The sequence below is a fragment of the Nomascus leucogenys genome, chromosome 16 (genome assembly GCF_006542625.1).
Source record: "Nomascus leucogenys isolate Asia chromosome 16, Asia_NLE_v1, whole genome shotgun sequence".
Taxonomy (NCBI): Eukaryota; Metazoa; Chordata; class Mammalia; order Primates; family Hylobatidae; genus Nomascus; species Nomascus leucogenys.
In genome coordinates, this window is record NC_044396.1 from 63265349 (window position 1) to 63409527 (window position 144179).

Consider the following 144179-nt stretch of genomic DNA (forward strand, 5'->3'; position numbering starts at 1 on the left):
TTCAGCTTTCTATATGTGGCTAGCCAGTTTTCCTAGCACCATTTAATAAATAGGGAAACCTTTCCCCATTTCTTGTTTTTGTCAGGTTTGTCAAAGATCAGATGGTTATAGATGTGTGGTATTATTTCTGAGGGCTCTGTTCTGTTCCATTGGTCTATCTCTGTTTTTGTACCAGTACCATGCTGTTTGGGTTACTATAGCCTTGTAGTATAGTTTGAAGTCAGGTAGCATGATGCCTCAGCTTTGTTCTTTTGACTTAGGATTGTCCTGGCAATGTGGGCCCTTTTTTGGTTCCATATGAACTTTAAAGTAGCTTTTTCCAATTCTGTGAAGAAAGTCATTGGTAGTTCAATGGGGATGGCATTGAATCTACAAATTACCTTGGGCAGTATGGCCCTTTCACAACACTGATTATTCCTATCCATGAGCATGAATGTTCTTCCATTTGTTTGTGTCCTCTTTTATTTCCTTGAGCAGTGTTTGGTAGTTCTCCTTGAAGAGGTCCTTCACATCCCTTGTAAGTTGGATTCCTAGGTACTTTATTCTCTTTGAAGCAATAGTGAATGGGAGTTCAGTCATGATTTGGCTCTCTGTTTGTCTGTTATTGGTGTATAAGAATGCTTGTGATTTTTGAACATTGATTTTGTATCCTGAAACTTTGCTGAAGTTGCTTATCAGCTTAAGGAGATTTGGAGCTGAGACGATGGGGTTTTCTAAATATACAATCGTGTCATCTACAAACGGGGACAATTTGACTTCCTCTTTTCCTAATTGAATACCCTTTATTTCCTTCTCCTGCCTGATTGCCCTAGCCAGAACTTCCAACACTATGTTGAATAGGAGTGGTGAGAGAGGGCATCCCTGTCTTGTGCCAGTTTTCAAAGGGAATGCTTCCAGTTTTTGTCCATTCAGTATGATATTGGCTGTGGGTTTGTCACAAATAGCTCTTATTATTTTGAGATATGTCCCATCAATACCTAATTTATTGAGAGTTTTTAGCATGAAGGGCTGTTGAATTTTGTCAAAGGCCTTTTCTGCATCTATTGAGATAATCATGTGGTTTTTGTCTTTGGTTCTGTTTATATGCTGGATTACATTTATTGATTTGCATATATGGAACCAGCCTTGCATCCCAGGAATGAAGCCCACTTGGTCATGGTGGATAAGCTTTTGGATGTGATGCTGGAATCGGTTTGCCAGTATTTTATTGAGGATTTTTGCATCGACGTTCATCAGGGATATTGGTCTAAAATTCTCTTTTTTTGTTGTGTCTCTGTCAGGCTTTGGTATCAGGATGATGATGGCCTCATAAAATGAGTTAGGGAGGATTCCCTCTTTTTCTATTGATTGGAATAGTTTCAGAAGGAATGGTACCAGCTCCTCCTTGTACCTCTGGTAGAATTCGGCTGTGAATCAGTCTGGTCCTGGACTTTTTTTGGTTGGTAGGCTATTAATTGTTGCCTGAATTTCAGAGCCTGTTATTGGTCTATTCAGAGATTCAACTTCTTTCTGGTTTAGTCTTGGGAGGGTGTATGTGTCGAGGAATTTATCCATTTCTTCCAGATTTTCTAGTTTATTTGCGTAGAGGTGTTTATAGTATTCTCTGATGGTAGTTTGTATTTCTGTGGGATCGGTGGTGATATCCTCTTTATCACTTTTTATTGGATCTATTTGATTCTTCTCTCTTTTCTTCTTTATTAGTCTTGTTAGCAGTCTATCAATTCTGTTGATCTTTTCAAAAAACCAGCTCCTGGATTCACTGATTTTTTGAAGGGTTTTTTTGTGTCTCTATCTCCTTCAGTTCTGCTCTGATCTTAGTTTTTTCTCGCCTTCTGCTACCTTTTGAATGTCTTTGCTCTTGCTTCCTAGTTCTTTCAATTGTGATGTTAGAGTGTCAATTTTAGATCTTTCCTGCTTTCTGTTGTGGGCATTTAGTGCTATAAATTTCCCTCTACACACTGCTTTAAATGCGTCCCAGATATTCTGGTATGTTGTATCTTCGTTCTCATTGGTTTCAAAGAACATCTTTATTTCTGCCTTCATTTTGTTCTGTACCCAGTAGTCATTCAGAGCAGGTTGTTCCGTTTCCATGTAGTTAAGCAGTTTAGAGTGAGTTTCTTAATTCTGAGTTCTAGTTTGATTGCACTGTGGTCTGAGAGACAGTTTGTTATAATTTCTGTTCTTTTACATTTGCTGAGGAGTGCTTTACTTCCAATTATGTGGTCAGTTTTGGAATAAGTGTGATGTGTTGCTGAGAATAATGTATATTCTGTTGATTTGGGGTGGAGAGTTCTGTAGATGTCTATTAGGTCCACTTGGTGCAGAGCTGAGTTCAATTCCTGGATATCCTTGTTAATTTTCTGTCTCGTTGATCTGTCTAATGTTGATAGTGGGGCGTTAAAGTCTCCCATTATTATTGTGTGGGAGTCTAAGTCTCTTTGTTGGTCTCTAAGGACTTGCTTTATAAATCTGGGTGCTCCTGTATTGGGTGCATATATATTTAGGATAGTTAGCTCTTCTTGTTGAATTGATCCCTTTACCATTATGTAATGGCCTTCTTTGTCTCTTTTGATCTTTGTTCATTTAAAGTCTGTTTTATCAGAGACTAGGATTGCAACCCCTGCCTTTTTTTGTTTTCCATTTGCTTAGTAGATTTTCCTCCATCCCTTTATTTTGAGCCTATGTGTGTCTCTGCACGTGAGTTGGGTCTCCTGAATAAAGCACACTGATTGGTCTTGACTCTTTATCCAATTTACCAGTCTGTGATAAGTCTATTTTACTTCATTCAGTCTTTAATGAAGGCTGGCTTCTCTGAAGGTGTAAGATAGAAATGGTTTGAGAGTGCTGAAATTAAAAAAACAAACGAACAAACAAACACATGAAATCATGTTCTTACTGAAACAAGTTGTCACTATTACAGTGAATAAAATGGGAAACAACTAGAAAAAGAAAAATCAACAGAAAGAAAACAGAAAGGAGAAGGTGTCTTTTCTCCCTCGAGCCTTTAGAGCCAGCTGGCAGAAGAGAAATGTGGTTGGTAGAGTGTCCACCCTGGCAAGAAAGCAGAATATGGTCCTGAGATGTTTAACCCTGAGGAAAGTAGCCACTTCTGCTTATAAAAAATAAGGAGAATGTATATTACTGTACCTTAGTGAATCATTAAATGGGAAATGCCCCTAATTACTTTGCAATATGAAATTTTAAGGGTAATGTAAGACATGCTCCCTAATACTGACTTTTATAATGTTTCTAATGTTTAATAACCATTAACTAGACATTATATTATAGAAACATTACAATATTTTCCTGCATTAAAAATTCATTAAGTTCTATATGCATCTTAAAGTTTCCCAAGGGACTTTCGAAATTAAGTTCAGTGATCATGTTATCTTAACAAATGCGTAGTCTCTAAGGATGGCTTCCTATAAAGGTAACATATATTTAAGGCTTTAAGGTCTATAATGTGTGTGTTTTTTCTGTTCTTGTCAGCAATATCTACAGTAACACCACAGATTATCATCTGTGTTAATATAAAGAGTGAAATGTTATAGAATTACAAGAAATAGTTTACTACATACTTTAATTAAAGCATAATTATATACACTCAAATATTTAAAATATAAACATAATTTTACATTAAATAATTTGTGATTATAGACTGCAGACCCAACCTATCTATCTGTTTTTAGGAAGCAACAAAAGCCTCATGTTCATGTCAAATCAACTGTAATTGGGAATCCTCCTTCCCCTTTTTTACTCTTCAGCTTTCTCCTAATATTAACAAAAGAAGAGTTTCACTAACAGATGAATAAACTTTAAAAAATGGCTTTTAGGTAACAATCTGTAGGTGGATAATTAGGAATTCAATATTTTAAGAAATTTAATTTTTATACCTAGTGTGAAATTAGAACAATAAATAATTTTGGATGTGCATAATATTTAAAGGTAAATCTGTTAGCTAATAAATAGAAATAGGAAGAAAAGAGTTCAAATTGCAAACCCACGCCTCCCATTTTATTCTATAATTCATGCAGAATCAATTACTTCTAGAACAGGTATGGTTTTCCTAATAGCTGACTAAAGGGCTGTTGCCTAGCATGGCTATAATTACATGATGTCAGTATTCTATGCACTAGGCAGAAATTTTTATTGCATACATCTTTTACAAAGGGCAGCAAGGATTCCACAAAGTTATCAGCTCACATGTCAATTGTTTTAAGCTATATGAATTGTTTTAAGCTATATGAATTGTTTTGAAGTTAAAAAAATCAAAGATCACATAGTCATTATGACCTGAAACTATATAATTTTAAGCCAAATGTCCCACCTACTTGAGGCACGGCACAGTTATTCTTGCTTTCTTAAAAATAATAAATAAAAATGGAAAAATATAAAAATAAGAACTAGTGACAGAGGACAAGAAGTACGATCATAGTGCCTCAGCCCTTGTGAGGAGACATTTGTGTTTTATTGTTCTATATGAAGTAAAGTACAATAAATGATATTTCTACAAATGCTGTCTCTGATCTGCTCAAAACGTAAGGGGGAAAGAGGTAAAACCTATTTCCCATAAAAATACTTTCACATTTACATAGGGAACCACAGCATAGACTCAGAAATAATTCTTCTCTTACTTGGTAGCAAGTATTGGAGATAATACATTCATTTATTTAGAAAACCCTACTAGTATTTTTAGTCCCATTCTGTGATTTTGGGTGGCCATGAGGAGATTGTAAAGTAGGCTACATTCTTGTTATATTCATAAGTACCCACGGCCCTTATGCTGTTCCCTACCTCTATGTGAAATTTAATTACAGCATTGTTTTCTGGTTCTGATTCTCTGTCTCACCAACTGAAAACCTTAAAAACTGAGGCATAGGAATATTCCCTAGAAGTTATATATTTTCATCTCAAAAAATATTAGTACACTTTTATTATGTTCAAGAAGCAAGGAAAATGTGTTTATATTTTTTGCAATAGTGGACAAATTTATACTTGCTATTCAAGATTTTAGATATCTGTATGTAAACATTTTAAAACTTTAAAAAAGTTCTCAACATTATAGTTGTAATTATCATTATTTATGGTATAAAGAAAAGATAGAAAGTATAAGACATAAAAATGTAGAATGGAACAGGATTAAAGAGAATAATGTACTCTGAGCCAGAAGGCTTGGTTTAAATCTTGGTTGTGGCACTGCAAGCATTGGGACCTCAGGCATTTAACCTCTTGGTCTTTTTATTTCTTATCTAAATTATAGCAATAATAATATTCTCCTGTAGATATTTTATGAAGCTTACTGGACTGGTGTATTTAAAGTATATTGGAATATTTATAGTAATTATGAGTAATGTAGATATTAAGCATTACCTATAAACCTCCCTGAGAACAAGGATTTCGGTCAGTTTTGTTTATTTCTGAATTCCTGCCTCCCAAAAGAATGCTTGGTACATAGTTGGCACATGTGCCTGCTCGCATGATTTGTATTCCAATTCATACCGTGCTGTTCCGAAAACTGTATTTCTTAGGTTCTGCTCAATGGTTACCATGTTGTTTCAACCAAGGGAGGCACGGTTGGAAGAATAAAGTGAAGGAAAAGGCAAGAAATCACGGCATTCTTAATTCTCTAGTGCCTTCGCGAATGGATTTTTCCCTACATTTGCCCTACTCTGTGTGATACTTGTCCTCCCAGTTGCTGTTCTTTATGTTACTTCATCATCTCTTCTTTGTCTTCTCAGCTCTTGTGTCAACTATACAATTCCCTGTATACAATATTTCCGTATAAAATACCTAGAATATTTCTTGTTTCCTTGTTGTCTTGTTTGTCTTGTTTGTGGACATTGATTGATGCATTACTCAGTAAATAATTGTTGCTTGAATAAATTAACAAAGTAGCAGTTACATACTGCCACATGTTTACACATTTTGGCTCCTGAAGTTTTGATGTATTACCCCAACGAAAAAGAATTCATTGAGAATAATGAAGCAGAGAGTTATCAGCCTCTAATTCTGAAAATAGAAATAATAGAAAGAAGAATATTGATCCCTTATCTATAACAGAGCTGTTATGGTACACACTCTTCTGCATGTTTGTATGATAATCTGGGACTTGCCTTGCTTATTTGATTTGTTGCCACATCATTAACCTTCAATTTTATACACTATCTTAAATGAGAATTATTCTATCAGTATGGCATCTTGTTTCATAAAATATTATGTTATGTCAATAAATGAATTAATTGCAGGTTTTTTCCATTGAAGACAATACTAAGTATATCTACATTGAAGCTAACATTGAATTAATACTCAATCCTTAATTAACTCAGGCTATCACGATTTCCTGAGCTGCATCATTTAGAGATAACAAGATTCAATGCATTTTCTGTAACTGAACTGCAGGATAGTGTTTGCTGTCAGCCAAATTCCTAATACTCATGAGGACTCCAGGATTGTCCCTAGACTGAGTCCGTTTGAGAATATCAGTATGCACAAACAAATCATTAAATGTGATTTGTCCAGAGCTAATTGAAACTATCTTGTATATGGCAATAGTAGTTCAAAAGGGAGAGACAATTTGATACAGATAAAAGATAGTGAAACGGAAGTCAGAAGAACAGATTATTATCTAAATATTGCCACATACTTTGCTGTGAGACTTAACTCATATGCCATTTAAGAAGACTGGGTTGGATGATTTCTGAAGTTCACTTCGGTTCCAATGGCCAACCACACAAATGAGCTTTTCTACTATTTAAGCAGACCTAACATATCATTTGGTCTTATAGTTAAGTTATACCTTTAAAACAGAATAATATATTTATTTTGGCCCAACATAAATAAAAAGAAAAATGGTTTCTATTCATTTTTAAGATTACATAAATATCAATTAAAAATACTTAGGCTTTGAAAGGCGGGTAAACAACTAAGCATTTCTTCCTAGGTGGAGTTAGCCATTCATCATCAAATTGTGTTTATTTATTATTTATACTTAAGTTGTGAACAACAATACCTATTTCTCCAAGCCTCCCTCCACCTCCTAGAAATTAAACTAATCAGCGTATCTATGTTTGGATCTACTTGTAGAACTAAATATATAATCTTCACTGTTTTAAAATACTTGCATTGATTTATAAACATAGTTAATGAAATAAATTAGCCTATGGTTTAACAAATTTTCTTTTAAAATGTAGAAAATTGATGTAGTTAATAATTGCCTTTGCATTAAATAGTATCTAAAATCTAAAGTTGTAGCACATTCTAGTTTATAAGTTTTTTGGAGGATATGATTTTCATCATCTTACTGAAGTATTAGAAACACACTTGACCTTTACTGATGCCTAAACCCCGTATTGATCCTATGGCTTTCCTTTACTGAATCTATTTAAGAGAAGGTGGTATTATTTGCTTTTTGTAAAAAGTCAAGAAAATAAACTGGGTATCTTGAGCTAAGCTATGTCTGTGACTCTATTGAAAGATAGTTTTCCCTTGTCCTCCACAGGACAGGCACTTCTCTACTATATAGGGATACTTTCCACCACGTTGCCTCTGTGTCTAGGTGGATAAACCCTTTTCAATCTTGAGTTCTGTTAGCAGACCTATTTTGATCTTCAAAACAACATGGATGATTAAGCTATTATTAGCAATAAGAGCAATATTGATACCATCACTGGGTATTTCTTTTTTCTCACCTTGCTTAAGGAGGGGACTGTAATTTGGGTTGCTACAAAGTCCTCAACAATTGGACATTGATTAGAAATGGAGATAAGTAAAGCCAGGAATATAATTTCAGGCCCAAATAACATGCCAAAGTCTTGTGATGATTCAGGGTACAGAGATCTAGGATTTTAATATATGAACAAGGCACTTCAAACTTGTCCATTTGTACTGGCTAATGTGTGGATGGACAGGCTGTTTCAGTAGTTAGATGATTTTAAACTGCTCTGACCAAAAAAGAAACCACATGGCATTTTGACTTCTGCTTGTATTGTGATTATCTACCGGTGAGTCACTGTGAATGCAGATACTGGCATTTGTAGAAATGCAGGACTGCATGACCAGGCTTGGAAAATTTGTAGATAACTTCAGTAGACTGCTATAGTATCAAAGTAGCAAATATTAGCTGCATAAACTTCAGCAAAATACTAGACTGCACGTCCTTTTGCAGAGACATGCAACTTCAAAATGCAAGCTGCTAGATCTCTCTACACAGGCACACATATTTTTAAGTAGGCATGTCTGAAGCAAAGGTTTTATTTTTGGAATAATATAGCCTTTTTGACCTTTTAAACTACTTAACTGATGAGTTCTAAGTGAATTACAGATCACTGTCAAAAAAATTTAATTAGTGTGAGTTTAGGTAGATAAAATTGGATCTACTTCTCTAAATTCTTTTAGGCACAAATAGATAAGGACATATTTGGAAGCATTAACCTTAAGTTCATGCAGTTTTTCTATGGGATCATGTGTAGGGGGAAAATGGTTAATTTCAAGCTGCCAACATTTAAGTACATAAACATGTAAACTTACCTATAAAAGTGTGAAAATCTAAAGAGAAGAAAGGTAGTACCTTAAGGAGAAGGCAGTATTAGTAGTAAACTAGTTCTAGATGCTGGTATTTGAACTAGTTACTGGTTCTCTGTAGGTCATAAGGACTTAAGATGCAGATTTATAAATATCAGCTCCAGTTCAGATTTCTTGTAAATGCTGTTCACAACTTGAAGACATGTGAACATTAACTGAAAGCCATCCCTAGGAGGCAGTCCTCGTGAACCTTAAAGTTTTAAGCACATTTTCAGCCCAGATATAGAAAACACATAAAGCTAAACAAAAGTCTATCTAGGATATTATTCCTAGTTGAATTCAAACTCATACATTGTTGATTTTAGACAATAGTCGTTCACTGGTTGATAAGCATATGTTGTCGAAAACTAAAATCTGCATTGGCACTTCCTCAAATATCACTAAATTTTTGCTATCATCTTGGGCATCACTGATAAATTTAGCACGGAAAAATAGTTTTGCCTCGATTTTCATTCTCTAGCAGTGTTTTTAAACTTGATGCTTGTAAGTTCCATAATATTTTTTCCCTGTAAAATAAAAATATGTGATACCTCAAGACTTGGCATTAAGCTAATTCAACCTTTGTGTCTCAGAAAGAAACTGCAGTAATTCCAGTGAAAGAAACCTCATTCTTGAGCTACTGACAGAATTCTACCACCACCTACACTTGGAAAACAATTTGGCTAAGATAAAAAATAATTTAATATTGGGGCAGGTTTTAATTCCTTTGGAATTTCAGCACATAAAGGTGGGATATTTTTATTTCAAACTTGAATTCCTGTGAAATTTAACTAGTGGGAGGATTTAATCTTTGAACATTGATGTTTCCCTGGAACGTTCATACCACTCAGGGGCTTATATTCAAATTTATAATATGTCTATAATGTTGGGTTTTTTTATTAAATGCTTTTATGAATTTTATTATTAGATTTCTTAATGAAATATTTAAACTCAGAATACCTCCTGATAGGCTATGTTGTATAATCTGCCCAAACCTGATTTGGGATGGATAATTAATAGAAAATAGATTGTTAGCCTTGAAGCAGAGTAGGTTTGGCATAAAAGTTAATTAGAATATTATTCAGATCTATTTCAGAGCCTCAGACAACAAAATATTAACCGTTTTCCAGTGGTCTCAAAGGAGAAGGGGTTAGTTTGAGAGTAGTTGTCTCAGGAAAACCTGTGTGAAAAACTTTTAATCACTTATAACAAAGGGGATGACCTAATTTTTGGTAGATCATGGTCCTAATAGTTAAGCCCAATGGGTTATGAAGAAAACAGCTATAGAATAATCACAGAAACATTACTTAGTCTATCTTCTTAATGGATCTTTCCAAGTAGTAAGAATTCTCATCTTTTTTTAGTAGCATTATTGAAGTGTAATTGACAGAAAAAGATCTGCACATAGTTAATCTGTACTCCTTGATGAGTGTGGATGTATGCTGACACCACTATCAAGGGGATAGACAATACCTCCCAAAATTTCCTTGTGTCTTTGTGTGTGTGCATGTGTGTGTGTGCATGCATGTGTGTTTGCATGTTATTAGTCAATTCATAAAATTACATGTATCATGTACGACATGATGTCCTGGCTCTCAGATATTTTGGTTATTTTTTAAGATTATAAGTGCTTCTATTATTAAATTTTTTAAAAAAATTTGTTTATATTTAAGTATACAACATGATGTTATGAGATACGTACATGCACACATTTATATATTTACATATATGATATGTATACATACATATATATCTATGGCTATCTATATATCTATAGATATACAGATAGAGAAAATCCTTACAAAAGTGAAACAAATTAACATATCCATCATTTCATATAGTTACCAATTTTCCCTCTGTGGCAAGAGGAAAAGGTACTTGACATCACTTATTATCAGGGAAATGCAAATCAAAACCACTATATGCTATCACCTCATTCCCCTTACAATAGCAATTTTCAGAAACACAAGACATAAGTGTTGGCAAGGGTGTGGAAAAAACGAAAGTCTTTATTTCTTGGGATTTGCGTCTTTTTTCTTGGTGTACTACAGCACGTTGTGTATGCAACACATCTCCCAGTGGATTTGCCATATTAATAGATGGAAAAGCAATTTATTGCAATGATACATATCTCATTATGTTTTCATTCTACTCTTGTTTTAGATATTTAGAGTTTGGCTGAAATTAGGAATTCTAGGCAGGACATAATTCTTTTTCATAATTTTGAAGCCTTTGTTCACATTGCTTCTGTCTTCTAACATTACTGTCAAGATGCCCAATGCCATTTTTCCTTTTTCTTTCTAGAGGATATTATTTCTCTTATTTGTTGATTTCCAGTTCATTTCTCTCTGGACCCTTTGTATACATCTATTTTTCTCTGGCGCTCTGATAATTCATTATGACAAATGTTGGTGTGCATCTTTATTCGTCTTGCTGGGAATTCATCTTGCTGGGTGCGCCTTTCCATTATGAACATTATTACTTTTCAATCTTGTGAAATGTTATTGAACTATTCATTTAAAATTTATTTATTCCCCTGCTCTACTTTTCTGTCTTCTCTTCTATGTTCAGAAATTGCCCTATAGATTAACTAACTTTATCTCTTTTTATCATAATATAGCTCTCTGTTTTTTGAGTTTATTACTTTCCTTGATATTTAGTTTATTACTTTCTTTGATATTTAATCAACTTTACCTTCCAGTGTTCTCTATGACTTTTTATTTCTGCTATTTTACATAAAACATAGATTTATTTCTGCTATTATACATAAAATATAGAATAATACATACATTATATTATATATAACATATTAAATAAATACACACATGTATCTTTATAAACATCTCATTATATAATATATAATTTTACATTTTTACAAAATATCAATTACTGTTTTGTGTGTAATTTTTTTGGTCATTTTTAGGTCTTTAAATTTTTCCTCTTCATCTGGAGGCTTTGTTTCTGCTGATTCCTCTTTTCTTAGGTAATTAAAACAATATTTTTAAAATAACAAAAAAAAACAGTTGGGAAGCTCTTTCTCTGTGGCTGATATTTATGGACTTGTGATGCTCACAAATTTCGTGATAAAACAGCAAAGCACTTTTCGTTAGGAGTTACGGAGTTACTGAAATTTTATTATTGATAGTTCTTTTTTCTTATTTTGATCAACTCCCTAGCGAGATATGTTTCAAACTTCTACTTAGAGTCTCCAAGATTGGCTTTCAGCATTCTGGGACTCTAAAAGGAGAAGGCAAATTGAGGTTATAATTGCTTAAGATGCAGGATTTCTTTTCTCTTATTTTTATATCTCCATTTTTTTCTTCTCTTGGGTGTACAAACATCTCCACACAGCGAAAAGCAGTCTCTCCTTATTTCACCTCCGATCTTCTGCCCCGGAACAAGTGGGTCAGTTACATGTTATATGGTGCATAAAAGGGAATCTAGATGTTTTACAACTCCCCAAAAATCTTTGAACCAATCCCTGTCTGAAAGAGATGCAAATCCTCACTTAGCAGCTCTGGCTTTTGGGGTACATTGTGCTTCTGTAGCCAGTAAGCTTTGGAACCCTTATCAAACGAATCATTCTAATTATTGGCTTTTACTTTATCTTAACTCTTTGAAGAATTAGTTTTTCAGATTTTTCTGGACTCTCAATCAGTTTCTAATTCTCCATAATCTTTTGGTTTCTAAGATACTTGTTTTTCATTAATTTAACAATGTTTTATGTATTGTTCAATATACTAATAAACAGCAGTTAAAAAAACAATATTAAGATACCTTGATTATAGATGTTAGATAAGATGAACAGATGTAGAGACCCTCAAAAACTTCTGCTCTCATAAAGCTTTTATTAAAAATAATGAATGGATAAGTCAATGAATAAATCAGTGAATAAATAAATTAAAAGTAGCTGTAAGTAATACTCATTTTCTTTTAAGGAGTGAGTGATAATAAAGATTCCTAGGCTTTGGAAGACAATGAAGTCAAATATATTTTATTTCTTTCACATTTATATTTTTAATAATAATAATACCATCATAAAAATACTAAGGCATAAGACCAGAGCAACTTTATTTTATTGAGCTTGATTAGGTATCTTCCATCTTCCATGAGATAAAATCATTTTCATGATCTCTAAGTGATCCATTTACTTTGTTATCTTTAGATATTATTCAGAAGAACAAACCACGAATTGCATGTGTTTTCAAAGCGTTATCTTTACTAATATTTTTCACCGTCTGTTTACTATTTTTCTTATTTTTTGAGACAGAGTCTTGCTCTGTCGCCAGGCTGGAGTGCAGTGGCGCGATCTCGGCTCACTGCAGCCTCCACCTCGCGGGTTCAAGCAATTCTCCTGCCTCAGCCTCCTGAGTAGCTGGGATTACAGGGGCCTGCCACCATGCCCAGCTAATTTTTGTATTTTTAGTAGAGACAGAGTTTCACCGTGTTGGCCAGGATGGTCTCGATCTCTTGACCTCATGATCTGCCCGCCTCAGCCTCCCAAACTGCTGGAATTACAGGCGTGAGCCACCGTGCCTGGCCCAGTTTACTATTTTTAACTTCTTTACTGGCAATTGGATTGTCCCATAAATTCAGCAATCAGCTCCTTTTAAAAATATCACGTATATAGATGGTCATTTCCTGCTTTAAGAGAATTCATCTTCTAAGTCTTAAAAATGTACGATACAACTTTTTTTTTTTTAGTGAGTATTAATTTTATTGCACCAATACTAACTGCAATGCACATTTGCTGCTTCATTTCTTGTTATTTGGGCCAGTACTATGTACTCTAGTTAAGCATAGTTTTGTTCACAGGATACCCAATGCCCTTTCTTTTTTTTTCTTTTTTGTTTTTTAAGACAGAGTCTCGCTCTGTCACCCAGGCTGGAGTGCAGTGGTGTGATCTCGGCTCACTGCAACCTCTGCCTCTCGGGTTCAAGTGATTCTCTTGCCTCAGCCTCTTGAGTAGCTGGGATTACAGGTTTGTGCCACCACAGCCCAGCTAATTTTTGTATTTTTAGTAGAGATGGGGTTTCATTATGTTGGTCAGGCTGGTCTCAAACTCCTGACCTTGTGATCCACTTGCGTTGGCCTCCCAAAGTGCTGGGATTACAGGCGTGAGCCACCATGCCCAGCCCCAGTGCCCTTTCTTAAACTATACTTTGGCACATATTTTATCCTTAGGCTCCCCAATGGTCTTGTTTCCTGTTACTAAATGGCAACATTATAATTATAAAAAAGAACAATAATAATTATTTCCTCTCCACTATTTCCTGCTCTGTAAATACCTTTCTACATTAACTAGGGAAGGTTAGACATTTATTTTGTTACCATACATTTATATTAATTTATCTTTTTTATCTTTTATTACATTAGTTTTGTAGTTATTTTTATAAAATCTGTTCTCAACAGTTTTTGACAACATAAGGCTAGCAGTAATTATGTTTTTTCTCTTGTGCTTAACTATTTCATATGCACATCCATCTTCAATAAATGATTTTTTGAATATGTGTAATAATCTTAAATTTAAAATGCTGATAGTGTGTTTTTCCTTTTAATACTGAAATGAAATTAGATAACCAGTGAAGCATATGTATTTTTTCAAACATGTGTAATCATTAAGGATTATAAAGCCTTGAATATTTTATATGCTTTACTCCAAAATGACTCAAATACTTCCACTTCTCTGTTGTACAAATTACATTAAATATCACTTGATATACAAAAGAAGAACAATAAATGAGAAAAAATACAAACAAATATACATAAACACATACTAAGTTAATTCTGAATGTAGTGCTGTCAATGTCACACAACTCAGTTTTGTACAGACACACTGTAAATCAGTCTTTTGGTTTTTTAACAGTGCTAATTATAAATATAAAACAAATATTATTTTTCAGTTAAGCAATGACTATAAAATCAATAATTAGAAAGTACATTTGATAAAATGTTCACAAGGGTAAAAAATCAGGTTTCCATAAGATAGGGCAAACTATTGTGTTTGCCTATATTGAACATATTGACCATCACTGAACAGGATTTCTGTGGATGATATACTTCCCATTTTCCCTCTTTAGACAAGAAATATGTAAAACTTTATCCATTTTGTCTTTTAGGTTTTTGACTAAAATCAGCTAACAGGCCTTATGGTGCTTGAATCCACAGAATTTAGGAGAATAAAAACAAGCTTTCTTATATTAAAAGGGCAGATATCTTGACTTTCAAGCATTTACTCTTAAGACAATCAGATATAATTTGCTTGATGTATCTTTTGAGACTGTCAAATTTGAGTTCCTTGTAATATTCATTCACAATTTACAGTAGGAAATTGTGAGTACAGTGACTTTTATAATCAATAAAATCTATTTATTATTTATTTTCCCCTTATTGTTTTTGAGACAGCATATTGCTATCACTGCAAAACGTCTAAATCAGTGTGTCTCTTTTCAAGCTACTTCTTTCCTTGCTTCAAATCCAGAGTAAAAATATCCTGGCTACTGTGGAATGTTTTGACTAATGAAAAGTTGTCTTTACAACCAAACTGATTATTGCAGTGCTCCTAAGAACAGATGTGGCCTGGATACAGCAGTCAATACCACAGGCATTTCTGAGGAGCTGGAAAATTGAATAACTGACACTTTTTAATTTTTATTATTTAATGCCAACTCCATTCAATAACTTCTGACTCACATAGGCTACCTGGGCTGGGTCAGTTTCTTTCACTTTGTCATATTGCACAGCAGAATATACTTGCCCGTGCATTTTTCTTATCCCATATGATTTCATTTTTATCTTTTTTTAAAAATCAAACATGTCCTGGTATTACACCAAAGTCAGAAGAGAAGGGAGTCCAATTAATCACACAAACTAAATTAGTTGAGGTTTTAATTTGAATTTTAAAATGGTTCCTATTCTTATTTACTACAAAGGGTCAATAGTATGGTTCTCATTTTTCTCTCAGGAGTAGAAAACAGCAATATATTTAATAAAACAAATTTTGATTGAAGTTTTAAAAATGATTTTGACCCTTTATATATATCTGGATAAGAGTTTGCAACATTTTTAATTTTTATTATTTTATAATTTCAACTTTTATTTCAGATACAGAGTGTACATGTGCAGGTTTGTTACATGAGTATATTGGATGATGCTGAGGTTTGGGATACAGATCCTGTCACCCAGGTAGTGAGGATAGAACTCAATGGTAGTTTTCTACCATGAGAAAGGCAGATTTCTTGATATATATATATATATATATATATAATAACTGCTGCATTATATATTTTATATCATATTCCTAAAAATAGTACTAAATGTCATTAACCCTATTTAAAGAGATTTCACATACGATGGGCCGTAGCACATAGTACATAAACAAATACATTAAAGATACTAACATTTTTACCAATATACTTAAAATCTAAGTAAATGTTACAAAATGTTGAAGAAATATGGCTTGGGATAAACTTTCAAGTAGATGGCTAATTATATTGTAACTACTATTAGTTTTTAAATATTTTTATTCCCTTTTCATATTTATTTGGTTCAAATATATTGATTTTAAAATATAAACCTTTTAATTGTTTTCATTGCTAAACTCTTCATATACTCACATGATAAAATAGTGTGTGGACACGAATGACCAATTTGACTTTGCAAACAAATATTTAAAAAATTTTTTTCTTAAGTCAACTTTGACCTTGGAAATGCTACCAAGGCAATATGTGTGGAATTCTGTAATAACCCACCATCCTTACTGGCTTCTTTAATGTTGATTCTACCAATGATCTGGATGCTGTTAAAGCACACATGTTTGAATTTATTTGAGAGAGTACAATAGCAACCCTTTTATGATTTTTTTCCAGAGAGTGTAACCTCAAACCTGTTGCTACCAAAAGCTATCATCATCTAAACAGAGACACAAATGTTTCTTGGAGTATTACACGAAAATTATGTCCTCCAACTCTACTTTTCATTACTATGAAATAAACTCCTAAACTGACTGTAGCTACCAGAGGGGCTGAGAACCACAACGGAATTTTAATGACATTCTCCGTATTATTCCTCTAGCTTGCTTGTGCTTTTGCAGGGACAAAATAAGAAAATACTCAATGAAGCCATTTTTGTATTTTCTAAAAAAGATGTTATAAAAAGTGTTGATGTGTTCAAAAGTAATTAGGTGAAAGAAATATATTGAGACAGTCAATCAGTTTGAAATAAATATAAAAAGCAATAATTTCCTAACTTTTCAGCTAATTATTATTTATTTGATTTTTTAAAAATGTTTGGAAGTAATTATTATGCAAACATGTGGAATAATTATATCTAATTTTATTCTTAAAGTAAAATGTATAATTAGAAGGTATATTTATTGAAAGGAGAAATTAAACTATAATTTCATACTGCAGTGCTTACCAGATGGTGCTCTGCTGTACTACTAGCACTCACAAACTAGTTCTAAAAGAATGTATATACATCCTAGAGTTTTAAGAATTGTATTGAAGCTATACTACATAATCTCCCTTTAAGATTCAAAAACATATTAATGTACTTAAAATGCTGAGGAATCGTACAAGAAAAATAGTTTATTTTATCTATCATTTTCCCAAAGATATTGGACAATAAAAAACTTTTTCCAATGCATATTTTTTGTAATTTTAATATTCCAAACTTACATTTCAGAAAATATTGTTCCACATCTTAGGTGGGCACACTTTTTCAGTAAATGACCATATAATAAACATTTTTGTTTCTATGAAGAGAAGGTCTTTGCTATGTCTATCATTTCTGTCACCACTACTAAAGTCAACAGTTGTAGTGTGAAAGTAGCCACAGACATCAGAAACAAAAGAGTATGACTCTGGCCCAGTAGAACTTTATTTATAAGAACATGCGGCAGGCTGGGTTTGGCCCATTTTGTTGGCTGACCCCTGATTTCCATACCCTATTCTAAAACAGGTTTGTAAGGTCTAAGATTAAATGAAAGTGTTTATTGGTGAAAATGAGGAAAAATGAGTAGGTCAAGATTACACTTATAGCTGCTCAGTCTAATAGCTGTACTTTTAACAAGTCTTCGGTTAAACTCAATCTCCTCTATTCTTTCCTCAACTATAAAATGTAATGACAATAATATCTATCTAATGAAATTATTACAAAATATATAAAAATAAAACAGAAATTATGTATCATATATTTGCTCAAATGATAGTCGTCGTCTTTTTCAATTATTTTACAACTACATGTGATATTTTCATAAAAATAGTCTGCTGCTAAAACATAACTTAAAATTCTACAGTAAGATTTCTTCACCTTTATTTTACATTCAGTTGTTTAAAAAGCTTAAAAAAATTTAAACAACAAAAAAATTCCAGTTAATTTTTTTGTATGTTAAATTTTTTCATTTTCTTTATGCAAAAGCATTTTTAATGAAATCTCTCATTTTAATTATCTATTTTTTCTTCAAAAATTTTTAATTATCTATTTCTTCCTGATGAAAATTATTTTCTTTTGCCTAATGAAAAGTATGGCTCCTAACACTCTTTAAATTTCTATTTTTATAATTGCTGCTCGAATGTAACAATGAGCATGTATGCTTAAGCAAGCAATTAATATGACTTTAAAGTATGTTTTATTCCTAATCAAATCTCCCTTTGTTATTTCAATATGGTATCCAATTGGAGAATTTGAATTTTACTAATTTGCATGTATCCATTCTAATTTGCGTGTATCTTTTGGAACAGGCCATTTTTTTTACATAAACATAAAAGTAAACAAATACTATATACTTAGACATGTAATGATTAGTTAAAAATCACTACTTTCCCAACCTCAGCATTGCTGGTAGTCTGTGTGATATTTTATAGCAAAAAATGTTTAAAGAATAAAGCCAGGTTTTAATTGAAATTGGCTAATAAATTTCTTAGTCTTAATGATTCTATGATGAAGAGACTAGGTCAGAACTTTTCATTTTAGATTTTATATGTATATATGAAATATATACATATATACATATTTTTTTAATGTGGCTCATTGTATATGCTCCTGAAATTTCACATCTATGACCATGTACTGAAAACAATACAACTTTTACAGAAAAACGAGGGTATAATTTGAATACTAGCTCTGCTTTATGATCTTTGGTTTTTTTTTTTTTAATGTATTTATTTATTTTGAGACGGAGTCTCTCTCTGTCACCCACTCTGGGGTGCAGTGATGTGATCTTGGCTCACTGCAACCTCCTCGACTCCTAGATTCAAGCAATTCTCCTGCCTCAGCCTCCTAAGTAGCTGAGATTACAGGTGCCCACCACCACACCCAGCTAATTTTTCTATTTTAGTGGAGACAGGGTTTCACCATGTTGGTCAGGGTGATACCGAACTCCTGACCTCAAGCAATCCACCCACCTTGGCCTCCCAAAGTGCAGGGATTACAGGCATGAGCCACCATGCCCGGCCTTATGATCTTTAAACTTCAAAATGTTAAGGTTTTTTTGTACCCTCCCTTTTCAAATACAAAGTGGAGGCAATAATGTCTTCATTGCAGATTGTGTTTAGAATTACATGAGATTAAGCATTCTGTAAAGAGCCTAGAAGAGCAGCACTACGTTGGAATATATGATGTACCTTCAAAAACCCAATGTCCAAGCCACAGTCATATTAATTAAATTAGAATACCTGGGTATGAAATCCAGCCATCAGCATTTTTACTATTCTCTCAGTTGATTCTAAAACACAGCCAAGTTCAACAATTATAGGTCTGCAGCAAGAGTTCTTAAACCTCAATTAGAAATTGATCAACTGGGGGTTTTGTTAGAGTCAAGGCTCAGCAGTCCCAGGGAGGCTTCTTAAATTCTTCCCTTCTGAAAAATACCCACAGCTGATGCTGGTGGCTGCTGTGCATGGAGTATACGTGGAGTAGCAAGGGCTCAGTGATACTGTTTTTATTTACTTTCTGCAGAGGAGGTTTGAAATCCAGGCAGAAAATTGAAAACTGGTTTATTTGTTTACTTTTCAATTCACTTCAATGATGCAATTCCTATGCTCAGCAAACTAATTTGGCGTTTAAGGCACAATCTTAATTATTATTAATATAAATTAAAAATTTGAGAAGTTTATTTCCAAAAAAGTAATGATTCTTCTTCTTTTCCTTCTAAGGGAAAACTGAAAACTACACAGGAAACATTTATAAATAGAAATTATAAAAATTACAATTATAGTTCCAGAGCTATATTATATATAGCTCAATCAAATTATATTGTCTAAAAAATTAGTTATATTCTGAATCAGATTTAAACTTTTTAAATTAAAAAGTACTTATTGTCTATTCTACATTATTAAAAGAGTATTCTAAGATATAAGCATGTATACACACACACACACACACACAGACACCATATTGTGCTTACAAAAGAATTATATTAGCATGAATGTATGAATATGAGAGTTTTTCCAGACGGATGCTTCTGAAGAATTGTAGCCATTCCATTTTTGAGTCTTTTTGTCTTCTTTCCAAATAAGCTAGTGATATTAATGAGATTTTTTTGTTTGTGCCTGAAGAGTTTCTTAAAACTGTTATGGGACTTCAGAGAGATTACCTCAGGTTGTCCCTATATTTTATTTTATATACTATTGCTTTTTCAAAAAGACATGTCTTTCAGTGATTGAAAATGGCTTATTGGAGAAATCATAAGAAAAAAATCAAAGTAATAGTCTAGTTTTTTCTCTCTTTGAATATATTTTAAAATACTTAAAAAGGTTATATTTGTGCACTACTCATTTGTTTCGTTATAATTATTTGCAAATAGCCAGGGACACACAGGTTATTAGTGCCATATAGCACTAATACAAGAATTGTAAAACACAGTTGTTTTCTTTTGGGGAGGTGTAGAGAAAAACTTACAAGTAGAGAAAGAGCAGAGCGCAAAAGATACCAAATCTCTCATTGTCTCAGAGGGAGCCATGCCAGTGTTCAGTGCTGGACTGCACACGTAATGGCTCCTCTTCTCAGAAAGAATACCCCCACCTTCTGAATATTTTATGCATCGTAGAGATAGGAAGTCAAGGAAATTCTAAATGAGGCCATAAGAATGAAATTTGCTCCTCACTGAGGAAAAGCCTTTGTTCAGACACAAACTGGGAGCCTCCGAGCTCTGGAACATGAGTCTCCTCTCATGGGGTGACTCAGCTTTCTGCTAAGTTCCTTTAAAGGGAGAGGACATGAATTTACAGGGTCATCCAGATCTTTGTCTCCCAGAAATATTAACCACTAAACTGTCAGTGCCTGATAAGCATATATATACTCATTCTCTAATTAATCAGAACTGGATTTTGTTACAGAGCATCCACAGAAAAACTTCTATATTTGAGTTACAAAATACATTAAAGTATAAACCTAAAGCATAAAATTAATGAAAAACTACACACCAATTGTTCTAGTTTACCTGAAAATCTTTATACTAAAAAGATACATTATACATTCAAGCACATTCATTTAAAATATTTCACAGGTTAAAAGAGAATAATTGAAATTTGGTTTGAAATATGCAAAAGCCAGGATTGCTGGCAAGATGGCCAAATAGGAGCAGCTCCAGTCTGCAGCTCCCAGCGAGATCGAGGCAGAAAGTGGGTGATTTCTGGATTTCCAACTGAGGTAACCAGTTCATCTCATTGGGACTGGTTGGACAGTGGATGCAGCCCAAGGAGGGCGAGCCAAAGCAGGGTGGGGCATTGCCTTACCCAGGAAATGCAATGGGTCAGGGAACTCCCTCTCCTAGCCAAGGGAAGTCATTAGGGACTGTACAGTGCACTCCAGCCCAGATACTGTGCTTTTTCCATGGTCTTTGCAACCTACGGACCAGTAGATTGACTCCAGTGCCCACACCACCAGGGCCCTGGGTTTCCAGCAAAAAACTGGATGGCAGTTTGGGCAGACATTGAGCTAGCTGTAGGAGGTTTTTTTTTTTTTTTTTTTTTTTCATTCCACAGTGGCACCCAGAACAACAGCAGCGAGACAGATCCGTTCACTCACCTGGAAAGGGGGCTGAAGCCAGGGACCACGTGGTCTGGCTCAGCAGGTCTCTCTACCACAGAGCTCAGCAAGCTAAGATCCACTGGCTTGAAATTCTCGCTACTAGCACAGCAGTCTGAGCTGGACCTGGGATGCTCAAGCCTGGTGCGGGGAGGGGCGTCTGCCATTGCTGAAGCTTGAGTAGGTGGTTTTACCTTCACAGTGTAAACAAAGCCACCTGGAAATTTGAACTGGGAAGAGCCCACCGCAGCTCAGCAAGGCCACTGCGGCCAGACTGCCCCTCCAGATTCCCTCCTTTCTGGGCAGGGCGTCTCTGGAAAAAAAGGCAGCAGCCCGAGTCAGGGACTTATATATGAAATTCCACTCTCTGGAGCAGAGCAGGCAGGAAGGCGTGGTTGGGGGTGCAGCTTCAGCAAACTTAAATGTCCCTGCCGGGCAGCTCTGAAGAGAGCAGGGAAACTCCCAGCACAGCGCTGGAGCTCTGATAACGGACAGACTGCCTCTTCAAGTGGATCCCCGATCCCCATGTATCCTGACTAGGAGACGCCTCCCAGTAGGGGCTGACAGACACCTCATACAGGAGAGCTCTGGTTGTCATTTAGCAGGTGCCCCTCTGGGATGAAGCTTCTAGAGGAAGAAACAGGCAGCAATCTTTGCTGTTCTGTAGCCTCCGCTGGTGATACCCAGGCAAACAGGGTCTGGAGTGGACCTCCAGCAAACTCCATCAGACCAGCAACAAAGGGACTTGACTTGTTAGGAGGAAAACTAACAAACGGAAAGGAATAGTATCAACATCAACAAAAATGACGCCCACTCAGAGACCCCAGCTGAAGGTCACTGACTTCAAAGACCAAAGGTAGATAAATCCACGAAGATGGGGAGAAACCAGCACAAAAAGGCTGAAAATTCCAAAAACCAGAATGCCTCGTCTCCTCCAAAGGATCATAATTCTTCACCAGCAAAGGAACAAAACTGGACAGATAATGAGTTTGACAAATTGACAGAAGTAGGCTTCAGAAGGCAGGTAGTAACAAACTCCTCCGAGCTAAAGGAGTTTGACCTAAACCAATGCAAGGAAGCTAAGAACCTTGACAAAAGGTTAGATGAATTGCTAACTAGAATAATCAGTTTAGAGAAGAACATAAATGACCTGATGGAGCTGAAAAACACAGCATGAGAACATCATGAAGCATACACAAGTATCAAGAGCCAAATTGATCAAGCAGAAGAAAGGATATCAGAGATTGAAGATCAACTCAATGAAATAAAGTAAGAAGACAAGATTAGAGAAAAAAGAGTGAAAAGTATGCAGGAGCTGGTTTTTCTAAAAGATCAACAAAGTAGATAGACTGCTAGCCAGGCTAATAAAGAAGAGAGAAGAATCAAATAGATGCAATAAAAAATGATAAAAGGGATATCACCACCAACCCCACAGAAATACAAACTACCGTCAGAGAATACTATAACCACCTCTACAAAAATAAACTAGAAAATCTAGAAGAAATAGATAACTTCCTGAACACATACACCCTCCCAAGACTAAACCAGGAAGAAGTCGAAATGTGGAAGGGAGAACCAAGAACTATGGGACTATGTGAAAAGACCAGATCTACGTTTGATTGATGTACCTGAAGGTGACAGGGAGAACGGAACCAAGTTGGGAACACACTTCAGGATATTATCCAGGAGAACTTCCCCAACCTAGGAAGCCAGGCCAACATTCAAATTCAGGAAATACAGAGAACACCACAAAGATACTCTTTGAGAAGAGCAACTCAAAGACACATAATCATCAGATTCACCAAGGTTGAAGGGATTATCCACAAATGGAAGCCCATCAGACTAACAGCAATCTCTCAGCAGAAAACGTACAAGCCAGAAGAGAGTGGGGGCCAATATTCAACATTCTTAGAGAAAAGAATTTTCAACACAGAATTTCATATCTAGCCAAACTAAACTTCGTAAGTGGAGGAGACATAAAATCCTTTACAGACAAGCAAATGCTGAGAGATTTTTGTCACCTCCAGATTTTGCCTTACAAGAGCTCCTGAAGGAGCTTTCCAGTTGATGGAAAGGATCAACTGGTACCAGCCACTGCAAAAACAAACCAAATTTTAAAGACCATTGAAGCTATGAAGAAACTGCATCACTAATGGGCAAAATGACCAGCTAGCATCATAATGACAGGATCAAATTCACAAATAACAATATTAATCTTAAAATGTAAATAGGCTACATGCCTCAATTAAAAAACACAGAATGAGAATGATGATTTCCAGTTTCATCCATGTCCCTAGAAAGGACATGAACTCATCATTTTTTATGGCTGCATAGTATTCCATGGTGTATATGTGCCACATTTTCTTAATCCAGTCTATCGTTGTTGGACATTTGGGTTGGTTCCAAGTCTTTGCTACTGTGAATAGTGCCACAATAAACATACGTGTGCATGTGTCTTTATAGCAGCATGATTTATAGTCCTTTGGGTATATGCCCAGTAATAGGATGGCTGGGTCAAATGGTATTTCTAGTTCTAGATCCCTGAGGAATCGCCACACTGACTTCCACAATGGTTGAACTAGTTTACAGTCCCACCAACAGTGTAAAAGTGTTCCTATTTCTCCACATCCTCTCCAGCACCTGTTGTTTCCTGACTTTTTAATGATGGCCATTCTAACTGGTGTGAGATGGTATCTCATTGTGGTTTTGATTTGCATTTCTCTGAGGGCCAGTGATGATGAGCATTTTTGCATGTGTTTTTTGGCTGCATAAATGTCTTCTTTTGAGAAGTGTCTGTTAATGTGCTTCGCCCGCTTTTTGATGGGGTTGTTTGTTTTTTTTATTGTAAATTTGTTTGAGTTCATTGTCGATTCTGGATATTAGCCCTTTGTCAGATGAGTAGGTTGCAAAAATTTTCTCCCATTTTGTAGGTTGCCTGTTCACTCTGATGGTGGTTTCTTTTGCTGTGCAGAAACTCTTTAGTTTAATTAGATCCCATTTGTCAATTTTGGCTTTTGTTGCCATTGCTTTTGGTGTTTTAGACATGAAGTCCTTGCCCATGCCTATGTCCTGAGTGGTATTGCCTAGGTTTTCTTCTAGGGTTTTTATGGTTTTAGGTCTAACATGTAAGTCTTTAATCCATCTTGAATTAATTTTTGTATAAGATGTAAGGAAGGGATCCAGTTTCAGCTTTCTACATATGGCTAGCCAGTTTTCCCAGCACCATTTATTAAATAGGGAATCCTTTCCCCATTGCTTGTTTTTGTCAGGTTTGTCAAAGATCAGATAGTTGTAGATATGTGGCGTTATTTCTGAGGGCTCTGTTCTGTTCCATTGATCTATATCTCTGTTTTGGTACCAGTACCATGCTGTTTTGGTTACTGTAGCCTTGTAGTATAGTTTGAAGTCAGGTAGCGTGATGTCTCCAGCTTTGTTCTTTTGGGTTAGGATTGACTTGGCGATGCGGGCTCTTTTCTGGTTCCATATGAACTTTAAAGTAGTTTTTTCCAATTCTGTGAAGAAAGTCATTGGTAGCTTGATGGGGATGGCATTGAATCTATAAATTACCTTGGGCGGTATGGCCATTTTCACAATACTGATTCTTCCAACCCATGAGCATGGAATGTTCTTCCATTTGTTTGTATCCTCTTTTATTTCATTGAGCAGTGGTTTGTAGTTCTCTTTGAAGAGGTCCTTCACGTCCCTTGTAAGTTGGATTCCTAGGTATTTTATTCTCTTTGACGCAATATTCTCAGTAAACTATCGCAAGTTCAAAAAACCAAACACTGCATGTTCTCACTCATAGGTGGGAACTGAACAATGAGAACTCATGGACACAGGAAGGGGAACATCACACTCTGGGGACTGTTGTGGGGTGGGGGGAGTGGGGAGGGATAGCATTAGGAGATACACCTAATGCTAAATGACGAGTTAATGGGTGCAGCACACCAACATGGCACACGTATACATATGTAACAAAACCGCACATTGTGCACATGTACCCTAAAACTTAAAGTACAATAATAAAAAAAATACAACTATTTACATAGCATTTACATTGTATTCGGTATTATGAGTAATCTAGAGAGCATCTGAAGTATATGGGAGGATATGCATAGATTATATGCAAGTACTACATTATTTTTTATAAGGGAATTGAGCATGTGTGGATTTTGGTATCTGCGGGGATCTTGGAACCAATCCGCCACAGATATCGAGGTATGAATGGAGATATACAGATGGAGAGAGAGAGAAAGAGAAATATATATATCTTTGATATATATAGCAAACCAATATATACTCGATTCTATTCTTTACTGAGGAGTCTAATAAATAGTATGGATTTATTAGACGGTTATATTGTCATTGGTTTCTCTCCTGTGCTTACTACCCTGAACTGTATATATTTGACTTATGCCAATTAAATAAAATTTGAGAAACATTTATGGCTGCCTATTGTAAGTCAGGCTCTGTGCTAGGTTATGGGCACCCAAAAATGACTGGTATACTATTCCCTATGTTACATTTGAATCTCAAAACAATTGAGATTTCATATCTTTTTTACAAATTGTAAACAGGCAAAGAAATAAAATAGAGGATTCTGGTTTTCTAAAAAAAAAAAAAAAAAAAAAAAAAAAGACACAGACTGGAGAATTGGATAAAGGGTAAAAACCCATCTCTGTACTGTATTCAGGAGACCCATCTCACGTGCAAAGACACATATAGGCTCAAAACAAAGGGATGGAGGAATATTTACCAAGAAAATGAAAAGCAAAAAAAAAAAAAAAAAAAAAGCAGGAGTTGCAATCTTTGTCTCTTATAAAACAGACTTTAAACCAACAAAGTTCAAAAGAGACAAAGAAGGGCATTACATAACGGTAAAGGAGATCAATGCAACAAGAAGAGGATGTACCCAATACAGGAGCATCCAGAATCATAAAGCAAGCTCTTAGACACCTACACAGAGACTTAGACTCCCACACAAAAATAGTAGGAGATTTTAACACCCCACTGTCAATATTAGACAGATCAATGAGACTGAAAATTTACAAGGATATGCAGTACTTGAACTCAGCTCTGGACCAAGCAGACCTAATAGACATCTACAGAACTCTCCACCCCAAATCAACAGAATATAGATTCTCCTCAGCACCATATCACACTTACTCTAAAATTGACCACATAATTGGAAGTAAAACACTCCTCAGCAAATGAAAAACAATGGAAATCATAACAAACAATCTCTCAGACCACAGTGCAATCAAATTAGAACTCAAGATTAGGAAACACTCAAAACTGCACAACTACATGGAAACTGAACAACCTGCTCCCGAATGACTACTGGGTACATAACAAAATGAAGGCAGAAATAAAGATGTTCTTTGAAACCAATGAGAACAAAGACACAATGTACCAGAATCTCTGGCACATTTAAAGCAGTGTGTAGAGGGAAACTTACAGCACTAAATACCCACAAGAGAAAGCAGGAAAGATCTAAAATCGACATCCTAACATCACATTTAAAAGAACTAGAGAAGCAGGAGCAAACAAATTCAAAAGCTAGCAGAAGGCAAGAAATAACTAAAATCAGAGCAGAACTGAAGGAGATAGAGACATGGAAAATCCCTTCAAAAAATCAGTGAATCCAGGAGCTGGTTTTTTGAAAAGATCAACAAAATAAATAGACTGCTAGCCAGACTAATAAAGAAGAAAAGAGAGAAGAATTAAACAGATGCAACAAAAATTGGTAAAGGGGATATCACCACCGACCCCACAGAAATACAAACTACCATCAGAGAATACTATAAACACCTCTACAAAAATAAACTAGAAAATCTAGAAGAAATGGATAAGTTCCTGGACACACACATCCTCCCAAGACTAAACCAGGAAGAAGTCGAATCCCTAAATAGACCAATAACAAGTTCTGAAATTGAGGCAGCAATTAATAGCCTACCAACCAAAAAAGTCCAGGACCAGATGGATTCACAGTCAAATTCTACAAGAGGTATAAAGAGGAGCTGGTACCATTCCTTCTGAAACTATTCCAAACAATAGAAAAAGAGGGAATCCTCCCTAACTTATTTTATGAGGCTAACATCATCTTACTACCAAAACCTGACAGAGACACAACAAAAAAAGAAAATTTCAGGCCAATATCCCTGATGAACTTTGATGCAAAAATCCTCAATAAATTACTGTCAAACCGAATCCAGCAGCACATCAAAAAGCTTATCCACCATGATCAAGTCAGCTTCATCCTGGGGATGCAAGGCTGGTTCAACCTGCACAAATCAATAAATGTAATCTATCACATAAAGAGAACCAACCAAAAAAAAACACATGATCATCTCAATAGGTGAAAAAAAGGCCTTCGACAAAATTTAGCAGCCCTTCATCCTAGAAACTCTCAATAAACTAGGTATTGATGGAACATATCTCGAAATAATAAGAGCTATTCATGACAAACCCACAGCCAATATCATACTGAATGGGCAAAAACTGGAAGCATTCCCTTTGAAAACTGGCACAAGACAGGGATGCCCACTCTCACCACTCCTATTCAACATAGTATTGGAAGTTCTGGCCAGGGCAATCAGGCAAGAGAAAGAAATAAAGGGTATTCAATTAGTAAAAGAGAAAGTCAAATTGTCTCTCTTTGCAGATGACATAATTGTATATTTAGAAAACCCCATCATCTCAGCCCAAAATCTCCTTAAGCTGATAAGCAACTTCAGCAAAGTCTCGAGATACAAAATCAGTGTCCAAAAATCACAAGCATTCCTATGCACCAATAATACACAGAGAGCTAAATGATGTGAACTCCCAATCACAATTGCTACAAAGATAATAAAATACATAGGAATACAACTTATAAGGGATATGAAGAACCTCTTCTAAGAGAACTACAAACAACTACTCAAGGAAATAAGAGAAGACACAAACAAATGGAAAAACATTCCATGCGTATGGATAGGAAGAATCAATATCGTGAAAATGGCCCTATTGCCCAAAGTAAATTATAGATTCAATACTATCCCCATCAAGCTACCATTGACTTTCTTCATAGAATTGGAAAAAACTACTTTAAATTTTATATGGGACCAAAAAAGAGCCCACATAGCCAAGACAATCCAAAGCAAAAAGAACAAAGCTGGAGGCATCAGGTTACCTGACTTCAAACTGTACTACAATGCTACAGTAACTAAAACGGTATGGTACTAGTACCAAAACAGATATATAGACTAATGGAAAAGAACAGAGGCCTCAGAAATATACCACACATCTACAACCATATGATCTTTGACAAACCTGAGAAAACCAAGCAATGGGGAAAGAATTCCCTATTTAATAAATGGTGTTGGGAAAAACTGGCTAGCCATATGCAGAAAGCAGAAACTGTGTCTCTTCCTTACACCTTGTACAAAAATTAACTCAAGATGGATTAAAGACTTTAACTTAAGACTTAAAACCATAAAAACCCTAGAAGAAAACCTAGGCAATACCATTCAGGACATAGGCATAGGCAAAGACTTCATGACTAAAACACCAAAAGCAATGGCAACAAAAGCCAAAATTGATAAATAGGATCTAATTAAACTAAAGAGCTTCTGCACAGCAAAAGAAACTATAATCAGAGTGAACAGGAAACCTACAGAATGGGAGAAAATTTTTGCAATCTATCCATTTGCATCTGACAAAGGGCAAATATCCAGAACCTGAAAAGAACTTAAACAAATTTACAAGAAAAAATCAAACAACCCCATCAAAAAGAGGGTGAAGGATGTGAAAAGACACTTCTCAAAAGAAGACATTTATGCAGCCAACAAATATATGAAAAATTGTTCATCATCACCGGTCATTAGAGAAATGCTACTCAAAACCACAATGAGATACCATCTCATGCCTGTTAGAATGGCAATCATTAAAAAGCCAGGAAACAACAGATGCTGGAGAGGATGTGGAGAAATAGAAATGCTTTTACACTGTTAGTGGCAGTGTAAATTAGTTCAACCACTGTGGGAGACAGTGTGGTGATTCCTCAGTGATCTAGAACTAGAAATACCATTTGACCCAGCAATCCCATTACTGGGTGTATACTCAAGGGTTATAAGTCATTCTCCTTTAAATGCACATGCACACATATGTTTATTGTTATTCACTATTCACTATTCACAATAAAAGAGACTTAGAACCAACCCAAATGCCCATCAATGACAGATTGAACGAAGAAAATGTGACACATATATACCATGGAATACCATGCAGCCATAAAAAAGGATGAGTTCATGTCTTTGCGGAGACATAGATGAAGGTGGAAACCATCATTCTCAGCAAACTAACACAGGAACAGAAAACCAAACAACACATGTTCTCACTCATATGTAGGAGTTGAACAATCAGAACATGTGTATACAGGGAGGGAAACATCACACACCGGGGCCTGTCGGGGGTGGGGGAATTGGGGAGGGATAGCATTAGGAGAAATACCTAATGTAGATGATGGGTTGATGAGTGCAGCAAACCACCATGGCACGTATCTACCTATGTGACAAACCTGCATATTCTGCATATGTATCCCAGAACTTAAAGTATAATAATAAAAAGAGAAATATGCAAAAGCCTTATAACCGTTCCCCAATAATGACTTATGGTTTTTATAATGTCTTTATTATTAAATATGAGGTAAATAATAATAATGACCCAAGTCTAGGCTAAATAATCTCTGAAATATCCTGAAAACAAGTGCTTCGTTTTTATCATTGATTATCAATCAATAAATATGATAATCAATAAGTAAGATGGCATTTAACAAAGTAAAATTAGAAAAATTAGAAGCATAGAAAAGTAATATATTACAATGAATAAAAACAAAAACAGATTATTTAGTGGTAACAGAAAGGTATTATGATAAAACCAGTAAAAGTATTAATAATAAATATGAAGAATATCTGACTGCCAGTATTCTGCATCGTTTACTAATTCAATGATTTTGAACACATAACTTACATTTCTCTAGGCTTGATTCTTCATTTTAAAAGTGAGAATGAAACACACACACACATACACATGGACACTTGAAGGCCATGTAAGTTACATGGTAACCTAAATTACTGTTGTGTAGTTCAGCCATAATAACAGACATTAGTGAAATCTTTTCTTTTATCATTTCAGGAGAAATACACACACACACACACACACAAGTGCATATTATATTTACAAACATATACATATAGATATATAATTTTAAATGAAATAATAAAAGTTATATTAATTTACCTACATATGAAAGCATATCAAGTCATTTTTATTCATCAAAATAAGAAGCATATCTAACCACTCACACAGATCAACAATTTATACATATATTGAAAACATATTTTCTTATCCTTTGAATATTTGTTGTATAGCATATGAAAAGAATAACTAAGACACACCTATAGTTATTAACGGTTTTCCTGATCTGCTCATCTTCTACAAAAATTATGTCTAGTAGTCTGTTTTTGTATTCATATCTTTTCTCTCATTTTATAATACTAATAATAACAATATTTATACTTAAATAATTTACAACCTTGGATATGGTATAAGGATGCTGTTTTTTGCATTTTAAGATTAGAAAAATTTTTTTTGCATTTTAAGATTAGAAAAATTTTTTTTGCATTTTAAGATTAGAAAAATTTTAAAAGAGAATTATCTATATGGTATATATTTTGGTGTTCAAAAATTTTTAAAACATCCTATTAGTCAGGGTTCTCTACAGGGATAGAACTAATGGAACATATGTGTGTGTGTGTGTGTGTGTGAGTTATATATATATACACACACACATATGTATATACATGTATACATATATGTATACACACATATATATGTATACACACATGTATATGTATATATACATGTATACTTATATACACACACATATATGTATACATATATATGTGTGTGTGTATACATATATGTGTGTGTGTATATACATATATATGACTTTATTAAGTCATATATATATATATATAACTCTAAGTTCTTCAGTTTTGAAATTTGAACTGGCTTTCCTTGCTCCTCAGCCTGCAGAGGGCCTATTGTGGGACCTTGTAATCATGTTAGTTAATACTTAATAAAGTCACATATATATATATACACACACACACATATATAGGTATATGTGTGCTAGCAAATGGAAACGCACAGGTCCTTGAATAATGTCATTTAATTCAACATAATTTTGTTATTTTAATATAATGTTGATGAGAAAACAATGATTCCTGTCTGGAGCCACTGTCTGTGGTGTTTGCAAGTTCTCCCCATGTCTGCCTTGGTTTTCTCCAGGTTGACTTGTTTACTCCTGCACCCCAAAGATGTGCATATTAGGTTCCTCAGCATGTCTATATGGTTCCAGTCTGAGTGAGTGTGGGTGTGTGTGTGAGTGTGCCCTGCAATGAAATACTGTCCTGCATAGGATGGGTTCTTCCCTTGGGCCCTGAGCTGCCAGGATAGGCTGTGGTCACCAGTGACCCTGCACTGGAATAAGCTGATTAGAAAGTGAATGAATGCAAAACACAAATTATCCTAAAATAAACATCTGTAAAGTATACGATAATCACATAAATGCACAACAATAAATGATGTGGGAGGAAAGCTCTTTGCAAGCCTGCCATATTTGTGATTGTTTTTGACCTGCATGGTGGTAGAAGGTGCTCCTTACAATTTTTGCTTTGCAATCACTTATTCCTCGATTTAACTCACCACGATGACCACCATCACTCCCTGAATCACTAAAAATTATAAATTATTATCTTACTTGTTTTTATTAATTTTGCTTAAGTGTATATATAGCTCACATTTATTTTAATGTTAAATGATAGAAGTCTTTCAGGTCTTTATTTGGAAGTTGGGTAATATGTTTGTGACCAGAAATATGCCATGGGAAATTAACTCTTGTTTCTGTCACTTAGCCTACGGTAAAATTGATTTGGTTATACATCATTTTGCTTAAAGTCATCATTTCCAAGAACCTATCAAACATAGTGTTGGAAGTTGTGGCCAGGGCAATCAGGCAGGAGAAGGAAATAAAGGGCATTCAATTAGGAAAAGAAGAAGTCAAATTGTCCCTGTTTGCAGATGACATGATTGTATATTTAGAAAACCCCATCGTCTCAGCCCCAAATCTCCTTAAGCTGATAAGCAACTTCAGCAAAGTCTCAGGATACAAAATCAAGGTGCAAAAATCACAAGCATTCTTATACACCAATAAAAGACAAACAGAGAGCCAAATCATGAGTGAACTCCCATTCACAATTGCTTCAAAGAGAATAAAATACTGAGGAATCCAACTTACAAGGGATGTGAAGGACCTCTTCAAGGAGAACTACAAACCACTGCTCAATGAAATGAAAGAGGATACAAACAAATGGAAGAACATTCCATGCTCATGGGTAGGAAGAATCAATATCGTGAAAATGGCCATACTGCCCAAGGTAATTTATAGATTCAATGCCATCTCCATCAAGCTACCAATGACTTTCTTCACAGAATTGGAAAAAACTACTTTAAAGTTCATATGGAACCAAAAGACAGCCCGCATCACCAAGTCAATCCTAAGCCAAAAGAACAAAGCTGGAGGCATCACGCTACCTGACTTCAAACTATACTACAAGGCTACAGTAACCAAAACAGCATGGTACTGGTACCAAAACAGCATGGTACTGGTACCAAAACAGAGATATAGACCAATGCAACAGAACAGAGCCCTCAGAAATAATGCCACAGATCTACAACTATCTGATCTTTGACAAACCTGACAAAAACAAGAAATGGGGAAAGGATTCCCTGTTTAATAAATGGTGCTGGGAAAACTGGCTAGCCACATGTAGAAAGCTGAAACTGGATCCCTTCCTTACACCTTATACAAAAATTAATTCAAGATGGATTAAAGACTTACATGTTAGACCTAAAACCATAAAAACCCTAGAAGAAAACCTAGGCAATACCATTCAAGACATAGGCATGGACAAGGACTTCATGTCTAAAACACCAAAAGCAATGGCAACAAAAGCCAAAATTGACAAATGGGATCTAATTAAACTAAAGAGCTTCTACACAGCAAAAGAAACCACCATCAGAGTGAACAGGCAACCTACAAAATGGGAGAAAATTTTTGCAACCTACTCATCTGACAAAGGGCTAATATCCAGAATCTACAATGAACTCAGACAAATTTATAAGAAAAAAACAAACAACCCCATCAAAAAGTGGGTGAAGGATATGAACAGACACTTCTCAAAAGAAGACATTTATGCAGCCAAAAGACACATGAAAAAATGCTCATCATCACTGGCCATCAGAGAAATGCAAATCAAAACACAATGAGATACCATCTCACACCAGTTAGAATGGCCATCATTAAAAAGTCAGGAAACAACAGTTGCTGGAGAGAATGTGGAGAAATACGAACACTTTTACACTGTTGGTGGGACTGTAAACTAGTTCAACCATTGTGGAAGTCGGTGCAGTGATTCCTCAGGGATCTAGAACTAGAAATACCATTTGACCCAGCCATCCCATTACAGTGTATATACCCAAAGGATTATAAATCATGCTGCTATAAAGACACATGCACACGTATGTTTATTGCGGCACTATTCACAATAGCAAAGACTTGGAACCAACCCAAATGTCCAACAATAATAGACTGGATTAAGAAAATGTGGCACATATACACCATGGAATACTATGCAGCCATAAAAAATGATGAGTTCATGTCCTTTGTAGGGACATGGATGAAGCTGGAAACCATCATTCTCTGCAAACTATCACAAGGACAAAAAACCAAACACCGCATGTTCTCACTCATAGGTGGGAATTAAACAATGAGAACACATGGACACAGGAAGGGGAACATCACACACTGGGGACTGTTGTGGGGTGGGGGGAGGGGGGAGGGATAGCATTAGGAGATACACCTAATGCTAAATGATGAGTTAATGGATGCAGCACACCAGCATGGCACATGTATACATATGTAACAAGCCTGCACGTTGTGCACATGTATCCTAAAATTTAAATTATAACATTAAAAAAAACAATGTTAAGTAAAGACTTACTGTATACATGCTTCAAGCCCATGTGCAAGAATATTCATAGAGGCAGTATTTAGAATAGAGGCAGTATTCAGAACACAGAAGTGACTCAAATATATAATCAATAGAATATTAAAAATCTGCATAAAAGCATACTGTATTAAAAATATAAACTAGTTACTGTGACATATTAGGTTAAATTTTACAAACATAATGCATACAAATATATGATTTTATAAATCTAGAATACAAAGCTAGGCAAAGTTTTATGGGGTTAAAAATCAGGCTGTTACTTGCCTTTGAGTGAAAAGAGAAATTACTGACTCAGAGGTGGCAGGACAGGAGCTTGACCAGTATTAGTAATTTTTAAAACTGGTGTGTGATTATTAAATTGTTAATTTTTTAATAATTTATTGAAATTAGCATTTATGATTTGAACACATATCCATGCTTTATATTTCATTTTTAAAGATTACTGAGAAACTAAACATTTGGAAGTAACTCTTTTGTATCTAAGCTGTAAATATAATTTTTGTTCTTGTCTAGAAAGAATCACATTAAAAGGGGCATATTATATTCAAATCAAGCATGAATTAGTGTCTAGGAAACCTGGATTTACATTCTTATAGCTGCATTAAGTATTGGGATGACCTCTGCAAAATAGTTTAACCTTTTTGAACTTAATTCACCCTGTCTACATAATTGAAAATCTGAAGACTGAGTTCAGTACTTCTGAAACTATTCAATTAACAAGTGAGCTGTTTCATATTTGGGTTCTCCAATAGGGAATATAACATCCATCTTACCTTTACTCGTGAGAAACACAAACTCTTTTTCAATCTGGGCACAATATTCCTTACAAAGTCTTGGGGAAGTAATATGTTTACTTGCAACCTGTTTTTTGTCATATTAGGTAGAAGTTTTCAGTAGTGAATGGTAAGAGCAAGTGTTGGATGAGACTGACAGTGCTATTTCAATGTGGCTGAATCTTTAGGGAAGGGCTTGCTGTCTTGCCTTTCTTTCTTCTTTCAGCTATTCTGGCATCCTGGTATAGTCAGTGCAGAGCTGGCGTAAATGAGGCTCAGAATGCCAGACAGACGTTGGCTGCTGTTTACTCAGCAGTGTAATAATTACCAAGGTGCAAGGTAACCTAGGCAGCTACGTACAGCTGGGGCCTCCCTTTGTTTTTGATACTAGCCTAACGTTGTCATAACTGGAGTTCCAGAAGTCAAAATAAAACAATCAACTTAAAAACCATCAACAAGGAGAGTGAAGTATGGTATGGAGAACTCCATAGATGCTCAACCCTGGAATATTTAGCTCCATACTTCTTTTATCTGAAGTACGAATTTCTTTTATATGAAGTTTTAAATTTAACATTTTGATTAATTCAATGCTATAAAGCATTTTTGCTAATACAATAATGAACTTAATCTTCAACAATGTGGGCTGACATAATTATAATAAGCTATTCTTTGGCAAAATAACATTAATTTTTAAAAGTAATTATTATGGATAAAAATAATGAATATCAAACATTGAGCATACAACTGCATAATCACTGCCCTTTAATTTATAACGTCCACAGCACATTTCTGCATACCTCTCTGCTTTTACTCATATCCTTGGAATCTATCTGAATTCTTGCTAAAATGCACTTCCTTGTTCTTCACCTCTAAATACATAATTAATTGAGTCCACAAGTCTATTAGTTATTGCACATCGTTGGACTTACATTTCAGAGATATCTGCAAATGTTTTCATATCTTCTGTCTTTCAGAAGCTATGAAATATTTATTTATATTGCTATTTGTACTTTTTGCTTTTCACTCTCCAGTCAGTGTAGCTGTTATACTGTTCTGTTACATAATATTTTTACAACTCTTGCATTTTGAATTATTTTGTAAAAAGAATCTTACACTTGGTTATGAAATCAAAGTTACTGTTTAGCTCTCAACTGGAAGAAAGATTCAAAAGATGTATGGTTTCTCCTTGGGTCACGAATAACACATTCTGAATATTAATTAACATATAGCATCTCAGCATGTAGTGGATATTCTGTGTTAAATCGTGTCCCTCCAAAAGATTCGTTGCAGTCATCACCCAGTACCTCAGAATGTGATCTTATTTGGAAATAACATAATTGCAGATGAAATTAGTTAATTTAAGATTTGGTCATATTAAAGTAGGCTGGGACCTTAATCCAGTATGACTTGTATCCTTATAAGAAGAAGACAGAGATAGGAAGGGCACCGCATGAAGACAAAGGCAGAGACTGGAGTGATGTATCTGCAAGCCAAGGAAAATCAAAGATTGCAGGCACACACCAGAAACTAGGAGACGGGCAATGAACAGATTCTCCCCCAAAACCCTCATAAAGAACTCACCCCGCCAACACCTTCATTTCAGACTTTTAGACTCCAGAACTATGAAAAAATACATGCATTGCATTAAGCCACCCATTTTTGATACTTTCTTATGGCAGTCATAAGAAAATACTACAGTAAATATTGATTTTTATTTATGAAGTATATTTACTGGCTTATACTCACTCAGCTGATGTATTATTATTGTCTTCTGAAAAAATGTAAAACTACACAATATTAAGCATGTGGGCCTTAGAAATAAGCTGGGCTCAGATGTTTACTCAGTCACTTGGTAACTGTGTGGTAAGAAAAAAAGTATTCATGCTTTTTAACTCTGAAAGTCTCATTTATAATATGTACAAAATATTTTCTTCCTCGGCATGTGAGATCTGATATTTAATTTTAACTGGTATCTTTAAAGTTTTCTCCCTATATTGTTTGGCTTAGAGAGGTGAGAAGTCAATATCACTTGCCCTTGCTTGCACACAAACACATCTTGTTAACACTACATGCAGGCATTCCAAACGTATAGACTATATAACGCCACACGGTAAAGCTATGAGCAAATTGTTCTACTTAACCCTCTTAGTCTTTCTTCTCACTGAAGAGTTTAGAATTGACACAGTGTAATGTCAGGAAATTCTAATATAGCCAATTAAATACACGGAGTCACATTTTCTACAGCTCGTAGTGATATTTCTTAGAATTATCTGTGTCACAAATGCAGTTACTTCCGTATTGTCAATATAACTCACCTGTGTCTATTAAATGAATAACCTGGCCAGCTGATAAGATTGCTATTTGATTCAATGCATCTTTCTGTAAGTACACATTAAGTCATATTACAACATAAAGCAGTTGGTTCCCTCATGTTGAACGTTATCATATGTAATTCTTACTATTTCCCAGTGAATGGCCAAGGAATTGAGGTAATGGAAGCACCCATGAGGCTTTCATCACTCACTTAGCATGAGTTTTAAACTGAATGATCTAGGAAGTTCACTGCAGTTTTTGTGTGAGCCTAAGAATAGGACAGTGGTGTAAGCACTGACAGATGTGCTTCTACATTTGGAGCGTACATAATGCAAGGCTTTCTTGAAGAAATACTTCAACTAGAAAGTAGGCAAGAGTACATTGCATAAAATCAAGATAGTATCTATAAATATAACAGCATAAATTCAATAGTAGATTCTGTGTAGTGCAAAGAGAGGTACTATGGTATGATGTTTTTGTATATAATTTATTGGGTCAGACTGCATAAGGTGGATTATTTCTTCATCACTTAATATTTGTGTGACCTTAACTAATGGCTCCTTTACTTTGGACTTCAATTTCCTCATCTTTACAATGGAAATAATAATATTTATTTATGTGAAGATCATGGGCCTTCCAAATAGTCCATCAACTTCTTCATTTCCGTGTCCCCTGGAAGTAAGTTCAAGGCAAAACCATTTTTCTGGTGAAAAAAATATGACCTGATTGATTTCTGGAATTTATTTTAGTCAAAGAGCGGGATGCATATGTATGATTCTTCAGTTTCTTTATTCTTGTGATAGCCAGAAGTGGACCAAGGAGAAAGAACAGAAAACAACTCCACACACTTCCAGGCTTCCATCCTTGATCCACAAATGGTATTCTCTTCGCGGCTAAACGTTGTTTCTCCTGATCCAGTTAACCTTCAGTGATTGTCACAGCCATGGCTAATTGGCAGTTTAGGGTTTTAATTCAACCACTTTTTCATTTGCGGGATGCTCATACAACCCTTTGATTAAACTGTTACTTAGGCCGGGCACAGTGGCTCACAACTGTAATCACAGCACTTTCGGAAGCCAAGGCAGGCGGATGACTTGAGGTCAGGAATTCGGGACCCGCCTGGCCAACATGGTGAAACCCCGTATCTACTAAAAATAGAAAAATTAGCTGAACGTGGTGGCTCGCGCCTGTAATCATAGCTGCTTGGGAGGCTGAGGCAGGAGAATTGCTTTAACCCAGGAGGCAGAGGTTGCAGTGAGCTGAGGTCATGCCACTGAACTCCAACCTGGGCAAGAGCGAGACTCTGTCTCCAAAAATAAATAAATAAATAAACAAACAAACAAACAAATAAATAAAATAGTTACTTAAAAATGAAGTTTGACTATTACAACTTTCTTGTCCTTTCATCAGGCCTATAATCATAAGCAATCTGTGCTCTGACACCTGTGTTTTGAGGCAGCTACTTCAGAGGAGAAACTTATTCTTCATAGTTTTATTTACATCCAAAGAATGTTTATCACAAGTGAAGGGAACATTAGACTCAGCTGTTCTTTTTCTTATTGAAGGAACAGTTGTGAACTCTTGGAGCCTAAATATTCCACTTCTCAGTAATGGCTGAAGTTTAGGGCCCCATTGTCTTTCCTTGAGAATTTTAAATATGTTATTTCTGATATATACTTTTGTCATAAATTGATGATATGTAAGACTTCCTACATTTTCCCTTTAAACCTCATGCTTTTGTTTTTGTTTGTTTTGTTTTTGTCTAGATTCTCAAAGAACTGATTCTTTTTCTTGAAGTCTAGCAGTTTTATTGGAATACATATTGATAATCTGGAACATTATGTAGTTTTCTTTTTTTAATTCAATAAAGTTTTTCTGAATAATACATTTTAGTATGCGTTCTGCTCCCTTGCCTGATTTTTTCCTTCAGAAATTTCTATTAACTCAGAGTTTTATTGTCTATATTTAATATTCATTACTTTCTGTTGACAAATTTATATTGCTTTTATATTTTTTTTCTTTTTTAACTTTTATGCTTCTTAACGCATTATTATTTTTGTAATTCACTCCTGGGCTCTTATTTGTTTAATCTTAATTTCTAAATACTTAAAAAAATTAATTATTTTTGCATTCCTGCCACCCATTTCAGATATTTATAACTTTCACATATTGTATTTTCATATGTCCTACAAATGTCTTAATGTTTCTTAATCATTTTGAATAACAGGTTAAGGTTATGATATTTTTAGCAGATTTTTGGTGTGACTATACAGTGTTAGTAGTGTTCCTAATCCTCTTGTTCTCAAGATAACTTTGGTTAAAATTAGACCTTCATAATTTTCTATGAATGCACGTGTTTGTGTGTCTGTGTGTGTGTGTGTCTGTGTCTGTGTGTGTGTGAAATTAGTTTCTGTAAGTTTTAGGCAGAAGCTTGATTCAGTAGCTTTTCTGAATTCACAATATTTCCTTTTCTATTGTTTCATGTAATGTTAAAAATATGGGTTTCCTCTACCCGTAGCTAAGGTGAACTTCTCACTTTAAACAACTGCAAAACTGTACACATTTATAAGTGAACTGTTTTCTGGTGTTGGATAACAAACAGCAGAGTGAGAGAAGTTGGATCCATAAGTGAGCTCCACATTCACCCAAGGTTTTACCTTTGAATGCATTCATAATCAGGAAAGCAGATCCCAAGCTGAGCCAAGGTGCATACATGGGAAGATCAGAGCTTCTCAGTTTGTAAATTTGTTAGGCAGGTTTTGGGAAAGGTAAAGTTATACAGAAGAGGACCCCCACCCAGAAAACTGTGAAGGGATTCTCCTAAAGTCCTTGACCAAAAGCTTGGCAGCACATTCATGGAGGCCTCTGGGAAGCCTAGCAGCAAGTCATTGTTGATGTATAGAGAATCAGAGGTTACACATTTCTGAAGCTAAAGCTCTGCCAGAGCGAAGGGCTTTCATGAAGCAATTAGATTATTTAATTGAACCTTATGCAGGCAATTTTGTCAGGCAATTACATTACTGGTGGATACTCTTGAATCTGTTCAAGGAGATTGTGTATGTATGTGTGTGTGTGTATGCATCTGTGTATACATACATTTGTATATGTGTGTGTATATATATACATATATTATAATATATAGTAAAAACTGCAATAAATAGGAACACATCAAGGGTTGACCCATATGTTGGAAATAGGAGACAAAGACTTTGATGCTGCTATTTTAAATATAAATACAGACATGAAGAACAGTATCATCTTATTGGCTGCATAAGACTCTATAGAAATAGAATCTATTAAAATGAAAATTCTATAACTAAAAAACATAATACTGACAAACAAGTGTATATTGATTATGTAATATATCATATTACGAAGCTAGAAAGCCAATCCACAAAAATTGAAAGTGGAACAAAGGAAATACTAAAAATGAAGATTGACATTAACAAAGTTGGAAACATAAATTTAAGCTTACAGATAGAACATATTAGTTATTTTGATAAATTCCTAACATAGTTGATCAAGACAAAAAATGAAAAAATAATCATTAGAAATGATGGAGATATCAGACATTGTAAAGACCTTAAACTAGTAAGCAATATGAAGAAAAATGTTTACATTAATACATTTAATAACTTATATGACATGAACAAAGTTCTCAAAAACTCAGTTTAGCAAAGTTGATACAAAAGGAATTTAAAACACTAAAGGGCCCTAAATCACTTTAAGAGAATTATAATTTTAAAATATTTTGCAAAAAGTCTCAAGGACCTGGTGGCTTCATTGGTATATTTTTTCAAACTTTTAATAATGAAATCATAGTAATTTTATAAACTTCTTTCAGGAAATAAAGGTCAATTGTATTTTATTTATTCCATTTAAGTCACTCAAAAATAAAATATGAATTTCTTAATAAAACATTATCAAATCAAATTGTAAAACATATAAAAATTTTAACACACTCAGGCATGGGTTTATCCCAATTATGGAAGTTTGTTTTAATATTTTAAATCAACCAAAATAGTATTCCACATTATCAACAAAAAAAATTTAAAAATTATCTCAACATATTCAGGAAGCTCATTGACAAAATCCAAAACCAATTTGTAATTTAAAAAAAAAAAAACCTTCATAAAATAGGAAACTTTATAAGGTTAGAATAGATTGTGTATAATCTACAACTAAGATTATTATTGTTAAAATATTAAATGGCTTCTTTTAATTTGCAGGTTAAGAGTATGTTATCTTAACTTTTAACTTTTCTCTCCCTCCCTTCCTTCCTTTTTCTTTTCTTTTTTTCTTCTTTCATTCTTTCGTTCGTTCGTTCGTTTTCTTTCTTTCTCTCTCTCTCTTTCTTTCTCTCTCTTTCCTTCCTCCCCCCCTCCTTCTCTTCTTCCTTCCTTCCTTCCTTCTTTTTCCTTTCCCTTTTTTTTTTTTTTTCAGGGTCTATGGCCCAGGCTGGAGTGCCGTAGCTCAATCGTGGCTCACAGCAGCCTCTACCTCCCAGGCTTAAGTGATCCTCTTACTTTAGCTACTTTCTTTTTTTGTGGAGACAGGGTCTCACCATGTTGCCCATTCTGGTCTTGAATTCCTGGGCTCAAGTGATCTTCCTACCTCAACCTCCCGAAGTGCTGAGATTACAGGTGTGAGGCCCTGCGCCTGACCCATCTTAACATTTATATTCAGTATTGCGCTAGAAAGAACAAACAGTGGCATAATCTAAGAGCTAGAAAGCATACAGATAGAGAAATAAGTAAAATCTCTTTTATGTGTGTATATGTCTGTGTTGAGAAAATGCTAAGGAGTCTGAATGTTTTTTACTAAAATCTAGTATATAATAATAATTTTCTTTTTATAACTTAGCAATAAAAACTAAAACAAAAATTATAAAAATGGTCCTTCTGACAGAGGAGGAGCACTGTCATCTTGGACAAATACGGCCACTTTAAGTTCTAGCTCCCTTTCTAGTCTCATGCATTTCAAGGAAATCATGTAGAAGCTTCTCTTCTAACTACGAGCAGCCAGAAAGAGCAGAGAATAAAACACAGACAAGACAGCTCAGGCACAGAGGGAGGTGAGGGGAAAGTCTTTTTTTTTTTTCAATTATACTTTAACTTTTAGGGTACATGTGCACAACGTGCAGGTTTGTTACATATGTATACATGTGCCGTGTTGGTGTGCTGCACCCATTAACTCATTATTTAGCATTAGGTATATCTCCTAATGCTATCCCTCGATGTTCCCCTTTGAAAGTCCTTTGAGTAACTGCCAAACTTCACTCTCATACAATGGGCCCCAGTAAAACAGTGGGCCTTAATAAGCACATTCCTTTCCCTTCAGGTGCACTAAGATAGGGAGGCTAAAAGCAGACTCACGGAGTATGTCTGCAGCTGCAGACAGATACACAACTCTCCCTCCCAGATAAGCACAACAAAAAGACACAGAAGCAGTTCAAGCCTCTGATAAACATCACTTTGAATACTTAAAAACTCTTAGTCTGTAAGAAAGTGTGCCTCTGACCTAACTCTACCAGAAGCCCTCTTCAGGGGCCACCTTTCATGATTCTTTCCTCTTTCTTTAATTATTATATTTACCATGCAATTAAAAAAATAGATATTTTGGAATACCTTTAACTTATGAAGTGACAGAGCACTACACTGAAAACTACCAAACTTTGATGAGACTCAATATCGCTATGATGTTAGTTCTCCCTGAAATGACTGGTAGTTCCAATGCTTCGTTATATAATCCAAGAAGGCTTGTAGTAAACATTAACAAGTAGTTCTAAACTTCATATATGAATACAAGAACTTAAAAAAATCAAATCAGCTTGAAAATGAATAATAAATTGCAAGATATTTTTTAAAACTATACAGTCTTAAAGGAATTTTCTTTGTAACCATTGGTAGGAAATTTTTTTAGGGAGATTTAAAGAGCAACCATAAGGAAATTTATAAGTTGAAATTAATCAAAATTCAAAAGATTTGCCCATCAAAACACTCCATAAAATAAAAAATCAATTACATATGGTAGACATACTGCTTGAGAATTTGTTTAAACAATAGTAGATTCTTAAATTACATTTTTAGCTACAAAACCATGCTCAGCTTTTGTTTTAAAATCTATTTTAATTTATATTCAATTGATAAAATAATATAATTATTACCAAGTAAGATTAATACTGATGTGACATTAAGGGTTAACTGTAACTGAAGGTTAAGTGATCTCTAAGTAACTTTGAGAATGAAAACTCCTTGAGGCTGAGATCTAGTCTATTATTAAAATAAAATGTAGGAAATTAAGAGATACAATTGCTTATCAAAATAACATTACAATTTATTTAAAGTAAGCCTGATCCTTTTTTCCCAATATATGTAATTGGCAACTAAATATTATGAAGCAATATGCACCCTTTATCCTTAAGTCATTTTTATTCTTTAATCACAGAACACTGAAAATAATGACAATTCATATATTCATAGAATAGCTTCAGGTTACAATAAAAGTATTAGATATGCTTTCACCATTTTCATATTATTTTCCAAAGTTATTTTAGTATTATCGGAGGAAATAGCCTTAATAATATCTAAAATGAAGAAAACATATACCATCTCAAAACTCACTTACTATTCAAGGGCTTCTAATAAAAGCTGTAGAAGCTTTGCTTTCAAAGGCAATTTTTACTCTCATAACAATTTTCAATTCATACTTCAAAATGGGTCAAAAATAAATGAGCTATTAAAAACTATTGAGTTAAGCATCACTGCTGTTATCATTTGAAAACTGATGTATCTTTATATCAATCAAAATAAAATGATTCAACAATAATATGCATTTAATATTTAACTGTTGTTAGAGAGTACATTATTCTGTACAAGTACTCAAGAATAGGACAAATAATTAAATTAATAATTTTTTTCTTTTAAACATTAATGCAACTAGAATGTATCTAGTTCATAAACTAAACAGGTGATGACAAGAAAAGAAGTAACCTCTATGATTCAAATTTAAATGAAGAGTCTACCGTGTAAAGGTTGTAACTCCTTATCAATAGTTGCCTTGCTGTTGAGAAAATTTTTTCTGATACATGAACAAGTATAAAAGAAGCCGGTAAAATAAATTGTATACAATTTTACACTGTTTAATGTGTTTTAGTTAATAGTTTTAATGCTCTAGGGTAGCATATCAGAAAGACCAGAGAAAACAACATAAAAAAAATACATGATAGCATACCAGCACCGAACAGAAAATTTAAGAAGTATGCCATAAAAATAACATAAAAATCTAGGGAAAAAAATCTAAAGAATTGCAAAATTGTTACATATAAAACACTTAGTAAAATAAGTGAATTATTGTTGACATGAATTGTGTCCCTTAACTGGAAAACTCAGTAATTTATAACTGCCAATTTCCTATAATTAATTTATTGATGCAATTACATTCAAATATAATTTCCCGTGGAAGTTTGTTGTTGTTTTTGTTGCTGCCACCACTGCTACTTGGCTCTAGCTTTTTAGGGGCCAAAACTTGATGAACTGATAACAATATTTAAATTGAATGCAAAAAGCCAGAATAATTAATGCAAACTGAAATAAAAAGAACATCTTTGGAGGATTGACTTCATTGCCTCATTACTCAAAGTGTGGTCCATGATTATGCAGCATCAGCATCTCGTAGGAGCTTTTTAGAAATGCAGAACTTCAGACTCCACCTACAGTTATTTAATCAGAATCCTCATTTTAGCAAGAACTCCAGATGAAATGTATACACACTCAATTTAAGAAGTTGCGCTCTATCAGACATTAGGAGTAACTGTAAAGCCAGAATGATTAAGACAGGAAGGCCGGGCGCGGTGGCTCAAGCCTGTAATCCTAGCACTTTGGGAGGCCAAGGTGGGCGGATCACGACGTCAGGAGGTCGAGACCATCCTGGTCAACATAGTGAAACCCCATCTCTACTAAAAATACAAAAAAATTAGCAGGGCGTGGTGGTGGGCGCCTGTAGTCCCAGCTACTCGGGAGGGTGAGGCAGGAGAATGGCGTGAACCCGGGAGGCGGAGCTTGCAGTGAGCCGAGATGGTGCCACTGCACTCCAGCTTGGGAGACAGAGCCAGACTCTGTCTCCAAAAAAAAAAAAAAAAAAAGGATATTTTGATATTTGTATAATGATATCTGTACAAGGCTCAATAGAGGTGAGAAAAGAACATAGAAGTAGACATGTGCCCATATGGGCACATAATTTACAACAAAGGTGGCACTTCAGGGAAGCAGGGCAAGTGTCATCTTTTCAATACCTGTTATTCATTTGCTCTGTAACCCTGTGGAAAGACAAGACTCTTGATGCCTGTCGAATATTACAGCCCACCATCAGTTCCCATTCAATTTGTAGAGGTAAATATGGAAGATTCAACAGTGTTTATAAATAACAATAGAAGTTTATATCTTCATGGTTTTAAGAGTTATTAAGAGATTGAAAGTATAATTCATATTGTGAGAGACATGTAAGATGCATAACAAAAAGTCCCCTATCGAGGAATCTTAAATAACTCAATACATCAGTAGAAAGAAAGAAAATTTAAAGTTGGTAGGTGCAGCAAACCACCATGGCACAGGTATGCCTGTGTCACAAACCTGCATGTTCTGCACATGTATCCCAGAACTTAAAGTAAAATAAAAAAAAAAAAAAAAGAAAGAAGGTAATAGAAAGATTAGATGCTGGAACAGGGCCTCCAGAAAAAAGCAGATATCCAAATGGACAGTAGCTATAAGATAATGTGCTCAAATGTATAAATGAAAGAAATTCAAATTAGTACACAATATGATGCCATTATACAGCTAGAAATGGCTAAAGTTAGTAAAGACTGCCAACACTGTTTTCTTGTTAGTGTTGTTGTTTACTTACTTTTTAAGAAATAGAACAATGGAACTTCCATATTCCCCTATGGGAGAGATATGAAAGATTCTTTAAAAAATTACTTTAGCATTTTCTAGTAAATGTGAACCAAGAAGTATATGCCTTACAATCTTTTTTGAAAAACATGCCCATACATGCTTCTGCGTAATACACAATCTGTTTTTACCCCGTATTAAACCAAACTAGGTGGTACCACAAAGGCCTATTCTCATGCTTAAATAAATTTTGGAAGAGTCATAGAATGGAATACTATTCATTAGTGGATATAACTAAACACAAATGCATGTAATAACCTGAATTAATATAAAATATAATGAGATAGAAGAATGATAAAAAAACATAATTTCATATTTTTTATAAAAATCAATTTATAAGATTTATATAAAATCCACATAAATACATTGCGATACCAGGAAAAATAAAACTCTATTATTTAGGAAGGCAGGCCCAGCTGATAATTTTGTAAGAAAAACAAGAGTTCTATCATAAAAATTAAATTAGATATTACCTCTCAGTGACGACTAGGATTGTTATTAGAAAGGAGCCCTTCCAAGGTACAGTTAATGTTCTATTTCTGAACCTGGGTGGCTATTACATGATAACTCACTTGTGAAAATTGTGTTCAAATTTTTTGTTGGCATTGTATTTACTTTATACATGATAATTTGCAATGGGGACATGAATTTAACTGTGGGTGTAGCAGCAGATCGGCAATCTTTTCACTCCTTTACTAGATAAACGTTTTGGGGAAATAAAAAAAACTAATGATTTGCTTTTAGCGGGATGTACATATTTGTCAAGAATTGCTTATAGTAAATAAGTCTAGAATACATGAATTTATGAGACGTGATTTTGTGGGAAATGTCATGTAAGCCAATAACTGAGTATAAAATAGAGATTTTTCATGACCTGCCTTCTATACCAGTGTTGTTACTGCCCACCTTATTTAGAAATTGATATTATAATGTAGGCCAATGCACATCACATTGGGGAGAAAACAGCTAGGGAGTCATGCTGTGAATCCTGGCCCTCTGCCTGTTTCAGCTGGTGCTTATTTGCTAAGCTTTGATACTGACTGAGATTTCTGATTCATGAGAGTCTGATTGGGAAATTCAATATTTGTACAATCTCAACAATATAATATAAAAAACAAGCATGTTAACATAATCCATAGTGATAACAAAATGTTAAAAATTATTTGATAAAAATCATGGGTATAAGATTCATGGCATTAACATATCCTTGAGACCATTTGACTAAACATATTAGAGTAATTCACAATAGCATAATATATAAATTATTTGATTAAAAATATTTTAAAAGGAAAGATCCATTTAAGATTAAAAATGCTTCATAGAAAACTAAAGGACCATCCTTAATCTGATAATTGTTATTTATAGCAAATTCAAGGAGCAGGATACAAACATTGACACCATGTTTTCAATACTGTTTTTGAATTCTTAGCCAATGCAATAAACAAATACTAATAACAAATAAATAAGTAACCATATAAATAAGATATAAAATATATGTTATAAAGGAAGAAAATAAACATATATTTCAAGTAATATTATTGTCTATCTTAAAAATATATATGTAGTAACAGAGTGCTAAAAGTTAAATGCTTGCTTTTTAAGAGAGCCATTAAAATAAATTAATTTCACATATAGTTAAAGCAAAAATTAAATAGAACAGCAAATAAAATATATGCATAAAATTAATCTTTTATAATATGGAATAACACTATTTTAATCAAAGTACGTAATTTATTTAAAAATATAGAGAAGAAACATACATAAAATGATACACCTTGTTCATGAAAATAAACACTCAAAATGAATGTAATATCAAAATTCCAATAGGGCATTTCATGAAACTGGACTAGGTAATTCAAAATGTGAAAAAAATAAAGAACATTTAAAGTCTAGGATTACCCTGCAGAAAACCAAGGAAAGTGTGCCAGATAGAGAGATATTACAAACAATAAAATGTAAAGCTTTTTTTTTTTTTTTTTGACGGAGTCTGGCTCTGTCGCCCAGGCTGGAGTGCAGTGGCGCAGTCTCGGCTCACTGCAAGCTCTGCCTCCTGGGTTCATGCCATTCTCCTGCCTCAGCCTCCCGAGTAGCTGGGACTACAGGCCTCCGCCACTACGCCTGGCTAATTTTTTTGTATTTTTTTAGTAGAGACAAGGTTTCACTGCATTAGCCAGGATGGTCTCGATCTCCTGACCTCGTGATCCACCCACCTCGGCCTCCCAAAGTGCTGGGATTAACAGGCGTGAGCCACCGCACCCGGCCTAAAATGTAAAGCTTTTTTGGGTGGGCATGAAGATAAACAGATCAGTGGCATAATTGTAGAAAAAGCCCAGAAACAAGTTCATTTCATTCCAATAAAGACAAAGACCCAGTTTTTCAAGATCTACATATTTTTATCTATCACCTGAGTATCCACCATTCAAAGTTTCTGATTAGTCACAGATTTATGTAGTTTATATGGCTTTGTTTGTGGATTTGTTTCCAACTCTTTAACCCATCAAATTTTTTTCAATTGTAATATTTTTCCAGATTAAGATTAGACAAATTTAATTTAATCTAGAATAAGATCATTTATAGCTGTGGTAGAATCCAATCAACTTAAGTCTAGATTTGTCATAGATGATAGTCCTGGACCATTATGCAAATGCCATAAACTTCTCTGGTTATCAACTTTGACCTTCAGTAAACGTGGAGGAGTATGAATTAAGGTATGCATAGCCTTGTTGGTTGTGACTCTTACAGAAGCACTAAGAGTAACTTTAATTGGTTTAATTAAATAGACATATAATCTCCAAATTAATTTTAGGACTGCCCATTTATTCTGTTTCTGAGGAGATTCAATAGATCAAACACAGATAAACACCTTTATAGATATACTGTTAATGGAATTCCTCGTTACTGCAAATTGACTAAGTAAAACACAACCTCCATAGACTACAGTTATAAATATTGGTCATTCAAGCAAATGTGTGAATTAAAATACACACTTGGATGAACAACAAAGACACCTATGATCATGGATCATGGTGGGCCTTGATGTAAGACAACTCGGCTTGGGAGACAATAATAAAATTCAACTTCTTTCTCTGCCCACTAACTGACAAGACTTAGCATCAGCCCCTCCAGAATGTTTACAAAATTGATGGACTTGGTACTCTCCCTGTGGTCCTAGGAGAGACTGGAATTATTAAACTTAATATCACGTTCACCTTTGCTTTCCTTAGTGTTACATCCAAAGTAAAACCTGTTGAAATGCACCAGGAAGCTTTGAGAGAAGCTCTTCTTGTGGACAAAAGGGTTTCAATATTAATAACATGTCTGTGAAATATGTTTGTTACAGGAACGTGGCTGGTAACAGTAAAAATTACGCCTCAATGAAAGCAGCTGGCTTCACTGGTCATGTGATTATCCCGAACCATCTAGGCCAAATCAGTGCTGTCTTTGCCACATAGCTCACATTGCTGGCAAGGTTGCTTAGCTGAAGAAGACCGGTCATCATTCTAGCAAGAAACCAGAATGATGGCCTCAAATTCTTGAAATCTGCTGGTGCTGCCATCATTGATAGGGTTCTGGGCTAGCCCATGTGTATTGAAAACATCTCTGAATATCCTTCTCTAGGTTGCTTTGCTGTTTATAATACGAAGCAGACACTTCCTATGGGTATCACTGTAACAGTGAAACAGTAAAAGAACATAACACTGTTTTGTTTGAGAGGCTTTTACCTATTTTTGCATGTAAACATTTTAGATCAGTGAAATAATATATAAAAAGTGCAATGCAGCCCTTAAAACTAACTCTGGAATTAAAGAAGTATGTAAACAACTTTTTTTTTTAGATGGGGTCTCACTCTGTCACCCAGGATGGAGTGCAGTGGTGACATCTTGGCTCACTGCAACCTCCGTCTCCTGGGTTCAAGCGATTCTCCTGCCTCAGCCTCCCCGGTAGCTGAGATTCCAGGTGCACACACCCATGCCTGGCTAATTTTTGTATTTTCAGTAGAGATGGGGTTTTGCCATGTTGGCCAGGCTGGTCTCAAACTCCTGACCTCAGGTGACCTTGACTTCTGAAAGTGCTGGGACTAAAGGCGCGAGCCACCGCACCTGGCCTTAAACAACTATGTTTTATTAAACATTTATAGGAACATTGAGACCTGACCAAGGACAAAGAAGTTCCCAACCTGCTCAGACTCTCACTGGGACCCAGATATCTATAGTCGGTGGTCACCTCTCAATACCAAACTCCCTCTCTTTTTCCCTTCCCTTAACATAAAAAGAGACTGAAATTTGTGCTGATTTAATACGGTACTCGGTTTTCTGGCTCTCTGAATGAACCTGCTTTTTCTCTCACCAACTCTTGTGTCACATATCTCTCTTTTGAACAGCAAGCATCCAAATCAGGGTTCAGTAACATCATCAAAGTGTGAACAAGAAGGCTGCTAGAGCTGGCAATGTCACCAAGTCTGCTTAGAAAGTTCAGAAGCCTAATGAATATTATCTGTAACACCTGCCACCCCAGTTGTAATCAGTGAAAATATCTCAGAACTGTTTGTCTCTATCGACCACTGAAACTTAACCGGTAAATGATAACAATGCATCATAAAATGTTCAGGAAGAAAGGAGAATGTTTACTAGACTGTGTGTGTGTGTGTGTGTGCAGAAGAGAGTGGTAGCTTTAAATACTAGTTTTTAAAACCAGTTCTTCTGAAATAAAAACAATTGATCAAAAATCTATCACAGAATTTTGAAACCCATTAAAACAAAAGTTTAATGACAGAAAGAAACTCTCTAGCCTAAACAGACTGACCCCCACTTCCACCCCAGTTGCAGATTCAATGACTCCTGCCTCCTCTATTCCTTCAAGTGAGGAAGATTCCCCCCACTGGATCTACCTTCTAGCTGATCATGGATATACAACATAAAAGGAAAATATCTTGGATCCCAAAATCACTATGCTAAAAGGAAAATTAAAGCCACCAACTGCCTAGGGCAAACCTGCCTCCCATTCTATTCAAAGTCATCCCTCTGTTCACTGAAATAAATGCCTATCTGCTTGCTTCCTTTGAAAAGGCTAATCAGAAACTCAAAAGAATGTAACTTTTTGTCTTTCACCTGCCTGTGACCCGGAAGTCCCCTCCTTACTTCAAGTTGTCCCACCTTTCTGATCTGAACCAATGTTCATTTTACATATATTGATGGGTTTCTCTTGTCTCCCTAAAATGTATAAAACCAAGCTGTACTCTGACCACGTTGGGCACATGTCATCTGGACCTCCTTAGGTTGTGTTGTGGGTATGTGTCCTCAACCTTGGCAAAATAAACTTTCTAAATTAACTGAGACCTATCTCGAATTTTGGGGGTACACATTTGGCAACCACAAAGTAATTCTAAGTGGAGATGCTCCCCTGACCTTTGAAAGATCTATTGGTGCTTGATACCAGCATGAGCTAACTTTATGGCTCAAAACAATAGGACAACTTTCTGAGGTCTGAGAGCACCCCCTCCAGAGAATCCCTGATCTCCCCAAATCTGTTCAAGATCTAAAGTTGATTTTGCTCTACAGCTCCTCTTTTGTTTTTTTGTTTTTGTTTTTGTTTTTTTTGGAGTTCTTCTTGTTTCCAACACAAGGAAGGCAAGTTTTTCCTGCTTCCATGATGATGGAAGGCAGGCAGCTCCTTTATGGAGTTTGAGCTTGCTTCCAGCAAGAAAGATGCGTTATATTTTTCCCCTGCTTCTCGGATGGTAGAGAGCAGTCTTTAGCCTGAGACTCATCGCTAAGTAAGTAACTGAATTGGGGTTTGTCTTGGCTGAAGTTAAGATTAACAACCAGCTGGTCTCGATTTCTCCTTACCATTGGAGCACCCAGTGATCATATTGTTGAGATTTTTGTTGTTGTTGTTTGTTCTGGTCTTTCTTCCATCAGATTTGACCAACTCTACCTGACTTAGTCAAATCTGAGTGACAATTTCAAATTCAAGGCCTCTTGAATCTGGCTAAAATTCATCGCAGCTGCAAAAGGAAAAAAAAAAAGGAGAAAACAAGCATGTGCTTGGTTTCTGTGTTTGCTTCCTGTCTTAAAAAAACAAACAAAAGATTGCTCTTTTGTTTACTTTTATTCCACCCAATACTTCCTTCCCCCTTTGCTATCGGCAGTACCAAAAAATCTAGAGAAGGCTTCTAATGATTTGAACCCCTTTAAAGAATTCAGAACAAAGGCACTACTTATCCTCTTTGGGGGTGTTATGTTTTCTTTGGGGAGTTTTCTAGAGTCATAGGAAGATTCTTTTTAGGTCTAAAGGTCTGTTTTTCTGTATTGCATGACCTGATCTTTTTGGCTTGGGGTAACAGGGATGACTTTGCACTGTGAGAGGATTTGACCTTGACATAGATAATGGTGGACAAGAGCTACAAAGTTACGGGTGGATGAGCAGTTTGCAGGAAGTGGTCTTGGCTGTTTTTTCTTTCCTCTCCTAGGAAGTTGTTGTTTGAGGATCCTAATTCTAGCTTGCAGGTGCATTATAAAGGGTCTTTGCTATTGCTTTTTCTCCCAAAATTCATCTTAATTTGGTTTGTCTGTGCATATTTGCGTGAGAAACTGAACTGTTGTTTTCACACATTAATGAGAGACTTGGGTTTTCTTAGCTCTGAAGAGAAAGGGCATTTGCTTCTCCCAGCTGAAAGGTATCCCTGAGTGACTGGGGGCCTCGTGGGAATGTCTGAGGGTTGACCCCGTACCATGTGCAGTGGCCCTGCAGGGAAATCCCTAACAAAAAATAATTTTAAAAATGGTTGGTCTGGGAAATGCATATAAGGGCTGATCGCCTGGTGTTTTGAGCCCTCTCAGAGTTCATAGACATCTGGAGAGAGAGTAACTGAGACATGTAGAGGATGGAAACAACTCAGCAGTGATACATGGTTGAGTCCTGCCCACAAGCAGCACATACCGATCCACCACACAAAAACCCTAGGCCACAGCTAAGTTTCTCCTTTTAAGGAATAAAAAAGTGGGAAACAATCTAAGAATAAAAAGGAAACAAGGGGAATGACCCCTTTTGAGCACTCTGTAGGTTTCAGGGCAGCTCTGCTTGCCAGGGTAAAATGGAAATAATACAGTGTTTGTGTACATTTACATTAAGGAAAAAGAGCCCTAAGGTCCACCTGAAAACTCTACGGTTCCCAGGTTCTCTTTTTCTCTATTTATAATTTGATTTATAATAAATTATAAATTATAAATTTTTCTGACCTAATTAATCCTTTAAGATATTTAATTAATCCTTTAAGATATTTAGGTTTAATAAAGTCCAAAAATGACATAATTTGGCTTATTGGGTACAAAAATGATGCAGGAAGCATTGTCAAATATGAAATGGTGTTTGGTTTTCTTTGGGCTGTATTAGTATAAATATGCTTTTGGTATGTGTTGCCAAATTATGGGAAACTCCTGTAATTCTCATATGACATGTACATTATAAGTAATAGTTATAATTGTTATGTTAAAATTATTGTGTGCCACAGAGGTAACAGATTTTCTTGTCAACTGTACCTTTGACTATGGCTGCCCTAAAACTTTTTGTCATCCCTGGACAACTGTTGGGTTGTTTTGGTCCTCTTTAGAAGGTGGTTTTATAATCAGCTATTAAACTCTAACAGGTGCTCTTGAATGCAGGTTTCTGATAACTTTGGAGATTTTGATATCAGAATAGAGGAAACATTTTTAAGACTGATGGAGAGCTAAAATATTCACAAATATCAAACAGAACAGGAATTAACTGCATGAACTGAACTAATTTTTTTGACTTTTTGCTTTGTTTTGTTTTTCAGGGCCTTGAAACTTTTGAGCTATTGACAGCTTTTAACAATTTATTAAAATCCTATGAATAAACTTTGGAGCATATTTGTTTCTCCCTGATTTTGCCAGAATTTGGAAACTGTTTGTGAGTATTCTTAGCTTATGGCAATACAGTTATTTGCATAAGTGCAATAAAAATCTGTTTCCATTTGTAACAGGACACAATTGGAAAATCTGGTTATTTTTACCAAGCTTTGACTGGAATGGTGTGCTTTCCTTTAAGGAATCAAATGACTCTAAAGAATGTCACTTTCTGACAGGTCTAGGAGCCCACAGTTTATCTTGAAACCCCAAGAGGAGAGGAAATTCACCCAACTTGTAGGTATTTGATGGTAGAAATCCATGGCTGGGCTCGGCTTTAAAAAAGTCTTATCTGAGATTCTTTCTATGGAACAAAGTTCCACCAAAGCCAATTTAAAAAATTCTATGTGAAAAATAATTATTCTGGCTGTACTTTATACAAATAATCTGGCCAAGTATAATAAGGCAAATCAGTCCTATTATGATTTGTCTTTAGTAAAAATGGGGAACTGGAGACAGAAAAAATACGTTTCAAAAACTATATTACACCTTTTGTTATATTCTAGTCTTGCCTAATGTTTTTCAATTTTTATTATTTTCTACAGTTTTGGCTGAATTCTAATTTTTCCTGGCTACAAGCCTCCAAAATAATATTTTCACTTTTTTCTCCTTTCTTTTCCTTTCCCCCCCACTTTTTCCTAATTTGAAATCACTGAAAACTAAGCTGTGCTTTCATAAAGCCCTGTGAACTGAAGCTAGACATCTTAAAATTCAGAAGAAAGTAATAGCAACCTACTTACATACATAAGCCACTTTCATACCTGCTGTTAGGTAACATGGGGTACCTTAAAATGGTGCCGTACCTTAAGATGGGGCCGGTTCTGGGTTCTTCTCCCCTCCTTGACCGGGCACTGTCTGAACCCGCCAAAGGAGGGCCAATCAGAAAGAAGCATCTCCTGCCTTCCCTTGGGCCCGCCCCTAGCCCAATCCACGTAGGCCCAAGGGATATAAAACCCAGCACACCAGCAGCCCTCTCTCTCTTCTCTTCGTTCTCCTTGCGTGGTGCCGCTCGATACCTCCAATAAAGATCTCTTGACCGTGACCAGTGTAGTTTGGTCTCCACCTGGCCCCTTTCACCTGCCTGCTGATGTATGACTTCAGAGTAATGTGGCCTATATCGATTTTCCAGAATTCTTCTTTAGTTTGTTACTGTTTTTCTCCCTTCCTCCTCCTATTTTCTCTTTACAGGACATGAGACTTCACAACCTTCTAACTATGAGCTTTCCTAATAACTTGGGACCTACCTGCCTAGGAATAAACCATTCTAGCCATGTGATACAGACGAAACATGGAACCAAAGAATCATTTTCTTCTAAAATGCTTTATCCAAAACATTTGAAAAAAGAAAAGGAGAGAAATGTGAAAGGAATATATCTTGGGCCCCAAAATCATTAAGCCAGAAAGAAAATTCAAGCTGGGAACTACTTGGGGCAAACCTGCCTCCCATTCTTTTAAAAATTATCCCTCTACTTCCTGAGATAAATGCCTATCTGATTGCCTCCTTTAGAAAGACTAATTAGAAACTCAAAAGAATGCAACTGTTTGTCTCTCACCTACCTGTGACCTGGAAGACCCCTCCCCGCTTTGAGTTTTCCCACCTTTCTGGACTGAACTAGTGTTCATTTTACATGTATTGATTGATGTCTTATGTCTGCCTAAAATGTATAAAACCAAGCTGTGCTCTGACCACCTTGGGCACATGTCATTAGGACCTCCTGAGGCTGTGTCATGGATGTGTATCGTCAAACTTGGCAAAATAAACTTTCTAAGTTAACTGAGACCTGTCTCAAATTTTCTGGGTTCAAAATATCTATCTAGTCTTAAGTAAAACACAAAATATGTAGAGAAAACAGATGTTTCTGAGGAACTTTGTTTCTAAATATAACCATGACAATTAATTACATTATTACTACTTTCCAATACATTAAAAATCTAAAATTCTGCCCTACAAAGAAATCACAACGTGAAGGCATTATTTAAAACCTCTCCTTTTTCCATTATTTTGCCAATCTCTTTGAACCATCTTTAATGCTAGCTGAGATTCAAATTTACATAACAACCAGTAACCATCTAGTTGTTCCCCAATCTCTTCACCTTCTAACATCTAAATTCAGGGCTTCTAAAAAGGACTTGAAACTTTGGTTGAAGTGAGAGACAGTGGTGGAGACTTACTTATAGGTGATTTTTTCTTCCTGAGGAGGAAATAGTCTTCTTCATATACCTGTTGGTTCCTTCCCTCTCTGCCTTAGGTGATCCAGCTGTAACCACGATACTCTCCCTTCCCCCAATACAAGCAACTGAACTGTCCATGATGTCATAATCACAATTCCATTACCTCACTGTGCTAGAGGCCTTAGAGGAAGGGGAAGTTGTGAACAGCCCTGGGCTCTCCTTAAGCTTTGCAAAGTGTTCTGGATAGGGCTAATTGCAGAACCAAGATAGAAAGGCCCCCAGACTGTTGTAAATTCTAGGCTTAAAAGGTTTGAGTCCATCCTGCAAGTAGAGGAGGGGTTCCTGGGACTCAGAGCAGGCCCTTTAGGACCATGGACTACATTTCCCAGCAGCCTTCATGTCACATTGGCGTCCTCTACTGGTGGAGAGGGGAGTCCTTCCAAGAGAGGGCTGTAGAGGGCAGGGCAGGGCAGGAGAGCAGCTGAGAGGAGCCTTGGCTAATACTATTAAGGACCAGGATGACAAAGAAAACCACTTCTTTCCCCCCGAAACAAAACAAAACGAAAAACCAAAAAATAAACAAAAAAGAGTTTTGTATGTAAATCTGTGTGTCAGAGTTGTTTTCCTAGGAAACCTGACCATAAACATTTGAAGCTAGGAGTCAACCAAAGTAGCCACCTCTAAAATGGGAGTTTGGGGTTGGATGGCTTGCTGGCTGGTTGGCTGTGAAGACCCTACCGTTAGTGGTAGTTGGCTGACTAATAAATAGCCCATGTGTGTGGCTTGTGGTAGTGGTATAATTATTAAACTTCCATTGGCATTTAACTGAGAAGAAACACCAGTGGAAAGGAATATATGAGAAAGTGCAATGGCTCAGGATTTTGAGCGTTCCATAGGAATTAGTAATACTAACTGTATAAAATCCAGTGGGTGCTGCTGAGTTTCTTCAATGCTTCACAACGTCCGGGGATGATTAATCTCCAATTAAAACCTAAGTGTGAAAGCCAGATGGCCTCCTTGGCAGCATGTAAAGAGAATCATTTCCTACAGCTGGAACATAGGAAAAGCTCAGGATCATGGCTAAATCTTAATTATGAGAGAAGGAGAGCTCCAGAGAAAGCTGTATTCTCAATGCTAGCAATATGTTACACTGAGGTCAGAGACCTGATAGAAAGGATTGGAACTCTGAGACTTCACATAGAGTTATCTTTGTCAATGTATTCAGAAGTCATCAAACCTCAGACTCTCCTGGCACCTCTATACCTGCAGAATATCCCACTCCTCTGTGTTAAAGCAGAAAACTCAGCTATTGAAGAAAACGCTCAGTTATCTTCCTTGTTGAAAACATGTGCTCCCCTCATCATTTAACCCTACATCTCTTTCTAAGTGCAGTTTGAATGATTAGCATTGTATTAGTTTTCAGTGGTTGCTTTAACTAGTTAGCACAATTACTGACTTAAAACAACAGAAATTTATTATCTTATAGTTGTGGAGGCTAAAAGTCTGAAGTCAGTATCAGTGATCCCAAATCAAAGTGCTATCAGGCTTTCTGGTCATTACGGGCATTTCTCGGCTTGTGGTTTTATCATTCCAATTTCTGCCTCTATCTTTACTTTGCCTTCCCCTCTTCTGTCTGTGTTAAAACTCCCTGTCCCTCCCTCTTATAGGGGTGTATGTAACTGTATTTGGGGCTCACCTTAGTAATTCAGGATAATATTCCCATCTCAAGATTCTTAACACATCCGAAAGACCCTTTTGCCTCATAACATTTTTATGTCAGAAGCATTAGGACTTAACATTTTTATGTCTCAAGGATTAGGACTTAATATCTGTGGGTGGCCATATTTAGCCTACTACAAGCATTAATTCACAATATTATCTGGTATGGAAAGGAATAGACATTTTTATTAATGGTACAGAATACGTCATAGGTGAATTGCAGATCTTAGCCAACAATTACTAGAAGGAGACAGGATGGTATGTGTGTGACTGGATTCTGAAGGTGCTGAATCAAGGGTGGAGGGATGTAATAATGAATTAAGGAGAATTTTAGACTACATAAGAGCACTTTCTCATGATACAGCAAGCATCACATTAAACTACATGTTTTAGCTTTTTAGGTGCTTGCCACCTAAGCGCTTTAGACATTTTGTGTATAGGGACCAGAAGATAAGTAAAGAACGCATTATCTTGACAAGGGTGTTTTCTTCTGATCAGCAGAAAGTGGTACAGATGGTTTTACACAATTAGGGAAGGAAAAAATAGGTGTGTAACCCATGTGATTCACTTTAGTATCCCTTAGTGTTTTCTTTTCTAATTGAAACCATAAACGTATTTATGCAACATTTCTGGCCTCAGAAGAGGATGGTTACCAAGAACTCACATCACTCAGGAATGAGAGTTTGAGTTCCATTACCACATAAGAAACCAAAACCTGCAAAGATGATAGCTGAGCATGAGAATTTAGAATAAATAATAGAGGAAGAAGGCTATGGAAGCCAAGCTTGCCCTTGAAACCAACTATGGAGCTGGGCCTGCATGTCACTAACCTCCCTCTTCTAAATTTGAACTGAGAAAGAGAGGCCCATAGGAGCCATAGAGGAGCTGCTTCCTGCCTGTGCATATGTTAAGTGTATTTGTGTGGTGCAAGAAGTATGAAATTGTAGCAAAAAATGTTTTCATGCTTCTGAATGTTCATGGCTTTCAGAGCAAAAAATACAGGCAGTCTAGGTTAATGGACTGTTGAACAGAAACCCAAGAATAAAATGCTTCTTAGAGATGTATAAGTTTATCTCTTTCTGAACCATGTGTTTACACTTTAAAAAGGAATAAAACCTCAAGCCATGAAGGAAGGCAAAAACCTAGGGACTTTTCTTTGAGATTTGTTTACATTAGGAAAATAAGGTTTCCCTTCTTTCCTCAGGAGGGGAGGGCAGCAACTGTACAGCAGCTCCTTATAAAATCCTAGATTTGTCACTTGAGGGCTCCTCTTCTGTAGCACAGACAGGAAAGTGCAGTTGACAACTGCCCTCATTTCATTGCCTTGGAGAGATTGGGATAAGGGAAAGTGATGTTGTTATTGCTGTAATTAATTCTAATGTCTGATCCAGAAAATAGATGCTTTCTTTCAGAAGAAAATTATAAATATAGGTGTTAAAACCTGATCAGAGTCAGGTTTTGACAGCTATGGAGTTGTGCTGCTCAGATGTCCTTTTGAGAGAACCTATTGTGAGCAGCGTAGATGGTTCCTCCACCTGCCACACATTTGGATTTCCAGCGGTCTCATGACAAGGCTGCATTCTCTCCGGATTTCTCATAGACAAAGAATGAGCATGACTAGGGAATAAAGTTGGGTTGTTTCTAGCCCAATGTAGTACCCCACTAATGGGCATTTTTTCCTCTGGGGCTTCTCATTTACTTGGTCAAGAATTTCTCAGAGCTTCACTGCAGTCTGCGACTCTTCCAAATCAATTCTTCTTTCTTTCCCCTTGTTTTTATAGTTATAATCATATGTCAAGGTTTGAAGGTTCTGCCTACCTTCTCCTGCCCATTAAGTCTCTTCATTGTCTAATTATGTCTTTGTATGTGCTTCTCAGAAGACCTTAACTAACAACAACGAAAAGCAAACAATTTGCATATAGATGGGATCCTAAACAACATAAATTTCTGGTCTTGCCCAACTCTTCTTTTCTCTGCCATAATATAGTCTGAAGAGAAATAGAGACTATGACATTGATCCCCTATATCAACTGTATTACATTAATTCTCCCAATTCGCAAGAAGTGGCCAGTAGGTTAAAAGTTTTGGTAAGACACATGCACTCCAGAGGATTGAAATAAAGCTTACATATATTCAGGGGCATTCATCATTAGCAGGAAATATTAGGCTTCCAGTGATTTAGGGTATGTGTATACTGGAATGACTCCTTTAAGGTAATAGAGAAATTATTGTAACTTACACGTTCCACAATAAGAGAGAAAAACAAACACACAAAATCTTTGGTAGGCCTTTGAGTTTATGAAATTACCATGTTCCACAATTTGTAATGATTTTTAACTCATATACTATGTGACACAAAAAACTAACAGCTCTTGGTGAGTATCAGAGCAGAAAAGGATGCTGAAGAAGGTCTGAAATGTAATGCAAGTCCATCCTATTTTTGTATTATAGGATTTGGCAGACCCTATGGTTCTAGACTTGTTAGTGTTACAGAAAGACACTGCGTGGAGTTTATAGCAAGCCTCCATGGGAGAATCATAAGGCAGCCTGATAGATCATTGAAAAAACTATGCCATCCACAGAGGAAAATACCATTTGAAAAGCAGTTCCTGACATGATAGTGAATCCAGGTAGAAATGAAGTGCCTGTCCAAAAACACCAAGTTGCCTGGTAGCCAGAAATGCCAACCATGAGCTAAGTTCTGTTGCACCCACTAATTCATAAAACTGGATGGGTAGGCAGGATTTCATGGTGAAGTAAAAGTGGTAAACCCAGTTCACAAGCAATATTGGAGGATGGAAGTAAATTGTGTGAGCAGGTAGCCAGCCCCTGTGTTTTCTACCATGCTCATACCCTGCCTCTCCATGAGCTAACACTGTGTCCCTTCAGGGTGGTTCCAATAAAACCAGCAGATGGAGTAGAAAGACCATGCTTGTTTTTACAGATGGCTTGTCTTGATATGGTATGTGATTTCACTTTGTATGTCAGGGCAAGCGGAAAATGCATTTGGGGTATACTACAGACCTCCTTTAGGTGCCCTTGAAAGGCAGTGGAGAGGGAAAACCTTCCTGAGTTAGTTTTCACATTAAATCTGGACCTTCACTCTGTGAGAAAAGAGAGTAAGCCTGAGAAAAGTATGACACACACACACACACACACACACCCCAGTATGAATGGCTTGACTGGGCTGGTTGATCTAGGTCTGAAATGACAGACTAGGAGTCCATGTGTAGGAGGCATGTAAAAAGAACTGTCGTGGTGAATATAAAGTGTGAAGGGCAATTTAGCTACTGTAACTGCAACCCACAGGGACAAATTATGAACTCTTAACATGTCACTGTCTTTTAAGGGGATTAACCAGCCACTTTGTTGTGGCAAAGAGACATTACTTTGGACTCCTTCAATCCCAAAAGGTGTGACAATTTATCCTGGCTAGAATCAACACATATAAAGTATGGTATTGCCCTTCCTGCACACAATGTCTTGCCCATACAATATTTAAACGTCACAGAGTATTTCATTCACCAACACCCGATCCTGAATAATACTGAATTGGATTAAGTGACCAATTTTTTATCAAGAATTTTACAACTCATGATCTAAAATCCAAGAGTCCTATCATATTACTGCACCATTCAGTACACAGAAGGTGCAGGCTTAATAGGGCAAAGGAATGGCCTGTTCAAGGTGAAGTTGAAGTGCCATTTGGATATGATGCTTTGTGGTAATGGACACTATATGCAAAGATAAAGTATACACTCTACATCAGTGACAATTATGAAGCCCTGCGTCCTTAAGTAAAATACAATCCAAGGCACATAAGTACTAGTGTCACTTTTCAGCATTCTCCAGAAACACACTTGGAGATTTTGCCTTTCCTATCTACACAACTGTAAGCTTTGTTTTGGAGCCTTGGTTCTCAGAAGGAAAATGCTTCTATTAGGGAAATAACAAGAGTCCAATTCAATTCGAACTTATGGCTATCATTCATTCACTTCAGTCTCCTCATTGCAGGAGAACCACTGACAAGGAAACAAGTCATGTTCTTTTTAGAGGTAATGAACTTAAATCATCAGGAGATAGTTGAACTAATAATACATATTCAGGCACCCAAGCGACTCACTTGCGCATCTATTCTTTGCCAAATAATGGAAGTAAGTGGGAAAGTTCACTAACTATCATCTGAGAAGTGCTTGTTGATCAGGAGTTAAGACCACTCAGGGATAAAGTTCTTAGTCAAGCCGTCAGGTAAATCTCTGAAACCACTAGAAGCACAAGTCAAACACAAGACAAATCTATACTTAGTAGTAGATTAGAGATAACATGAGAATCAGTTTCAGTTATGAGCATATAACTGCAGGAATATAATATCAACAAGGTATAGCAATGGGAAGAACTTTAATGCATACCCATAAACATCAGTTTGTAATTATTCCAGGAAGAGCTGCTGGCTAAAATTACTTAAAATGTATTTTCTTTTCACATTATACAAACAAGCAGATCTAAGGCACACAAGAGGTGGTCTATGCTCTTACAGCTTCCTAGAGGTCCCCTGCTACCAGAATAAATCATTCATTTCTTTCAGGTTTTTGCAGTGTTGGCAGCTCACATCTATCTCCTGAGCCCCTCTTTAAGAATGATTCTCATCTAAAAAAGTTTTCTTGCCTAAAATTATATTCTCTTACCCAAGAAGCCAGTGTTCAATGTCTGGCCAAGGCAATGAATGTAAAGGCAAGTTGCCTGTCTTCAATAAAAGACAAGTCTGTAGGGTTATCCCCATGCCAGAGCTCTGAGTCTGATCAGCCAAGACCTCTGTTGTAACCGAATCTTAGTTCAAATTATTGTTCTGCCAATTCTGCTTTCTTCACTCCTCAACAATGTTTATTAAAAGAGCAGTTCCTAATTAATCTCTTGTATATAAACCTCTGTTTCAGATTCTACTTCCCAAAGACACCCAACTTCAAAGTTCATTAGTTTATAGTCTATTTTTCTCAGATTATGGAAATGTTGATAAATTTATATATTCCGGTAACCAAACAGGAAATATGATTTTTTTTTGCTTTGCCAAAGTAATGTGAAAGAACCTGTATTGGCAGTCAACATGAACTTGTTTTGAAGTTGATGCATTCCCCAGATCATTGACTTTCTACCAAACAAATAGAAATGCAGAGAGATATTTCAAAATAAAATTCTATCAGATGCCCTTATATCAATAGAAGATACAACATCATTTATTTTTTGATAACCAGAGGTAATTCAAAGGCATCAGTTACATAATTATATTATAAATAGGGGATTAGATCACTCCTTCCTCAAAATCTGTATTATTGTTCTAGTTTTACTCACTAACCCTACTACCAAATGTTTTTCTTGAATGCTAGAATTTTGGTGAAGGTTAGCATCTCTGAGCTGTCTCACTTAAAATGCCCAGTAATCAGTGGCCTGTATTCCTTTGCTCTATTTAGGTAAGAATGATATTTTTGCAAGAGCAGAATAAACTAATTCTAAAAACATACCCAGGGAAACATGAGGACATTTCCAGTTACTTCAACTTTGCAAACTCAGATTTATGTTTATTTATTTCCTCCAAAATTATAGTAGTCTTTTTCTTTTAAGGTAATCCCACTATGAAAAAATAATGAAATAAACTTTATCTCATCCTAAATACCTGAACTCTGGCATACAGCTTAGAGTTCTTCTAAATATGTCTGATGTCTTAATGAACTTGGAGGCAAAAATTAATGCTTGCTGCCTTTAACCCTTGATAAGTCCCCACCATCTGCCTCAGACTTTATAAAGCAAATATCTTTAAATTTAAAAAGAGCAGGATAAGTAAGGTGGTCCTTTAGAAGCAGAGATAACTTCATTCTTCAGATTTACGGCTCTTTATCTTGGTGCTAGCTCACTTGGCTTCTTTCCCAGAAATTTTTACTGTCTAAATTGATAGTCTGTCAAGGCTTTTGACCTGGATATAGTAGATTCTTAGAGTTTAACTCTTTCTGCTATTGAATCAATCTCATTTTAAATTGTATTCATCTCTACTAGAATTTTTACGGATTTAAGAAACTAGTTTCCTAAAGAAAAATACTGTGAGCAGGAAATTTGTCTCTGTCCAAACTATGTAATGCATCATAAACAGTGCAAAAAATTGGCTACTCAAAATCTTTTTCATTAGTCATTTCTCTAGGAATTTCTCCCACATTAACTTTGTTTCTGTTAAAAACTGTTTTAACAGAGAATATTAATCTCATGAAGCAGATTTAAGATACCAATTTTTCTACAATTTGAGAAGAAAATTACTCATATGGTTTAGAATACCAGTGTCTGAATGATCTAGGAAGTAGATTAAAGTATAATATTCTCCTGTCTATATTTTTAATTCCGTAAGAGTTTTCTTGGCTCCCCAAATTATAACCTCCATTATCTTTTATCAGCCAAGAAAAAAATTAAAAAGAAGGAAAAGAAAAGAAATGATTTCCAGGCAATTGGGGTATATTTTAAGCCATGATTATGGTTATGTTGTCATTGATGTTCCTAACAGCACCAGCTCTAACTCAAGGGGGAGAAATATACCATAATGACTCTCATTTATTGTTGGTGAAATGCAAAATTGCACAGCTACTTTGGAAGACAGTTTGGCTATTTCTAACAAAACTAAACAAACTCTTAGCATATAATCCAGCAATCATACTCCTTGGTATTTAGCCAAGTGAATTGAAAACTGATGCCTACATAAAAACATGCACATAGCTATTCATAGCAGCTTATTCATAGTTGCCAATATTTGGAAACAATAAAGATGCTCTTCAATAGTGACTGAGGAAAATAAAATAGTATATCCAGACAATGAAATATTACTCACTGCTAAAAAGAGATGACCTACCAAGCCATGAAAGGGCATGGAGGAAACAAATGCATATTACTAAGTGTCAGAAGCCAGTTGGAAATGGTATGTGCTATATGATTCAGCTGTAGTAGTACATGACATTCTGAAAATGGCAAAACTTTGAAGATAGTAAAAAGATAAATTGTAGCCCAGAATTAGAGGAAAGAAAGGGATGAATATTTGAATCATAGAAGATTTTTAGGGCAGTCAAACTTTTCTGGATGATATTATAATAGTATAAAAATATAATACATTGGTCAAAACTCATAGTATGCACACCAAGAATGACCCTTAATATAAATTATGGACTTTGGGTGATAATGTCCTATCAATGTTGGGTCATCAATTGTAACAAATATACCATTGTGGGGTATGTTGATAGTGGGGTAAGCTGTGCATGTGTGGTAGCAGAGGGTTGATCGGGACTCTTTATTTTCTGCTCAATTTTGACCTGAGCTCCAAACTGTTCTAACAAAATCTAAATAAATTAAAAAATATAATAAAAATAAAATTATAATGAAAAGTCATTTACTACTAGGTGAACACACACACCACAATCACATCCACACACACCTACAATAAATTTCCCAATTAAAAAAAGAAAATAAAAAGAAAAATTAACCTTATGTCTTGCAATTATATATAGATGTAGCTACATATATGTATGTGTATATGCAGATATGTATCACCATTTAATACAAAATAGAACTATTGAATCTAACCTTTTTTTTTGGAAAATCAGGAATCCCTGTGTATCAGTGTTAACCCAATTAATATTGCATAAATTATTAGAGTTCTAATTTGTACATCTTTACTGGACAAACTAAAAAACAAACAAATAAAAACCCCATTATAGACACACGTTGAAACAAAGTAATTCATTTATGTTCAATATAAATATGCAGTCACTTAATATTAAGAAATTTACTAGGCTGTTTCAGGAGATAGAGTTGATTTACAGATGAACTTAAAATACTTTCTTTAAACCTGGCCAGTGTGAGAACAGTGGATTTACAATTTGCTCTTTAAGTCTGAAACTTGATGAAGGACCCTCGGGGTCAGTATATTTAACAATGGTTTGCAACTGGCCCAGCGGGTTTAACAAATTTGACTTGTAAATCTGACATGCATTTTTTGCACAGACCTTACTGATTTAAAAGAGGGACATGCAGGACAGTCAATCTTTTGCTGTCCCTTTTCTTTACCTAAATGATAGCCATACATGAGTATGCCCTGCAGATTCTGGTAAGCCCTTCCAAACATATGACCTGCAGAAACCTTTGTACTATCCAATTCTTCTTGTCCTGCTAAACAAGTTAAATGTCCTTTCTGTTGATTTTTACCATTTTTGTTTATCTGTTATTTATTTACACAACCCTCCATCTATTATACTGTATCATGTTATTTCTTCTTCTTTTTCTTTTTCTTTTTTTTTTGGTATGGCTGTAGCTTTGTATGGGTGATCCTTCTGGGAACAAGCATGGTCCTAACATAGACACTTAATTTCACTCAGAAAAGCCTGAACTAAATGAAATTTAATAGAGAGCTTCCTTTTCTACAGGGTATTTGGGGTTTTTCTTCTGGTTCGCAGGTAATGTGTCTTCACACTCTGGTGTAAAGGAATTCTACTTCAATTATATAGCCTGAATAAATATTGTACAGAAGAAACGTACCCTTTGGGGAATTTTAATTCCCTGCAATTTACTAAGAATCTATACTGAGGTAAAAAGGGAGGGGGTCAGTGCAAGAGGGTCTAGCCTTCTACTTTTACCTCACCTGTTCTTCTATGTTAACATTTCAAGAGAATGAGATGAAGTTTTAACTGTGACTCCTAGGTTGTGGCCTTCAGTAATAGGGTATAAATTGGCAACATTTACAAATACAGGAAGTATTGATGTATTTATTTGACTAAGAGCAGGTATTGGGAAATAGCATAAAGAGTTTTAGTTGGGACATACTGTGTTTTAGTTTCCTATGAGACATCCAAGAAAAAAATGACAAGTAGGCAGGCGAATACTTGAATATTCCTAAAACTATAACTCAGCAAGTGCATACCAAGAATGTTCTATTTTCTTTTTAGTTCATCAGTATAGTAATATTATAACTAGATATAAAATATATTTTTCAAAAAGAAAAATGTTCAGTGTAATCTAGAACTAAGCAATCCAATTATTTTTCTCTTGTCTCTTTTTCTCATTTTTCTTGTTTTTCTTCATCATAAAACATATTTTTCAAAATTAAAACTTTCAGTGTTATCTGGAACTAAGCAACTCAATTATTTTTCTCCTTTTCTTCTTCTACTTCTTTATTATTATCATTGTCATTGTCATTATTATGATTTTTCTTTTGGCTCAACCATCCCCAAGTTACATAAACCCCAAACAAAGCATTATTAATATAGGTAAAATAAATTATTTTTCCTCTCATTTCACTCTATTATTTATAAAGACTAGAAATGACAATAATTTACATGTGATTTGTCTTGGAACAACTTTTTTGGAGTGAACAAATAAAAGAGTGGTCTCTTTAATGGAGTGGTCTCTTTAAATGATTATTTTTGTTGCTTATTCCCTTTTGCTGAAGTACAGTCATCCCTCGGTGTCTGTTGGCGTTTGGCTGTAGGACTTACTCCACTGTGGATACCAAAATCCAGGGATGCTCAAGTCCCTAAAATAAATGGTGTAGTATTTACACATAAACTACACATATCTTCACACAGACTTTAAATCATCTCTAGATTACTTATAATACCTAATGTAATGTAAATTTTATGTAAATACTTATGACACTGTATTCTTTAGGGAATAATGACAAGAAATAAAAGTCTACAGAGTCAGTGCAGATACAACTTTTTAAAATATTTTTGATCTATTGTGGTTAAATCCATGGATGTTGAAACCAAAGATACAAAGGGATGACTGCAATTTATTTAGATTATTTCTCCAGGAAACTTCTGTAGAAAGATGGACTTGGGTGTACTTCTCTAGTTTTGAGAAGAGATATATATTAGAAATCAAGAAAGGACATGGTATAAGTGCAAACTGGAAAATGAACAAGAAATTGAATGAAGCAACTCATGTGGTTCATTCTACCTTAGCATATACAATAAAATAGAAATGTAGAAATATAACATATATTAAAGAGTGACTTTTTCAGAAATCTGTGTTTGTATACTTACATACGTATGTCATATATGTATATATATTTATACTCATATTTTTTGGGACATTGTGCTAGACTGTTTGGGCTACAACAGCAAAATATCATAGACTGAGTAGAATACAAACAACAAAAAATTATTCCTCACAGTTTCGGAGGCTAGGAAGTCCAAGGTTAAGGTGCTGGCAGAATCAGTGTTTGATGATGGCCCCCTTCCTGGATAACCATCTTTTTGCTGTAAATTCACTTGACGGAAGGGGCAAGAGATCTCTATGGAGTCTCTTCTATAAGGGCACTAATCCCATATCCCAAAGGCCCCCTTCTAATTCCATCATCTTTAGGGTTAGAATTCTAATATATGAATTTGTCAGGTCATAAACATTCAGTCCATGGTAATCTACAACGAGGTTAAGCTCATGTTACTTTTCATCCTCTCCAATATTTACCCAGAGCAAGGCCTTAGCAATATTGACTTTTGCTACCTGTGCATAGAATATTAGTTCTGTTGCATAACTTCATATTTTTCTCAGAGACAGATAACTTTCCAGTACATGTTTTCCCTGATGAAAACCTTTATTAAAGCCTTAGAACCTATGTCAATGTAAATTAGAAAATTTTGAGTTTTACATACATACTTTAAATGACAGTAATTATTTTACACTTAAAAATGGCACATTTATTTAATTTTCACTCAATTATGTTTGAATCACCACTAATCACCAATGAGAAGTTAACATATGTTTTGTCAGAAAATGTCCCAAGGTTTTCAGTTATTTTGCATTATGTTGATGATGGATTTTACATCACATCATCATTGCAAAAGGTCAGTTCCAATATATGGAATGGCTGATAGTAGATTTGTAATTACTGTAGTGCCTCAGAATGATATCTGGCCTCATGGGAGCACTAGCCTATGAATACTGTTGCCATAGTTGTGAGTGGGAGAATAATGCCGATATTTCAGGTTTCTAGAAATGTAAATGATCCATAGTATAAACCTCAGCCAACGTGTAAGAAGAGGCAGATGAAAAACATTGAAGCACCCTTAGCATGAAAATAGCAGACCATTCGGCTGTAGTTACACCTCAACTGCCTTCCCTTTAGTTGCTCATATCAGCCGAGATATAAACTATGGACTTCGTCTGAGTCTGTCTACAGTGGATTTGGCAGGGACCAGATCTTCCGTGATGCTAAGTGATATCACCCCCAAAATTAAAAATACCAAATGCATGACAGTGCTGCCATGACTGGTTAATATGGTGGTAGTCATTAACCCATTGAGATGTCTTCTTTAAGGGGAATGTGTGGGTGATCTTAGTTTTATGGCCCTGAAGTAAGAACTGGATGCCAGGTATAGTTTCAGTGTAGCAACCCCCAAGTATCATGGGCCCGGAGCGAGGAGGGTAGCACTCCAGAGCGGGATGATGATTTCTCGGAGTTTAGTAGATTAAGACACCAAAAATTGGTAGGGGATATTCATGTTGATGAGGGACGTCTTGACTAAAACGTGCTATGTCCGATGAAGTAATGTATGCACTATGTAATATTAAGGATTTACAGTAGGGGTCAATATCCATGTGGATTAGGTTTAAATATACATCACAGACCCAATTAATTATTATCTATAGGCTTTATACAATCTTCAATAAAATATGAGAAATAATATTCTTGGTGAAGATTTATAATTAGGAAGAATAAAGCACTGAGATAAAGAATAAGAGCAAACATAATATCCGTGGTTGACACTGCTCACAATCTTTTCTCAAGCCTTTTAATACACTTCTGGTGAGATGACCAAATTAAAAAATAGATAGATGGGACTTAATTAAACTAAAGAGCTAATGCACAGGAAAGGAAACTATCAACAGAATAAATATACTACCCAAAGAACAGGAGAAAATATTTTCAAACTTTGCATCCAACAAAGGACTAATGTGCAGTATCTATAAGGAACTTAGATAAATCAACAAGAAAACAGCCCCATTAAAAAGTGGATAAAGGACAAAACCAAGACATGCAAGTGGCCAAAAACATGAAAAAATGTTCAACATCACTAATCCTCAGAGAGATATAAATCAAAACCACATTTTCCAAACTGTGGTCTGTCTGTCATATTAACTACATTTGTAAGTTGTCCAAAACATTTATTGAAATTTAAATAATTTCAGTCTTACAAATTAACATCTTATATTGTGATCATGACATTTTCACTGTCACTACTTGCTATTTATTTTCATAACAAATAATTTTAAGCAACCAATCAAAATGTCCACTGTTGGTATTATGATGTATAAGAACCTGTGATCATTTATTTCAACATTCAGAAATATTGAAAGATAGGTCTCAGTGCTCTAAAGGCACAAGAAATCATACAATAAAATTGCCTTAATGAATTTTATATATTTTTGGCACATGTCTTTGCTTTCAGATTTCTTCACCAAGTAAATAACTAAAAGTTGTTTCCAGATGAAATAAAAATCTATATTCTAATAAAAATAAGGGCATATACAAATCTATTTTTATTTCTTTTTATTTTGTTGGGAATAATACTAGGAACATCAGCATTTCCTTAGGAAAACTCAAGAGCAGTATAGATATCTCCCAATTAAAACCAATATTTGAAAAATCTCATCTAGTTTATTTTCTTTGGATTTTTTTTCAAATTATCTCCTTGGCACAGTCATGAGTCACAAGAAATGAATGTGATTGTGTCCTGATTGTGATGACTAAGGAAAAAGGCAAAATAAGCATGACTTCTAATTACAGGTGTTCTGTACTCTGATGTGAAGTTTGTAATTATAATTGCAATTGTAATTGTAAAATTTGTAAAAATGTGATGTGGACTTGATCCCCACCAATTGCATGAAAGACTTCTTAAAATAATCATGTATTGGCACTCAGACCTTTCTCATCTATTAATTTTGTCATGCACATAGTTCTAATTACTTCCCTTGATGTGTCTTTAGAAGCAAACCAATGGAAGCACCCAACACCCAGAGGTCAACAGCCTATGGTCTTGGTCATAATAGTAATATTAGGTGTAACAATCCAAAGAAGTGTATTCTCCTTAAACTTTTGTAAGAGCATTACTCAGATGAGGCACAATACAGAGTGCAAACTGCAGAGGCCATAAAAACTACAATAATCAAAAATGGCACTTTGGGATGCTGAGTTGGGTGGATCACGAGGTCAGGAGATCGAGACTATCCTGGCTAACATGGTGAAACCCTGTCTCTACTAAAAATACAAAATATTAGCTGGGCGTGGTGGTGGGTGCCTGTAGTCCCAGCTACTTGGGAGGCTGAGGCAGGAGAATGGCATGAACCTGGGAGGCAGAGCTTGCAGTGAGCCGAGATAACACCACTGCACTCCAGCCTGGGCAACAGAGTAAGAATGTCCCAAAAAAAAAAAAAATTGCAGGACTGCATTTGTTTCATTTAGGTTAACTTCTACCATTTAGTAAGTCACAATTTTAGTATGTTAAATGGTGCTTAGCAGCCTGAGAGAGTTAATTATTTTCCAAAGTATTGAACTTATTCTTAGTGAGCAACGTATTGGACCAGTCTTGCTGATTATGAAATATAGCATAAATATATTACAATTATTAATAAAACTATGTGATAATTATTTTATGATTTGACATTAGCTTGTGTGTTCTAAATGTATGACACACTAAATTGATTATTCCTGAACAGAGTGACTAGAAAGAAGTAATTTACTATCACCCGATACCTTAAAACTTCCATATCTTATGGGGGTAAACATTTTAACTCTAGAATACATTTTATCATGATCATTTATCATGAAATTGTGGCTAGTATTATAAAAGTGAGATATTGAAAGACAGCTCATACTTTGTATATTAGTCCCGTTATTTTGTCTTACATTTTACTCTTATAATTTGTGCAAAAATATCACCATTCTTTTACACCATTCTGTATTTCATTGTTTTTGATAGTAAAGTTTTAGGTTAAATTGTTAAACACATTTTCCTATCTGGTTATCTCCATTAGTAACAAGTATAGAAAAAATGAAAACCATCTGAAGTCTTCCCATTTTTTTGTCTTACCTGTTATTTGATTTCGTTTGTATTTTTAAAAATCAGGCATTAAAAAAACCCTGAACTATCCCAGCTATATTGAATCTTTACTTCCTGTTACTCTAAGTTTCCTTATTTTATATTTAAAACATATTTACAACTGAAATACTATGCCTTATATAGTTTAGAGAGAACAATTTAACTATTTTAGTATCACAATTTACAATCTAGTTTTGCTATGGTACAAAGGATTTGCATTTGTTATTTAAAAAACATGAAATAGTCTGATCTCGTATATCTAAAAGCATTGAAGTTGCAACCTCCTGAATTTCACCTAAATGCTTAACTATTCTTTAGTCCTTAAATGACACATGACCTTAGTTGTGGTCAATAGTTCAATGATCCAATATTGAGTAGCTCTGACTTTTTTTATTTGTAAAAGATGCTTCCAATATTCACGTTCTTTCTTGTTGCTATGTTTAAAATTCTTCTGTTTTGGACCTAAAATAACTTCAGATAGATTGTTTTCCTTATTTTCAAATTCTAGTATTTTTATAATGATAAATCCTTGATGTGTGGTAACAAATTTCTGCTTTTGGTTAGTCCTATTTTTTTTCTTTCTTTCTTTTTCTCTCTCTCTCTTTTTTTGGCTAAAAGACTTTTTCCAGAACACACACTACACTAGGCATTTTATAGACTATGCAGGATATAAATATGAAGTCTCTACCTTTAAGAAACTCACTGTCAAGTAATAATGGCAGATACTAAACAAATAAATACAAGACTATATGATGAGTGACATGACAAAGACAAGGTATAAAAATAGTAGAGAAAGGTGGGGTTAATGTGATAGACTGACTACTAAAAGTTATTACATTGCATACGATCTTTCTGTTTTTAGATACTAATCAATGTAATACTCCAAACTGTATTTGATGAGTATTTTGGAGCTCAGAATGATTTCTGACATAATAATCAGAATGACTGATAGGTTTGACTCATAATAACTTTATTATTCTGTCCTTCTTTCAAACAAAATAAAGGTTTATACATATTGTTATCATCTAAAGGTTTTACATATTGCTATTGAGTACAAACTTTCCTGATCAAACCATCTCAGAATTTTTTCTCACATTTAACAGTTAATTTTAACTCTACTTTTCCAATTTAGATTCACACTGATACTAAAAGTCATGTTTGAACATCTCTCTGTTATATCATAAACTCTGTAATAATGGCATCAATTTTAGAATAGAGTGGACATTTTTTCCTGTTCTTTTTGTTTTTTGGTAAACATCTTTTTCTTTCCCTCATGAAATAGTCCCTTCTAGTAGGTCCTCTTTCTACCTTTACTCTGTGGTTCCAGAAAATTCTTTTATATTACATTATGGTCCCACTAACTCCAAGTTCCTGATCTAAGAGAGAATACTTGATATAAGAAAAAAAAAATCAGAGCATGTTTCTGCAATTTTAAAAATTTGATTCTTCAAAAATCTTAAATGGCAAAAATATTAAAACATACATTTCAATATTTTGTCAGCATGACATTAAAAGCAGTGCGCTCAATGAGAAAACAAAATAAAACATTCAGAGAAGTAAAACGAAAAGTGATAGAGAAATGCCTAGAAGTATTTGAGCCTATAATTATAAATATTACTGAGTCAAGTTCCATTACTAAACATTCTAATTGTTGACTAGACAGGCTTTTTAATTCTGTCAATTTTATCTAAGCTGGTTTAAGTAATCATAATACCACCTGCAATACAAAGAGCAATGAATAATGCAGAGACATGAGACACCGAAAAAGACAGATTTTAAAGTTTTGGAGAACAATACTAAAATCTAAAACACATTCATCTACATACAACAAACCCATCATTTTTTCTCATCTTCTGAGGTTATAATTTTTTTTCTCTAACAACATTTGGATCATGTAAAACAAGTTATGCTGATTTAAAACATCATAGACTTTTGACATTGAGGTTAATAAAGCTATGTGATGTTTAATTCAATATGTAAAATTAAATGATGAAAATTAATGGAACTCAGATGAACCAAGCAGCAAATAAAGATCAATATGTTCAAAGCAATTTCAGAAATACAATCAAGAAATAAGAAAACAAAAATGTTTCTTTTTATCATTATACATATATTCTTAATAAAATATCAGTTTACAGTAGTGCAAACAAGAACACAGAAAAAAGTCACAAACGGTATTTCCTAACTGTTGATAAATTAAAATCTCCTCAAAAACTAGTATTATATATGTAATATATACTTATATAGGCACTAAAATGGAAATTATCATTAGAGTAAGAATTTCATCTGTGTAGTTTGGGTCCTTAGAGAAACAGATGCCAAAACAGGATTAGACATGGAAGAGATTTATTGGGAGAAACATCTGTGAAAGAAAGTTCTGGTCAAGGGAGGCTGGAAAAGATTTCAGATTGTGATATAGGCTTGACCAATGTGTAGGTATCAGAGAAAGCACAGTGTGTGGGTAGAAAGAGTCTCAGACCGCAGTGTGTGGTTCTAAGAAAAATTCAGTCAGGCCAGTGGGGAGTCCTTAAGCCAAAGCCCTTGGACAGAAGAATTCTTCATCTTGCAGAAATAAACCGGCAACTGTATCCTTGCTGCATTTAGTTATTAGCTGTGAGCATCCCATGGGACACCTGGTCTTGTGCAAATGGATGACTAGTTTCAGAGAGCAGCAGCTGACACCAACGGTCAATTATGTTTCCCGAGGAGGAGGTCGAGTAGTGTATTTTATGCTTATCACAATTCATACCTTGTGTTGCACAGGCCTATTTCTCCTCCAGGTTTGGAAAGCAGTTCCTCTGTGATCTCTGTTAGCCTCCCTCCCTGAGACAAAACTCAGAAGAGAGAGGTGAGTAGGGGGAACTATGGAGTTGCCTGCTATTCCACTTGATTTCAGTGTCACAAGTAATACTCATCCTCTTCCTCCTCCATTTTTAATTTTAAATTATCTTCACCTTTAATTGTCAATTCTGCAAATCTTACTGACCTAACAAATGGCATGACTCATAACTTCATTCCTAAATAATTCAAACCCTGCTTATTATTTCCTTTTTAATCTGGAATTGGTGCAAGTCTCCACCAAGTTTTAATTGGGGAGATGAATACCAGCAGATACCAGGGTAGTTCACCTAGATTTTACATGTATTTCTACTCTGCTGTTTAAAACCAAATCTCTCTTCTGCTTATCAGGGTTGTTAGAAATTGAGTCAGGAGTTGTAAACAAAGACGAATATTTAAACAAAGGATTTTTTAGTAAAGTAAATTTACTTCTGTGCAGAAGGGCGTTTTTTTGTAGGAGTGGTTGTCACTAGGGCACACTGAACAAAGGAGAGTAGAAGCTTTTATTTTCCACGCGTCTTTTCTCCCTGTGTCCTTTTCCCATTGGCTGGGGTTGGACCGCACAATTTAAACTAGATTCGATTGGCTAAACATTTAAATTCTTTTAGATAAGGTGGGCGAGTGATGGGAGAGAGGGGAGAGGAGGAAGGGGTTATCTACAGGGGACTACAGAGTCGGTCCATTTTCAAATAAGGAAAGGAATGCAAGCTGGAGCTGTGGCATTCTGGGCATGTAGTAAAATTAGAAAGAAGAAAAAGGAGAAGAAAGTGGGGGGTACTTCGAATTAGAGAATAAGAAGCTGAGCAGGCTGTTTGAAGAGAAACCTTGCCATTTGTCACAAGGGTCATTCATACCCATCAGTATGGTGACTCCTTATCTGCTAGTCTGTATACATAAGGGTTCCAAAATGACTCAACAGCAGTTACAGTTTGAAATTCAGTGAGAGCCTTGCTAATCTCCTGGCAAGTGAACATCCTCTATGGGGAATAAATCTTCCAAATCCAGACCCCTGATTTGTAAGGAAACCACTCTCCACAATCCCAGTGGTTCATTTGAAGTGATAGTAAGAAGTAACATTTTAGCTTCCCATACTCAAATATGAAGCTCTGATTGAATAGATACTGCATCTGGAAAGATAGCACACTGTATTTTCAGAGGATTGCCTCTGAGATGAAACCTCAGCTGTGTTTCTAGAAAGAAACGGTAGCATTCTATGAAGCTGTCTATTTCAGAAAGGTGAGGTATGTGGTACTAATAATAGATCCCAAGGTCACAGGCTCATTCTCTCACTGCTTCTGCTGTGAAGTTGGACATTCATAGGCAATAGTAATAAAATTGGTCTTTGAAGATGCAAATCCATGCTACTGGACCTATACATAGCGTCTGTCACTGCCATTGTGGACACTCACTTTATGTGTCCATCATGCATATTTCAGAGTAGCTAATAATAAAGTAACTAATATCAACTGGCCAACTTACGTGCATACTTGATTATTCAGTGCTTTCTTATTGATGAATGCTTCTTGGTGGGTGTTGATGTGTGATACAATAATCTTAACTCTTTATTGCCATTGCTATACATCTGTCCCTTTGCTTCTTTCCATCAAGATCTCCTTTACTCTGATGTTCAAGTCATTTTCCTTGCAAGATCCTGATCAAAAGGCTAGGACATTAATCAGTACTGAGAAACCTACATATTATTTCCTTGACCACTTTCATTTCAATTAATGGGAATACCAGTTGAACTACTCATAGTTCCTCTCATTCAAAATAGTTCCCCTCTCCCCTGTCTTTCAAGTGAAAGCATGAAAGTCGCTATTATGAAATCACTGGTGATTTTTTAGCTTGTAGCCAATCTCTGAGTAAGTCGAACATAATCCAAGCTCAGGGAATTTCTTCCTCCTTCAGCTATTTATATGGTTCCCCCATCCCTACCCTAACTATGTGAGCTGAAGGAGAGACACACTGGCAACTGCGATGAGTGACAGGATTGTCTGCACTATATCTTTTTGGAGTATATACTGCACAGGGTGAGAATGTTAGCATAGCTCTGAGGCAAAATTGTAAATGAATATTGGCAGCTGTCTCACATGACTACAAACCATTTCTTATGTCCTTTTCTCTTTGAATGGAAAAGAATACATTCACCATATCAATGGCTGCATATCTTGTATATGGGGTCTTATTTATCTGTTGTCGCATAGATGCTGTCCAGCCCTGTGGCTGTGATCAGGATGCCACTTAGTCAAGGTTGCGGTCATCTATAATTATTATCCAGGTATTATCTATCTCCTGAAAGGACCAGACTAATTAATTATAGATATACTAAGGACAATAGCTCCTACATTCTCTAGACGTTTATATCTCTTCTAGTGATACTAATCTATCATGCTGCCTGGTATGCAATACTGTTTTTTATGTATTATCTCTGCTTGGGTGGGGGGCAGTTTCAGTTTGCATAAATCAACAGTTTTTATGTTGCTCCCTGTCATTTTTATTCCTCCTGACTTCATGTTCATCCTGAGAGGCTCCAAGGCCTTGTTATGATCATTACTATCTCTTGGCTTCTGCCAGCTAAGTGCTATCCTTTGCCCTCTTCTTTGAGGGTCCAACATTCTCTTGGGTAATAATGATGCCATCTCTGTGGCAGTCTTTTCTCCTCTCCGTGATGCTGGTGCCATTCTCATTCACAATTTCCTGATGCCTTTGGTGAATGGTGTGTCCTCTGGGTCTTCTGCGGCACATAATCCTCTCGTAAGTTTTCTAATGTCTCCTATAATTTGCGTTTCCACATGCCCTCTTTCCTCAGCCTCTTTATTTCTCCTTAACTGTTGGAGCAACACAAGCATCTTCACTTCACTAGGCAGTGGTCATTTACATTTTAGGCCTCAAAAAGCCATGCTGGCAGCATGTTTGCCCACTGCTTGGAATCTTTGAAAGTGTGTTAAATCCAATGTCCCAAGAAAATGCCAAATCAATAGATTTTTGATTATCCACTCTTACATTCTGGTCCCCTTGATTAAGCATTCTAAAGCTATTAATATAATCCCAAGGGCATTGATCTGGTCCCTCCAGAATTTACTATCTAATTAGTGTAAAACCTTCAGCATCTATACTTTTTCCTCTCTTGGCAGGCCCTCTGCATGTTGGAATTTAACCCTACTTCTTGTCCTGGCAGTCAAGAGAAGAGGTAGGAACAATTACTGAATGTGGCTGTTGCAAAAGTGCTATATCATATTAGGGAAGCAAAGGACACCTCTAGAAGCTCTGAGCCAACATCTCTAGGGGCGTCCTTCCAAACGTCCTTCATCCCATGCTTAGAGGATCCAGGTTTTTCATACTCAGATCATGATTTTTCTATAACAGAGTTACCTTAACTAAGCATTTAAATGTCTCTGAAGTTCTGCAAATCTTTCACATAAAGTTTCCTGTCTGCTGACTAGTTGCATCTATACGAGGAAAAAATGCCTCTTGGTAAACCTCAAAAGAGCCCCTCTGCGCCTCACACTGAGCCTTTACCTACATGTGAACCCTGTGATGCCTGTGATCACCATCTGTGTTGGTGTATTTCCCAATATTATCTTTCTAATGCCTGAATCATTATACTTCAGTGGCACTCTTCTCCACCAGGACTTTTTTTTTTTTTTTTTTTTTACATCACTGATTGCTGAGAAGCAGACTTCTGAGCTGGACCAACAAAAGATTTAGTGAGAAAATTTCTTCTAACAGAAAAAAAGGAGCATGTCAGAAGAGATTAAAAGAACCTTCACATGATAGTGCATATCTTAATTCTGTGAAGACCGGGAAATCCAGTAGAAAGGCCCTCAGACTTTAGCAGCGATCTAAGAAACACTCAGCCAGGCTGAAGAAGTGTCCTGTTGCCAAATCTCCCATCAAAGCTGTCTTGCTTTTGTACATATGGGTCTGTATTAGTGCATCCTGCTCTCGGTTACTAGCTTCAAGCAGTCTATGGGGAGTGTACCTCAGCGTTGACATAATGGTGGATTCATCACACAGTAATGGAAGTTTTTTATCAATGTCCCTCCTAACAGAAGGAAATCTGAGTTGGACATTATGATTGTTGCCATATCATTTCATTGTCGTCATAAAATATAAGCTCCTCAAATATGTAGATAAATGAACAAATAGTAATTGTTGAGAATATTTTAAGTTCTTATTTGAACATTACATTTTTTCTTTGCTCTCTCTTTCTTATTTTGAAATAATAGATGACGTTAGGCTAAGAGGTAATATGATTTCCTGAAAAGGGGAAATTCAGTAGCTCCCCAGGTAAATAGAAAGTAGATTCATAATGAATATGCTTAGGATGTTCTGCCCCCAACACAATCAATGAAATAGAAATCTGAGTTCCTTCACTCAGTGGTATGTGTACAGTGTCAGCATATACCTAACTCCACTGAGTGCAGCACTCTGTATTTCACAAGATGTAGTACATTTGGGCTTGGATGTGCCCTGGTACAAATCCTACTTTTGCAATTTTCTGTGTTTAGAATCTGGGATGAAATTTATTTCTCCAAATCCCAATTTAATATAAAATATCTAACACAATGATTTTTTGGGGGAGAGAGGGATTTTATGGGATCAAAAGAAGAACCTGACAGGTGCTCAGTTTATATTACTTTATTGATTGGTAGACGGGCAACATTTGCTACAAACTTAGGCATTACATTGAAGCTAACTGAGTTTACTTTTTATGGCCTTTGTTTTAAATGAAAAATTATATTAAGACACTATCATATAATGCATTTAAGTTTATAATAGTTATGTTCCAGGAAGAGTACATTGTATTATTTTCATTATATTTATTACATTAATAATACAAAACATACAGTATTGCACTTCCAACCTGCCTGTCCAGAAACATTGTAGGATATTTAAAAATACCTAGATTTAAATTATTGTATTATAGCTTAGATATAATTGACCAGAACTTCATAGAATCTGTAGTGACACTTAGTTATCTAATACTGCTAAGCTTTGTACTGTAGTTTGATAACCACCCTCTTAGCCTACTTGGATGAATGAAGAAAAGTATAACATTATCATAATATCTATAATAGTGGATAAAGTGATATCTAAGTTCCCTGAGGCCCAGACTATGATTTTCTGGTCAGCAGGTCCTCAAAATCAAGGTCTTACCTCTGGGAAAAAGATGAGAAAGGCATTTGAAGTAGTTATGCAGTGCTCTGTAGCAAATTACCCCAAGACTTAGAGGCATGACACAACAAATATTTTTTAGTCTCTTCAGATTTTCTGAGGGTTAGGAATCTGAGTACAACTTAACTGGGTGTCGCTGACTCAGGATGTCTTGGAAGGTTTCATTCAAGACGTTGGCCCAAGCTTTTGTTAGATCAAAGTTCAACATGGGGAAGATCAGCTTCCAGTCCACTCAAATAGCTGTTGGCATCCCTCAGGTTCTCACTGGCCATTGCCTGGAAATGTGAGTTCCCTGCCATATGGGACTTTCCATAGTTTAGATGATAGCATGTTAACGAGCTGTCTGCATAGAAAGCAGTTAGGAAATTAGAGAAGGACTCAAGTCAGAAGCCACTATTTTTCTGTAACCTCATCTTAGGAGTAACATTCATAATGTCACTTTATTCGAATCTAAGAAAATACTGTTGGAACAGAGGCATAAGACAAACTCAAATAGATGTGGTTCTACAAAATGAAAAAACTGAATTCTGTAAAAATGTCAAGTCATTAATGACAAAAGAAAGTGAGAAACTATTCTAATTTGAAGAAGACTAATAGTTTTCATCTGAAATACAGTGGAATTTACAATTATGGTCATTCAGGCAAAAATAGGGAGAGCATGAGCTCTTTCATTCTATTCCTCCTCAGCTTGGACATGCTGTTCTTCCAGAGGAGAGGCATGGAGATGGCAGGGAGTGGGAATGAAGAGGTAAGTTTATTTACTAGGGCCCTTGGAAATATATTCTCTCATGGAAATGAAATAAGGCATGCTTGGTTTTGTTTTTGAAATGTGTTCTAAAGTAAGGACTTGCCTATCCTGCTAAGGCAGATGGATTGTGAAGCAAGAACAGTAATTTTTATGTCCACTTGTTTAAAGCAATAGCATGAAATATGTGGAAGGCCCTTCATGGTAGACAGTTTATTGAAGATTACTTGGTCTGTCAATTCCCCCTTCAGGAAGGATTGTTTATAAAGCTCAAAGCTCCTAAAAGGAGCTAGAATTGATTACATCAGTCAGAAAGCTTGATATGTTTTAACTCCTGAGGCAAGAGGAATGCAGCTGCTATCGTCTCTTGCTATAAGATGGGACAACAGAAAATGTGGCAAGAGTTGGAATGCAGACAAAAAAAGTGAGGCATAATTTACTTGTCAGTATTAACCTTTCTTGTGCTCTATATGCAAAATTATATTTTAATAAAATATCTTCTCTCATCATTAGGTTGTATTTTAATTCCTTTGCATAGTGGATTTTATATTATCTAAAATAATCCTTATATTTATTTTAACAAATGAATTAAATGTATAACTGAGTATTTGTGTTTTTTTTCCTCAGAGAGGTGGTTTAAAAATAAGAATATAATAGACTTACTTTAGAAAATAGTGGAATTTCATATTTGCTAGATTAGCCTACACCAAATATTAGTATCCATAGGATTCATTTGAAAAACTTTTTAATAATGCAGTTTTCTTGAGCCTTATGATTGCAGTGATCTGAATAGATATTCAGAATTCTAACAATTTGACAAGTTCTCCAGTGAATTCTACTGCAAGGAGCTTTCAGAGCCTGCTTTATAAACCACAGTTCAAGGCCATTGCACGGCCTTAAGTTAATAAAACAAATTTAACTTGATGCTAGATGTCTACTGTTAAAATTCAATGCTTCATTCATTAAGGGGAATCATGGTAATTTTTTTTTTGCTTTATGGTGAGCCCACATTCGACCTCTTAGGAACACTCCATCAACCATTACGTATAATCAAAGACATAGAAAGAAGAAAGCCCTTCAATAAAATACATTCACTTTAATTGTATTTTTGACATACCCTTCTAAATAGCTAATCTGGAAGTAGTATGAAGACAGAGCATTGTTTTTGCTTAGATGAGGGAAATCATATATCTCATTTATTCTGGGTCTACTATAATTCTACTTAATCTCCTGAGGGACAAGGTCACTATCTTCTCTCAAGTTTACAAGAAGTCTTATACCAACTTAATATGAGAAATGTGTTATAAGTTTTTTTTTTAATTAACAAAATGTACATAAGCATTAAAGTGCTGGATATGGAAACAATGGATTTTAACCTCTCTACCACCCTCATTAAGTACTACTGTAACAAACACAGATGTGATTGACATTTTAACACTCATTTTAGGTTGAGTGGGAATGGCTTACAATACATCAAATAATGCAATATTGGTTAAGAACAGACAGAAAGAATGGAAACAGTTCTATTCTATAGAAATCATAATCTATTTTTAAAATGACATTTCATAATAGTGGAGATCCAATAAAATATACTTATTTTGCAAAATGGCATTTTAAGTTAGTGGAGAGCCAATAAAATATGATGGAAATCCTAGCTGATCATTTGGAAGAAAATGGTAGGTCTGTCGTTCATCTTACATATAATTATAAATTCAAAAAACATCAAATATTCTGATTACAAATTACAAAAATAAAAAGTACTTTTTAATATGTGGTTATATGATTAGGGTAATAACCTAAACATGACATCTAAGGAAGAAACTAGAAAGTATGTGTGAACATAGAAATTCAAAATGAAAAATAGTCACATACAAAGTGCTGTGAACATATTTGCAAAATACTTTACAAATCTTTGCTTTTCAAATTAAAAAAATACAAATCAACAAGTGTATGATGTACTTTCATGAATACACAACGGTGAAATTTATAAGTTGACCATTCACTAAAGAAAAAGAGCAAAAGCAGACCAAAAAGTCTTACACCTGTAGAGTTTACATTCTACTACCAGGGGGATATAACTCCTCTTCAGGGTATTTTGATATTAAACAATAAAATTAGTAATGGTATGTACTTTAGATGAAGGAATTGAGTTTATGAAACTTCAAGTTTCTAGACTTTAAGGTGAAGACCATATGTGAACAAATAGATACATTACATGGATGATCATCACAGTACTGACAGGGAAAATTTTAACACAGCTTAAACCTTGACTTTCTCCCTAACTGGCCATAATACACCAGTTTGGCAGGAAGCTTGCAGTTTGCTTTTAAGCATTAAAAAGTACATTTAGGCCTAGTGCAGTGGCCAACACCTATAATCCCAGCACTTTGAGAGGTTGAGGTGAGTGGATCGCTTGAGCCCAGGAGTTCGAGAGGGACTTGGGCTACAATGAGCTGTGATTGCATCACTGTACTCCAGCCTGGATGACAGAGTAAGACCTAGTCTTTATTTATCTTTGGTTTTTTGTCGGAATTGCTTTTGGGTTTTTCACCATGAAATCCTTGCCTAAGCCAATGTCTAGAAGGGTTTTTTCCAATGTTATCTTCTAGAATTTTATAGTTTCAGGTCATAGGTTTAAGTCCTTAATCCATCTTGAGTTGATTTTTGTATAAGGTGAGAGATGAGTATCCAGTTTTATTATCCTATGTGTGGCTAGCCAATTATCCCAGCACCATTTGTTGAAAAGGGAGTCTTTTCCCCACCCTATGTTTTTGTTTGCTTTGTCAAAGATCAGTTGGCTGTAAGTATTTGGATTTATTTTGGGGTTCTCTATTCTGTTCCATTGGTATATGTGACTATTTTTTATACCAGTATTATGCTGTTTTGGTGACTATGGCTTTAGAATATATTTTGAAATCAGATAGTGTGATGACTCCAGATTTGTTCTTTCTGCTTAGTCTTGCTTTGGCTATGCAGGCTCTTTTTTTGCTTCTATATTGATTTTAGAATTTTTTTTTCTAATTATAGTATTTTGACAGGGATTACACTGAATTTATAGATTACTTTTGGCAATATTCAACACAATAATAGTGGGAAACTTCAATACTCCCCTGACAGCACTAGACAGACCATCAAGACAGAAAGTCAGCAAAGAAACAACAGATTTAATCTATACCTCTGAACAAATGGACTTTACAGATATAAGCAGATCATTTCATCCAACAATCGCAGAATATACATTCTATTCAAAAGCACATGGAACTTTCTCCAAGATAGACCATATGATAGGTCATAAAATGAGCCTCAATAAATTTAAGAAAATTGAAATTATATCAAGCACCCTCTCAGACCACAGTGGAATAAAGCTGGAAATCAACTTCAAAAGGAACACTCAAAACCTTGCAAATACATGGATATTAAATAACCTGCTCTTGAAGAAACATTGGGTCAAAAACAAAATCAAGATGCAAATTAAAAAATTATTCAAACTGAATGACCATAATGACTCAACCTATCAAAACCTCTGGGATACAGCTAAGGTGGTGCTAGGAGCAAAGTTCATAGCCCTAAAAGCCTGAATCAAAATGTCTGAAAGTGCACAGTTAATCTAATGTCACACCTCAAGGAAATAGAGAAACAAGAACAAACCAAACCCAAACCCAGCAAAGGGAAGGAAATAACCAAGATCAGAGCTGAACTAGATGAAACTGAAACAACAACAAAAACCAGTATAGATTACTTTTGGCAATATTCAAAATGAATATTCAAAAGATAAATGAACCAAAAAGTTGTTTTTTTGCAAAGATAAATAATATTGATAGACCATTAGCAACATTACCAAGAAAAGAAGAGAGAAAATCCAAATAACCTCACTGAGAAATGAAACAAGAGATACTACAACTGAACCACTAAAACAAAAGATCATTAAGGATACTAGGAACACCTTTATGCATATAAACTAGAAAACCTAGAAGAGATAGATAAATTCCTGGGGAAATTCCTGGATAGTTCTGGATCTTTACCACACAATATCTACGAACAAAATATGCTTATAACTTGAAAGAACCTTTAATATAATTGTACGGGAAAAACTTGGCCTGTAAATGATGTGACATCTCTAAAATCAACTAGTGTTTAACATGTATAGGTCAACAACTAATATTTTCACAGTAAAGCTTCATCTATTTGGCATTAAGTTTGTAGCATGACTTTGAAACCACTTGAATAAAATATAGGCCAGGAGGGGTGGCTCATGCCTGTAATCCAAGCACTTTGTGGGAAGCCGGGGCTGGCAGATCATTTAAGGTCAGCATTTCGAGACCAGCCTGGCCAACATGGCTAAACCCTGTCTCTACTAAAAATACAAAAATTAGCCAGGCTTGGTGCTGCAGGCCTGTAATCACACCTACTTGAGAGGCTGAGGCAGGAGGATCGCTTGAACCTGGGAGATGTTGCAGGGAGCTGAGATTGTGCTACTGTACTCCAGCCTAGGTGACAGAGCGAGAATTTGTCTCTAAATAAATAAATAAATAAAATATGACTGATTAGTGTAAAACAATTTGTTTGTTGCTTTGTTTTTATAATGTTAAACAGATACAAATGTGTACCTTTTATCCTCACATAAATTTGATGCACACTTTTCAATTTCATAGGCATTTAAGAGTCTTAGTAATATTTTATAAGATTATTTGACATTAAAGTCAATAATATAATCATTATTGAATGATTTAAAAATAAAATGTATTGCATTAAGGAAAAATTACATGGAGTTATATATGAGATTTATTGAGTTTGTTTTATAGCCATAAACATATTACAGTGAAACCCAATAGTATACTATACAATTCACCCAAAATTTAAAAACATCGTAAGAATCTTCCCTCTTTATCAATTAACTTGTGTTAAAACATAAGATAAACATGTTTTCTACTTCTTCTTTCACTGTCATTTGCTATCTGCCCACTTTCCTGGTATTTCTCGCAGATTTAGTATTGTCTGCGAGACAATATGATAAATATGATTTATCAATATGATAAATTGGTGCTTTCACTTAGAGCATCTCCTTTTCCCTCTAAATCTCCAATCTATCTACGACTGCCTGTGACTCCTGACTACATGGCTTTCTGGGATATTCTGTCAGCACTATTCAGCTAGGCTGAAGAAGGAGACAGGTTTGCTACTTCAAAATTTGTGAGCATATAAAAGATCCATGTTTTTTAGCAGTATCCTTTTCTTTGTATTTTCAGTTACTTCCTTTCATTTTGCTATCTATATTTTGTTTATAGGGCTTTTAATTAATTTTTTTAAGGTCTAATTTCTCAATAATGCAGCTCAGCAGTGTATCTTAGTGATATTATGTGGGTAATGACATTTTCTGGGGCAAATAGGTCAACATGAAAATACAAAGATATTAATTAGTTGATTTGTTTATTTAACTGCAGAACACATGCAGTGACTCTTGTGTAATTAAGAAAAAAATTACAAATATGACTTTTTTAGAAAATTAAATAGAAAACCTAATGTGTAAATATTAATTACTCATTTTTGTTAATGGTTTAATCAAATATTGATGGCTGATATTTCTAAACTGAATGACTTAATCAAACAAAACAGAAGATAATTTGTTTTAAAAAATCTAAGATATTGAGATATTTTATTCTGTTTTATGCACCATTTGACTTGTTCTATGATATAAAACACTGTAGCATTAAAACATGGACTGCGGCTGGAAAATGGTTGGTCAATGAATTAGAAATGTTATAACTAATTCTTGAGTTTAAAAGTCTTCATTCGAATACTGTCTTTAAAAGATAAAGACTTCAGTGCTTAGTTGATGAATAGAAAAAATACAAAAGCTACCTAATGAAAAATTGAATTTTCTTTAGGTACATTATGTCTATGATAAAATTTTCTATACTCTGAAACTGTTGTTCTTCTTCCCTCTATAGTATATGAAAATATAATTACATTAATATTATAGGAATATTTTCTATATACTTGTGGTAACTTTTTAATGCGTTTGTTGATGGAATTTACTATTTTCTCTAGTATGAACACGTTAATCTGATTTGCTGTCACTTCCAAAGAAATTTTAAAGTTTTAGTTTATATAGCCATTAAAAATAATCAAAAAATAAATATTATTGCTTTAGGAAGAAATTATGCTCAAACAAATGTGCCTCTAATGATGTGGCTGTATCTTCTATTTTCTGTAAAAAAAAAAAAAAAAAAAAAAAAAGTTTGGCAAACCTACTTAAAAATCTCTAAGGTTTTTATTTGTTTGTTTTTAATCAGAAGGGACTTTCATGAGTTTGTTAAATATCTGAGTTGTGCAGTCTGTTTATGCAAATAGTCAAATACATGAACAATTTTTAAGTACACTGAAAAGATTTGAATGGATCCATTGTGCGATTTAGTCAATAATCATCAGCTCTGGCTCAATTAAAGACCCAGAATTATTGTCTATAAAACACAAATTTCACTGAGTATTTGAATCTGTATTACTTAGCTAGCAAAAATATATACATTTAACTGAGCACGAAGTGCAAAAATGATTCGCAAGCTGAAAACTTGAGAACAACTTTAGAATAATTTTGGATTTCTCTGATGCCACTCTGTATTTCTAAGATATTCATTACCCTCACATTGTATGTATCTAGTTCTCATTAAATAATAACGTTTAAACAAAACTAATTTTTTAAGTTTAAACTGATTATATTTCAAAACTACTCAAAAGTTTTTTTTAAAGAAAACATAATGAGAGTAATCTACTTTTGAAATTGACTCAATTTTTAATATTTTTCATTATTAAAAAAAATTTTGTGGGTACATAGTAGATACATATATTTATGGGGTATGTGTGATGTTTTAATACAGGCATAAAATGTAAAATAAGCACATCATGGAGAATAAAGTATCCATTCCCTCAAGCATTTATCCTATGGGTTACAAACAATCCAATTTGACTCATTTTAATGCATCATTAACTGAATTTCAGATTAAATTGATACTGTAAAAATCTTAAACAGAACTTTTTATTTTTTTCTTTAAAATTAAAGATAAGTAAATACTTTTTAAAGCAGCAATACTGATGAAGATTGCTTATTAGTAATATATATATATATATTATTTTTAACAAGTATGTTTGTGGTTAGCTTTCCAAATAATTCATGTTTTCTTTCTCATTGGTATGAAGAAACATAATTCAAATCAAATTACTACCCTGAGCCTACTATCTAGAGTGTCTTCTGAATCATTGTTGGTCCTCAGAGCATCATTTTTGCTCTTTCATGTCTCTATTGAGCATTTTGCCATTAACAATTATAGCCTGCACACCAAGATTCCTCTACCATTTTAAACCTCTGTGGTAACAGAGTGAGATCATTACTATTTGTTACCCCCAAAACACTCAGTAATTTCCCTTATTTTATTATGCCATAAACCAACTTGTTTAGTTGTCCTTGTGAAAATATATTTTGTCATTCCTTTACACTGAGTCTAAAGAACCAATAAATCTCAAAACTGCTATCTATGTAAAAATGAGCTTTCAAGGCACAACTGGGATTATATTAGTTTTTCTTTTTTTACATTAAGCCACTAACATTATATGTTTTGAAGAGGCTTTTAAACTTGGTCAAGTCATTGAAATTGGTACACATGAATGGAAATGGACATCTAAAAACCACCAAGACTTTAAAGCACCAAACTCTTAGGTATATGTGTGCTGGCGACCACATGCTCCTAACTGGAAATGGTTAATGTTTACACTGTTTTCTTCTTCCCGCATTGCTGCTTTGAAGGTAAAAATTATTATATTAAAAAAGGAAACAAATGTAAGACTAAAAACAAAGGACCTACATAATAGAACAAGTGTCTTCCAGTTATAAAAATTTAGGCCACCTTTGTAATTATTGTATTATAAAGATATTTTAAAGTATTGATCTTGTAAATACATGTGATATTTCTAATCCTCCTATATTTTACACTTTAAATTCATCAGATGATTATTTTTTGGCAGTGTATGTAGTCAGTTCTATGTCAAGAATATTCAACTTTGTTAAAGCATCAATTTAAATAGCATTATTCAGATATAATCTAACAAAACAAGTCCTTGAATTAGATGCTATTATTTTTCCAATTTGGTACCGGAGAAAAAACTACAGAGATGTAAAATTAACAGCTTAACCTCAAACAGAAAGTACATAGGTGAATCAAGTGGATTTTAGCATAGGCCTTGGCTAGAATCCTGCTGTAATCTCTTGGCTCTTCAGCCTCAGTGGGAGGTGGGATAGAATGGAGTCTATTATAGCTTAACTCAGTTCAGATTTCCTTCATCAGAACTTTGACCATAAACCTAGGACCTTTCAGGTATCGCCTCTGGAAATTCATACGAGAAAGTTAGCATTTACCTGAGCAATGAAGAAAGTGAGTGTCTGTGAGGTTGCTGAGACAATCTTGAAAACCCCGAAGCCATAAAAAGAAAGCCCAATGGGTCACTCCGTTGACCCTTCTTGTCCCCTGTAGTGTTGATTAAGCAGACTCTATCTGGAGCACATCCACTCCTCTTGGCAGGAATAAAATATGACAGGTCTCTCGAGGCTCCTGTTCAACAGGAAAACATCTCTTCTTCTTATTTTTTTTTTTTTTGAGACGGAGTCTCGCTCTGTCCCCCAGGCTGGAGTGCAGTGGCGCGATCTCGGCTCACTGCAAGCTCCGCCTCCCGGGTTCACGCCATTCTCCAGCCTCAGCCTCCCGAGTAGCTGGGACTACAGGCGCCCGCCAACACGCCCGGCTAATTTTTTATATTTTTAGTAGAGACGGGGTTTCACCGTTTAGCCAGGATGATCTCGATCTACTGACCACGTGATCCACCCGCCTCGGCCTCCCAAAGTGCTGGGACTACAGGCGTGAGCCACAGCGCCCGGCCACCTCTTCTAATATCATTCTGTTGGTCAAGGGGATGTGTAGCCAAGCATGAAAGAATAATTACTCAAGAGATGAGACATGGATATTGGGGTACAATTATAAAACCTCAAACTGCCTCTTTGTTCTTCCCTTCTTCCTGTACCCTCTAACACTGACTCCCCACACACTCAGCCAAAGCTCCTGTTGTGGAGTAGTTAGTACACATTGCCTATACATACCTAATCTTTTATATCACAGTCTTTTATGCATTTGGGTTGGATTGAGGTGATATGTGTCCAGCTGAGGCTGTTAAAAATGAATTTGCCTCTTCTCTCTGCCTTTCGTATTTCACATGTGGAGCTGACAGCAGCATAAGAAGAGCAGAATATGGAAAACTAAGTCTCTGTATTGAAGATTGACTCCTCTGACCTACAGCAGATTTTCTGTGATTTATAAATTAACCTTTCTGGTCCTTAAACACTGTGATTTCAGAATTTATTGGTTACTACCACATAGCTTGGCTCAAATAGACTAATTTTACTGTCGTCCACTATGAACTTTTCTCACTTAAGTTTATCTGAAAAACAAACAATGATGTTGATAGTTTACTTTGATACTAATTGCACTGTGCTAAAAGGACACAGAGTGTTATTCCTCATTTTGACTTACTCTTTCGTTCTCAAGGAATGTCACCAAAGTACAAGATGATTGCTTAGCCTAAGTAAACACTATATACAATAGTAAAATGCCTGAAATTTTCTGCCATCCTCAACAGTTTAATAATTCCCCTCGAATTATCAAGTAAATTCCTTGTGTCCACAGCTATATTAAAACATAAAAATATTCTCTCCTTTTTCATCGTAAATAAATTGAAAACATGTGTCTAAGTGTGTGTATGTAATTTGTTCTAATTTATGTTTATTTTTAATAAGTAGCGATTTGTATCTTACTCAGATTTCTATTTTTTGCATATATTACCCACAGATTTTAACAAACCCACACATACACAGACCAAACACAAATGTTTATAGATCTTTTTTTAGAATATCTATCTCCATCTCATTTGGTAATCTAGTCAATTTAATCCTACAACCACAAGACAAATGTGAAAGACACTTTTATTGCTTTACTTTAAAGTATAAATTCCCTGCTTCTTTCTTCCTAAATGATCTATATATCATTTCAATGACTTGAGGTACACTGATCCCACTCTCAGCTCTAGTTACAAATTCTGATTAGTCAAACGAGTTATTGAGCTCTCAAAGTCCATAATGGTGATTGGTTTAAGAACGTGACCGTAACCTAAGTCAGCTAATCAGACATGGGAAAATATCACCTGGGAGTAACATGGGTAAAATTTCTTCACTTTACTGAATAACTTGGTCATTTTTTCCATTTTTACACATTGTGTTTGATGTGGGCATATCTCCAATCATCTAGATACGAAACTAGTGATAAAGGCAACATTTGGAAGTGACAGGAATCATCAGAGAAAAACAGAAAGAGAGCAACGATGAATTATGAATTGATCCTGCCTTAGCCAGGGATTTTCTATGCACATATGTAAATACTTTACTTTTCAAATGACCTCGAATCTGGGTTCTAGGATGCTTGCACTATTACATTATAAATGACACAATTAAAAGTGTACACATTAAAAATAAGAAAAGTAAATTATTTTGTGGGGAAAAAATAACACAACTTGTACTGAGAAAGCTTGGTTTTGATAAACAGCTATATTCCTAACTAGTGTTAAGTTAGTTGCTTAAACTCAACTAAATCTAAATCATTTTAAGTTAAGACATTTATAAAGGCTAACTTTCATGATTTTTATAAGGATAATTTTGTAAATATGAGTGAATGAACATGCAAATATTTGGAACTAAATGAATTGTTGTTTGCAGGCAGAAAAGTGATTTCTTAATTATTTTTATTAGAATGGTAATATAATAAAATAAATTTCTAAATTATGTCAAATTTTTTAGGAGAAAAAGCATTGAAGATTTTATGTAACACATTAATAAAAACTACCTAATAAATACCACCAATAAAATACAACTAATAAAAACTTTAAAAAGAAGCAAATAGACTTGCTAATTCATAACATTAAAAGTGTCCCTTAGTTATTATAAGATAATGAATAACAAATAAATGCAAGCAATTTATTAGTTTGAATACTGATAACACACGTAATACTCTGATAGCTTTTAACTGTAGAAGAGAAAATACTGGCAATGCATGTCCAAAACTGAGCTCTATTACCATGGTATTCCCAATGGTATTCTCAGTGGTATTACCATCCCTTTTGTAAGATGAAATTGCATACATTAAATTTATAGCAGAGATACATATTTAAATACAAATTACTAGATAATCTAAAATAATAGTAATTACAGATGGAATGTTCAGTATATTGTCTACCCTTTTGTTCATAAGCTTTTAATGAGATTTCCTCAGGGATATGATAGACACATTTTCTTTTTTCTTTTTTTTTTTTTTTTTTGAGATAGAGTCTCGCTGTTGCCCAGGCTGGAGTGCAGTGGCGCGATCTTGGCTCACTGCAGGCTCCGCCCCCCGGGGTTCACGCCATTCTCCCGCCTCAGCCTCCCGAGTAGCTGGGACTACAGACGCCCGCCATCTTGCCCGGCTAATTTTTTGTATTTTTAGTAGAGACGGGGTTTCACTGTGTTAGCCAGGATGGTCTCGATCTCCTGACCTCGTGATCTGCCCGCCTCGGCCTCTCAAAGAATGTCTGAATAGGTGAATATGCACCTACCATAATTGTGGAAGAAGATAAGATTATGGCCATTTGTATCTTCTGGAATTAAGAAAAACCATATTGAGATTTGGAAACAACCTTAATCTAGGTAGGATCGTTGTACTCATAATATCCAGGCCTCAGTTTACTTCTTTATAAGTTAGATTGATGTTATTTGCCTCAGAACTGCAAAGATTTGGAACCTTAGCAAGAACAGAGTAGAATTACCAGAATAATTTAGGTTTCATTAAATATTAGTCTTGAATTTTTTTGTTGTTGTTGTTTCTGTTTATTTTTGTCTTTCTCACCTTCAGTGGCATAATAAGGAATCACTATATTTTCTGATAATGAGGATTGCCGTATTCATTCTCCGTTAAGTACATGCCTGGCTTCATGTTACTATTTTCTCCCTCTGCCCATAATATAGAGCATCTTGAAAGGTCTATGTCAGTAATTCCCATAATTGGTGCTCATAGGAATCACATAAGGACCTTGCTAAATATTCAGATATTTAGGGCTTACCTTCAAGTATTCTGATTGTGTGAAGATAGCACAAAGAACTTGTGTTTTAATAAGTACCCTAGACAGCATTAAAGCAAAACACACTACTGTTGATCTTTAGAAATAAGTATTGGAACTATGATTCAAGCCACAATTTGTTGGGATAGGAAAAAATATAAGGAACATAACTTATTAATATTAAGAAAGTTGGGCTGGGCACGGTGGCTCACGCCTGAAATCCCAGCACTTTGGGAAGCCGAGGCGGGTGGATCACGAGGTCAGGAGATGGAGACCATCCTGGATAACACGGTGAAACCCAGTCTCTACTAAAAATACAAAAAAATTAGCCGGTCGTGGTGGCGGGTGCCTGTAGTCCCAGCTACCGGGAGGCTGAGGCAGGAGAATGGCGTGAACCCGGGATGCGGAGCTTGCAGTGAGCTGAGATTGCGCCACTGTACTCCAGCCTGGGTGACAGAGCAAGACTCCGTTTCAAAAAAAAGAAAAAGAAAGAAAGTCCGTATGTGTCTCTTGTATGCAGGTTTTGAGGAAAATCATCCAATAACTGACATACTAGGTCAAAACAGAAAATTATGAAAATCTTTTTTTTTTTTCTTTTGAGGCGGAGTCTCGCTCTTTCACCCAGGCTGGAGTGCAGTAGCGCAATCTTGGCTCACTGCAGGCTCCGCCCCCCGGCGTTCACCCCATTCTCCTGCCTCAGCCTCCCGCATAGCTGGGACTACAGGCGCCCGCCACCTCGCCTGGCTAATTTTTTTCTTTTTTTGTATTTTTAGTACAGACGGGGTTTCACCTTGTTAGCCAGGATGGTCTCGATCTCCTGACCTCGTGATCCGCCTGCCTCAGCCTCCCAAAGTGCTGGGATTACAGGCATGAGCCACCGCGCCCGGCCGAAAATCTTAAACTAAAGTGTTCTATGTTGTGCAGGGAAGTTCTGCCACCACTTAGTTTGGTTGCCTGTACCACTAGCTCTAATTCTTCCATCCTTGTGTACTAGTGTTACTATTCGATAAACTTAAGTATCCTATGCTTCAGTCAAGTTTATGGCATATCATTTACATTTACTTTTACATTTCCATGCTTTTTAGGACTCTATCCCTTCTTCCATGAATGATGGTTCCTTATGTCTTCTACTCACTCTTCAATATTCAGGTAAAACATCTTCCATGAGTCTTTCAAAAATTTTTCCAAGCAGATTTAGTTGCTCCTACCTTTGTATTTCTCTAACATCCCCATAAGTCCTACAAGGTTTTACTGCATTTTTTTATATTATATACTTCTGTTATATACAGGCATATGTAATACAAAATATACATAGTATAAGTATTATATATACTATATATAAATATATATAGTATGCACCATGCACCTGGAAAAGATGCAGACTCTATCTATCTTAATATATAGAGATATATACAGAAATACATAGTATATGTAATAATATAGTATGTATAAAATATATGTAAGTATTAGATACTTCTAGTCTATAAATATTCAACATAATACTTATACTACATATTCTATATAAATATGCACACATATGTGTATTAGTCCTTTCTCACACTGCTAATAAAGACATACCCAAGACTAGGTAATTTATAAAGGAAAAAGGTTTAATTGACCCACAGCTGAACATGGCTTGGGAGGCATCAGGAAACTTAGAATCATGGCAGAAGGAGAAGCGACCATGTCCTTCTTCACATGGCAGCAGAAGAGAAAATAATGAATGCCCAGCTAAGGGGGAGGCCCTTTTTAAAACCATCAGATCTCATGAAAACTAACTATCACAAGAACAGAATGGGATAAACCACCCTTATGATTCAATTATCTCCTCCTGGTCCCCCTCACAACACATGGGTATTATGAAAACTACAATTCAAAATGACATTTGGGTGGGGACACAGCCAAACCATATCATTCCACCCATGGCCTTTCCCAAATCTCATGTCCTCACAATCATGCTCTTCTAACAGTCTCCCAAAGTCTTAACTCGTTCCAGCATTAACCCAAAAGTCCAAGTCCAAATTTTCATCTGAGACAAGGCAAGTCACTTCCACTTATGAGCCTGTAAAATCAAAAGCAAGTTAGTTACTTCCTAGACACAACGGGCGTACAGGCATTGGGTAAATACACCAGTTCCAAGTGGGAGAAATTGGTCAAAACAAAGGGGCTACAGGCCGCATGGAAGTCTGAAATCCAATAGGACAGTGGTTAAACATTAAAGTTCCAAAATGATCTCGTTTGACTCCACGTCTCACATCCAGGTCACGCTGATGCAAGAGGTGGGCTGCCACAGCCTTGGGTAGCTCAGCCTCTGTGGCTTTGCAGGGTACATACCCCTCCTGACTGCTTTCACAACTGGCATTAAGTGTATGCATCTTTCCGAGGTATGTGGCACAAGTTGTTGGTGGATCTACCATTCTGGGGTCTGGAGGACAGTGGCTTTCTTCTCACAGCTCCACTAGGCAATACCCCAGTGGGGACTCTGTGTGGAGGCTCCAATCCCACATTTTCTTTCTGCACTGCCCTAGCAGAAGTTCTCCATGAGTGTTCCACCCCTGCAGCACACCTCTGCCTGGACATCCAGGCATTTCCATACATCCTCTGAAATCTAGGTGGAGAGTCCCAAATTTCAGTTCTTGATTTCTGTGCACCTGTAGGTCCAATACCATATGTATGCCAACAAGGCATGGGGCTTGCACCCTCTGAAGCAATGTCCTGAGCTGTACATTAGCCCCTTTTGGTCATGGCTGGAGCTGAAATGGCTGAGACACAGGGCGCCACAACCCCAGGCTGCATAGAGCAGTGGGGCTCCCCGGGGAAGGCCCATGAAAATATTTTTCCCACGTATGCTTCCTTTTTACCCCTAGGCCTCCAGGCCGGTGATGGGAGGGGATGCCCTGAAGGTCTCTGACTGCCCTGGAGACATTTTCCCCATTGTCTTGGTGATTAATATTCAGCTCTCAGTTACTTATGCAAATTTCCACAGTCAGCTTGAATTTCTCCCCAGAAAATGGGTTTTTCTTTTCTATCACATCATCAGGCTGCAAATTTTTCAAACTTTATGCTCTGCTTTCTCTTGAACACTTTGCCACTTAGAAATTTCTTCCACCATATACCCTGAATCATCTCTCTCAAGTTCAAAGTGCCACAGATCTCTAGGGCAGGAGCAAAATGCTTCCAATGTCTCTGCATAGCAAGAATGACTTTTACTCCAGTTCCCAACAAGATTCTTATTTCATCTGAGGCCACCTCAGCCTGGACTTCATTGTCCATATCACTATCAGCATTTTCGTCAAAGCAGTTCAACAGTTCTCTAGGAAGTCCCAAACCTTCCCACATCTTCCTGTCTTCTGATCCCTCCAAACTGTTTGAACCTCTGCCTGTTACCCAGCTCCAAAGTTGCTTCCGTATTTTCGGGTATCTTACAGCAGCACCCCACTACTCAGTACCAGTTTATTGTATTAGTCCATTCTCACACTGCTAATAAAGACATAACCAAGACTGGGGAATTTATAGAGGGTAGAGGTTTATTTAATTGACTCATAGTTCAACATGGCTGGGGAAGCCTCAGGAAACTTAGAATTGTGACAGAAGGAGAAGCAACCATGTCTTTCTTCAAGTGGTGGCAGGAGAGAGAAGAGTTAATGCCCACCAAAGTGGGGAGCCTATTTTAAAACCATGAGATCTTGTGAGAACTAACACACTATCACAAGAACAGCATGGGTAAACAAGGCCTATGATTCAATTATCTCCTTCTAGTACCACCCAGGACACAGGGGGACTACGGAAACAACAATTCAAGATGAGATTTGGGAAGGAACACAGCCAAACCATACTACATATATATATATATTTGACTTTGGTATATGAGTTTTTATTATGTATGTATCAGCTATAAATTAAGGGCAATAGATGATTATTTACTGCACCTTAACATATAGAGCACTCAATCTGTAATATTTATGTATAACAGAATGTTGCCAGCCCTATAATATTAATTATTCATTGCTATGGTTTGATTAATTTTGTCCTATCAAAATTCGTGTTGAAACGTTAACCCCAATGCAACTATATTAAGAGATGTGACTTTTAGGAGGTAATTGAGTCATGAAGTCTCTGCCCTCATGAATGATATTAGGTGCCCTTATAAAAGGGCTTGACAGAAGGAGCTCACCCCTTTTTGCCCTTCTGCCTTCCACCATGTGAGGATACAGCATTAGTCCCCTTCAGAGGATGCAGCAACAAGGCTCCATTTTAGAAGCAGATGCTGGACCTTCATAAGACACTGAATCTATCAGCACCTTCATCTTGGCCTCTTACTCTCCAAAACTGTGAGAAATAAATTTATGTTCTTTATTAATTACCCAGTCTCAGATACTTTGTTATAGTAGCACTAATAAATTCAGACGCTCATGAAAATAATCTCTAAGAGCACTAAAATATTAGTAATAGCTTAGCATCTAATAACAAATAATTTAATAATAATGGTTTATTTAAAAAATTCTTTATATTTGAAATGCCTCAATGTTTATTTTATGATTTCCAGAATATTTATTTTGTGTGATTACTATGTGGTCTTTTTATAGCATAATCATTTATAATTTGTAAGATCAGAAGTAGGCATTCTGAAATCTGCTTGCAAAATATTTTGTTAGAAATTAGAACCCATTATTTAGACGTTTAATTAATTTGTGAAACTAATAACTATTTAATTCAACATATATTTTAAGTTAATGTAAATGTAAGTTACAAATAAAGGGAGAGCAAAATAATAAAAAGCTTAAGGTTGTAATAAAGTTATTTTTTAAAAAAGATATGTAAATTTATCTTGAAGATATGTCATTTGGACTCGGGTCTTCATTTAAGAAGTGGATTTCAAAACAAACCAATGTCTGTTAATGATTGTACTAATTTGGTTTCCTAACAAATGAATATTTGCATTGTTTCTATTTTAAATTTGGGTTGAAATTTGAAACAGCATTTTCCTATGTCAAGCCTCACTAAGGTTGTTTGTTAAGGAGGTAAATTACATAATCCATAAAATATTCAATTCATTTATGTCTATTTAGATGGGATACAGGTCAGTACAGCTCTGCTTTCCTGCAGAGTTAAAACTCTAGATAGATAGAATGGAAGAGTTTTTCATTAACCTTTTATGTTGCAATTTTGCATACACTGAATGAATAGTGCTTGATATAACTATAATATTATGATAATATGTAGTGGAAAAAATATGAACTCTTGTAACCTCTTTAATTAATCAGAAAAAAATTACATATGAAGTAATAGCTTACCAGAAAGCAAGAAATTTATAAGAATATATATATTTTAATGTATAATGTATATTTATGGAGTTTAAAAACAAAGTAATTACATTGTTTTTAAACAATGGCATTTTATTATAATATGCATAATATTATCATAGAATTATTCAATAATTGGCAAGGCTTAATGTGAACATACTATTTAACACAAATTTTTCAAAGAGATTGAATATTTATAATGTGTAATCATACATGCACCAGTTCATTAGTGTTAGTCTCTACACTATAATTTAAAAAAAAATTACTAAATAATGCCCTCAACATTCAAGGTTTCAGGATCAATACACAGAATAATCATAAGAAAGCGTGAACAAATACCTTGATTCATGTAGACATAGGGGTGCTTACCTGAGTGCCAATCAGAAAACAACTACAACAAAATTCCCCCTGAGGATAAACACTTTAAAACATTATGAGGGTAAACTTTACCAATACATACCTTCCTCCCCTATAGCATATATTGTACAGATCTGTGTTTGTATAGGCCACATGTTGGTAGGCATTGGATTTTTAAAGACTAATCAACTATTGATCCTTCCTGATCATCAATGATGTTATTTCATAATGTATTACTCCATACATGGGTACTGATTTCCTATTCAGCTCTCCCTCCAATTTGAATACTGGCAATTTCTATCAAAGAAAGCAAAAGTAATCCAATTCCTAGCCAAAGTCTAAGTGAAAACACGAATATTTGAAGCAAACACAAATGCAGAGTTCTAGGGATTGTTAGAGGAAAATAAAGATTTAAAAGGCAGGATTTTAGAATTAACACTAAAAGCAGGCTAGTTACCTTTTGAGAGCACAATGGAGGCAAAGAAGGCCTTCACATACATCAACAGGTAAAGCAAATGTACTATTACAGACTGAGCATTATCTATAAATGACAATATGTATCCAGTTGAAGTTGAGCTGCTAAAACAGAACATGCAAGAGGGGAATGGTAAAGAATCAGACCAGAGGGTTTTTGGTAGAGCTCAGAGTTTTCAAAAATTCTAAAGGAGGATGAACTTAGAAAAGGACTGTTAGTATTCATATATTGTTATACTAGTATGTTTTCTTAGCTCTTAGTTTTATCATATAATTGAATCAAATATTGTGTGGATTGTTGAATCTGTCTTCTTTCACTTAGCATATGATTCTAATATTCATTCATGCTTCTGTATATTTTAGTTGTTCATTCATTTTAAATCACTGGGTGGTATTTCATTACATAGATGTCCATCAGTTTATCAGTTGATGGACATCTGGACGAGTTCTAACTTTATGTGATTGTGAATAAAATTACTATTAACATTTGCTTACAGGCTTTTTTGTGACATAAGCTTTCATTTCTCCTGCATAAATACCTAGCAGTAATATTGCTTGAACATACGTGAAGTACAACTTCATAAGATACTGTCTGTTTCCCTTAGTGGCTGTTCCATTTTGCATTCCCACTAGTAATGTATAAGTTCCAATTGCTCCGCCTCCTTGCAAAATTTGTTATTGTCAGTTGTATTGGTTTTAGACTTTCTAATAGGTATACAGTAGTATCAAATTTCTTTAAAATCTAGGAAGTTTTAACAGAAAGTCTTAATGTTGGTCATTTGCTGTATAGATATTCCCAAGCAGCAGGTTCTGTTTTTTTTAAATATATCATTTTAAGTCATACTTTATTTAAAATAATTAAAAATTAAAAATTTATTTTATTTTATTGTGGTTAGTTTCTTTTTAAAGGCACTGATAACTGTATGATGCTCTTTTGTTAACTTTTTGGTAGCTTTTACTCCGTTTGTTTTATTCCTTTTCATTATTTCCTTTCCTTCATTTTCTATTTATTTTGAGGAATTACCTTTTATGCTTGTTTTATTTTATACTCCTAAAGTAATGGTTCTAAAATAATATTTTATTTTGCATTTCATTCATTGTCTAATGTCTTCTACCTCTCTACTAAGTTTTTGATTTTTATTCAAATTTTTCTTTTCTACTAACTTTTTATTTATGGCCTCTCATTTTGAGACATTAGAAAATAAATTTTATATTTTTCAGTGGACATATCTTTCTGACATGCAGACATATTTCTAGCATTAATTTGTTCATTAATTTATTCTTTACTCTTTTCTCTTTCATTTTAAATTTGTAAGAGATGTGACTATAATTTTGATAATTTTAGTTGAAATTATTTTTCTGAACTATTAAGAATTAGTATACAAAAGTACTTTTTAAAACATGGTACACTATTTCTGAGATATTCTGGAATCCGTTCTCACTTTATTTTGTAATTATCTTTCTTTTTCTCTAACTTAACTCTCCTGTTCATTTTCATTTCTACTCCTAGAAGTTTTTCACAGTGCCGGGGAGGGTGATGGTTCCAGATATTTTCCAGTAGTCATAATGCTTATACTGCTCTAGCTCCTTGAGAGCCTTCTGTCAACTTACCCACATGTAGGAGTGCTCAACAACTCTTCCTAGTTTTAGCTTGTTTTCACATTTGCCTGTTGCATATATGAAGAAGTATCTATCTTCACCTTATGGGTTTTCCTGTTCTTACCAGCTCTGCCACCTCATTGCTTTTTTCAGACCTCTCTAATTGCTGATACTATGCAGGTCTTATAGTGCCTTTTATTTTCTTTTTGTCCTAGAGATTTTGATTTCACTGTGCTTACTGCTCTCTTTAATATTATGTCGATTTTGAATAAATTCAAATATGTTACTGCTGCTGCCAACTCTTTCTCAATATACATAACACTTGAAAATATAATATAGTAACTATTTACTTTGCAGAGATTATCAAACACAAATAAGTAAATGGCAAAGGATTACAGTTCAAGCCATATTATTACAGAGAGTTAAATCTTATTATACCTCAAGTTAGTAGGCATAAAAATGAAATAATTTGGACAAGTTGACTTAATTGATAATGAAGAAACAAATTTTGAAGATACATGTGAAAAGTCTGGTTTTATGAAATAAATCTAAATACAGCGTAGTAATTGTCTTTTATATTAGTTTCTATAAGATATATATTTATGTACTTTCTATGAAATTAATGAATCATGCATTACTATTGAAGTTTTTATTTCCTTTATACTCATAAAAGAAAAGTATATTCAAGGATGCCAAATAAATATGTAAACAACAAAAAATATGAGAAAATATTTTTCTCATTGTTTAGGGAATATATTTCTTTACATTTGGGAAGTCTTGATATATAATAAGCTTTTTTTTTTTTTTTTTTTGGAGATGGAGTCTTGCTCTGTGGCCCAGGCTGGAGTGCAACAGTGCAATCTCGGCTCACCACAACCTCTGCTTCCCAGGTTTATATAATTCTCCTGCCTCAGCCTCCCAAGTAGGTGGGATTACCAGCACGACACCACACCCGGCTAGTTTTTATATTTTTAGTAGATATGGGGTTTTGCCATGTTGGCCAGGCTGGTTTTGAACTCCTGACCTCAAGTGATCTGCCCACCTTGGCCTCCCAAACTGCTGGGATTACAGGCGTGAGCCACCTCGCCCACCATAAAATAAACCATTTTAAGTAAATATTGGATTGTTTCTATCAGGCTTTGTTTTATTTAAATGACCATTTTTTTAATTTGTTAATTCCAACTAAAAGTAACACAGTGCTAACAAAATGATAAAAGCTAATTCAAACTAACCCTCAGATCTAGGGAGATGATAGAGAATAGTAAGTACTAGAGTAGAGTCAATGTCCTTCCAAAAAGGAATAGATGACTCTCAGCTTTGTCTGATCATTGCTATGCAAGTATATGGGTAAGTGTTGCCAGAGTCTTTTTTTTTAACAATGAAGTTATAAAATTATAATTTTAAATTAAAAATAAATATTTTTATTAATTAATATTTAAGCATTGCTAAAAACAAACTATGAAGGCTGGAAATATGCATGTCCAAAAACATGTCTTTGAGACTCTATTGGACAAGTTTAGAAGCATCTGTACTGCGATGGACTAAATTGTTTCCTCCTAAAATTCGTTTGTTGAAGCCTAATCTTCAATGTGCTTTTATTTGGAGATAGGACAAATAAAGAAATAAGTAAGGGTAAACGAGGTCAGAGAATAGGGCTCTAATATGATTAGTGTTCTTAGAAGAAGATACATCAGAGATCTCGGACACTGGCATGCTTCTCTGGGACTTTCAACCTCCAAAACGGTGTGAAACATCTCTCGTTTGAGCCACCCAATTTATATTTTATTAAGGCAGCCAGAGTTAAGACATGTACTAGCTTTTTGTTCTCCCCTCACACTCAGAACGGTATTTCCTGTTTTGGGGATTCTATATGAATCTTTGTCTCAGTTTTTCAATTGGCTATTGAATCTCAATGATGTGGATAATGTTCATAAAGTAATAGAGATTTGTTTTAATTAAGTTTAACACAATTAAAAAAATGAAATAAAGGACTACTGTATTAGGCCACATGTGTACCATCTTTGGAGGGTTTGTATGCTTCTGTCTGATAATCTGGCCAACAATATCTCAATTTTATACCATGGATAAATATAAATACATATGCACCTATATCCATACATGTAAACATAAATATCTACAATTATAAACAAAACTTTGCTACTTAATGCACTATAATATACAATGATGTATGGCAAATTTTCTTATATTGTGAAATCAAATTACTGATGTTTTAAAAATACACTATGTAGTGTATTTTTAAGTACACTTGTCATTTAAAATGACATATGAATCTCCATGAAAGAGGCATTCATAGTTCTAGAGTACATAATTGCATATATTAGAGCATATCTAGTGACAATATGTAAAACCTGTCCTCATGTTGACAACCTTAATCTAAAATAACTTCCATTTCATATACTTCAAGGAAGAAATTATTTATAAAAAGACAGTCATATACATAAGTAATGTCAAATTTATTTAGTTTTCCCAAAGAAATATAATGAGAATAGTGAATAATTACAATCGGCCTGTAATATGTGAGGATTTGAATTTTCCCATTATGAAAGAGGAAAATCTCTTTCAGAAACAAATTCTTATCAGAACTTTGCAGAAGAGAATGTTTTTCCCCTCTATTCATCATAATTTCTCAAACTTTTAAGTGTCTGATGAAATTTTATTGCAATGACAGAAATATTTATTTATTAAATAGAGGTCACAGATGGATAAACGCAGTCTTCCAAGTTGCAGTTATAAGTTTGAATATTTCTTTGAATACACAGAGGAAATATAATAAAAATTAGAACAAAAATAATTTTAAAAATAATCATCTAAGAACCACCTATTTATTGCCTTATATTTGAAAGTACATTGATGCTGAGTTTTTAAAGAAGGTGTCCACTCTAAGCACATGAATAAAAAGTAAAATACCAGGCCAGGCACGGTGGCTGATGCCTGTAATCCCAGCACTTTTGGAGACCAAGGCAGGTGGATTACCTGAGGTCAAGAGTTTGAGACCAGCCTGGCCAATATGGTGAAACCCTGTTTCTACTAATAATACAAAAATTAGCCAGGCATGGTGGCAGGTGCCTATAATCCCAGCTACTTGGAAAGCTAAGGCAGGAGAATTGCTTGAACCCAGAAGACAGAGTTTGCAGTAAGCCGAGATCGCACCATTGCACTCCAGCCTAGACGACACAGCGAGACACTGTCTCAAAAAGAAAGAAAGAAGAAAGAAAGAAAGAAGAAAGAAAGAAAGAAAGAAAGAAAGAAAGAAAGAAAGAAAAGAAAAGACAAGACAAGACCAGAATTAAATTTTGTATAAGTGAATTAGAGTAGATGAAATTAACTACTAAAGTTTGAAGGTAGAATAATTGTTTCCTTACGTTTAAATACCTGAAAGGGAATTATACGCCTATAGATGCAATATACTTTCTTTTATGGATTGAAATTCTTTATATTGAAAAATCAAATCATTTATGGCAATATATAGTAACTAACATAAGATCTTATATTTTCTCCTCTATACATTTAATAGAGTTTTGTGAATGTGACAATACGTTATAAACACGAAGATTGTCATTAAGAAGCCATAAAAAATAGAAAAATAAAAAATCAAGATGCAGCTTATTGTACTATTTCTAAGGGTTGTATACTGCTATGGTTGTAAATGAAATGTTTTTATTTAAACTGGTAGTAATCCAGAATCAAGAGGAAAGGAAACAAGAGATGAATCAGTAAATGCTGGAATACAACCCAGTTGCTTGACATATTAAGGCACTATTTCCTAATTATTATACTACTCACTTTGACCTTTACTCCAGCCCCAAGAGTTAGCAGAGGGTTCTTTTCCCCTTTAGTTTTTTTAAAGTTTGTGGTAAAAATTGTATAACAGAAAATTTATTGTCAAGCATTTTTAAGTGTGTAGTTAAATAGTTTTAAGTATATTCACATTGTTGTAAACAGATCTTCTTAAGTTTTTTTCTTGAAAATCTGAAATTCTAAACTTATCAAACAACAACTCCCCTTTAGCCCCTCTCCTTAGGCCCTGGTAACCTCCATTCTATTTTTATTCTACAAATTTGAGTACTTTACTCATATATATAAAATCCTACTATAGTTGTCTTTTTGTGATTGGTTTATTTTACTTAGCATGATGTCCTTAAGGTGTGTGTACATTGCAGCATGTGACGGGATTTTCTTCCCTTTTGAGGATGAATAATACTCAGTTTTATGCATAGCTGACCCTTGCACAATGCAGGGGTTAGCGGTGCCAAACTCTCCATGGAGTCAAAATCTGCATATATTTTTGGCTCCCCAAAAACTTAACTACTAATAGATTACTATTGACTGGAAGCCTTACCAATAACATAAACTGTTGATTAACATATATTTTATGTTATATACTGTATTCTCACAGTAAAGTCAGCTAGAGAAAAGAAAATGCTATGAAGAAAATCATAAGGGAGAAAAAAATGTACTGTTTATTAAGTGAAAGAGGATCATCATAAATGTCTTCACCCTTGTCTTCATGTTGAGCAGGCTGAGGAGGAGGATGAGGAGGGATTGGTCTTGCTGTCTCAGGGTGGCAGGGATGGAAGAGGTGGAGTAGGTTGAAAGGGAGACAGAAGAGGCAGGCACACTCAGTTTAAGTTTTTGAAAACATATCGCAGTTTCTGTCTGAGTTTTTGCTTTTTCATTTCTCTAAAAATGTTTCTGCATGGTACCAATCCATCTTTCACTGTTTGCTCTAGTTTCAGTGTCTGTATCATAGAAGGTCCAATATCATGAGAGAAATCAAAAGCAGTCTTGAATAATCAGAACTCTTCTAACTGTCTAATCTCAATTTGTTCTTTGACACTGTTTCTTCTACATTTTCTTCCTCATGATGGGACACTGGTTGAAAAGTATTCATCTCCATCAGGTCATCTTCCGTTAATTCATCTGGTGTGGCATCTATTAATTCTTGAATTTCTCCAAGATCCATATCTTGAAACTTTTACTCCCCATCTTTTTTTGTTGTTGTTGTTTTGCCATATCCACAATCCTTTTACATGGTTTCCTTGACTGACTTTGTCATAAATCCTACGAGGTCATGACCATCTGGACAGTTTTCTTCAGCAGGAATTTATATCATTTTAAGTCATACTTTATTTAAAATTCAGGCTTCATAGCTTTCATGACATTTTCTATAACAATAAGGGAATCTTCAATGTCTTTCCAGACATTGGTTATGTTCTCTCTCTTCTGTGGCATGGGTAATCTTTTTCACAGAGCATCCTGTGTAATGACCCTTAAAGGTTCTTATGACCACTGATCTACAGGCTGGATTAGAGATGTGTTTGGGGACAAGTAGTCCGCTTCAGCACCTTTGGTGTTGAACTCATGGGGTTATGATGGCCAAGGGCATTTTCCAATATCAAAAGGATTTTAAAAGGTTGTCCCTTTCTGGCAAGGTATTTCCCGACATGGTGGACAACCCATCTGTGGAATCAATCCAGAAAAAAGGCTGTCATTGTCTAGGTTTCCTTGCTGTACAATCAAAAGACTGGCAGCTGATGTTTATCTTTTCCCTTCATGTCCCATGGGTTAACAGCTTTATAATTAAAAGAGGTTCACTCATAAACCCTACTATACTTGCACAAACCGTAGAGTTAGCCTATTTATTTCTGCCTTGAATCCTGGTCTTTGCTTATCTTCCTTACTATTAAATCTTCTTTGTGGCATTGTTTTCGCTTCAAAATAGAGCACTTTCGCTGTAGATATTTTTTCTTCTCAATTATTTTTCTTAGTGGCATCTGGGAACTCATCTGCTACCTTTTGGTGGGCAGAAATTGCTTCTCCTGTTATCACGGTATTTTTTCAGTGAAATCTTTTTCTGAAATCATCAAGCTATAATTTCCTGGCATTAAATACTTCAGCTTCTATTGCTTTACATTGCCATATAATGACTTTGCTATATTTCAAATCATGTTCATGTCTATGAATATGCCTTATATTAATAGAAATTATGTGCCCAAATAAAAGCTGCATTTTTAATATAAGGTAAAAGGTTATTTCATAAAATGTGCAAGGTTTTCACACTTGCTGCACAACTGCAGTGATGGCGTCACAAGTGTTTCTGTTTGTTTTCTTTTCACATCGGTCCTTATGCTGGATTTATTTATCTTGAAATGGTGGTCATCCACAGCTGTAGACTCAATCTAAGGTACTTATCAAATAATTCAGATTTTATTATAATTACCTGGCTTTTTTTCTGCTTTTTGGAAGCACTTCCAGCATCACTAGTGGCGCTTCATATAGGTCTCTTGGTGTTATTTGTTTATAGTAATGCAAACCTTTACAGTGATTAAAAATACACAAGAAGCCAGTCATGTGCCCATGCCTATAATCCCAGCAGTTTAGGAGGCCAAAGTGGGTGGATTATGTGAGCCCAGGAGTTTGAGACCAGCCTTTGCAACATGGTGAAACCCTGTTTCCACAAAAGTTACAAAAATCAGCCCTGCATAGTGGAGCATACCTGTAGTTTTAGCTACTCAGGAGGCTGAGATGGTAGAATCACCTGAACCCAGTAGGCAGAAGTTGCAGTGACTGCAATCATGCCACTGAACTCCAGCCTTGGCGACAGAATGAGACAGTCTCAAAAAAAAAAAAAAGTAAAAAGAGATCACTTTTTACTGTGATATGCCATTTAGTGGAGAGACAAACTGCTCATGTGAAAATAATTAGCATTTTACATTTTTAGTGAAATGCATTTGATATCTTAAGCGGATACTTGTAACACTTAAGCTCACTGCAATAGCAACAGGAGGTGACTACAAAATTATTACAGTAGTACATCAGGTACTACAACAAATTGTATGCAGTATTGATTTAATAATGCATCCTTACATCTGTTTACATGTCTCTCCAGTATGAATGACACCATATCTGCTCTCTGTTCATGTAAGTTTTGATAAATTTTAACTTTTTATAATGGATTTGTTTATTTTTAGGGTAGCAAATGATAAAATAGACAAGGAATGTCTACATATATTTTAAACATACATGAAATATCTTTCTCTTAATTTTTTTTTATATTTCTAGGCTGCTTGGTTCATTGGTGAGTTTTTCAAGTTGTCACAAACATCCCCCAAATTCTCCAATATATTCACTGGAAAAGATCTAAGTGTATTTGTACCTGCACAGTTTAAACCCATGTTTTCAAGAGTCAACTGTATATACCATAATTTCTTTCTCCATTCATTCATTGATGTATATGCATTGTTTCTACCTCTTGGCTATTATGAATAATATTGCAATGAGTATAAACGCACGAAGAGAGTTGAAAGTTTTTGTGAGGTTACAAAGTCAATGTGAATCAAATACAGAATATAGGTGACATCACAGATTCAATTAATAGACCATAATTATAAAGATGGATATTCTTGAGCATTTAATGAAGGGAAGTATCAGTAAGAATGTGTTGTAAGAGAATGTATCAATGGAGGGATTGTTTTAAGTTGGTCTTTGAATTGTATGTGAAGTTTGTGTTACCAATCAAGGTAATTAAAATACATGAGGATATATGAAAATCGGTTTTGTTCCTATACACTAGTAATAAACAATCCAAAACAAAAATTAAAGAATCAATTCCATTTATAATAGCAGCAAAAGAATAAAACAGAAATTTATTTGACGAAGTAGTACAAATCTTAACTTTTTTTATAATCAACATTTTGATCAGTTGATGCTTTACAATAAGATCATTGAACATTTCTTAGAATTTTAATATAGTTTCAATTCTATTAACTTCTGAAAATGATTAGGAATCATAACTTCTTTTGGTCAAAAATTATGGTTTATCAATTTAATTCTTGAAATTTTATTTTTAAAACCATTTATACTAATGATGACATTTTATATACTGTAGAATTCGGGGAGACTGGAAGTGTAATGAAGGAGTTGAATGTATCCTACATGTTTGTTGTTCAAACTCAGTACACAAATGCTAATTTAAAACCATACAGAGGCCAGATGCAATGTATCACATCTACAATTCCAACACTTTGGGAGCCTGAGGTGGGAAGAATGCTTGAGGCCAAGAGTTTGAGACCAACCTGGTCAACAGTTTTTCTCCATGCCCCATACCTTTCTCTTTGCCACTCTTTCTCTTTTTTCTTTTTAAAATATTTGGATTCATAATGCATATGTTCTTTACTTGCTCTTTAATATAGCAACAGCAACATATGCTGAAAATATTTTCTTTGTTACATGACAGTAATATAACTGTAAAGAATGCATAACATTCATCTTTTGCATGATTGATTTAATCAGTCTCCTAATATTTGTTATTTATCTTTTCATTATTTACGATAAATAGCACCATAATGAATATCTATGTATAGAAATTTTTAAATGCATAAATGATTTCTTAAAATTTATTCCTAGACGTCAAGTTATTTGGTTAAAACATTACAAAAATTTCATTATTTTCATACATGAAAAAAGCATCAAAATTCGCAAACTGATTTTGGTTCAAATTCCAAAATTAAGGTTAAATTTAAAAAGAAAGTACTTTTTTATGTTTGTAAGTTAATAAGTAATTTGAGCTTAAATAACTTGAGCTTTCCAGAATAAGGTAGTTAACTTGAGAATTTCATAGTAAAAAGTCATAGGATACGTTCTAGTAACACTATTACTTCCTCATGGAAGTCAAGTGGAGTGAACTGCAAAGTTTTGGATGGAATCTACACCTGAGTAGCTATCTTTGCAACTGCAATTATCTGGGTAATTCATGCAGATAGCCTGGAAGTTTAGTGGTGAGATCTCGGCTCACTGCAACCTCAGCCTCCCCGACTCAAGTAATCCTCCCACCTCAGCCCTCTGAGTAGCTGAGACTACAGGCACACACCATCATAGTCAGCTAACTTTTTTGTTTGTTTATTTGTAGAGATGAGGTGTCACTATGTCGCCCAAGCTAGTTTGGAACTCCTGGAGTCAAGTGATACTCCTGTCTTGGCCTCCCAAAGTGTTGAAATTACAGGCATAAGCCACCATCTCCAGCCTTCATATAAATTTTACATAATACTATTTAATCATTACAAAGGAAAACTGTGTTGTAATTTTTATATCAATTCTGTTGAAACTAAACTAAATTCAGGAAAATTAATAGCTAGCAATATTAACTCTTACAATTCATGAACATGCCATATGTATCTCCTCCATCCATTTAGGTCTTTAATTTTTCTCAGCAATTCACTGTAGTTTAGAATATTAATGTCTTTTGGTAAATTTATTCGTAATTGTATTTGTTTCTTGATGCCTTTGTATGTAAAATAATTTTTAATTTTTCTTTTTTTTATTTCTGGTATAATGAAATAAAATGAATTTTAATGACTGCATCTTGCCTTAAAAATTCATGGAATAATTTCATAAGGTTTTCAAAAAATTTTGGGGAGTTTCTGTGTAAATCACACTGTCATTGTCACTGGTAAATAGAGATGTTGTTATCTGTTCTATTTCAACTGCATAGTCTTCGTGTGTTTGTGTGTGTGTATTTTTGTTTGTTTTTCCGGCCAGGCCCTTTGACATAGTGCCAAACAAAAGTTATAAGAGAAGACCTTGCATTTTTCCTGACCTTAGGTAGAAGACTTTCTATATTTTTTCATTAAACATAATGTATGCTGTAGGTAGGTCTTTTGCAGTTGTATTTCATCAGATTGAGAAAATTCCTTTATATGCATAGTTTCCTGAGAAGTTTCATCATGATTGGGAGTTTGATTATTTTTTGGAGTGTGTTTCTGTTTCTAATGAGAAGACTATAAGACTTTTCTCAAATATTCAGTTAATATGGTTAAGTAATTTGACTTTCAACTGTTGAGCCAACTACACAAGTCTATGAGAATCCTACTTGGCATTTTGAGGTTACTTAAATGTTACATTACTCATCCCAAAACTTTCAATTATGTGTGTGTGTGTGTGTATTTATATATGTTTGTATATATAGAGTCAATATAATATATATACCATAATAACAGCAATGCTCACATTTTGAACATTGTTTTCACATTGGTCCAAATTCACTTACATTTTTCCTACTCAGTTCTAATATCTGCCATCTCACCGAGTTGCTGTGGTTCCTTTTAGTAGGAAATGGCATTTAGAAATCAAAACATGCCATGTACTTTGGCTGATAATGATGTGTCAATACAGGTTCACCAGCTCTAACAAATGTACCACTCTGGTGGAGGATGCTGATGATGGGGTAGTCTGTGAGTCTGGGGAGGCAAGAGATACATGTGAACTCTGTATTTTCCACTCAATTTTGGTTTTGACCTAAAACTGCTCTAAAAATGTCTATTCAAAAGTAAGTGTATGTTCTATACAGTATTTGGTATAACTATGTTGTTTTCTTATTTCTTCTAAATGACATGTTTTTTAAAAAATGCACTTTATATTCTAACTGAGTATATTCTGTGCCTTTTAAAGATAGCATTATGCTTCTTTTCAAGATTAAGTTTCAATAGACTATTTCAACTGTATTTTACTGATGTCATCATGAATGCATAGGTCAAGTGTAAGAAAATAGTTTTGTAGCCTTAAAAGTTACAGAAATTTCTCACCGGTTGAAATACCTTCCATGCCAGTTTATGAGATATTTGACAGTGAATATTTTATATTTAGAATGTAGTTTTTTAGGTGACTTAGTGTTTCAAATAATTGAGAAAGAGGAGGTCAAAACTTTTAGCTTTTCTTTTACTTTGTGTTTCAAAATCATCTGCCACAGAAAGTACAAATAATTTTATTTTAACCACACAATTTAAGAATAGGTGCTAAGTATAAAGGTATTGGAGGAGGACATTTAAATTGCAGCACATTTCAAATAGATGAAGTCATCTATATAATAAGGCATGCTGCTGTAGGGCAAAATGCATAATGTCAATTTTCGGATTTATCTTCAGTATCATGGGATTTTGAGCCACAGGCTTGAAATATACTACTGTTGTCAGAATGTCCTGAGCTCGTAGAAAAGCAGACATTTGATGGATTTTTTTCCAGCTCTTTTTATTTCCAGGCAGGTAATTATATAAATTTGTGACAATCACTGTGGTGCTTTAGGGAGGAAATGCCGAAGCACAGCCGTAATAGTTTGAGCATCTTGTTACTATCATCCAGCAAGTTGGCTCTGCTTTCAGATTAAAAATCTTCTCATTAAAGAATTAATATTGTGAAGCCAGACCAGTAATGGTTGGACTTTAAACAAATTAAATTTATTTTATTTGCTGTGTTTATGTCTCATGGATTCAATTAGGCATAATTAATTAAGAATTTAGTTTTGTGTCTCATTTTCCTGGGTTCAAATCCTGGCTTCACCACTTTCTAGCTTGGAATTATTAACTAGTTACTTTTCTACAGCTCTGTCTCCTCATGTTAAAAAAAGAGTTATTAATAAAAGTGACTTCCTCAAAGTAATGTTGTAAAATTAAATTATTTAAGTTTTATAAAGTTATTGAATCAGTATTCATCATAGTAATTACTCAAAATTAGCTATGTTAATAATACTAATTTCCTGCTTATTAAGCAATATTTAGTAATAGTATCATTTCACTACTTATTTAAAAGAAATCCATCAATCCTTGAGAAAATAAAAGATGTCAAGAATTGTAATAGCTCCCATTTTCTTTCTAAGTAGCTGTCCATTTACATAAATTGATATCTCCAATGGAAGTGGAATTAAATAAACTTAATCATAAACTAAACTATTTAATAACTTATTTTGCATATAGATTTTATCTCTTCTGTAATATTCCATGTTCTCAATAACATTAAAATAATATATTGCTTATTAGAAATGCTTAGCATGTCTGTCAAATTGTTAATACTTTCATAATTAATATTTATACTGTAAAATATACAGTCAGTATTTATAAAAACATTTTTATCAATTATTAATTTTTTCAATACTCTTAAAATTTCCCCAAACATTTATCATGAACAGCTTTAAATGTTTTTCTAATTGAAGGCAAAATAGAAATATGAGATTTATATTTTTATATATTAAATATCTTAAAGAGGCTAAAAATGTGAAAAAAAATATGCCATTTGTAGAAGTTATTAAGCGCATCCTGCAGCAAAATATATCATTCTGATCCAAATGACTCTAGATTGACATATTCATGTCTAATTCACCTCCCATTACTGAAAGTAAATATTCCAAATTATCACACTTCTTTCCAGACTTGTATTCTTTTGCTGCCCTAAATCTTTAAAAAATGAACTTACCTCCTAGATGTCATACCTCACAGGTAAATTGAAGTTTATATATATGAATTCAAGAAATCATACTGATAGGAATCCAAATATTCAAGATAAAATAAACAATAAATTATAAATATATAGGTAAATATAAAACATTGTTATGTAGCTTTTCAAGAGCATTCCAAGATAATTGGTTACCTACATTAAAAATAAATTATGCGTTTATAGATTTTGTGTTTTACAGAAAATGTAGAAAAATATTTGCAAAAGTAATAGCACAAAGACAGAGACAGAAAAGCATAGACATTTACAGTTTTAAGGATTGTTATAAAAACATGAAAGTGGTGTAAAATCTTTGAAGATAAAATAAGTTGGTTGTATAAAATGCATTTCTTTTTAGATTTTTAACAATTTTTTTTTTTTTTTTGGTTTGAGACAAGAGTCTCACTCTCGCTGTGTCGCCCAGGTGGGAATGCAGTGGCTGGATCTCGGCTCACTGCAAGCTCCACCTCCCGTGTTCACACCATTCTCCTGCCTCAGCCTCCCCAGCAGCTGGGACTACAGGCACACGCCACCACGCCTGGCTAATTTTTGTATTTTTAGTAGAGACAGGGTTTCACCGTGTTAGCCAGGATGGTCTCGATCTCCTGACGTTGTGATCCCCCGGCCTCGGCCTCCCAAAGTGCTGGGATTAAAGGAGTGAGCAATAAGGCATAATTTGCATATAGTGGACTGCACAAATTTAATATGCACAAACTGATGGCTTATAAAACATCACCAAAATCAAGACATTGAACACATGCATAAACTCATAAATCCCTTATTCCCCTCTGTAATTCTTCCCTCCCACCTTTCGTGACCCTTTCCCCACTAAACCTTAGATCTGCTTTCAGTACACACTAGTTTCACTTTGCTAGGATTTCATGTAAATTGAATCATACCATATGTAATTTTATGTTGTTGTTGCTGTTGGTGGGGGCAGTCTGACTTCTAACATCAGCAGAATCATTTTAAGATTCATATATTTATTATAGGCATGAATAATCCCCTTTCTTTTTGTTTATGAATGATATTCCATTGCATATATATACCAGTATTTATTTGTTTATCTGTTCACCAATTGATGGGCATTTGTTACTTTGCAGTTTTCACTTATTGCAGTAAAGCATATTTGACTATTCATGTAATAGTTTGTGTAGAAAAATACTCCATCATTTTTCTTGGGTGAATACCTATAAAGGGAATGGCTAGGTCTTATGAAAGACGTGTGTTTAATTTTTTATGAAATTGTTGGATTTCCAAAGTATTTGTGTCATTTTACATCTCTAGTAATAGTGAATGGGAAAAATATTCCACATTCTTGCCTAGACTTGATATGGTCAGACTTTGTAATTTTAGTCATTCTGGTAGGTGTATAATGGTATCGCAATGTAGTTTGGCTTTGCAGTGCCCTGGTAATTAGAAATGTTGAGTATATGATGATATGTTTATTTACCATCCTTACATATTTTCTGGTAAAGCATCTGTTCAAAAATCTTTTTTGCATTTTTTTAAAATTAAATTGTTTGGGCCGGGCACAGTGGCTCATGCCTGTAATCCCAGCACTTTGGGAGACTGAGGCGGGCGGATCATGAGGTCAGGAGATTGAGACCATCCTGGCTAACACGGTGAAACCCTGTCTCTACTAAAAATACAAAAAAATTAGCCGGGTGTGGTGGCGGGCGCCTGTAGTCCCAGCTACTCAGGAGGCTGAGGCAGGAGAAAGGCGTGAACCCAGGAGGCGGAGCTTGCAGTGAGTGGAGATCGAGCCACTGCACTCCAGCCTGGGCAACAGAGAGAGACTCCGTCTCAAAAAAAAAATAATAAATTGTTTGTTTAAGAGTTCTTTACATGTTCTGTGTGATAGGCAATTAATTGATCCTGAAATAGATTATTGAGGATTATCTAGTAGGGTTAATCTGAATACATACACCCTAAAACCGAGAGCTTTCTCAAGTTGGTGGCACAAGTCAGAGAGATTTGAAGAATAAGAAAGAATGAATGCACCATTGCTGATATATAAATGGAAGAAACTGTATGAGAAAGAATGCGGATGACCATAAGGAGGTAAAAGATGTCCTTGTTTAAGAGTCTGAGAAGAAATGAGACAGGACATCAGTCCTACATCTGCAAGGAAATAGATTCTGGAATTTGCCGTGCTGTGATTTTGAGCCTAGAAGTAAATTCTTCACTAGGACCACAATCTAAAGTGTCCAACCCAGACATTATCTTGATTAATGCCTTATAACCTTGAGCATAAAACCCATATCAGTTCACTTGGACTTCTGACCTACAGAATTGTGAGATGATAAATGGATATTGTTTTAAGCTGCTAAATTTATGGTAATTTGTTATGCAACAATAGAAAACTAATATATTCTGTGTAAAAGTTTCTGATTAGATATGTTTTGAAAATATATTATCTATGTCTGTGCCTTTTCATTTCAATCCTTTAAGAGAAAAACTCAGAAGGAAAGTTTTAATTTTGGAGAAGTCAAAGCTCTCATTTTATATGAATTATAATTTGGAGGTCATATCTAAGAGATTTTTACCAAACCTTCATTTGCCTTTTATGTTTTCTCTAGATCTTTTTCATAATTTTAGGAAACATATTTAAGTTTATTGCCAATTTTAAGTGAATTTTGGTTATTGTTAGAGATATCAATCAAACTTTTTTCTTTTTCATGTACATACCCAATTATTTTATCACCATTTATTGAAAAGAGTGTCCTTTCTCCACTGCTTGCATTTTTAAAGACTTTTCATCAGTCGGTTCTCTTAATCCATTTTCTGTTGCTATAACAGAACCTGAGACTGGGTAATTTACAAAGAAAATAGGTTTGTTTGGTTCATGGTTTTACAGGCTGGGAATTTCAAGGGCATGGCCCTGGCTTCTGGCGAGGGCTTTCATGCTGCGTCATAACATATTGAAAACATTCAAAGGGGAACCTACCATGTACACATGAGAAGAAGGACCAAACAAGAGGAAAAACTCACTTAATAACAATCTTCTCTCCTGGAAACTAATCTATTCACAGAGACTTAATCCTGTCTTGGGAGTGTAAGAACTCACTTACTGCTGTGAGACTAGCACCAAACCATTCATGAGGGATCTGCCTCCATGACCCAAACACCTCTCACTAGGCCCCACTTCCCAACACTGCCACACTGATGATCGTATTTCAGCAAGAATTTTGGTGGGGAAATACAAACCATATCCCAACCATAGCAGTTGTCCATGTATATATAGATCTATTTCTGGGTTCTCTATTCTGTTGTTCTGAATATATGTGTATATAACATGTATACAATATATGTAATAGTCAATACCAAACTATTTGATTACCATAACTTTATACCATGTCTTGGAATCAACTGGTGCTGAACTTCTAACTTTATTTTTTATTTGCAAAATTGTGTTAACTATTCTAGGTTCTTGCCATTTCCACATTAATTGTAGAATTGGTTTGTTAATTTCTACAAAAATTACGCTAAAATGTTTATTGAGATTGCTCACGAAATCTATATATAATTTACAGATAATAATGTCAAAAAATAAATCTTCCGACAAATGATCAAGCTATATATCTCCATTTATTTATGTATTTTCAATTTGTCTTATTTGTAGATTTCAGCTATATGGGTATTACCCATCTTTTGCTATATTTATCCCTAAGTATTTCTTAATTTTTGAAGTGCTTTTATGCGATATTTTGAAATTTCAATTTCCAAGTTTTTGTTGCTCGTAATATAATTATGCATACATGTTAACATTATATCCTAAAAACTTATCTAAACTCACTTAATACTTTAATTAATTTTTTTTAAATCCACTATATTTTCTATATAGAATAGAGTTTTTCAACAGCATCACTATTGGGATTTGGACTGTATAATTATTTGTCGTAGGGGGCCATCCTGTGTATCATAGCATATTTAGCACCATCCTGATCCTCTATATATTAGATGCCAAGAGCACCTCACTTGTGATAATTAAAAATATCTCCAGATATTGATATATATCTCCTGAGGAGCACTATCACTCCCAGGAGGAAACCAAAGATTTATCACGTCATCTGCGAATAAAGGCAGTTTTCCAATTCTTTTCCAAACCGAATGTATTTATGTTCTTTCTTTTCTTTTCTTTCTTTCTCCTTCCTTCCTTCCTCCCTCCCTCCCTCCCTCCCTCCCTTCCTTCCTTCCTTCTTTCTTTCTTCTCTTCTCTCTCTTTTGCGGTATTGCTTCAACAATGCATTCTAATAGTATGTTCAATAGAAGCAGTAAGAAGGAATATGGAATATCATTGTCATGATCTTTATATTAAAGTGGATATATTCAGTCATTTGCTAATTGAAATAATGTCAACTATATGTTTTATTAAATGCCCCTTTTATTAAATTCAGATATCTTCTATACCTAAATTGTTGAGAATTTTAATCTGGAATAGATGTTGGATTTGGTCAAATTTTGTTGTTGTTGTTGTTGTTCCATTTTTTGAGATTTTCACATATTCTATTACTATTAAAGTTTTCTATTATTGTGAATTGCATTGATTAATCTTTTTAAATGTTAAACCAACTTTACATTTGTATGATCAACTTTACTTGGTCATAATGAGTTATCCATTTAATTTACAGCTGGATTTTATTTGCAAAATATTTTACTTAAAATGTTTACATTCATGTTGATGGGGAATAATAATCTGTAAGATTGTTTAAATAATATAATTGATTTTGGTGTTAAAGTAATACTGACTTCATAGAATAAGTTAAAGTGTATTTCATCCTTTTCAATTGTGAGGAAGACTTTCTGTTAGATTGCTTGATATTCTGTAGAACTAACCAGTGAAACCGTGTTGGCCTAGAATTTTCTTTGTGGGAAGGTTTTTAAGTACAAATTTAACTTATTTAATAGAAATGAGGCTACTCAGTTTATTTCCTAATTAGTGAATGGCTTTGGTAATGTGTTTCTGTAAGGGAATTTCTTTATTTCATATTGTAGAATTACTGGCATACGGTTATTCAGAGTGTTTCCTTATTATCCTTTTGACAGCTATAAAAATCTTCATTGATGTTACCTCTTTCATTCCTTACATTAGTAATTTTTGTTTTCTGAATTTTTTTCTCATCAACTTGGCCATGGGTTTATAAATTTTATTGAATGTATGAAATAACCAGATTTGGGATTTTTTAATTTTCTCTATTGGCTTTTTGTTTTGTATTTCATTGATTTCTGTTTTCATCTTCATTATTTAATTTCTTCTATTTGAGGTTAGGTTTACTTTTTTTCTAGATTCTTCTGCTGTAAGTGGAGATCATTGATGTAAAACCATTTTTCTTTTCTAGTATTGACATTTACTTCCATAAATTTCCCACTACATCATCATTCTTTAGTGGCATCTCTCAATATTTTATATGTGTTTTTACATTCATTCAATTCAAAATTATTTCTAAATTCATTTTATCTCCTGTTCACCTTCATTAAATAAATATATTTTGAAATTTAAAAAAAATGTCTTATTTGACTCACGCATTATTTTTAAAAGTTGCTGGTTTATTTCAAATGATTTGGAGATTTTTCCAGATATCTTTCTGTTATAGACTTCTAATATAACTTTATTATAGTGAAAGAACTATACTTTGTATGACTTAAATCATTTTTAACTGATTCAAACTGATTTTATGGCTCAGAATACTGTCTATTTTGGTAAAGCTTTTTGTACACTTTGAAGACAGTAAATTATTTTGTTGTTGGGTAGAGTGTTCTGCATGTGTCAACTAAGTTGGTTGATAGCATTTTTTAACTCTTCTATATTCTTATTTTTGTCTCACTGATCAATTATTAAGAGGAGAGTATTAATATTTTTGGCCATACTTACAAATTTTTCACTTTTTACTTTTAAATTTTTCTTGGCTTTATATCTAGCTTGAATTCCTTATATCTCTTGCTATTTTATCAAATCAGACAATCTCTAAATTGAAATTAAAAAGCTAGGGCACTAACATTTCATGTCATTATTTATATTAGGTAAACCTATCATCATGTTATTTCTTTTCAAATTATTCTACTGAGGGTGAGAGAGCTTGGTAAGCAACACAGCAATTAATCAAATGCTGACTGTATTCTAAAACACATGCCTTAATTATTTCCTAACACAAATTAATAGTACTATGAAGGAGACAAGTATTATTCATGCATACAGTTATTCATTCTACAAATGTTTATTGATCATCACACATTATCTTTATCTTTCAAGGTGATTATATCCAGTAGATAGTTGTAACAATCAAAAACTAACCAATTTTATGGGAGTAATTTTTACACTTGTCTCCATAAAACTACTATTCTTAGGCCTTTAACCTCCTGTACCACCAACAACTTGCTCTTTGTCAAAGCCCCCTACCCTCTCTATTAAAGGACTTATGAGGTACCTTGGGCCTTTAATAAGCTACTGCATGGAAGATGCAGTGGGAAGAGGGCAGTATTGCAAGCACAGAATATCTTGCATGGTACTCAGCAAGGTTCTGGGCCAAAGAGAATATCTTGCAGTTGAATTAACTTCAGGCTTATGTGCACATAACTATTTTCCTAAATTTTGGCTGTGCTTGGTCCACACTCAAAATTCCAAGTGATCATTGTTTCCTGTTTTTTTTTTCTTTCCAGTGGAGACAAATTCTACAGATTTGGGGTAGTTCTTTTTCTTTTCTCTCTATTTATTTCATTTGTTAGAATTCTAATTTTTTGGAGTGCCTCCCTCAGATCTTCCTTTTTCATTCCCACATGCCTTGGTTGTGTCTCAAAACAATGAATGCTAACTGATCCTTGTTCTTCTAATTCCTACATATAAATATTCTTTCTCTCTTACTAGTATGGTTGCCTCTTTTTGGGAGAAAAGTCACTTACAAGGGGGACAGAAATTGCTAAGATTAATATTCAAACTACAAAAAGTAGTTTTGGGGTCCAGTGAATGTTGCCAAATGCATGTGTATATATGTATATATACACACATATATATTCTCTATATACACACATATATTTTATATATTACATATATATGAAGAGATATATGAGATATATGAAGAGAGAGAGACTAGAATGAAGAGAGAGACTGGAATACGTACGTGTGTGTGTGTGTGTGTATATATATATATACAAAATGTTACATTACACAGTTATCATTCTAACCATACTTGCATGGGACTTGCTTCTAGGAATACTTCTTCACCCAATTTTTGGATGTACATTGAAAAGCTTATGTGCTTTAGCACCTCAAAATGGAAGGATGAAGACTCTGTAGAATAACTAAAATGTGCCATGATCACAGGCAGGAGGCAGTTAGCAGAAAACATTTACATTCATAAGGTTGCAAAATTGTAAGTGAAGATCTAGTTCTCATTAATGCCTAGTTAAAATGGCAGTTCTCATCAGAAACTGACAATGCAGCACACAAAATTGTAAACGTAGGATTTGTTATTTTTTGTTTTGATTAGCATACCTGCAATTAAAATAATCAGAATCTGTGTTTGTAAGGTACCAACCAGATTATGTTTGTTTGTAAATAGCTTACACATCAAACAATACATAATAAATACCTCATGATGTGAGGCTGAATTATCTTTCTACTATCTCTTTAGAAAATTATATTCTAATTATGATATGAAGACACAATTAGAGATTCCACCCGTAAAGCACAGTAAAAAATACTACAGAATAATGCAAGCAGTTAACCAATAATATTGTCTTGTTTTTCTGTATTTTGTGATGCCCTTAGAATTTGCAAGTTTTTAAACATAATCTGGTATAATTTGTTTGTTCATTCTAAATTACTATTATGTTCATATATAATTTTATTTTCAATATTTTTGTGTTCTATATTATTTTAAAAATATTTGCAATACCTGACTCCACCCTGACTGTACATCAAAAGCCTACACAGAAAAGGAAGAGCATTAGGAAATGGTCTTTTAAAGCTAGTGCAAAGCCAGATTCCGGTGGACTTTTAGGCAATAGGAAGAATTGAAATTGTATCTTTACTGTTTACCAGGCTTGTATCAAAAAAATATGTTACTCTGGTTCCTGTGTGAAGAGGAGATTAGACAGAGGAAGCCAGCATAGAATCAGATATGAGCTGGAAATCAATTTTATTATTCAGGCTTAAACTGATGGTGGCTCAGTCGAGAATTTCATAGGTAGGCAAAAGATATTGAAAAGCTTAGAAAGTGTAAAAACAAAGTGCTGTATGCAACAGTAGGTTCTTTTGTGTGTTTTGTTTTTATTATTGTTGTTTCTTTGTAATACATTAACTGTTGGGAATACAAAGAAAGAGAAAATGATTTATGTCTCATGGGTATTTGTCTCAAGGCTCTGGGTAAAAGGTTGCTACACTTACGAATAAAGAAGAAATAAAACTAAAAAAAATGTGTAGGGCTTGTGCAAAGGTACATATCAGTACAAACAATAAAAGAAAAAAAAGAAATGGCCCAAATGGTTTACAGACATAAAAATTCAAAGGCTAAGGTTCACAAGAAATGGAGTGCATTCAATAACATCAAATTTTGTTGAGATTTTGACATCAATGAAGGCAGAGATGTATTTATTGGATTTAAAAATAAAGTTACTTTGGCATGAACACATGTAGTATTCTGCAGGGGTTAGAGCCTTTTGATGGATTGGAGTGAGTTGAAGAGTATGATGTGAGGAGGTGGTTCTTTACAAGAAATACTATCAAGAAGTGTTTATTGAAGGTGGGCAGAGAAAAGAGTAAATACAGAGTGAACTACAGTCTCTATAAGCAAATGAATGATGTAGCTATTGTAGCTCATTATTATCAGAATAGAGAAATTGATTTCTCTTGAGAATAAAAAGAAATACGAATATTTGGTGATTCAGGAGAGAGAACAATACCAGAAGGTTAACTGATGAATTTTGTAATTTGGATTCCTCCAGCAGCCACCCATGAAAAAATAAATCAAGTGTAAGTAGTTTATTTTGGAGGTACAGAGATACTAGTAGGGCAGTCAGAAATTAAAACTGGAAACAGAAGTCAGCTAATAAGTTTGTGTTATCAGGCCAGCCAGCATCATAAGAAATAGCATAGAACACGTATTTGTTACTCCATCTGAGAGACAGGAATTTGGGATAAATTTACTTGAGACCTTCTCCCAGATTGAATGTCAGGCTCTGATGACATCCAGTAGCCTTCCCTAGAGAAAGCCCTTAGGCAGACATAGAGATAGTGGTACCAGGACATTGTTCAGGACACCAGAATTATGAAAGCCTGAGGGCTGTAGATGGAGCACTTATAACATCATACATGTCCAAAACATGTAAGTTATAAAATTGAGTATTATATTAATAAATTCCAGGTTAAAGCACATATTTTTACTTAAGAATGTAAATGTTACATTTTTTATATGTTGCCTTATTTGAACAACTTTTAAATAATTTTTACAGTAATGAAAACAAACTGAAAGTGTCATATTTAAATGGTTTCCCTCAGTTGAATGTTTGGACAGAACAGATTGAAGAAGAAAACCACTGGTTATTCATATAAATGGAAAAATAATTTGCCATTCATTTTAGATTTTGATATGGGATGACATTTGGAATTTATTAAATCAGGTTTGTCATTTTCCTAATGCAATGCCTGATGTTGAAGCTACACATGACAAAACTGGAAGAGACAGGAAATCTTCCTTCATCCCATTGAAATTAATAATAATAATAAAAATAAACCTTTTAGATAAAATGACTCTAATTCTATGGTCATTAATGCTTGAACTAAAGAAATGTTTAAGCAGAAATTATTTTATAAAATCTAGCTTTGGGGAAAGGAATATACTGATTATATTCACAGTTAGAATGGTTTTGCTCAGCATAAAACAATCAACTAACTCAATTCACAGAAATATAAAAGGTGAAAGCTACAGTTTTAAATATTAATTCCATCCACTGAAAAGGTAACAGTGCTTTTTAACAGTGCTTCTTTACACTGTTATATCACTGTCCTGGTTGGTGGTTGATGATTCTGACAAACCGTGAGGCTAACTACTTAACAAAGCCCAGAGCTTTCAAGCTGTTATACAACCGTGATTTTCTGATATGCTTGCTATGAGTATAAGGTTTTATTCCAATAATGTTGTCTGGAAACTCTGACACACCTGTAGTCTTAGAGAAGAATATGACAGTCACTAGGCCCACTGAGAATCACTTTGTTTAAAATATTAAATATCAGTGTCTGTTGAAAGAAAATGAGAAGACAATTTAGATGGCTGAAAATTATTAGGAATCTCTTCCATACCTTAAAAAAACTAAAGAAAATTGCTTTACATTAAGAATAATAATATTTTTACTTAAATCATATTCTATTTAGATTTCTACTATGATAGGCAAATGTTTCATGCTACAGCTATAGGCATTCCTCAAATATTTAAAAGTTTGCAAATTTATTTTTACTTCTTGGCCTTTTTTCATCATTTAATATCTTGTTAGATATTATTTACTATTTTGATTAAATAATAAATTCTATTCTTTCTCATTAAGCTAACAGTCATGAAGAAACAAGAAACAGTAGTCTACTGCTTAGAAAAGGGTGAGAATGTAAATGTGGTCTTCATAATATAGCTGTGAGAGAATAGCCAACAGCTAAGAGACAATGTGTTAAGTTCAAGGACTCATCAAGGAAAATAAATGACCATGAGAAAACGGTGTTGAACAAGCTTTATTGGATGTTCAACCACTTGCGCAGGGTTTCATGAAAGAGGAAGTCATTCTCAGTAGGTGACTTTCCAAAGATTGAAGTGCAGGGCTATCTCACAGAAACAGAAAAGGCAAGGGAACTACCAGGGAACAGAGGAATTCGTGGGAACTTATATGTCTAGGCAATGTTGCTCAAGGTAGGGAGTCTGAAGCAGAGAGCTTGGAAGGACAACAGCAGGTCAAGGACTTGCCTAGTTATAGGGTGGGTCTTTTCTGTAGTTAGGGGAGAACTTACAAACAATATGGAAATCAGACAAGCTCTAAATGGCTAAAACTTTATTGATATTAACTATTTTTCAAATAATTGGGTGTTGAAAAATTAGAATTTTCTGCCTGATATGGTTTGACTCTTTGTTCCCACCCAAATGTCATCTTGAACTGTAATACCCATGGTCAAAATTCCTTGGCCAGGCTGGAAATTCCCATGGAAGTAATTGTATCATGGGGATGGTTCCTCCATGCTGTTTTCATGAGTGAGTGAGTTCTCACAAGAGCTTATGATTTTAAAAGTGTTTGGCAGTTCCAAATTTGCTCTTCTGTCTCTCTACTGCTGCTTTGTGAAGAAGATGCCTGCTTTCCCTTCACCTACAGTCATGATTGTAAGTTTCCTGAGGCCTCCCCAGCCATGCAGAACTGTGAGTGAATTAAATGTTTTTTGTTTATAAATTAGACAGTCTCAGGTAATATCTTTATAGCTGTGTGAGAATGAACTAATACATTGCCTCAAATTAAATCTTTGAGCCAATGATCCTAGCTTGTTATGAAGAAGTAAAAAACATAGAGGCCAATATAGAGGTGCCATTTTTAGCCCATTTATATATAAATCCATTTTCTTTAGCTCCAAATCATTTAAGAATCCAAGTTGTATTGTGTTTCATAATATCTGAATTTGGAGCCAGCGATATAGCATCCTAAAGAAAAAGAATCCTACAAGGGAGCACAGCAGGATTTCAAAGACTCTTCACGGCTAGCCTGCCCTCAGAGAAAGCCAGAAGACTAGATCAGAAAATAAGAAGATTTTAATTTGCTCAGTCTGTTTGGTTAATAGTGTTACATTATTTGGTACACATCACTCGCTATCCAAAAAACTTGCTGAGTGTTGTCTACCTAAGTACAGCAAGATATGTTAGCAAGTGCATAGACCGCCCATTAAGAAGTCAATTGTAACTTAGGGCTACGTGGTGATAGCCCTTAAAATATGAGGAGATTAAGTCCTTGTGCTATTTCTTTAATTTGTGTGGATAATTCCTTGGATATGACTATTTGTGTTTCTTTTCACTTTTGTGTAATGTCTTGCACATATGATGTCATCACTGCCTCAAGAATTATTGTCCCTAGGGTGGTTAGCACAAGGGGACAATTAGGAAAGACTTTTTTTGTGTGGCATTAGAGAGTTGCAGCCAGTATGGTTTTGAGGGACAGGTATTTGGGGAGGGGTTTCTACTTGACAAAAATCGACTGGAATTTCCAGCCTGGCCAAGGAATTTTGACCAAACACAATGAATGTAGGATATGTTGCCAAAGCTCAGACGAGGGGAAGCTTATGATAGGGGAAGCCATTTGACTTCCATACAGGTCAACCAATCTCTCTGCTGTTTGTATTCTCTGCATTCCTATGAAGATAAATTTGTATTGCTTAGTGTTATTCTAAGTAATGCTAATAGGGGAACATAATAATATAGTCAAAGAAACTTGGTTGTTATCTGCCTTGCATACAGAACCTAGGCCAAATAAATTGGTTATAAACTCAGCCCACTATTTCCCATGTATTTATGGGAGATTAGCCTCTGGTTATTGTTCTTGGATGTCAGTGATTAGGACAAGAAGCTTATCTTGATAAATGAGATTTACAGGGTGGATTGGCCAGAGGAGAGGTATTATGCTATGTGTATTAAATTCAGGTTGGAAATATTTTGTGTCTGTAGTATGCAATACGGTAGCCACAGCCACATAGGGCTATTTAAAAATAATTGGCATCTTTACTATGTTTATTCTTTCAAATTAGGAACATGGTATATCTCCCTGTGTAGAAAGATCACTTTTATTTCTTTCATCAACACTTTACAATATTCATGGTAAATTTCTTCATTCATGGTTTGTTTTGTTTTGTGTCACACAAAATATTTTATTTTCTTTTTAAGAAGTGTGAATAACATTGTGTTTCTATCTGAAATTTGGTTTCCACTTGTTAGTTGCCAGTGTGCAGACATTTTATTTATTTTTATAAGTTGATTGCTTAACTTGTGTCATTGCTGAACTTATTTATTAGTACAGAAGAATTATTTATATATTTGCTGAAATTTTCAATGTAGAAAATTATGTTGTCTGCAAAATATTTGGTTGTATTTTTCACTTCCAATATACATGCCTTTCAAAATGTCTTTAGTTCTTTTCCAGTGACTAGAAGTTCCAGAACTATTTTGAATAGGAGCTAACATGCTTGCCTTGTTCTTGAACTTACGGGGAAAGCATTAGGTCTCTCAATGGTAAGTAAGCTATAAACAACAGGTGTATTTAGATGCTCTCTATCAAGTTTATATGGTTTCTCTCTATTTTCAGTTCCTTGAGGGTTTTGTTTATTGGATTTTGTGAAATGCTATTTTTTAGCCAATCGATATAATCTTATAATTTTTCTGTCTTAGCTTGTTGCTAGGGTGAATTATATTCGTTGGTTTTCTAATGTTGAAATAGCCTTGCATACCCGCAATACATTCCAATTGTCATTGCATATAAATTATACATTGCTGAATTTGATTTGCTAATATTTTCTTAATGAATTATGCATGGAGGTTTGTGAGTGGTATTGGTCTGGAGTTTTATTTTTTTAAATAATGATTTGCTTAGTTTTGGTATTGGGGTAATAACAGGCTCGTAACCAGAGATGGGCAGTATTTCTCTTTATTTTATGTTTTTGAAAAAGTATTGTGTAAACTTGGTATTAATTTTTTTTAATGTTTGATGAAATTCTCAAGTTAAAACTTTTGAGCCTGGACATTTCTTTGTTTAGGACCTTATTTTGTGAAGGATAATTTTGATAGCTATAACGTGTATATTTTCCTCAGGATCATGAAAATGGCACTCTAATTTTCTGGCTTTTATCCTAGTTTTAATTTTTTTGAGAAGTCAGCTATCAAGCTATCTTTTCTTCTCCAAATATGACTTGTCAGATATTTTAATCATTTGTATTTTTCTAACTATGAATTTACATACTTTCTAAAACCCAAATCATATGTTCTTATGTCTTATAACTAATGGTATTTACTGAAAAATATTGAATATACTAATTAATTAGAATATACTTAGTATTCCTAGTGAATTTCTATGTTTAGAGAGAAGAGTCTAAATTAAGATTGGTTCCTTTGATTATATTCTGTCTTCACAATTCCTTTTTTAAAATTGTGAACTTGCGTTTTAAATACATAAGGTTAATTTTATGATTTTGTTATTCAAAATCACACTTAAGTAATTGAGAATTATATATGTAAATGAATATTCATATATCATAACATCTTACATTTGTCATGGCACACTTAAAAGTTTTATTTTTACGTGAGAATTTCTTAGAAAGGTCACCAAGAAAATAGTGTTCAATTGAAACACAGTTGGTGAGTGGTAAAAAAATAGTAATGAAATTTATCACCATATGGATTCTTCTTTAAAAATGGTGCCAAAGAAGAACACTTGAGGAGTTTATGTAAGAGTACATCATTGCAATCATTTAGATGTGTGATTGTGTGTATGTGTGTGCATGCACATACATGCACACACATTTGTAAAAATAACTCAAAATAATGCTGAAACTGAAGTGAAGCCATTATATATTATAAGAGATAAGGAGTCATAGAATAATTCAGGCAAGAAATAACAGGTGATTTTGATTTTATAATTATATATTCAAAGTAAGAAATGTGATGGCTAACTAAGCTGTTCTTACATATCAACTATTTTTTATGAATGTCATTATCATTTTGACGTGTTAATATACCCCATTTTACAAGAAGAGGTGTTAATCATATTGATAAAAGCAAAGCAAAACAAAACAAAAAAACACTAACTCAACATACAACAAAGACAGGACATATTAGAGAAATCACTATCTAAATAACAAAAAAACCCTTGATGGTATGTCAAATAGCATTGTTATCAATATTAAGTCAATGTAATGGAAAACAATTAAATTATAGGTATCAGTACTGGAAAAAAAGGGTAAACTGCCAGATTTTAATTATGTAAAATACTCTGTTTACTTTGGCCAAATTCATCTTCCATATCTTATGTTACCAGAACCTTTGTTTCTTCCTATTAAGCTGGAAATGCATTCAAATATATGTAACTTTTTTACAGTTCCTTCCTTTCTCTCTCCTACCAGTGACTACAAATTTAGGAATATATTTCCAGTTCATCTATTCAGAATATTTATCCCCTGTTAGCTATCACTATTTCAGGAAGGGGCACATAAATCAAGGCAGAATAATCAGAAAATCCCCTGTAACCAATTACTTTGCTCCTTAGAATTCTCTAAGTGTAATGCAATCTAATTCAAAAATTGTCAGCTGCAATTGCTACCCCTTCATAGAGCAAGCCTGACTGAACATACAGCGGAAAGAAAAGAAAACAAAGACAGTCTGCTGATTACATCATTTGACCTCTAGATATAACTGTCTAAAGCCAACATAATCACTGCAATAGGCAGGTGCCCAAGATAGAAAAAAAAAATCTTCTTTTTTTAAAAAATAAGTTTTCTTGTGTATATTTGGAGTTTACAACATGACTTTATAGGATACATAATGATAGTCAAGTGGTTACCATAGCAAAGCAGATTATCGTATGTTTTATCTCATTAATCTGAGTTGGATTTCTTTAACTTGCAATAAAAAGAGTCCTGAAAAATAGAGCTAATATGATGATAACAAGAAAGGGGAGATTCATTAGAAATTGCAATATTATTTAAGAATGAGATTAACTTAATTTGTTATTTTTCCCAAATGTATTCAATCATTGGATATTTGTAAACCCTAATAATGTCAGGCAAAGCATTGAGACATAATTTACATATCAGTTAACAAAACATAATTTGGTGGTGAAATTTGTATGTCAATATGGTTAGGCCAGAGTTATCAGTCATTTGGTCAAACATGATTTTGGATGTTTTCATGGAGGGTTTTTCAGGAATAGATTAACATCGAAATCTGTGGACATTGAGTAAAGATCTTACCCTCTGTAATGTGGGTGGGTCTTACACAATCCATTGATAACTTTAATAAAACAAAGACTGACCTCCCTTGAGGAAGAGGGAACTCTGCCAGCAAACTGCCTTTGGGCTGGGATGGCAAGTCTTTCCTGAGTCTCCAGCTTGCTGGCCTACCCTGCAGATTTGAACTTGCACTTTTAAATCGAGTGAGTCAATTCCTCAAAATCAATACATCTCTCTCTCTCTTTCTAGATAGATACATAGATAGATAGATAGATAGATAGATAGATAGATAGATAGATAGATTTTAAAAATTAAATGTATATGGTACAAAAATATAACAAATACATTCTGTTACATTTTTCTGGAGAACCTGATTAATACAATTCATACCATCTAATTTATAACTCTAACAAAAATGCCAAATGCATAAAACAACCTCAAGAAGGTAATAATCATGATTTATATGAACAATAAATTACAAGAGTCTACTGAGGAATATAATGTATGCTTCAGTGATGGAACATTGTATCATGTTTCAGGATGAAACAGAACTTTATTCAATGTAGTTGTAAATATTGTAAACTTTAATACAAATTTTAACATTAATCTGAAACGAAATATTTAGAAAAATTCACAGACATTTTATGTCTAGAGATACTAAAAGCACTATGTCTAGTGAACACATAAAACGTATTTTGAAAATTTTAGAAGGTTAAAAATGTGGCTTTAGGCTTAGAATGAGAATAAATGAACAGAAGAAGACACCCATAAAGAAGCTGTTGTGTAACTAAGAACTAAATAAATATCAATACTTATAATATATATAACACTTAATATGCTGAGTATCCTAAGCCCTTGTATGGTTAATATGAGGATTATCTGTGTACAACAAGCTTATAAGAGAGGTGAAATTATTATTTCCATTTTATTTATGTTACCTATCCAAATTTTGAACTGTAAAGAAACAAAGAAAAAAAAAGAAAAATGAATAAAACACAACAAACCAAAAGTAAAAGGCAAATATAAATACAACTTACATAAAAATATTGGCAAAGCATATATATGACAAAGTAATAATAATTGCTAGCTAAATAACTCACTTAAATCAATTATTATAAAATATAGTTAAAATGGGTTTAAAATATAATGCAAAATGTAATCACATTTATATAAATCTATGACATGATAAAATGTCACAGAAGATACACAAAAAGATAACATAAATAAGTGACTGTATACAAAACTGCTGAGATCCCAGTAATGTATATAATCAATTGTCTTGGCCAATGTCAATTTTTTATTTTTTTGATAATGTACTATGGTAACACCAAATGTTATCATTGGGGGAAGGAGGGTCAATAAGTACACTGAAGTATTTTTACAACTTTTCGTGAGTCTATATTTCAAAACAAAAAGTTAAAAAGTAATGAAAATGCCCATAATGCCTATAGAGATTTTTCTACATTTATATTAGTAAGTTCAACTTTAATGCAACATAAATATATTTTATCGTTACTCTGAACATATGAATTTTCAATCTTCCTAAAGATAATTAGCATCAGGCAATAAGAAATAAGTCATTCCTATAAGGGCTGTTTTTTAAATGTGTAAATTAGGAGAATGTTTCTTTTGTGTAATTTTCTAACATGTAAGAGAAGATTTAAAATGCATGTACTTACTATTCGAAGAATCAATTTATAAGTATTTCTAGAATAAAAGTGATTTATTTAAGATATACGCAAGGATCTGAATTAGAGGATTGCTGATAACAGTAAGAGATAGAACACATTAAACTTTTAACATAGGGCTTTGCTTAAAATATTTATGGAATAGTCATGAAATGAAAAATCATAAAACCATTAAATGGTGATGTTAATGTTCATTCATTGACATGAAGATTGTTCATGAAAACTTAAAACACTTGCAGTAAAACTACAAATTATGAGGTTCAATACAGCCATGCATATTTTAGTTGGAAGTATATTCAAAGAGAGGAATATCAAAATGATAAATGTGATTTTTCACTATGGCATAGAATAAAGAGTATCCTTCCTTAACTCTATTTTTTGTTTGCATTTTCTAAATACTCTTTGTAAATACTTATATATATATATATATATTCTTTACAACGTGTATATATATTCAATTTACAAAGTAGAGCATAAAATTATCAATTCAGTGCTGTAATTTCAATGAAGAAATGAGCAACAAATAATTTTTTCTACTTTTTAAATTATATAAGGGTCAAGAATAAAGTGAACTAATACTAAGCACAACTATGCATTGGGGCCTCAGTGTAACCAATTAAAAAAAGAAGAAAGAGGAAGGAAGGAAGGAAAGGAAGGAAGGAAGGAAGGAAGGAAGGAAGGAAGGAAGGAAGGAAGGAAGGAAGGAAGAGAAGGAGGGAGGAAGGGAAGGGAGGGAGACAAAGAGTGGGGAGGGAGAGAGGGTGAAGGAAGGAAGTATTTTCAAATATCCTTGGTATGCAGCATTTACCAAAATCCATCTGGCTATTTGTGTGGTAGGAGCCAAACAGTTCCTATACCTTTTTGTTTTAACCTTCATTTACTCTTTCCCTCCCCCACTCTCCCAGACGGAGTCTTGCTCTGTTGCCCAGGCTGGAGTGCAAGGGCGCAATCTCAGCTCACTGAAACCTTCACCTTCCGGGTTCAAGCAATTCTCTTGCCTCAGCCTCTAGAGTAGCTGGGATTACAGGTGTGTGCCACCATGCCGGTCTAATTTTTGTATTTTTAGTAGAGACGGGGATTTCATCATTTTGGCCAGGCTGGTCTCGAACTCCTGACCTCGTGACCAACCCGCTTTGGCCTCCCAAAGTGCTGGGATTACAGGCATGAGTCACCAAACCCGGCCCATTTATTCTTCAAGAGTGAAATTGTTCATTGCTGGGAGAGAAACATTGTAATTTTTACTTGTTAAAGTTTACCTATTAAACTTATCAAAAATTGTTCATAATTATAAAAAATTATTATAAGAAAGCAAAATTCAACTGGGCAACTATTTTGGTGATAGCATTTAATATTTTCCCTATAGAGGTATAACATTAGATTAGGATTGCCATGTTGCTACATAACTTAAGATAAACCTGGGGTAATTTCCAATTTTATTTTTCTGTTTCAGAGTAACACTGTCTTTGAAAGGGGTATTGTTTTCCCATCTAGTATTGATACTAAGATATCCATATTAGACACAATTCATATTTTTCCTTAGTAAACAAATTATTTTAGAGATCTGTAATATGTTTTAATATTTTTGTATTTAATACTTTGTAAAACATAAAGAAATGGGAAATATAAGGAAGTAGAACAAATATAAAAAAGTTTAATATTACCTATTTTTTGTTTAGTATACTGGAAATACTAACTCAGTATACCTTTAGTTAATATTTTAAAGAATATACAAAGTGTCTCTATAATTATAAATCTAATATAGATAAAATAACTTCTAAAGCCAAGTCTTCTCCATATGCCCTTCACAAGGCTGTACAGCATTTTTATTTGGCTTTTATGTCAATCTGCTCAACTCCAAGCTGTCACTGTCACAGCTGCATATGTGTTCTAGTGAATCTAGCAGAAAGCAACACGCAAAAAGCAGCATACATTTAAAGGACAGGAGTACTACAACTAAATGTTGAATTATGTCTAAGCAATTTCCTATATGACATTTTTTCCATTGCCAGATAACTTTATGATTATTCTTAATATTTACTTATTTTCCATGAAGCCTATAGCTTGAATGTTCTTTGCCTTAAACTACTCTCAAGGACATTGAAGTATGGAATATATAAAAGGATGCTATCAGTTTATCCCATAAGTATAGGCATGGGAGTGTGTTTAATAAGAGTAAAGGAAAATGTATTGACAGAAAGATGAAAAGGTCCTTGGTCATGATATTACACCAATGCCATAAATGGGAAATACAACATCGGTGACTACTTAATATTTTTTAGCTATGAGTAGATAAGTAAATAATTTCTATACATTTTTTACTTGTGATTATGTATTAAGGCCTAAGCAAGAGGTGTCTCCACTGAAAAATGGATGCCTTCTATAGAGGACGTCCGTGATGATTTTGGAAAGGCATCATTTGAATTGAATTAAGGTTCTTATCAACTGGTAATTATAAAGAGCATCATATTCTGCTGTGAAACACAACTATTATATCTTTGACATATGCCCCTCTTTGCATTACATGGATGCCACTTAAATCCAATTATTTCCAATAACTAACCTTATGATATCACCTCTACCACTTCATTTACTCTATGATGGGTGTACCTCTTTGAAAATATACTCCTCTTTAATTGTATCAAGAACTAAAACCCCATTCCCTGTTTTACCTATAGTACCAAATTAAAAACAAGAAACCTTTGAGCATAAATTAAGGCATTACTCAAAGGAGGAGAAAATAAATATTAAATAACAATCTCTATTCAGACAAAAATAAAGACCTTGTCCTAAATTTTTTCCCAGGATTTCAGCTTCTTCCCAGTCAGTCTTGCAGACTCTTCCCCTCGGTTGAGTGGAAGACTGGAGAGTTTACCTGTAATCAGAGGCCACCCAAACCATACTCGCCTCCAGCATAAACACCAAAATCACATCTGTACACTTGTCACAACCCCAACACCCTCAACAACTACTACAATAAAAACAAAGCACCAAGCTATACTATATTTTTTATCTTTGTATTGTGAATTAATGATAGATTCACAGGAACCTACAGAAAATGTACAGAGAGGCCCCTTCATATTGCACCCAGCCTTCCCCAATGTTAACATCTTGCACAGCTATAGCAAAACATCAAAATTCGTGTTGACTATAGTATAACATGAACATTGAAATTGGTCCAATCCAAAGAACTTATTTACATTTCACCAGTTATATATGCACTAATTTATGTGTATGTGTGCATGTGCGTATAGTTCTATGTAATTTTTTTTTTTTTTTTGAGACAGAGTCTTGCTCTGTCACCCAGGCTGGAGTGCAGTGGCATGATCTTGGCTCACTGCAACCTCTATCCCCCAGGTTCAAGCGATGCCCTGCCTCAATCTCTTGAATAGCTGGGATTATAGGCATGTGCCACCACACCTGAAAAATTTTGAATTTTTAGTAGAGACAGGGTTTCACCATGTTGGCCACACTGGTCTGGGAACTCCTGACCTCAGGTGATCCCCTCACCTCGGCCTCCCAAATTGTTGGGATTACAGGCGTGAGCCACCAGGCCCAGCCTGCAATTTTATTATATATAATCCCTGTCTTGATCAAGTTACTTAACTGTTTTATCACCATAAATTACCCTACAATTTTTAAGTAGCAGATATATATAAATTACTTTATTAAGTATTTTAAGTGCATTATTTAATCTACACAACCCCACATGAAGTTTCATTTTTGTTAATGGAGAAACAGGTTTTGGGAGGGTTAATAATCCAAAACCACCAAACTAGCAATACACAGGAAAAGGTCAGAGCTGAACTCAAGCTCTTTATTGAACCCAAAGCTTGTGCAACATATTTTCAAAGAAGTTCACATCCAAGCAGGCGGTACTTCCATTTCACAAAGCACCATTTTGTGGGAGGCGGTGGGGATGCAAGCAGAGGTATGTGAAGAAGAAGAATATTGATCTACTTGACTCCTGTCATCTAAACTCAATCACCTCTAGGTACTCTTTCACCATGTGTCCTCATGTGAATCGCCTGCAGTAGAGAAGTTGGTGGAAGAAGAGGAAAAGACAGGGGGACAAGGAGAGAGAAGAATAAGGAGGAGGAAAATGAGGGAAGGAAGGAAGGGAGGAAGGAAGGGAGAAACTTTATAGGGGGGAAAGTGAAATTTAATCAAAGTTTTAGGTTTTTGCTCCAATTAAGTAAAACATATTGAGAAAAACAAATGAAATTAAAAGTTTACATACAAGGAATCAAATATATTAATGGATCATGGGATCTATGCTGGATAAGCAGACAAATTAGGACACAGCAAAATGAGAGGAATAGTAGTATCAATAGTATCAATAAATTTTAGTATTAGTAGATTCTAAAAATTATTTGCGCTAGTATTCATAAAACAAGAAAAAATAGAATAACTGATAGTGAATAATATAGGTTTGACATTTTTATTTATTTATAAATAGCAAGATCTCACTATGTTGCCCATGCTGGTCTCAAACTCAAGTGAATCTTCCACCTCAGCTTCCCAAAGTGCTGATATTACAGATATGAGATACCATGACTGGACAAGGTTTGAAACTTTTTAAAATGACAAAAATCAATGTATGTGATCAAGGGATTTAGAACCTGAGGTGTAGTGGATAATAGAATGACATCCAGTAACAGATGATAGAAAAGTCTCAATAAGGCCAGAATATTTAAAGAATAATCTGCATACACTTTGAAATCAGGAGTTTGCAAAGAAGTATTGGGAAGAGTGATGGAAGATAGCAACTGAAATATTTATGCAGTGAGAAAGGTAATGAAATACAGCTTTGTAACTGGCTACAGTAAGAAGGGGTGGTATTTTGACTAACCTAATTAAATAAGATTTATACCAGTAGCTATTATGAGGAACTGAGAGATAATGGTGTAAAAATAACAGGGAGTCATTTACCAACCTGTTAACCGTGGGGCTAGAGGGGAGATACAGAATACATTATTAAAAGGAGATTTTCAGGGAAATGTTTTCTTCAGGAGGAATCCAAGTTTCAGTAACAGCAACAAAGTTATGACTGACTTTAAAATTCTTAAGTCTCATTGAAAAGTTATTACTAGAGGTGTAATTGGGAAGAGGTGAGATCTGGTGAGATTCTTATAAATTTGCACTTTGTAATTGTGACTTCTCAAAGTGTGTGTGTGTGTGTGTATCAGTGTGTGCTTGTTTAAATGATTCTGGATAATTGAATATTTGTTGTCTGAAGAGACCTAATGAAAACACATATAAATAAACTGTGGGAAAACAGTGAAATACATGCATACACATAAAAAATATAAAAACTGGCCGAGCGCAGTGGCTCACGCCTGTAATCCCAGCACTTTGGGAGGCCGAGGCAGGCAGATTACGAGGTCAGGAGATCAAGACCATCCTGGCTAACATGGTGAAACCCCATCTCTACTAAAAATACAAAGAATTAGCCGGGCATGGTGGCGGGCACCTGTAGTCCCAGCTACTCAGGAGGCTGAGGCAGGAGAATGGCATGAACCTGGGAGGCCGAACTTGCAGTGAGCCAAGATCGTGCCACTACACTCCAGCCTGGGTGACAGGGAGAGACTCTGTCTCAATAAATAAATAAGTAAATAAATAAATAAATATCCATGTACTTTATATTTGTGGTATATTTAAAATGTATACAGTGACTAAAATGTGAAATAATATAACCTTATTTGCATTCCAGAATTGACTTCTAGAGTTCCCATTAGCAATGCTCTTAGAAGTTACTTGGTTTTACCATTTTATATAATTGTATCAATATTCCACTCTCAGGTGGATTACAGTAGCCAGCTTTAGACCAGTGCTCTAGCTTAGAAAAACTAAATTCATGTAGTAGAATTCACAGGAAATGCCCAAGGCCTTAAAACTGCAGAACTACATAACAAGAGAAGCTGAGAGAGGTGATATATCTACTTATTTATTCCCAGTGGACATTTCCTCATCTTGAAGGCAACCAGTAGGATGAAAATGTGGATTTTACACCCATAAAAAGATCCTGCTGGATGAAAGATATACTGGCAAAGAACTTACAGGTTTCAAGCATATGGATGGTTTTGCCTTAGAACGTTTGATGAATTTAGAGATTTTGCAGGGTACATGACTAAACAACAAAATTGGGGAAGGAATTTGAATACTCTTAGCTAAAATCTTAAAAAGTGTTTTAAAAAAGAGAGAAAAGTTTGCTGAAAATATGATCATATGCCCAAATATTCTAAAAACTCCTCCAAAAGACTCTTAGTTTTTATAAATGAATTCAGGAAAGCCCCAGGTTACAAAACTGATGTACACACATCAGTAGAACTGCTATACACTGACACTGAACAAACCTGAGAATCAAGAGTTCAATCCCTTTTACAATAGCTACACGAAATAGTAAAATACCTAGGAATATACTTAACAAACAAGGTGAAAGATTTCTACAAGGAGGACTATAAAACACTGCAGAAATAAATCATAGTTGACATAAACAAATGGAAATGCATCTCATGCTCATGGATTGGAAGAATCAATATCATAAAAATGACCATATTGCCCTAAGCAATCTACAAATTCAATGCAATTCCTAATATAATACCAACATCATTTTTTACATAGTTATAACAAACAATCCTGAAATTCATATGGAATGAAAAAGAGCCAAAATAGCCATAACAATTCTAAGCAAAAGAAACAAATCTAGAGGCATCACATTACCTGACTTCAAATTATATAATACTGAAAGACTATAGTAACCAAAACAGCATGGTACTGGTATAAAAGTAAATATACACACCAATGAAACAGAAAAGAGACCACAGAAATAAAGCCAAATACTGACAACCAACTAACCTTTGACAAAGCATAAAAAACACATAAATTGGGTAAAGGACACCCTATTCAATATATGGTGCTGAGAAAACTGGATAGCCACATGTAGAAGAATACAACTGGATCCCTGGCACTCACCATATCAAAAAATTATCTCCAGATGAATTAAAGACTCAAATCTAAGACCTGAAACCACAAAAATTCTAAAGAAAACCTACAAAAAACTCTTTCAGGCATTGGCTTAGGCAAAGGCATTATGATTGAGACCCCAAAAGCAAATGCAGCAAAACCAAAAATAAATAAGTAGGAACTAATTCAACTAAAAATCTTCTGCTCAGCAAAAGAAGTAATCAGCAGAGTAAACAGACAACCTACAAAAAGGGAGAAAATATTTGCAAACTTTGCCTCTGACAAAGGACTAATATCCAGAATCTAGAAGGAACTCACACAAATCCCCAAGAAAAAGAAAAACTAATTTCATCAAAAAGTCAACAAATGACATGAATAGACACTTCTCAAAAGAATATATATAAATGGCCCACAAAAACACGAAAAAAATGTTCAACATCAATAATCATCAGGGAAATATAAATTATAACCACAGTGAGGTACCACCTTATACCAATTAGAATGGCCATTGTGTTGGTATTGATGTGCTGAAAAGGGAATGTTTATACACTGTTGGTGGGAAAATAAATTAGTACAATCTTTATGAAAAATGGTATTCATATTTATCAAAGAAAAAAAGATTTATCAAGGAACATTTCATCTATCAATCCCACTACTGGGAATGTACCCAAAGGAAAATAAGTCGTTATATCCAAAAGACACTGGCATGCATATGTTTATCATAGCACAATTCACAATTGCAAAGATATGGAACCAACCTAAATGCTCATCAACCAATGGGAAGATAAATAAATGTAGTACTTACATTATGAAATACTACTCAACCATACAAAAATAAAATAATGTCTTTTGCATTATTTGGGATAAAACTGGAGGCCATTTTCTAAGTGAAGTAACTTAGGAAAGGAAAATCAATTACCTCACATTCTCATTTATAAATGGGAGCTAAGCTATAGATAGCAAAAGCTTACAGAGTGGTATAATGATCTTTGGATACTCAGAAGGGTGGGTAAAGGGAGGGGTGAGGGATAGAAAACTACATATTGGGTACAATGTACACTACTCAGGTACTAAAATCTCAGACTTTACCCCACTATAAAATTCAACATTGCAACTGAAAACCACTTATACCCCAAAGCTATTGAAGTAAAAATATATAAAAAATAAAATAAAAATAAATAATAAGTTTAAAAAAATTTTTTCACAGGCATTTGAGATAAATAAAATCAGTATAATGTAAGGGGCTATGGCTCCTAAAAGAAGAAATGTACATTTTAAAGGGTTTACAGTCAAACCAAGTTTTTCCCTGAGGGAATTTTACATGCTGTAGCCTAGAGTCAAAGCAAAAACTCAACTTTAACTGGTATTATAGTCCATGAAGGAAGCAGAGTTGCAATTTCACAAAAACTTGAGGGGCAAAATCTTAGAAAGGAGGAAGCACAAAAGACTTACCCTAAAAGAAATGCCTGAAAATATGATTGCCACCAATTTTACCCAAATTCTAAGTAGAAAAAGCACAAGGAGATACTCCAAGAAAAAAACACAAAAGAAAGTGGTGGCACATGCCTGTAATCCCAGCTACTCGGGAGGCTGAGGCAGGAAAATTGCTTGAACCCGGGAGGCGGAGGTTGCAATGAGTCAAGATAGCACCATTGCATTCCAGCCTGGGCGACAAGAGCAAAACTCCGTCTAAAAAAACAACAACAAAAAAAAAAAAAAAAAGAAAAGAAAAAAGAAAAGAGCAGTGGAATATTAAAGAAATGGGAAGAGAGGTCAGCAGCTGTGTGGTATTGAGATAGCAGAAGCTTGAATTCAACAACTGCCAAGGTAGAGGAGCCTTAGTAAACATTCCAGGCTTTCAGTTAGCTATTTTGCTGGCATAGCATAGACTAGATGGAAATATATCAAGAAAAGCAGAATCTAAAATGACCATTAACAAGTTTACTTTAGGTTTCAGAAAAAACATATAAAACTTTAGTACAAAAATCATATTTGTAAATATTTTAAAATTATAATATAAAAATCCTGCATCAAAGAAAAATGTTTTTAAAAAAGCAAAGATACAGCAAAATGGTAGAGTAGCATCTCCAATCTCTTCTCCCTCCACAGAAATATTGAGGAGCAAACAGAAACTGTCAAAATCAGCTTCATCAGGACTCTATAAAATGTCCAAAGTTTGTAGCAAAAGCAAACAATAAATTGAGGAAAAAAAAGGCAATTTTAAAATGCACTTGGAATTCAAGAAAATTTCTGTTAAAAAACTATCTGAATAAAAGCTAAGGTATCATAGATTTCAATAACTATACGTGACAAGGAATGAATCTTGGAAAAAATAGTTTGAAAAAAGTAACCAAACAAAAAGAGCACTCCGACCTTTATAAAACAAAGACAACAAACCCTGAGAATGTGGATAATCTGATTTCTAGAGTTACTACATTAAAACATGCAAATATTTAATTACCAACAACAAAAAAGCAAAACATAGCAAGATGTAAGAAAGTATAACTCATTCATAATTACATACACACACACACACACACACACACACATTAACAGAAATTTTCCACTAGGAAACATAAGCTTTGGACTTATTAGGCAACAATCTTGTTACTGTGTATATACCCAAATAAATATAAATCCTTCTACTATAAATACACATGCTATAGCACAATAGCAAAGGTACAATAGCAAAGATGTGGAATCAACCTAAATGCCAGTCAACAGTGGACTGGATAAAGAAAACGTGGTACACACACCGTGGGACACTACACAAACATAAAAATAATGAGATTATGTCCTTTGCAGCCACAAGGGTGGAGCTGGAGGTCATTATCATAAATGAATTAACACAGCAGAAAATGAAATACTACATGTTCTCACTTACAAGTGGAAGCTAAACACTGAGTAAACATGGACACAAAGAAGGGAACAACAGACACTAGGGCCTATATGAGGGTGGAGAGTAGAAGGAGGGTGACGCTTGAAAAACTACCTGTTGGGTACTAGGCTTCTTATCTGTACGCCAAACTCCTGTGACATGCAAATTACCTATATAACAAACCTGCACATATATGCCTGAACCTAAAATAGAAGTTGGAAAGGAAATAAAGTAAGATGCCCATTAATAACCTAGCTATGGATCCAACAGTATAAAAGAAAGAAAACAGACAGTCTTTAAATTAACTGTGTTAAATATGCTCAAAGAGCTAACAGAAACCATAGATGAAGAACTGACGCATGAACAAAATAAGAATAACAATAAAGGGATATAAATTACAAGAAAAAAGCAAATAGAAATTCTGTGGCTGAAAAGTACAATAAACGGAATGAAAAATCATTAGAGGGGTTAACAGAGATTTGAAGAAGCAGAAGGAAAAATCAGATAACTCAAAGAGAGGACAATTGAAATTATTCAATCTGGTCTACGGCCATACCACACTGAACATGCCCAGTTGCATCTAAATTATTCAATTTGAGGAGCAGAACGAAAAAAGAATGCAGAAAAATGACATTAGTCTAAGGGGCCTCCGGCATACCAAGTGAATCAACAAACACATTATGGAAGTTATAGAATGAGAAGAGAGAGAGAAAGGAGCAGAAATAATATTTTAATTAAATAAGAGTCAAAACTGTCCCAAATTTGACTACAGTCATTACTCATACACCTAAGATTTAAAGCTAACTCCAAGTACAAAACTGAAAGAGAACTATAGTAACACACAATAAAATGAAACTCTTGAAATCCAAAGACAGAGAATCTTGACAACAGCAAGAGAAAAGCAACTAATCACTTACATTGGATCTCCAATACGATTGAGACTGAATTTGTCATCAGAAACTATGAAGTCTAGAAGACAATGGGATGGCATTTTTCATCCACTTTACTAAGGTAGGATTGACATACAAAAAGCTGTACATATTTAATGTGTCAGAATTCTATAAATAGTTAGATACAGCAAAAGCAAACAATAAATTGAGAAAAAGACAATTTAACACTATATGAATAAAAGCTAAGGGATCAAAGACCTCAATAATCAGACATATTTAACAAATTATTTGTTATTTATAAATTATTTAACAAATAATTAATCTTTTAAAAATCTGAAAAAAACCTCCATGAGTAATGTATGTACTTAATTTGAAGATAAGTACACACCCATGAAACTATAACTGCAGTTGATGCCATACCTTATTCACCACTTCCAAAAGTTTCAACTCACCCTCTTTGTTTATTATGTTTTGTCTTTTATTTTTTTGTGGTAAGAACAGTTAACATAAGATCTACCCTCTTAGCAAATGTTTAGGTAAACAATGCCATATTATTAACTATAGTAAGTATGCTGTACAGGAGATCTCTCAAACTTATTAGTCTTGCATAACTGAAATTTTGTACCCTTTGACTAACACTTTACCATTTTCTGCCTCTCTCAGCTTCTGAAAGCTATTTAAATACTGAAAAAAGGCTTGCCAAGTAATACTTTTATATTTGACAAAACTATCTTTCAAAATGAAGGACAATTAATACATTCCCACAAAAACAAAGACTTAGAAAATTCATTTTCAGTAGACCTGCCTATAAAAAATGCTAAAGAGATTAATTCAGATGTAATGATACGCTAAAGAGTAACTCATGGATGAACAAAGAAACAAAGACTTCCAGTAAAGGTAAGTATATAAGAAAATATAAAATGTACTATTACTATATTTGTATTTGTAATTCAAAGGTTTAAAAAGTAGAATGTATAAAAGACAAATGTATAAACATAGTTATATATATATGTGATTGGGCACAATTTATAATGAGATATTATTTGTGACAACATAAAGTGAGGTGGAGCTGTATAGGAACAGAGTTTTTGTATGTTATTGAAAGTAAGTTGATACCAATTCAAACCAGATTGTTATAAACATATAAACCTAATTGTAATTTTTATGGTAAACATTGAGAAAATGTATTTTAAAATTACACCATAGGAAATAAGTGAAAACCAAACAGAATACTACAAATAATTAAATAAACACAAAAGTAATCTGTAGTAGAGGAAATGAGGAAGGAAAGGTATAAAATACAGGGAAAAATAGTAAATTGGGTGAAATAAATTCTTATTAGCAATTACTTTAAAATGTATTAAACTGTTCAATCTAAGGCATAGTTTGGCAGAATGTATAAAATGCATGATTCTAATACATGATGTATACAATATACTCACTTTAGATTCAAAGACACATGATATGGTATGGATTTGTGTCTCCAACCAAATCTCACTTTTGAATTGTAATTCCCAATTTTGGAGGAGAGTCTTGGTAAGCGGTGATTGAATCATGGAGGCGGACTTCCCCCTTGCTGTTCTCATGATGGTGAGTGAGCTCTCAATAGGTCTGCTTGTTTAAACAACTCCCCTTTCACTCTCTTTCTCCTGCTCCCACCAGGTAAGACAAACCTACTTCCTCTTCATCTTCTGCCATGACTGTAAGTTTCTTGAGGTCTCCCCAGCCATGCTTCCTCTACAGCCTGTGGAACTGTGAGTCAATTAAATCTCTTTTCTTTACAAATTACCCAGTCTCAGGTAGTTCTTTATAGATATGTGAGAACAAACTAATACAGAAAATTGGTAGCAGAGAAGTGGGGCATCGCTATAAGGATACCTGAAAATATCAATATGACTTTGGAACTGGATGACAGACAGAGGTAGGAACAATTTGGAGAGCTCAGAAGAAGACAGGAAGATTAGGAAGTTTGGAACTTCCAATTGACTTGTTAAATTGCTGTGACCAAAATGCTGATAGTGATATGGACGATAAAGTCCAGACTGAGATGGTCTCAGATAGAGATGAGAAACTTATTAGGAACTAGAGTAAAGGTCATTCTTGCTATGCTTTAGCAAGGAGGTTGGTGGCATTGTGCCCCTACTCTAAGGATCTGTGGAACTTTGAACTTGAGAGTGATAAT